Source organism: Oncorhynchus mykiss, chromosome 19 (genome assembly GCF_057628025.1).
Source record: "Oncorhynchus mykiss isolate SJ-2025 chromosome 19, ASM5762802v1, whole genome shotgun sequence".
NCBI classification, from domain to species: domain Eukaryota; kingdom Metazoa; phylum Chordata; class Actinopteri; order Salmoniformes; family Salmonidae; genus Oncorhynchus; species Oncorhynchus mykiss.
This window is the reverse complement of record NC_143040.1, coordinates 52858701-53002879: the sequence shown is the minus strand read 5'-3', so window position 1 is coordinate 53002879 and position 144179 is coordinate 52858701. Positions and strand designations below refer to the sequence as shown.

Below are 144179 nucleotides of genomic sequence, written 5' to 3'. Positions count from 1 at the left end.
CCCTCCCATAGCGCCACAGTCATTGCAATAAAACTTTCCTCACATCAACGCTCAGCACTTTGACACATGAGTCTGGGTGTTAATATGCTGACCTCACACCTCAACAAGCTTCTGATTGGTCAGTGTCAATACTGATGTGTGAAGCAAATGTGCATGCCCACAGAATAGTTCTTTGAGGTTGGGTGTGAGAGAAACATCAGCACAAGCTCAGCCATAAACATTTATTTTTACCTTTATTTAACTAAGCAAGTCAGTTAAGAACTAATTCTTATTTTCAATGATGGTCTAGGAACAGTGGATTAACTGCCTTGTTCAGGGGCAGAACGACAGATTTTTACCTTGTCAGCTCAGGGAGTTGATCTTGCAACCTTGCGATTACAAGTCCGCTGCTCTAACCACTAGTCTACCTGCCGCCACATAAAGAGATGGGCTCAGCCATCCACATGAAGAGACGAGCTCAGCCATCCACATGAAGAGACGAGCTCAGCCATCCACATGAAGAGACGAGCTCGGCCATCCACATGAAGAGACGAGCTCAGCCATCCACATAAAGAGACGAGCTCAGCCATCCACATGAAGAGACGAGCTCAGCCATCCACATGAAGAGACGAGCTGAGCCATCCACATAAAGAGACGAGCTCAGCCATCCACATGAAGAGACGAGCTCAGCCATCCACATGAAGAGACGAGCTCGGCCATCCACATGAAGAGACGAGCTCGGCCATCCACATGAAGAGACGAGCTCAGCCATCCACATGAAGAGACGAGCTCAGCCATCCACATGAAGAGACGAGCTCGGCCATCCACATGAAGAGACGAGCTCGGCCATCCACATGAAGAGACGAGCTCAGCCATCCACATGAAGAGACGAGCTCAGCCATCCACATGAAGAGACGAGCTCGGCCATCCACATGAAGAGACGAGCTCGGCCCTCCACATAAAGAGACGAGCTCGGCCATCCACATAAAGAGACGAGCTCAGCCATCCACATGAAGAGACGAGCTCGGCCATCCACATAAAGAGACGAGCTCAGCCATCCACATAAAGAGACGAGCTCAGCCATCCACATGAAGAGACGAGCTCGGCCATCCACATGAAGAGACGAGCTCAGCCATCCACATGAAGAGACGAGCTCAGCCATCCACATGAAGAGACGAGCTCGGCCATCCACATGAAGAGACGAGCTCAGCCATCCACATAAAGAGACGAGCTCGGCCATCCACATGAAGAGACGAGCTCGGCCATCCACATGAAGAGACGAGCTCGGCCATCCACATGAAGAGACGAGCTCGGCCATCCACATGAAGAGACGAGCTCGGCCATCCACATGAAGAGACGAGCTCGGCCATCCACATGAAGAGACGAGCTCGGCCATCCACATGAAGAGACGAGCTCGGCCATCCACATGAAGAGACGAGCTCGGCCATCCACATGAAGAGACGAGCTCGGCCATCCACATGAAGAGACGAGCTCGGCCATCCACATGAAGAGACGAGCTCGGCCATCCACATGAAGAGACGAGCTCGGCCATCCACATGAAGAGACGAGCTCGGCCATCCACATGAAGAGACGAGCTCGGCCATCCACATGAAGAGACGAGCTCGGCCATCCACATAAAGAGACGAGCTCGGCCATCCACATAAAGATATGCGCATGCAATTATTGAACTGGGAACATTTTCACGCTGGGAGAAATTTGGGAACTATTTCACGATGGGAAGATTTTTACATGACACCCACTACATACGCGACCAAGAAAATGGAATTTGATTTTGTTATGCCAGGTTCGGGGTCGAGTATTTCTGTGAAAGATACTCACAATTTATCTGTAGTTTATCTCTGCTTGGAACACTGTCAGGCGGCCCTTGCTCAAACCAGTCTGTGTGTGCATTGCCACATACTTCAAGCAAACTCCCCGTAGCATTCTTGTAGCATTCTTGTAGCATTCTTGTAGCATTCTTGAAGAAGCTTGCCGTTACCAATGGCAACTTTCCTTTCCCGGATGCCGGTACCTCGGCTGGGTCTAGAAAGTCTAGTCGGCTAGTCAATAAAGTCACCTTATTAGCGTAATATAAATATGCTATTGGCCAGGGGTACTCAACTCTTACCCTTTGAGGTCCAGAACCCACTGGTTTTCTGTTTTTCCTGATAATTACAGTGCCTTGCGAAAGTAATCGGCCCCCTTGAACTTTGCGACCTTTTGCCACATTTCAGGCTTCAAACATAAAGATATAAAACTGTATTTTCTTGTGAAGAATCAACAACAAGTGGGACACAATCATGAAGTGGAACGACATTTATTGGATATTTCAAACTTTTTTAACAAATCAAAAACTGAAAAATTGGGCGTGCAAAATTATTCAGCCCCCTTAAGTTAATACTTTGTAGCGCCACCTTTTGCTGCGATTACAGCTGTAAGTTGCTTGGGGTATGTCTCTATCAGTTTTGCACATCGAGAGACTGAATTTTTTCCCATTCCTCCTTGCAAAACAGCTCGAGCTCAGTGAGGTTGGATGGAGAGCATTTGTGAACAGCAGTTTTCAGTTCTTTCCACAGATTCTCGATTGGATTCAGGTCTGGACTTTGACTTGGCCATTCTAACACCTGGATATGTTTATTTTTGAACCATTCCATTGTAGATTTTGCTTTATGTTTTGGATCATTGTCTTGTTGGATGACAAATCTCCGTCCCAGTCTCAGGTCTTTTGCAGACTCCATCAGGTTTTCTTCCAGAATGGTCCTGTATTTGGCTCCATCCATCTTCCCATCAATTTTAACCATCTTCCCTGTCCCTGCTGAAGAAAAGCAGGCCCAAACCATGATGCTGCCACCACCATGTTTGACAGTGGGCATGGTGTGTTCAGGGTGATGAGCTGTGTTGCTTTTACGCCAAACATAACGTTTTGCATTGTTGCCAAAAAGTTCAATTTTGGTTTCATCTGACCAGAGCACCTTCTTCAGCATGTTTGGTGTGTCTCCCAGGTGGCTTGTGGCAAACTTTAAACAACACTTTTTATGGATATCTTTAAGAAATGGCTTTCTTCTTGCCACTCTTCCATAAAGGCCAGATTTGTGCAATATACAACGATTGTTGTCCTATGGACAGAGTCTCCCACCTCAGCTGTAGATCTCTGCAGTTCATCCAGAGTGATCATGGGCCTCTTGGCTGCATCTCTGATCAGTCTTCTCCTTGTATGAGCTGAAAGTTTAGAGGGACGGCCAGGTCTTGGTAGATTTGCAGTGGTCTGACACTCCTTCCATTTCAATATTATCGCTTGCACAGTGCTCCTTGGGATGTTTAAAGCTTGGGAAATCTTTTTGTACCCAAATCCGGCTTTAAACTTCTTCACAACAGTATCTTGGACCTGCCTGGTGTGTTCTTTGTTCTTCATGATGCTCTCTGCGCTTTTAACGGACCTCTGAGACTATCACAGTGCAGGTGCATTTATACGGAGACTTGATTACACACAGGTGGATTGTATTTATCATCATTAGTCATTTAGGTCAACATTGGATCATTCAGAGATCCTCACTGAACTTCTGGAGAGAGTTTGCTGCACTGAAAGTAAAGGGGCTGAATAATTTTGCACGCCCAATTTTTCAGTTTTTGATTTGTTAAAAAAGTTTGAAATAGGAGGGACTGGTGCACTTCATAAAATAGATGGCTCCATGAGAAAGGAAAATTAGGTGGCTATATTGAAGCAACGTCTCAAGACATCAGTTAAAGCTTGGTCGCAAAAGGGTCTTCCAAATGGACAATGACCCCAAGCATTCTAAGGTATTGGAGTGGCCATCACAAAGCCCTGACCTCAATCCGATAGAACAATTGTGGGCAGAACTTAAAAAGTGTGTGCGAGCAAGGAGGCCTACTGATTGAGTGTATGTAAACTTCTGACCCACTGGGAATGTGATGAAAGAAATATAAGCTGAAATAAATCATTCTCTCTGCTATTATTCTGACATTTCACATACTTAAAATAAAGTGGTGATCCTAAATGACCTAAGACAGGGAATTTGTACTAGGATTAGATGTCAGGAATTGTGAAAAACTGAGTTTAAATGTTTTTGGCTAAGGTGTATGTAAACTTCCGACTTCAACTGTATGTCTATGTTCTGGGAAATGTTATTGTTCCTTACACCCACATGCTAATCGCATTAGCCTACGTTAGCTCAACAGTCCCGCAGGGGACCCACCGATCCTGAATAAGTTTTTAATGACCTTGACTCTTTGCAGGCATAGATGGTGTTTTGACTTGTTAAATGGCACCCAGACCCATTAGACAGTAGACAGTTGGGCTGTACAGTACCTAGGTCTGGGGAAGGCTGTGGTCAGGGTCGGGGCTTTGGACACACAGACAGGAAATCTTCAACAGGAAGGAGCAGTTGCAGCCTGGAGTCAATGTGAATTAGCTGGTCTTGTTTCGCTGGTTCAGGGGAGTAATTGTCACCCGCTGGTACTGGAACGGCCCACATCTCCCTAGGAAGAAAATTACATATATAGGCTGAAGTATAAGACAAGCAGTCCCTCTCTCCAAGTAGCAAGGGTACAACAATTCCCCCAAATAACAACAAAAGAAAAGGGTTGAGCCCCAAAAAAAGTAAACAGATTTCTGTCAAATACTTCACAGAAAAATGGCAGACCCTATATCTTCAAAACGTGACTTAAGAATCTACCCTCAGGTTATAATTTAAAAATAAAATTTGACTAGTTGACCTCCCTGTCACGGTTTTCTTGATGAGAAGGAGAGTCGGACCAAAATGCGGCGTGTAGATTACGATCCATGTTTATTGACTATAGCAACACGAATCTAAATACAAACAGTGCAAAATAATAAACGTAATGAAAACCGAAACAGCCTAAACTGGTGCAAACTAACACTAAGGACAGGAACAATCACCCACAAACACACAGTGAAACCCAGGCTACCTAAATATGGTTCCCAATCAGAGACAATGACGAACACCTGCCTCTGACTGAGAACCATATCAGGCTGAACATAGAAATAGACAAACAAGACATGAAACATAGAATACCCACTCAGATCACACCCTGACCAATCAAAACATAGAAAATACAAAGTAAACTATGGTCAGGGCGTGACAGTACCCCCCCCCCAAGGTGCGGACTCCGGCCGCAAAACCTGAACCTATAGGGGAGGGTCTGGGTGGGCATCTGTCCGCGGTGGCGGCTCTGGCACTGGACGTGGACCCCACTCCATGACAGTTTTAATCCCCCTCCTAAACGTCCCTAAATAGGTTACCCACCACAATGATAACATGGGACAGAGGGACAGCTCGGGACAGAGGTAACTCGGGACAGATGGGTAGCTCAGCACTGAGAGGAAGCTCAGCACTGAGAAGAAGCTTAGCACTGAGAAGAAGCCCAGGCAGGTAGTAGAAACTACCAGAACCTGGCTGGCTGGCGGTTTCAGCAGATCCTGGTCGACTAGCAGATCTGGAAGAATCTGGTCGACTGGCGGATCTGGGAGAATCTGGTCGACTGGCGGATCTGGGAGAATCTGGTCGACTGGCGGATCTGGGAGAATCTGGTCGACTGGCGGATCTGGGAGAATCTGGTCGACTGGCGGATCTGGGAGAATCTGGTCGACTGGCGGATCTGGGAGAATCTGGTCGACTGGCGGATCTGGGAGAGTCTGGACGACTGGCGGATCTGAGAGAGTCTGGACGACTGGCGGATCTGGAAGAGTCTGGTCGACTGGCGGATCTGGAAGAGTCTGGTCGACTGGCGGATCTGGAAAAGTCTGGTCGACTGGCAGATCTGGAAGAGTCTGGTCGACTGGCAGATCTGGAAGAGTCTGGACGAGTGGCAGATCTGGAAGAGTCTGGACGAGTGGCAGATCTGGAAGAGTCTGGACGACTGTCAGATCTGGAAGAGTCTGGACGACTGTCAGATCTGGAAGAGTCTGGACGACTGTCAGATCTGGAAGAGTCTGGACGACTGTCAGATCTGGAAGAGTCTGGACGACTGTCAGATCTGGAAGAGTCTGGACGACTGTCAGATCTGGAAGAGTCTGGACGACTGTCAGATCTGGAAGAGTCTGGACGACTGTCAGATCTGGAAGAGTCTGGACGACGGGCAGATCTGGAAGAGTCTGGACGACGGGCAGATCTGGAAGAGTCTGGACGACGGGCAGATCTGGAAGAGTCTGGACGACGGGCAGATCTGGAAGAGTCTGGACGACGGGCAGATCTGGAAGAGTCTGGACGACGGGCAGATCTGGAAGAGTCTGGTCGACTGGCAGATCTGGAAGAGTCTGGTCGACTGGCAGATCTGGAAGAGTCTGGTCGACTGGCAGATCTGGAAGAGTCTGGACGACTGGCAGATCTGGAAGAGTCTGGACGACTGGCAGATCTGGAAGAGTCTGGACGACGGGCAGATCTGGAAGAGTCTGGTCGACTGGCAGCTCTGGAAGAGTCTGGTCGACCGGCAGCTCTGGAAGAGTCTGGTCGACCGGCAGATCTGGGAGAGTCTGGTCGACCGGCAGATCTGGGAGAGTCTGGTCGACCGGCAGATCTGGGAGAGTCTGGTCGACCGGCAGATCTGGCTGCTCCATGCTGACTGGCTGCTCAATACTGACTGGCAGCTCTGGCTGCTCCATGCTGACTGGCAGCTCCATGCCGACTGGCAGCTCTGGCTGCTCCATGCTGACTGGCTGCTCCATGCTGACTGGCGGCTCTGGCTGCTCCATACTGACTGGCAGCTCCATGCCGACTGGCAGCTCCAGCTGCTCCATGCTGACTGGCTGCTCAATGCTGACTGGCGGCCCTGGCTGCTCCATGCTAACTGGCAGCTCTGGCGGCTCCTTGCAGACTGGCAGCTCTGGCGGCTCCTTGCAGACTGGCAGCTCTGGCGGCTCCTTGCAGACTGGCAGCTCTGGCGGCTCCTTGCAGACTGGCAGCTTTGGCGGCATCCTGCAGACAGGCAGCTCTGGCGGCTCCTTGGAGACTGGCAGCTCCATGCAGACTGACAGCTCCTTGCAGGCTGGCAGCTCCTTGCAGGCTGGCAGCTCCTTGCAGGCTGGCAGCTCTTTGCAGACTGGCAGCTCCTTGCAGACTGGCAGCTCCTTGCAGACTGGCAGCTCCTTGCAGACTGGCAGCTCTGGCTGCTTCATGTAGACTGACAGCTCTGGCTGCTCCTTGCAAACTGACAGCTCGGGCTGCTTCATGCAGACGGACAGCTCAGGCTGCTCCATGCAGACTGACAGCTCAGGCTGCTCCATGCAGACTGACAGCTCCTTGCAGGCTGGCAGCTCCTTGCAGACTGGCAGCTCCTTGCAGACTGGCAGCTCCTTGCAGGCTGGCAGCTCCTTGCAGGCTGGCAGCTCCTTGCAGGCTGGCAGCTTTAGCGGCATCCTGCAGACAGGCAGCTCTGGCGGCTCCTTGCAGACTGGCAGCTCCTTGCAGGCTGGCAGCTCCTTGCAGGCTGGCAGCTCCTTGCAGACTGGCAGCTCCTTGCAGACTGGCAGCTCCTTGCAGACTGGCAGCTCCTTGCAGACTGGCAGCTCTGGCTGCTTCATGTAGACTGACAGTTCTGGCTGCGCTGAACAGGCGGGAGACTCCGACAGCGCAGGAGAGGAGAGAGGCTCCGGCTGCGCTGAACAGGCGGGAGATTCCGGCAGCGCAGGAGAGCAGAAAGGCTCTGGCTGCGCTGAACAGGCGGGAGACTCCGGCAGCGCAGGAGAGTAGAAAGGCTCTGGCTGCGCTGAACAGTCGGGAGACTCCGATAGCGCAGTAGAGAAGAGAGGCTCTGGCTGCGCTGAACAGGCGGGAGACTCCGGCAGCGCAGGAGAGGAGAGAGGCTCTAGCTGCGCTGAACAGGCGGAAGACTCCGATAGCGCATGAGATGAGAGAGGCTCTGGCTGCGCTGAACAGGCGAGGCGCACTGTAGGCCTGATGCATAGTGCTGGCACAGGACGTGCAAGGCTAGGGATGGGCACAGGAGGCCTGATGCGTGAGACTGGAACCAACTTCACCAGCCGACTAAAACGGACCTCAGGACGAGTATGGAGCGCTAACCCAGGTGCCATCAAATCCCTGACACGTTCCGTCAGGCGAATTCTATGCAAAATGCACCAACACAGCAACTCCCTCATTTCTCTCTCCTCCAATTTCCCCATTAACTCCTTCACAGTCTCTGTTTCACTCACCTCCAACACCGGCTCTGGTTCTGCTCTCCTTGGCTCCTCACGATAAACAGGGAGAGTTGGCTCAGGTCTGGCTCCTGACTCTGCCACACTCTCCCTGAGCCCCCCCCCAAGAAATTTTTTGGGCTGACTATGGGGCCTCCGTCCGCGCCGCCTTGCTTGCTTCGCAAACTCCATTCTCCTATATCCTTCCGCGCACTGCTCCATCGAATCCCAGGCGGGCTCCGGCACTCTCCCTGGGTCGGCCGCCCACCTGTCGATCTCCTCCCAAGTCGTATACTCCATACTGCACTCCTCTTTGGGATGCTCCTGTTGTTTCTTCTCCCGCTGCACCTTTGGGCGGCTACACTCCCCTGGTTTAGCCCAGGGTCCTCTCCCGTCGAGGATTTCCTCCCATGTCCAGAAATCCTTATTGCGCATCTCCTCGCGCTGCTCCTGCCTGTTGACACGCTGCTTGGTCCTTTTGTGGTGGGTGATTCTGTCACGGTTTTCTTGATGAGAAGGAGAGTCGGACCAAAATGCGGCGTGTAGATTACGATCCATGTTTATTGACTATAGCAACACGAATCTAAATACAAACAGTGCAAAATAATAAACGTAATGAAAACCGAAACAGCCTAAACTGGTGCAAACTAACACTAAGGACAGGAACAATCACCCACAAACACACAGTGAAACCCAGGCTACCTAAATATGGTTCCCAATCAGAGACAATGACGAACACCTGCCTCTGACTGAGAACCATATCAGGCTGAACATAGAAATAGACAAACAAGACATGAAACATAGAATACCCACTCAGATCACACCCTGACCAATCAAAACATAGAAAATACAAAGTAAACTATGGTCAGGGCGTGACACTCCCATCCAAACTACTGTCACAAATTACACGCTATTTACGAAAGGTACTCTAAATCCAACTCTTTCTTGCAACCGGAATCTGCTCCATGAGTCTTGCCAAGAAATCTCCAAAATGCCAAATATTTAGCAATTGCCTCACAATGCGTGACTGTCCCGTAAACTCATAGATCTCAGTAGTGCCTCCACAGAGGGAGCCAAATCATTTTACACTATGATCTCTGTGCATGAACATGAGTGAGCCATAAAGCTTCGACTACCAACTACAGCACAAACCAAGAACTTGAAAATGACCCATCTGAATAATATTATAGCGTTTTAGTTATATGCCCTGGTACCATTTTTTGGAGTGTGATTATTTAGTGATAAATGTATTAATACAGTAGACTGATCTAATGTGAATACAGTAGAATGATAGAATGTGAATGTAAAAAGAGGACAGTCTAATTTATAGAAGCACAAACAGACAAATCAGTACTGGATGTACAGGAGCACAACAGAGTTGATCTAGAATTGATCTAGGATGAGACACGACGAAACAGAGCTATCCAGTGTCCTGAAGTGCACACACACACAACAAAAATATAAAACACAACATGTAGTGTTGGTTCCATGTTTCATGAGCTGGAAAAAAAATCCCATAAATGTTCCATTTGCACAAGAAGCATATTTCTCTCAAATTTCGTGCACAAACTTCTTTACATCCCTATTAGTGAGCATTTCTCCTTTGCCAATATAATCCATGGCATATTAAGAAGTTGATTAAACAGCATGATCATTACACAGGTGCACCTTGTGATGGGGACAATAAAAGGCCACTTTAAAATGTGCAGTTTTGTCACACAACATAATGCCACAGATGTTTCAAGTTTTTAGGGAGTTTGCAATTGGCATGCGGACTGCAGGAATGTCCACAAGAGCTGTTGCCAGAGAACTGATTGTTCATTTCTCTACCATACGCTGCCTCCAACGTTTTAGAGAATTTGGCAGTACGTCCAACCGGCCTCACAACCGTAGACCACATATATGGTGTTGTGTGGGGAAGTAGTTTGCGGATGTCAACATTGCGAATAAAATGCCACATGGTGATTGTGGGGTTATGGTATGGGCAGGTATAAGTTACGAAGCATGAACACAATTGCATTTTATGGAAGGGAATTTGAATGCTGAGAATGCATACCGTGACGAGATCCTAGGCCCATTGTCGTGCCATTCATCTGCCGCCAGCACCTCATGTTTTAGCATGATAATGAACGGCCCCATGTCGCAAGGATCTGTACACAATTCCTGGAAGCTGAAAATGTCCCAGTTTGTCCATGGCCTGCATACTCATCAAACATGTCATCCATTGAGCATGTTTGGGATGCTCTGGATCGTTGTGTATGACAGTGTGTTACAGTTCCCACTAATATCCTGCAACTTCGCACAGCCATTGAACATTGGGACAATATTCCACAGGCCACAATAAACCGCCTGATCAACTCTATGTGAAGGAGATGTGCCACACTGAGAGACAAAAGTTGGTCACACCTAGGGTTGCACATTTTGGGGAATATTCAGGAGGTGGAAACTTTCCGTGGGAATTAACGGAAATATATGAAAAATAATATTAATACCATTTAAATGTAGATGCTTTTTGCATTGCAAAGATTTACCATATCATATGGAGACAGAAACATAAACCTTTTACCTTATCATAAGTAGATATAATTGCAAACGATTAAATCCTTCCAATATACATTTTAAAAAACAATTTAGTTACGAATTGAACTTTAATTAAATGAGTTGACTCTTTACATGGGATGACTTCACTGAACAAAAGGGAACATTGAATGATCCCCAATGATCCATCGCATCTCCCAAAAACGTTGATCTGTAAAATTATAGTCTAGAAACTAAAGATTTGGTTGTCTTCCTCTCAGGCTTCCATGTCTTCTCCCTGGACCTCCTCAATGTCCACCTCTTCAACATCAGACTCTGAGACCTCATCTTCACTGTCACTTTCCAACCTTGTTGAGGATGGCTCGTTGTCAGGCTCAAAGAGCCTCAAATTTGCCCAGATGGCCACCAATTTTTCAACCCTTGTATTGGTCAGCCTGTTTGCGTGTGTTCAGCCTGTTGTGTGTTCCCAAACAAGGATCAGTTGCGCTCTGAGGCAGCTGATGTTGGTGGGATATGGATGATGATGGAGGCAACAGGGGAAAGAGCCTCAGATCCGCAAAGTCCCTTCCACCAGGTGGCTGATGAGATATGTTGGCACGTCTGCCATATTCCATCTCCATCCCAAAGCCCTTGCTTGGAAGTATACTTCGCCAGACTGCCAAGAACCTTGCCCTCATCCAGGCCAAGGTGGCGAGACACAGTAGTGATGACACCATAGGCCTAGTTGATCTCTGCACCAGACAGGATGCTCTTGCTAGCATACTTGAAGTCCAACATGTACGCTGCAGTGTTTATGGGCTTCAGGCAGAAGTCTTCACGCTTTTTGATGTATTTCAGAACTGCAGTTTCCTCTGCTTGGAGCAACAGTGGGCAGGGCAGTACGGATTTCTTCTCTTACATCTGCAAGCAGTCTGAACATCAGACAGAATGGTATTGTCTCCCTCAATCCGTGCAATGGCTACTGCTATAGGTTTCAGGAGTTTCAGGCTGCTTACCACTCTCTCCCAAAATACATCATCCAGGATGATCCTCTTGATGGAGCTGTCCATATCGGCAGACTGTGATATGGCCATTTCTTGGAGAGACTCCTTCCCCTCCAGGAGACTGTCAAACATGTTGACAACAACAGCCCAATGGGTGTTGCTGGGCAGATTCAATGTGGTGCTCTTATTCTTCTCACTTTACTCTGTGAGGTAGATTGCTTCTATAACTTGATGACTGTTCACATACTTAACCATTTCCTTGGCATTTTCTTGTAGAGTGTATCCATTGTTTTCAGTGCCATGATGTTCTTGAGGAGCAGATTCAATTAATGAGCAGCACAGTCAATGGGTGTGATGTATCGCTAGGATTCCTCCACTTTAGACCAAGCAGCCTTCTTGTTCGCAGCATTGTCTGTCACCAGTGCAAATACCTTTTGTGGTCCAAGGTCATTGAAGCCTGCCTTCAGCTCATCTGCAATGTAGAGACCAGTGTGTCTGTTGTCCCTTGTATCTGTGCCCTTGTAGAATACTGGTCGAGGGGTGGAGTTGATGTAGTTAATTATTCGTTGCGATCACGATCATTCGACCACCCATCAAAGATGATTGCAAAATAGTCTGCTTTCTCTATGATTTGCTTGACCTTCACTTGAACTCTGTTGAACTTTGCATCCAGCAAATTAGTAGATAAAGCATGTCTGGTTGGAGGGGTGTATGCTGGGCGAAGAACATTCAGAAATCTCTCTAAACGCATGTTGCGTTTATATTTGTGTTTAGGATAGTATCAGAAAGAGATTGAGGTTTCCAAAACACATCTTTGAAAAAATATATATATAATTAATATCACTTTTTCTAAGAATAACCGCAGTTCTTTTGTGCTCCACATGAGAGCATGCAGCAGCAGACCGCCTACAGTAACAAACCAATGAAACTGCAGGTGTTCTTTGAAATACACATTTTTTCATAATCTAATATTACCCGTGACTTTCATAAACACAAAAACGCAATTTAAGTGTTAAACCGTTTCTCTGTGTACTCAAGAGCAATGGCTATAGCAACAATCATAACAGCTATGTGAGTAACATAGTGCTTGAAAGATGTTGATCATTATATTTCAAAACTATTCCCACCCTGATAACAAGTATTTACTGGCTACTACTACCCTAAACATAATTCGTGAAATGTTTGTGTGTAGAACAAGTGTTGTAAGAGAGAGACAAACGGTGTTCTCTAGACAAACTCTGTTTGCCACATTCAGACAGTTATAAACATGAGTCATCCTCCAGCACATGCTCCCCATCAGGGCTGTATGTTGGCCTACCTCACAGCATGCCTTCACAGCATTGTCCCCTTCCTCTTCCTTCATGTCTCTGAGGAGAATCAGCTGGCGCCGACAGATGGTCGACTCGCTTCGGCTCCTTAGAAAACGATACACTTATTTGTTTTTATTATGTACTATTTCCTACATTGTTAGCCCAGAAAATCTCAAGTGTTATTACATACATCCGGGAAGAACTATTGGATATAAAAGCGATGTCAACTTACCATCATTACGACCAGGAATACGTCCGTGGATCGAAGTGGATCCTTTGTTCAGACCTCGACCCTGGACATGCAATCTTATCCCAGTGGCTGACCCAAAACAACGCGGTCGCCACAGGAGAGGCAGATGGAGCGGCCTACTGGTCAGACGCCGAGCACACCATCCACCGCTTCCAAGGATATTACTCACCAATGTCCAATCTCTAGATAACAAGGTAGACGAAATTAGGGCATGAGTTGCCTTCCAGAGATACATCAGAGATTGTAACATTCTCTGTTTCACGAAAACATGGCTCACTTGGGATATGTTGTCAGAGTTGGTACAGCCACCCGGTTTCTTCACGCATCGGGCAGACAGAAACAAACATCTCTATGGTAAGAAGAAGGGTGGGGGTGTATGCCTTATGATTAACGACTCATGGTATAACAGCAACATACTCCTTTTGTTTACCTGACCTAGAATTCCTTACAATCAAATGCCGACCACATTATCGTCCAAGAGAATTCTCTTCGATTATAGTCACAGCCGTGTATATCCGCCCCCCAAGCAGATAACCTCGTCGGCCCTGAAAGAAATTCACTGGACTCTGTAAACTGGAAACTGTACATCCTGAGGCTGCATTTATTGTAGCTGGGGATTTTAACAAAGCTAACCTAAGATCAATACTCCCTAAATTATATTAGCATATCGAATCCGCGACACGAGCTGGCAGAATTCTGGATCATTCCTACTTGAACTTCCGCGATGCATACAAAGCCCTCCCGCGCCCTGCTTTCGGGCAAATCTGACCATGAATCCATTTTGTTGCTCCCAGCATTTAGACAGAAACTAAAACAGGAAACGCCCGTGCTCATGGTCAATACAACGCTGGTCTGACCAATCGGATTCCACGCTTCAAGATTGCTTCGATCACGTGGACTGCGATATGTTCCGGATAGCCTCAGACAACAACATTGATGCATACGCTGACTCCGTGACCGAGTTTATTAGCAAGTGCATCAGAGATGCCGTATGACTATTACAACTTTCCCTAACCAGAAACCGTGGATTAATGGCAGCATTCGGGCAAAACTGAAAGCGCGAACAACCACTTTTAATCATGGCAAGGCGACTGGAAACATGACCGAATACAAACAGTGCAGCTATTCCCTCCGCAAGGCATTCAAACAAGCAAAGCGTCAGTATAGAGACAAAGTAGTCGCAATTCAACGGCTCAAACATGAGACGTATGTGACAGGGTCTACAGTCAATCACGGATTACAAAAAGAAAACCATCCCCGTTGCGGACATCGACGTCTTGCTCCCAGACAAATTAAATAACTTCTTTGCTCGCTTTGAGAATAATACAGTGCCACTGACACGGTTCGCTACCAAAGCCTGTGGGCTCTCCTTCTCCGTGGCCAACGTGAGTAAAACATTTAAATGTGTTAACCCTCGCAAGGCTGCCGGCCCAGACACCATCCCTAGCCGCGTCCTCGGAGCATGCGCAGACCAGCTGGCTGGTGTGTTTACGGACATATTCAACCAATCCCTATCCCAGTCTGTTGTCCCCACATGCTTCAAGATGGCCACCATTGTCCCTGTTCCCAAGAAAGCTAAGGTATCTGAACTAAATGACTATCGCCCCATTGCACTCACTTCTGTCATCATGAAGTGCTTTGAGAGACTAGTCAAGGATCATATCACCTCCACCCTACCCGATACCCAAGACCCACTCCAATTTGCTTACCGCCCCAATAGGTCCACTGACTATGCAATCACCATCACGCTGCCCTATCCCATCTGGACAGGAGGAATACCTATGTAATACCTATGTATAGTTCATTGACTACAGCTCAGCATTTAACACAATAGTACCCTCCAAACTTGTCATTAAGCTCGAGACCCTGGGACTCGATCCGCCCTGTGCAACTACGTCCTGGACTTTGATGGGCTGCCCCCAGGTGGTGAAGGTAGGAAACAACTTCTCTACCCTGCTGAGCCTCAACAGAAGAGTGCGTTCTCAGCCCTCTCCTGTTCTCCCTGTTCACCCATGACTGCGTGGCCATGCGCGCTTCCAACTCGTTCATCAATTCTGCAGACAACACTACAGTGGTAGGCCTGATTACCAATAACGACGAGACGGCTTACAGGGAGGAGGTGAGGGCCCTCGGAGTGTGGTGTCAGGAAAATAACCTCTCACTCAACATCAACAAAACAAAGAAGATGATCATGGACTACAGGAAACAGCAGCAGGATCACACTGTATTCTATACCATCTACTGCATCTTGCCTATGCCGCACGCCATCGCTCATCCATATATTTATATTTCTATGCATCCCATTACATTTGTGTGCATAAGGTAGTTGTTGTGAATTTGTCAAGATTACTTGTTAGATATTACTGCATAGTTGGAACTAGAAGCACAAGCATTTCGCTACACTCGCATTAACATCTGCTAACCATGTGTATGTGACCAATAAAATTGGATTTGATTTGAGGAGGTCATCCAGGCGATCCTGCTCCTCCTGTGTCATCTGCACCGGGCCTCCTGCATGTATCACATAGTAGTGAAAACAATCCTTCATCAGATCGTAGTTATTTTCAATCAGGCCCCTATGTCCGAGTCAAATAAATATTTATTTTTCCCAGTGGGGTAAAAAAAAACACACGTAACATGGGACTTGTCCAAATCTATGTGACAGTCTGACACTGTACTTGGACCAACATGAACTTTGACATATCTCAATGTTTTTCTTCACAAAGTCTTGTTTCTTTTTGTCCCTGGGAATTGGACTGGCTGCCTTGTGACTCATCTGCCCTCTCTTCGTGACCCACTTCAGCCAATTCTGCTGCTGTGTGGGAGTTGAGTTCATGCATTGTTTGGATTCCAGCAGGTAAACATGGCATACAGAAGCCTAAACTCAACCATTGGCGAGCTCTGTCTAGTATCATCCTGAGATGTTTAGGAGAGACATTGTCAACAATCTAAGCAATAATTCAGAATTTGCATATATCAATTAAACCTGATGCATGTTTTTTTCTAGACCACTGAAATACATGCAATTTGAAAAAGAGCCCACTGGACAATGTTCATAACTCTCTAACTATGACTTTAAGTGACATGTCATCCACCAAACAGCAAATTCAAAAGAATATGGGAAAGTTGTTCATGGACAGTTTAATGGGAAACTGGTTGCCTATGTGGTGTTTTCAGAAATCAAAGAACCAAGAAAAAACAGAATACAGTGAAAGTACAACGCAGTTACATTGTTTCCTAGGGTTATATTGCCATCTAGTGTAGAATAATACAACTGCATTGTAAGACTAACGTTGTTACAGGAGTAGTTAGTATAAATTGGCCTACATAGGAAAGGGAGATACCTAGTCAGTTGTACAACTGAATGCCTTCAACTGAAATGTGTCTTCCGCATTTAGCCCAGCCCCTCTGAATCAGAGAGGTGCGGGGGCTGCCTTAATCGACATCCACGTCTTTGGGTTATGTGCAAATTAATTATGTAAATTGTTGCCATCTATAATTATGTTCCAGCATATTTAAACAAATTCACTTTCCTCCACTTGTGTTGTGTCTCATACTCTTTGTCAGGCACTTGAGTCACAAACACAGGAACAAAGTCCACTTCTTCATTGGATCCATGAACTAGGGTGAATGAAAATGTATTATTAAAACATAGCCTGCATATGAATAACAAATTACCATATTGAAATTCTGAGACTGAATCTACGTAAGGTTATCAATTTGCTGTGCCATATCCCATGCAAAAGAAAGCTGATGATTTATATCACCATTTTCCAAGTTCTTTAGTTTATCATGGAATCGTAACTTGGCATGTGAGTACTATGACTAACATTGTCCTCAAAGCTCCAGTCAATGTGCATTGTAGACAGTATCCACACTGATCAGCATTCTGAAATGATACTATTTGACTTACTACTGGAAGGAGCCAGGACCAAAAATATCCTTGTATTTTCTGCTTCATCTGCACATTCTGAATATATGTTGGGTTTTAGCTGCTGCACAAAAATTGGTAGAAAATATCCTTCAGCATATACACATTCTCACATCAGAATCGCCTTCATTCGCCAAGTACATTTACACACTTAGAATTTTACTTGGTGATATGGTGCTGCATTAACTTCTGTGTACTCTGCGTATCCTTGTGCTTACCAATAGTTCCTTCCATAGTTGATGGAACTCCTTCCCTTTTCCATTTGAGATCCTTGAAGCCAGGATTTTGTCAAGTACTTAAAATGTCTTAATGTCCTTCTGGACTTCTGGATCTTCGCTCTCCTCATCAGATACATCTCCAATCAAGTTAACTGGAAATTCATACTGTCACAGGCCGGCTCATAGCCTGTGGCAAAAATGAGGGGACACGAACAACAGGTATAGGCCAATCAAAAAGGTTCTTTGTTATAAACCAAAAACTATGAACTTTAAACGAAGAAAAGGGAATGAGGTGTGAAAGTATCATAATGTCGGATGTATATAAAGTGCAGGGATGCGTGAATCTGTGTGTGTGAACATGACTGAGTGAAAACTACGTAAAACTACAAAGGAACAAAAAAAACAGGATCATACCTGGAGGAGCAGAGAGAGAGACAAGAGTGGTTAGTGAAGCAGTTTAAATACCCTGAGCCCATGTGACTCCAATCACTAACGACCCTCCTCTGCCTGCAGGAGGAACCGCCCCTGCAATGCAGAGGAGGGGCCGTGACACCCCCCTCCTTAAAATGAGGGTCCCACCCTCAACCCAAATTTCGGCCCAACATATTCAAAACAATCCAAAGTTCCCCCAAAAGAAAAAAAAAGGATACCAGTCCCGGCTCCTAGCAGTAGCCCCGTGTCCCCCAGCTGACTGTCCGCCCCTCAAACTCGGCAGCCCTGGTACCTGGGGAGCAATTTAAGAGGAAAGAGGCGCAGACAGCCCGTAGGGGTCAGCAGAGAGAAGATACAAACTAGGTTAAAGGAGCACGGGACAGAGCATCAGCAATGATATTATCCTTACCACTAATGTGTCTAATATCAAGGTTGAATGGTTGCAAGAACAAAGTCCAACGCATCAGGCGCTGGTTGGGATTTTTAGAGATGAACAAACACAATTCGTTTTTTCACTATTCTTTACCACTTATTCCAATTTCAAAGTGATATAGAGTGCATTCGGAAAGTATTCAGACCCCTTAACTTTTTTCCACATTGTTACGTTACAGCCATATTCTACAATTGATTAAATTGTTTTTTCCCCTCATCAATCTACACAAAATACCACATATAAAATGTAAAATTACAACTGAAATATCACATTTACATAGGTATTAAGACCCTTTACTCAGTACTTTGTTGAAGCACCTTTGGCAGCGATTACAGCCTTGAGTCTTATTGGGTATGACACTACAAGCTTGGCACACATGTATTTGGGGAGTGTCTCCCCTTCTCTCTCTCTTCTCTTATCAAGATTTGTCAGGTTGGATGGGGAGCGTCGCTGCACCATGCTGCCACCACCAAGCTTCACCGTAGGGATGGTGCCAGGTTTCCTCCAGACGTGATGCTTGGAATTCAGGTCAAAGAGTTCAATCTTGGTTACTCATGGTCTGAGAGTCCTTTAGGTGCCTTTTGGCAAACTCCAGACGGACTGTCATGTGCATTTTATTGAGGGGTGGCTTCTGTCTGGCCACCCTATCATAAAGGCCTGATTGGTAGAGTACTGCAGAGATGGTTGTCCAATCTCCACAAAGGAACTCTGGAGCTCTGTCAGAGTGACCGTCGGGTTCTTGGTCACCTCCCTGACCAAGACTCTTCTCCCCAAATTGCTCAGTTTGGCTGGGCGGCCATTTCTAGGAAAAGCCTCGGTAGTTCCAAACTTTTTCCATTTAAGAATGAGGTAGGCCACTTTGTTCTCAGGGACCTTCAATGCTGTAGAAGTGTTTTGGTACCCTTCCAATGGGTATAAATACTTATGTAAATAAGGTATCTGTTTATTTTTTAGTACATTTGCAAAAATGTCTAAAAAACTTTTTTTTTCACTTTGTCATTATTTGGTATTATGGGGTGAAGATTAATAAGGCTGTAACGTATTAAAATGTGGAAAAAGTCAAGGGGTCTGAATACTTTATAAATGCACTGTACACATTAACACACAGAAACAGTACACCCTCCATATAATTCCTATCATAGGCCTAATAGTACTGTAGAGCTCTTTTTACTTGCACACAATATAGATGGGTCACCCCGTCCTGTCCCTAGGGGTCTATGGCCCTGCAGCGCCCCAACCCAGTACACCCCACTCAGTTGTAGCATCTTAGTTAAACATTCATTAATGGTTTCAGGTGTGTTAGGCCAACGCCAGAGTGTCAATCAAAAGTATGGCAGACCCCCAGGGCCAGGACTGAGAAGCCCAGCAGCTAGGGATTGCCTAAATAGGTATCTCCCCTGACATGGACATGTTTTCAATAAGATGCCTTTTGTTGTACTGTATTCCATATAAAGCATCCAGACCTTATGAAAGTTGCACAGTATGCCCTTAATCTTGTAACAAATCAAATCTAGTGATGCATAAATTGTGGGAGGATAACCAACCTTCCAATTAATTTATTAACCTCTATAAATGCTAAATTACAGTTTCTTCTGATAAGTCTCCAGTATCAACATTTCCAATAGGGATGCACCGATATCACATTTTTGGCCGATAGCGATATCCAATATTTTCCTTGACAAAAAAACGGTACCGATAAGCAATATTTTAAATTTTAGAGGCCTTTATAGCATTCTAGTACAGTTAAATAGTTAACGCACACACGACACTGCGACAGCGGTCTAAGGCACTGCATCTCAGTGCAAGAGGCGTCACTACAATCCCTGGTTCGAATCCAGGCTGTATCACATTCGGCCGTGATTGGGAGTCCTAAAGGGTGGCGCACAATTGGCCCAGCGTCGTCCGGGTTTGGCCGTCATTGTAAATAAGAATTTAACTTAACTGACTTGCCTAGTTAAATAAAGGTTACACACACTGTTTGTGTGTGTAACCTTACAAGTCCCCATTACAAGTAAAACATAATCAAAACCCATTTATTTCCCTTACTTGCTGTGCTGTTGCATTGTTCATTTGCTCAGTCCTTTCATTCTCAACCAGGATTTCATCATACAGGTCAAGCAATGAAGTTTCAGCTCTGTCTGTCCGTGGCCTCTCCTCCTCGGTGCACACTGTCACTGTGTCCATGTCCATCTTGTCCAGCTGTCTAGCATTTCACGGAAACTCTATTTCTCGTCTGCATCGAAGTAGCGGTACTTGTACCTAGCATCGAGCATGGTGGTGACACAGTAAAGGCTCAGAGTGAATGCCAACGAATCGTTTGTTCACAGCCTCTAGTAGAGTACTTTTGCAAGTTTTAACCCCACGGTCTGTGGGCAGTTTTGTTGAGCAGGCGTTTCAATGCCATGACAGAGGGTATCACGTCTGCTGCAGACGCAGTTGATTAGCTTATTTCTCGAGTCAGTTGTTCGAATGGCGCTAGGAGTGTGTTCAATGTTTCCAAGTTTCAAACATGTTCTCATATGCCATTGAAATGGCAGCAGCGGTATGAGAACCAGCACATTCTTAAACATGCAATACGACTTTCATCTGTACGAAATCCTCATCAACCCATTGTGCTGTCAGACTCAGCATGCTCATGGGGCCGAAATCGCTGCTCCCAATGTCAATCGTGAAGCTAATAGCAGTGACGCCCATAACAAGTAGCTCATGGATGTGTTTCAACAGTACTGTGTAACTCCGGTATGGTAACATCTGGACAAAAATAGCTCCTACTTGGTAGTGTGTACCGGTGCTCGACCAGTTGACGACAGCCAACATCATCCACGACAGAGAATGGTTGATTGTCAAGGGCAATTCCATTATCTTGGCGTTAATGGATTTCGCCTTTGAGTTGTCTCGCTGAAATGTTCTTACTCTTTAAAATGAGTGCTCGACTTGAACTTGTTTAATTGTTGACAGTGTGCGCTTAGTATTTGTCGGCTTTTGTTCAGTGTAACTCTGTATTTTTTGTGGCGTCATTATGTCATATAGGTCTATACAATTCAGCTTTGACATCGGTTTTGGACATCTGCGTTAAACTAGACATCGGGCCGATGCAGACATCCCTCTCTTGACATCGGTGTTAAACTAGACATAGGGCAGATGTTGGCGCATCTCTCTCTCTCTCGCTGATTGATTGATTGATACAGATAGCTAGTGTAACGGATGTGAAACGGCTAGCTTAGTTAGCGTGGGCGCTAAATAGCGTTTCAATCAGTGACGTCACTTGCTCTGAGACCTTGAAGTAGTAGTTCCCCTTGCTCTGCAAGGGCCGCGGCTTTTGTGGAGCGATGGGTGCTTCGAGGGTGACTGTTGATGTGTGCAGAAGGTCCCTGGTTCGCGTATGGGCGAGGGACGGTCTAAATTTGTACTGTTACACTAGCACTACAGTGCATAAAATCTGGTGATTAGTTGACTCAAAGACAAAGAAGGAGAAAGACAATAGTTGAACAGTTTACTGACTGTACACTGTAACGTTACTACATGATTGTAACAGGTTTACTAACGCGTCCGTTCTATTAGCTATGTTGACAACGACCTTACTATAGCTAATATGGTGACAACAATTTGGTTTGGCTTGATAAGGTTTTTTTCACCAGGGTCACATACAGCTGACATGTTGTTCATTGAAGTCCACAACCGAAGGGAAAAGGTGATAGAAAGAGAGCGCAAGAAGGAATACAACGTTACTGCAATGAAAGTGAACTTTGTTTACAAGTGATCAGGGGTGTATTCATTCTGCCGATTCTGTTGAAACATGTTTCTTAAAAACGGAAGCAAACGGAACAAAACATACCTGAATTTGTCCAATATAAACTCTCGTTTGCAACTGTTGGACTAATAATTACACCCTATATCAGCTAGACGCAGGTAAGTGTGCAAGGCGGTATTCAATGTGTCACTGTCTGTCAGCTCATATTTTTCTCTCGACCTGTGTGCACCTATGTTGTAAATGTTCATTCATAGGCTAGGTTGTAGCAACCTCATGATGTAGGGAATGTATCATGTAATAGCCTAAACCTGTAGTCCCTGTTACATTGACCTGGGTGAATGGAATATTAATGGCAGTCATCCAATATGCTGTAATAGAAATAAGGCCATGCTCATTAAAAATCGTCCTCCCTCATCTTAAACGGCACTGACCGCCACTGGTAGCTAGAGGCTATCTAGGGGCTATCGAGTAGACAATTTTGCAAGACATTTGAGGTAAATAAATAACATTTCATATTGTATTGTAACGACCCTGGGTTTATAACCGCGGAAATCGACTCTGCCGCACGAGCATGCTTTTGCGGCACAGTCGATAGCGCGCCGGACCTCGGGCTAGAAGGTCGACGGTTCGAGACCTGCTCCCTGCCTGTTTCATTACAGTATTGTACATTAAATTATACATATTAAGTCTACCTCATTGCAGCGATGAGGTAGCCGTGGTAATGCTTTTTATTTTGGACTGGTATCTAAGGACGCACAAGACCCGGATGTGGTAACTATACAAAAGTTGTATCTTTATTGGTTAATTTTCTTTTCACAATAACAGACTTCAATGGAAGAGACCAAATCGAGGCAGCTCAGCAGGTACAATTAATTCATTATTTATTTGGCTCAGCCTAGCAGCAAAGCCGTTGCGAAGCTAGTCTAGCGGGGGGGCGATTTGCAGTCTCCCCTGACCGCGCATAGTTGATGTTTTTAGTGAGGGACAATTGCCGTTTTACAGAAACTGATTAGGGAAATGTATCGACCACAGTGAGCGAGTACAGTAGAACAGGGTGGAGGAGGACCTGACTGTCCGTGTTTTTGTGTGGGTAAACGAAGAGATTAGCTGGCTAGGTATAGCTGACGTTGCTAACTACAATCAAAGGTAACGATAATGGTTTATTGTTGTTAACATAGCTACTGTAGTTAGCGTTACATGATTCACAATTAGCTAGCGTTGTTATGCTGACGAGGTCTAGTGTGAGAAAGAACGTTATCTACAGTAGCAATCTAATGTTAACCAGCTGGTGTTCTCTACGTAACATTAATCTGCCGCTGCTAGCCAGGTAATGTGGTGTGTAGGTAGTAGGTAACGTCTATGTACTATATATATATATATATATATATATATATATATATATATATATATATATATATATATATATATATATATACACACACAAAAGTATGTGGCCACCCCATCAAATTAGTGGATTCAGTTATTTCATTTTATACACCCGTTGCTGACAGGTGTATAAAATCGAGCACACAGCAATGCAATTTCCACAGACTAGTATTGGCAGTAGAAGGGCCTTACTGAAGAACTGTGACTTTCAACGTGGCACTGTCATAGTATGCTACTTTTCCAACAAGTCAGTCCATAAAATTTCTGCCCTGCTAGAGCTGCCCGTTCAACTGTAAGTGCTGTTATTGTGAAGTGGAAACTTCTAGGAGTAACAACGGCCCAGTCGTGAAGTGGTAGGCCACACAAGCTTGCAGAACGGGACCAACGATTGCTGAAGTGCATAGCGCGTAAAACTCATATGTCCTTGGTTGCAACACTTTCTACCGAGTTACTTCCAGAGGCTGTTTGGAACATCAGTCAGCACAAGAACTGTCGTCTGGAGCTTCATGAAATGGATTTCCATTGATTGCCAAGCAACCGCACAATAGCCTAAAATCACAATGCCAAGTGTCGGCTGGAGTGGTGTAAAGCTCGCCGCCATTGGACTCTGTGGAAACGTGTTCTCTGGCGTGATGAATCACGCTTCACCATCTGGCAGTCCGATGGAGGAATCTGGGTTTGGCAGATGCCAAAAGAACGCTACCTGCCCGACTTCATAGTGCCAACTGTGAAGTTTGGTGGAGGAGGAATGGTCTGGGGCTGTTTTTCATGGTTCGGGCTAGGCCCCTTAGTTCCAGTGACAGGACATCTCTTATACAATGACATTCTAGACAATGCTGTGCTTCCAACTTTGTGGCAACAGTTTGAGGAAGGCCCTTTCCTGTTTCAGCATGACAATGTCCAGTGCACTAAGCGAGTTCCATACAGAAATTGTTGTCAAGATTGTGTGGAAGAACTTCTGACCTGCACAGAGCCCTGAACTCAACCCCACCTAACGCCTTTGGGATTAATTGGAACGCCAACTGCAAGCCAGGCCTAATCGCCCAACATCAGTGACCGACCTCAATAATGCTCTGGTGGCTGAATGGAAGGAAGTCCCCGCAGCAATTTTACAACATCTAGTGGAAAGCCTTTCCAGAAGACCGGAGGCTGTTATAGCAGCAAAGGGGGGACCAACTCCACATACTTGTGGCCACATACTTTTGGTAATGTACAGTGCCTTGCGAAAGTATTCGACCCCCTTGAACTTTGCGACCTTTTGCCACATTTCAGGCTTCAAACATAAAGATATACAACTGTATTTTTTTTGTGAAGAATCAACAACAAGTGGGACACAATCATGAAGTGGAACAACATTTATTGGATATTTCAAACTTTTTTAACAAATCAAAAACTGAAAAATTGGGCGTGCAAAATTATTCAGCCCCTTTACTTTCAGTGCAGCAAACTCTCTCCAGAAGTTCAGTGAGGATCTCTGAATGATCCAATGTTGACCTAAATGACTAATGATGATAAATACAATCCACCTGTGTGTAATCAAGTCTCCGTATAAATGCACCTGCACTGTGATAGTCTCAGAGGTCCGTTAAAAGCACAGAGAGCATCATGAAGAACAAGGAACACAGCAGGCAGGTCCGAGATACTGTTGTGAAGAAGTTTAAAGCCGGATTTGGATACAAAAAGATTTCCCAAGCTTTAAACATCCCAAGGAGCACTGTGCAAGCGATAATATTGAAATGGAAGGAGTATCAGACCACTGCAAATCTACCAAGACCTGGCCGTCCCTCTAAACTTTCAGCTCATACAAGGAGAAGACTGATCAGAGATGCAGCCAAGAGGCCCATGATCACTCTGGATGAACTGCAGAGATCTACAGCTGAGGTGGGAGACTCTGTCCATAGGACAACAATCAGTCGTATATTGCACAAATCTGGCCTTTATGGAAGAGTGGCAAGAAGAAAGCCATTTCTTAAAGATATCCATAAAAAGTGTCGTTTAAAGTTTGCCACAAGCCACCTGGGAGACACACCAAACATGTGGAAGAAGGTGCTCTGGTCAGATGAAACCAAAATTGAACTTTTTGGCAACAATGCAAAACGTTATGTTTGGCGTAAAAGCAACACAGCTGAACACACCATCCCCACTGTCAAACATGGTGGTGGCAGCATCATGATTTGGGCCTGCTTTTCTTCAGCAGGGACAGGGAAGATGGTTAAAATTGATGGGAAGATGGATGGAGCCAAATACAGGACCATTCTGGAAGAAAACCTGATGGAGTCTGCAAAAGACCTGAGACTGGGACGGAGATTTGTCTTCCAACAAGACAATGATCCAAAACATAAAGCAAAATCTACAATGGAATGGTTCAAAAATAAACATATCCAGGTGTTAGAATGGCCAAGTCAAAGTCCAGACCTGAATCCAATCGAGAATTTGTGGAAAGAACTGAAAACTGCTGTTCACAAATGCTCTCCATCCAACCTCACTGAGCTCGAGCTGTTTTGCAAGGAGGAATGGGAAAAAATGTCACTCTCGATGTGCAAAACTGATAGAGACATACCCCAAGCGACTTACAGCTGTAATCGCAGCAAAAGGTGGCGCTACAAAGTATTAACTTAAGGGGGCTGAATAATTTTGCACGCCCAATTTTTCAGTTTTTGATTTGTTAAAAAAGTTTGAAATATCCAATAAATGTCGTCCCACTTGTTGTTGATTCTTCACAAAAAAATACAGTTTTATATCTTTATGTTTGAAGCCTGAAATATGGCAAAAGGTCGCAAAGTTCAAGGGGGCCGAATACTTTCGCAAGGCACTGTAGCTAATAGTTTTCCCCTCTGCTATCTGGTTAGTATAAAGATGCAATAAGCAGAAAGCACATGAATTCTAATAGTTCTCCTAAATGTGACAAAACAAACCACTGAGTGTAGAGAATTATTGTACCGTCTTTTCAATAACCCAAAATATTATATTTTCAGCTGTTTGAAGCTGATGTAAGTAAAATATGCAAAAATTAAACATAATAAAGTGGAAGCATAGAAATGTGTTCCCGAGTAGCGCAGCGGTCTGAGGCACTGCATTTCAGTGCTTGAGGCGTCACTATAGACACCCTGGTTTGATTCCAGGCTGTATCACAATCGGCTGTGATTGGGAGTCCCATAGGGCGGGGCACAACTTCCGTCGTCCGGGTTTGGCCGGTGTAGGCCGTCATTGTAAATAAGAATTTGTGCTTAACTGACTTACCTAGTTAAATAAAGTTTTTTTTTTTTTAAGTACTTTTTTTTGGCCAAAGAGCAGGTCTACTGCTTCTTAAACTTGTTTCAATGAGTATGACAGATCTATAACTCAGATTTCTTTGAATTTGGTTAGTTTGCCCAAAAAGTTACTTAACTTTTTTTTTAAACTTGGTTTGGGAGGACATACCCAGACCGTAGTTACATTACCTAGTTAATTAGCTAGCTAGGTAGTTATCAAATAGGATGCTAGTATGAGTGTCTTTGGCCGTAACTTAACTACAGTCAGATCTTTTTTTTGTTTAGCCTTTATTTAACTAGGTAAGTCAGTTAAGAACAAATTATTATTTGGCCTACCCCGTCCAAACCCTCCCCTAACCTGAACAATGCTGAGCCAATTGTGCGCCGCCCAATGGGACTCCCGATCACAGCCGGTTGTGATACAGCCAAGGATCGAACCAGGGTCTGTTGTGCGCCACTTAGTTATCATTGGACCCAAATAAAGGGTCAGTGCTATTCGGGATACTTGGAAAATCCCTTCCCTAAACTACAACCTTAACCATTTAAATGTCAACTTCAATGGGGATAGGGACGTCCCAAGGGTCCGTGATTGCATGGTCCCCAAACAAAGCATCTGCTCTTTCTTGATCTTGGGATATATGCATTAGACTCAGTCAAATGTGACTTTGCAGTTGCTAGTAAATAATAATTAGAACTTGGACAGGGTTGATTATTTGGGGGGTGGGCGACAACTCCGTTCAGTTGTCAGTCAATTCATTCTGGTCTTCTATCCCTAGGTTGAGCTGAATCCCTCTGCAGTGGAAGTAAAATATGTGCAATGGAATGGTAGAGTCAATGTCAAAAGCCCTTGAGCTGCTCACCTCAGCTGACAAGTGGGCACTTTCACTGTTGCTCTTTCTGACTGTGCTATCCACGGGACAAGGGTCAGGTAAGAGATCTCTCGTCAGCAAAATCCCCCCCACACGTCTCCGTTCCATACATTACTGTTATGCTGCTACAATTCCGCTTCTCTCTTTCAGTCTAATAATGTAGGATGTACATTAACCTACTTACTGTATGTGGTAAATTATAACATCGGAATTGGGTTTATTTGAACAAACAACTGGCCAACACATGAGCTACACTCAATATTAAGGTGTAAAGTCCCCACATCCTCTCATAGCTGATGAGTAAAAGATGCTGGATGGAGTGCGTGAAGCTGTTGCTAGAAGTCCCACTCACCTCCCACTGCCTTTGTGACTCATTGATATTATATAAACCTCATAAAAACCACTTATAGCGAGGCCCTTAACAACAGTGTTTTAAAACCAAAATATAGCAGGGGAAAAAAACAGCAGTATGCGCTAGCATCAATCATGACCTTTTGTCCCTCCTCAGGATGTGTGAGGCCATTCATGGTGCAGAACAGCTGGGTCAACCTGACAGAGACTAACAGGGGTTCCTTCCCTGTGGGCACGGTGCTCCAGTACAGCTGTGACCCAGGCTATCTGGCTGATGGGCCCAGCATCATCACATGCAACCCCCTGGGCCTCTGGACCTCAGACCCACCCCACTGCAAACGGAGTGACGGTGAGTGGCTCTCTACAATGTGGCCACCAGTATGACTCATTGTGAACAGGATTATTTCTTTCCATTTGAACAACAAAGTTGATACCAAAATTTGGATAATGTAGGATTATAACTTTACAACATGATTGTGTTGTTTCTGACCAGCAGTGTGCCGGCCTCTGTTTGAGCCTGAGAATGGAGGGTACACATGCCACCCGTCTCCCTGCCATCGGCTAGGCCAGGGCACTGTGATCGAGTACTTCTGTGATGAAGGCTTCATCCTGAAGGGAGACTACAAGTACAAATATCTTACCTGTCAGGATGGGGAGTGGGACGGCCCCATGCAGATTAGCTGTGTCAACCAAGGATGTGCGAGGCCGTTCATGGTCCAACATGGGTCAGCCAACCTGACAGAGACCAACGGGGCTTCCTTTCCTGTCGGCACGGTGCTCCAGTACAGCTGTGACCCAGGCTTCCTGGAGGATGGGCCCAACATCCTCACCTGCACTCCCCTGGGGCACTGGTCCTCAGACCCACCCCGCTGCATACACAGTGATAGTACTAATGGCTTTACTAAATACTCTGAATTCATTCCACACACACTAACATATTTGGAAGTCTAAAATTTGTTTTGTGAACTCACTGATGATGGTTCTCTTGTTTCTTGTCAACAGTGTGTCTGTCTCCATTTGAGCCAGAGAATGGGGGTTACACCTGCCACCCGTCCCCCTGCCATAGACTGAACCATCGCACTGTGATTGAGTACTTCTGTGATGAAGGCTACATCCTGAAGGGAGAGTACAAATACCTGACCTGTCAGGACGGGGAGTGGGACGGTCCCATGCAGATTAGCTGTCTCCTGGACCAAGGTTGGTCTTACTCTTCAGAGTTCAGTGTTGGGTCGCTTGAACTATTTGCTTTTTGTTGTATCAATCTGCAAGATGAAAGTTCACTAACATTATTGCTTTTTTCAAACCTCGAGCAACTGCCAACCTGCACACATTTTGAGGTCAAAGTATGCTGGTACAATAAACTATTATAAAATAGGCACGTTGCGGTGGTAGGCATTGACGAGCAAGGAAACCTATGTTGCAGTAGTTCAGTGAGTGTCGCTGCTTGGATGGAAACAGACATGGCAGAGAGCTGTTCCGCTAATATGTCCTTCACAAAAGGTTATGTTAGACTGTTAAACATTAGTATGCCTATGTTAATTAATCACTTCTTGATCTGTCCTCTTGATACAGTTGTATGTCGACAGTAGGCTGCCAATGATGTGATAAGTCTGTTCACCAATGACAAGGCATGTTTAATGAATGGTAGCCTAGTAGTCAAACTTGATGGATTAGGTCAGGGATGGAAATCTGATGGGGGGGGGGGGGGGGGAACCAAGCTCATTTTTTTTTTTTTTTTTTTACTCATTGAAACAAGTCTAAGAAGCGGTAGATCTGCTCTGTGGGCAATTTTGTATTTATTGTTTACCTTTATTTAACTAGGCAAGTCAGTTAACAACAAATTATTTATGATGACAACCTACACCGGCCAAACCCCGATGCCGCTGGACCAATTGTGTGCCGTCCTATGGGACTCCCAATCACGGCCGGTTGTGATACAGCCTGGATTTGAATCAGGGTGCCTGTAGTGACGCCTCTAGAACTGCGATGCAGTGCCTTAGACTGCTTTGCTGCTCAGGAGGCCTAGTTCAGTTGTTTCATATTCCAAATAACCTACAGTAAACTAGACTACTACATTGCATCCAGTAGTTGGAATTGTTCAGATTTTACTCCCCTCCAAAAATGTCACTCAAATGTAACCTAGAAACATTTCATTGAGACCACATCAATTTAATTTAGGATCAAACACAAGACTTCTGTGTTGGCTATGTTGTTTGATATAAAATCCTAGGGAGAGCCCTGATGTATGCATTTTAAGCATATCTCTTCTAGTTAGCTATCGAAGAGCAGCCAATTACCAAGTACCATACCAGTCTAAAGCCTCACATTCCTACTTAGGCAGTCTTCTGTCAACATCATTATTAGGCAAAAAAAAGTGAATTGCTTATGATGTGAGCAGTGTGGGAGTCGCACATGCGCTGTCGTGGGGGCCGGCGGTGGCACCACCGTGCTGAATTGGTACTCCTAAATATTCTTCAAGGTTGGCAGGTCTGTGACACTGTTTGCACTTGGGCTGATTACCTTATTCCCCTCTTCCAGACAGAGACCCTGCCTTGCCGTTGGGCATACCCACCCTGTCCATCGTGGCCTCCACTGCCAGCTCTGTAGCCCTCATCCTGCTGCTGGTGGTCCTGTTTGTCCTGCTGCAGCCAAAACTCAAGTCCTTCAACCACAGCCGGTGGGTGGCCTGAAACTACAGACATGCTTATTCAGCATCAGCTATGGTAGACTTATCCTAGCTATTTGTGTACTCCAGGGGTGTGCATGTCTCATAAAACTAGCTCATAAGTCTCTAACGTAATGCGTAATTAAAAGTTTCACTCCTCTCTGGTCCCCCTCACAGCCGTGAGCAGGGGGTGTCAGGCCAGCCTGTGTCCATCATGGTGGAGGGGGTGCAGGTGGCCCTGCCCTCCTATGAGGAGGCGGTGTGTGGTGGAGGGGGTCTGAGTCTCAGCTCTGAGTCCCGGGTCCAAATAGTGCTGTCAGAGGGCCAGCAGGCTGCAGGGACGACCGAGCCGCTCATTGCACAGGCCAGGCCCTCCACCCTCTCCCAGCTCTCAGAGATGGCATTGGTTCACCCAGTACCACCATCCTTCACTTCTTCCCCTTCATACTCCTGCTGGGGCCCGGAGCAGGCTGCTGCTGCAGCGCCTTCACCTTCACAGCGGAGGGACTCCACAGGCAGTGAGCAGCACAGTCTGCCCCTCCTCAACTCTGAGATGGACTACTCTGACGGTAGGCCCCCTATCAACATGTCTCTCCAAACAGGCCTCTTCAAACAGGCCTTGGTTGATAATGCCCATATATGCATACGGCGTATTGATGATGTCTCTTTGTTTCTGCAGATATGCCTTTGTTAAAGGAGGCCTGAATCATGCTGCAGCCACTTGGGCGTACATTAGAGACATCCAGGGTTGCTGTTGTGCGGCTGTGTTGAGTCGGAGGCATGTATGAAGCTCCCCACTGCAGCAGCTGCCAACACAAGACTACCCACCCACCTCCTCCAGGGGCACTAAGTGAGGCCGTGTCATGCTCAGCAGAATGTTGCTTCTCCCCCATCCAGAGGAGGGCTCAGAGGGGTTTAACATGTACATAATGCTTAGCCATTTTCTAAGTGTCTGACACTTGTTATTTTAACCATTGGCTTAGCGCAGGGACGTAACTGTAAAAGAATGACCACCCTGTATGTTGGATGGTCTTCTGGAAAGCTCGATATGACATTTGAAAATTCTCTTTACAGCATTACATGTATTTCTTTTCAGTGGTTAAACACATTTTATGAGCTAATCATTGCACCCATCACCAATTTGTACCATGTCGACTTGTTTTTACATGATCACTGCAGAACATGCACAGCAGCATGTTAGGAATGATGCATGAAGACCACTGCAACTTAGATTGAACTGGTCATTCTCACACATACACAGATTTGACCATTTATGCTCGATAAGGTAAGTAAGAGTAACTTGTGATAATATTCTGAATGGGGTTCTTAATGGCACAACTAATTGATGTCACGTATCCATTCTGATCATAGTTTTGAGCGCAGTGTTTTTTTTTTCATGCACTTATTAGATGATTTTGCTGAAGGCCGGTGTTCCCTAGGTTGAGGCACACCTCTCAGCTTATTGACATTGGGCTTAGCGTTCATATCCTCTTATTCATGTCAGTACACCTTTTCCCAGGTGGCCTTAGAGCTCCACTGCTATGCACAAAAAGCATTTGTATTGAGTTTCCTTCCTAAAAAAAAAAAGGATTTTAAAATTGTCCATTTTCGCTCTTCACAGCTCCGTGACGTAACAAGTTGGAGCATAGTTGGTGGTTCTTGGAGATCTGACAATGTTATACTTTATATTTATTTGTGGGTTGTTTAAAATGATGCATTAAGTTAAGACGGGTAAACTAAATTGAGTATTTAGTATATTCATGTCCAGAATGCTGTTGATCAGCCATGGTTGCTTGGATGCTTCCACAATTCTTGAAAAAGCATATTAAGACGTGTCTTTTAACATTTCCACCTTGGTGGACTCATAAGGACATAATATATGGAAGACTAAAGTTAATTGGGTTAACCATAGTTCAAAACAGATCATTATTGTTATGTACAGAAGCTTAGTGTCATCTCTTTTCAAATGGTTTCAGTTGCTTTGGGACTACACAATGCAATTGGTGTAAAGATTGTATTTTAATATTTGAAAAAAGGTTTGTTAATTTTACTCTGTAAATACCCTGTTATAATTTTGAATAAATATAATTTGAGCTGTGCAAGGTTTTGTCCTTGTCAACCAATTCTATTCTTCAACAGTTCAACCTCTTTCACTGCACTGTTTGATCTCTATGTTTTGTGGACATTGTCAGCACTAGGTGGCATTGTAATGCACTTTATTTATAAAGAACCCACTTCTTGAAAATTAATTTTCTGACATTTTAGGCTTTTTTTTGTAATTAAACATCACAATTTTTGTTTTCATAAAACTGCAACAAAGATGGAGACCCTGTACAACTTTATGCTGCTTTTATGTCCTCTACAGAAATGACCCCATTGTCATTGTGTATTTGGTTAAAACCTTAATCTACATTATACATTTTTTATATTTACTCTTAAGTATAAAATACCTGGGCATAATCTATTGTCAAAATGCTAAATATTGGCAGTAGATAAAGTATTTAAATTCATTATCTTCTCTAGAAATAAAAGCTTGTCAATATAAATACAGTTACTCCTTCTTTCCTCCAGTTAGTATCTAGTGGCTTAGACACTGCATTCCAACTACAGTATACAGTTGCATTGGTAAAATTGTGCTGCACATCGCCAGCCAGTTATGTTTCCCTAAAAACCCATACATTTGATGTCATTGAAGTGACTAAGCGATGACCATATTAGACTACCATCTTCTGTTCTCAACACATCCTGATTGTCTGAGGTGTCCCTCTCCATTCCTTTGCCTTTCCAATGCTGTGGTCTTGGCTCCTGTCCTGGGCCTGTTCAGTTTGGTCCGCTGTCCTCCTGTGGCCACTCCATCTCTATGGGCCTCTCCCATATGGGACCTATAAAACCTTTACTTCCTCTATTTTACCGGCCACTGTCATGTATACAGGCTTTGCTATGGGAGAGAAAAATAGATTTCTTTAGAAAGATTGCCTATATTTTCTCAAACAGTCTGGCGCACTGTAACAACAGCAGGGGTAAGGGGACAGTACATTCTCTGAGCCACGCTACCCTAGTGTTACCCAGGCAGCTATGACACTTACCCTCAGCTGGTGGCTAGAAGCTTTGGTAACATCTGAAGAGGATGATGAAAAGCAGCGCCTCGCCTCCCTGGAATAGGATGTAGATTAGCGGGAACAGATACAGGGGGCCAATAACCTCCGGGGGAAAGGCCACTTTCAAGATGGTGGAACACAGCTGGATGTTTTGACAGCCTGTCTCCATAGAAATAGTCCTTCTGCATCTGAGAAAATATGTGTTACATGGTTTGCTCAACTGTATATTATTATTGATAGCTGTGAATGGATGCATACCCCTTGGCCCAGTCTATCCTTGAACCGATGAATACAGCAGTGCACTTACTGATGATTGACTTTGAAGATGGTGGACATGAGGTATCCCAGCAGGTAGCCTGTCAGGGGCATCAGTGCAGCCACGGCCATGAGTTGGGGTGAGAGAACCACCCACACTGTTCCCCCAATGGAGATGCCTGACATGACACCAATGGCCACAGTGGCAATTAGTAAGATGCTTAGACCAACCTGTGGAGTAAAAGCTCTGTCAAATCAAACATGCTTTTACAGAGGATGTTAATTATTGTCCTTTCGTAAATAGAAAATGCTATATGAATGAACTTGGATTAGAAACACTATTTTATATACCTTAAGATGTGTCACTTTGTTGACCAAAAATACAGGATCTGGAGTCAAGCTCACCTTGATGATGATCTGAGAGTACTGTGGTACCCGGTGGTTGATGGCTATGCCAATGGCACAGGGCACTAGGGTCATGATGAGAGCTATGGTGATGCCAGTGTAAGGCACAGCGTTTTCCAAATTATTGAAGCCATGGCAATATAGGAAGAGCAGCAGAGGCATCATACCCAGGGCCAAAACAGTAGAACATGTGGTCATTACAATGCTGTAGGATATAAAGAGAAGGGGAGGTTGAAACTTTTGTAATTTCCATTCAATTTTCAATTTTAACTGAGTTTTGGTGATATCCTTGCCAAATCTTAACAATAGAACATGTGTTATCTTTAGTTTAGCATTCATGCCATGTGCAAAATTATTCAAACCTTTGCATTTTTCTGTATTGTGAAACAATTGTATAAATGTTTTTGTCCAACATTTTTGTCCAACATTTTTGTCCAACATGTCCTGCCTAATAATTTTTCTAAATAAAAAAAAACTTCAGATCAAAATGTCAATGAGTTCACCTTAGGTTCATGTCACCCTTCAGGGCCAGGGCGAAGATGTTGGAGAGGTTTCCCCCCGGACAGCAGCCACAGATTAGCACGGTCACAGCCTCGATGGCGCCCAGCTGGAAGATTTTGGCCAGGCTGAAGGCAGTGAGAGGCATGATACCAAACTGGGCCACCACTGCGATGGCCACCCCTTTGGGCTTCAGGATATGGGCCTTGATCTTGGAGATCTCCATGGTGCAGCCCAGGGACACCATGGTGATGAAGAGGATGATGATGGTGATGCCACTGATGGCCATGTCCATAATCGGGGAGAAGGGGGACTGGAAGCCAGTGGTGACATTATGAGGCGTGATGTTGTAGGTGTTGCCGCCATTCCAAGCTGTCTCATAGCCATCTCTGTTCTGTCCCTCTGTCTGGTTCATGGTACCATTCATCCCAAAGCTGTTTGTTTACTTTATATTTAATGAGACACCGAACATAAAAAAAAAAATGAAGAAACATATCTATGTCAAATGGAGAGCAAATGGTTCTGTGTTGTCTCTTGGACTTGACCAACTGGAGAGTCACAACTCCTCCGATCCACTCTATTACACTTCAGCCTTGTGATCTAAACTTTGAATGGTGTCTACTCTAGACTTCCATCATGAGTATTACTATTTTTACAATAAGACAGTTTGGTACTAGCTACGTTACTCAATGACACCACACAATTAATATATTTGATGAGACTTGAACAATGCAATCTATGAATGTATTTTGCTACCAGGCAACATTTCACCTCAGAAGATGAATCAAATCTATCCTGCAGTGTTGAATGACTCCGTAGCTATGCTGATGATGACACACCAGTCCAGAGAGTTAATACACTACTCTATAAATGTATACCATCGTCACTCAGTTCTGACCGTACAGTGGTTAGTAAATACTTTCTTAATGCTATTTTTCTTAAAACTGCATTGTTGGCTAAGGGCTTGTAAGTAAGCATTTCACTGTAAGGTCTACTACACCTGTTGTATTCAGCGCATGTGACAAGTAAAATGTGATTTGATTTGAGTATTAGCCTTTGGTGTTACTCAGAGAGATATTCTCCTTGTGACTTTCAGCTGCTACAGAAGCTGAACTGATGAGGGACAAATGATTGTTCAAAGAATATCTCCCTTTCCTAGAATATGTGACTAAAGAGCAAACATATACATTTTAGCACAATTAATTGGATAAGTACGATTTGTTTTTCTACATGGTTTGCTATCCTAATGCGGTTCCCTAGGCACCCACTGAAGGGCTATTCATCAACCCATGCTATTCAGAGAGCAACAAACAGGCACAGTGCCCCAAAGAATAGAGTGCAGGGGGGTGCCCAATCATACACGGATTCAAAGAGGCCTCAAGTAGGGCGAATTTAGTAATTTCTTAGAAGTGTCTCAGAACACGTCTTTAATGAAAATATCAGGACCCGAAAGGATATTTTTTACAAAACAGAGTGCAGAAATACACTAAGCATACCAAACATTAGAACCCCCCCCCCCTCCTTTGCCCTCAGAACAGCCTCAATTTGTCGGGGCATGGACTGTACAAAGTTCAAAAGTGTTCCACAGGGATACTAGGCCATGTTGTCTACAATGCTTCCCACAGTTGTGTCAAGTTGGCTGGATATCCTTTGGGTGGTGGACCGTTCTTGATACACATGGGAAACTGTCGAGCGTGAAAAACCCAGCAGTGTTGCAGTTCTTGACATAAACCGGCACTTAAATCTGTTGTTTTATTAACCCTCTGAATGGCACACATGCATAATCCATGTCTCAATTGTCTCAAGGCTTAATTAGGTTTTATTATTGGTATTTTTTTCTTGCCCTTACTCATTAGTATTTATTTGCATGTAATGAGATAAACTAAATCTAGATCTGCTTTATGTGTAAATTAGATTACTTTCATGCAGGTCGTGTCTGTGTTTTAAACGTATGAGTCCTGAAGTGGCACTGTAGTTTAACTAGTTATTACATTGTTATTAAAGTCCAATTGAAAAGATTTTAAAAAGTAGATAACAATCCCAGATTATAATGCAAGTAGTAAAGAATTGAATGACACCTCAAGGCACTGTGATTATTTAAAAAGTATTTTCTTACCTTCATTGTGTGCAGTCTTGTGATGTTCAAGTCTCTGGTCCGCTGAGTGCTTTCTCTCTCTTCTCTCTCTCCCCTCTCTAGCACACACACTTTACCCATCCCTCCTCACATTCTTCTATCTAACCCCATAGCTCTCTATCTAGAACCCCCTGTCACATGGCATTATGGTCACATGTTAGGGGGGCTAACTCCTGCGCAACAGGCTACATCTTCAAATTCATAACAATCATCACATTTCTGTACTCTTTGCCCTCTTACATCCCGGACATATCCAACTGAATATGTTTGTATATGACAGGGGGATGTTCATGAGACAAAGGAATGCATGTATTTCTTCCCAATTCAACTTTCTTAGCAGAATTGACATAATTGTCACCTAAAAACAGCTTGTTAGATATCCATGGTTAATGATGATGTCAACACTCTTATAAAATGTTTCAGGGCTCTGGAGCTAACATTAGGTACAGCTGAAGATAAGCTGATCACAATGCTGTACCAATAAGTTCCAGTAAATGCTCATCCACACCTGCTAATATGAGATGCCAGCTCTGTCCCTTATTTGGCTGTATTTCTATTAGACTTGAGTACCGTGGGAAAGCCCTGTTTAGCATCAATGGGTCAGATTGTGTCGACAGAGTGTAATTGTTGCCAGAACACTTCAGGAGGATTTTTTCTACTTGGCATTCATGCACATGGAACAAGTATCAATTAATATTACACAACCAGGCTGAAAGTTCAATGCCTTCGCCTGGCAAAGTTGCCAGTCCTTTCAGTGGAGCCCCTCCTCACTTTATGCCATCCTTGGCAACTTAGGACCTTCCAGTCACTACTCACACAACTGGGCCAGAGATGTCAAATAATGTACTTAGAGCATGTACTGACCAGCTTGCAAGTGTCTTCACTGACATTGTCAACCTCTCCCAGGGGCTATGGTGGTCTGCTTAGTTCCCTCCTGGACTCCCTGTTCACACACGACTGCATGGCCGCCACGACTCCAACGCCATCAGTCATTTGCAGAAGATACAACGGTGGTAGGCCTGATCACAGACGACAAGGAGACAGCCTATAGGGGGGAGGTCAGAGACCTGGCAGTCTGGTGCCAGGACAACAAACTCTCCCTCAACATCAACAAGACAAAAGAGCTGATCGAGGACTACAGGAAACAGAGGGCCGAGCACGCCCCCATTCACATCGACGCCTATAGTGGAGCGGCTCGAGAGCTTCAAGTTCCTCTGTTTCCACATCACTAAGGGTCTATCATTGTTCAAACACACTAACACAATAGTGAAGAGGGCACAACAACACCTATTTCCCCTCAGGTGGCTGAAAAGATTTGGCATGGCATGATCCTCAAAAAGTTCTACAGCTACAGCATTGAACGCATCTTGACTGGCTGCATCACTGCTTGGTATGGCAGCTGCTTAGCATCCGACCGCAAGGCGCTACAGAGGGTAGAGCGAATGGCCCAATACATCACTGGGGCCGAGCTCCCTGCCATCCAGGACCTCTATACCAGGCGGTGTCAGAGGAAGGCCCTAAAAATGCTCAAAGACTCAAGCCACCAAAGTCATAGACTGTTTTCTCTGCTACCGCACAGCAAGCAGTACCGATGCACCAAGTCTGGAACCAACAGGACCCTGAACAGCTTCTACCCCCAAGCCATAAGACTGCTCATCACATAGGGTGCAGCTACTATTTACCATCTGTCACTGTATTCCTAGTTATATGTATACATCTACCTTATTTACTTTGCACCCTTGCACAACGACTCAGTATTGGAACCTCTTGTATATAACCAAGTTATCGTTCCTCATTGTGTATCTATTATTACGTGTTTTACTTTTCTATTATTTCTCTATTTGCTTTCTCTCTGCATTGTTGGGAAGTAAGCATTTCACTGTTTGTCCACACCTGTTGTGTGTTACAAATACCAGATATGCATTCTGATTAAACATTTCACTGGAAAAAAAATGATGTATGTGATACTATGCTTTGCATGCCATGAAAGAGCTTGAAGAAAAAAACAACTTATTTTCAAACTGAACCTGTGCTTTTCTTACTTGCTCACATTCCAGTGTTACAAAAATGTCCAGTGATCCCTTTCGCTGTAGTGGTTGTGGAGCTTAGGCTCAATGGGTGCACACAGCACCTCAGGAAACCGGCATTTACTGAAGTAGGCAGGCAGTTCATGAGACCTGTGTCCACAGGCAGTCCCCAAATATGTGCACTGTTGGATAGTGTTTTACCACATCAAGTGAGCTATGTGTGGGTAAACTTATGCTTTGTAGTTCTTTGGGAAGTTGTAGCTATTTGAGAAATAAATTACTTTGACATTTACTCTTTATATATGTAGTGGGTAATATTTAACATATTTATTATATATGCTGTATTATATATACCTCACATGTGACTCGTAATAAGACTAAGCAATTAGCCTATTCAAATATTTATCTTTATTTGACTCCGTTTAACATTATACAAGGCATAAGCTTAAGTTGCAAAGCATTGACAAGAATTACAAGGCATTATTCAAAGCATGGTCAGAGAGAAAAAGAGAGACAAAGAAACCATGGTTGTGCCATGGCCCATAGCTCATGGGCGAGGGAGAGAGAAAGAAAGACTGTAGGTAATGTATTTCACCAGCGCAACATAAGAGAAAGAGACAATGAATCTAAGACAATTTATGACATCTGAGTTGTTTGGATTCAAAATATTGTTGACCAATATTTTTACTGTAAAGTTAACCTCTAATCAGATATCAGACCTACAGACCTGTAAAGACAACAGAAACTTTGCTTTGCATATCTGTGAAAATGGGGGTTGGAGATCAAGACAGAGAATGCTGAATTCCTAAGACAACACAGAGGAAATAGTTGGATACAGTTGATAAGAAGAGTCACTTCGGGACTGCCCTACATATATACAGTATATTGATCAAGAAATATCTGAGGATTCTTTGGAGGAGAGGGGGAAATATGCCAATGGTTGTATGTTGGCCATTGTGTCATGGAAACGGCTGTGAGGGTTGAGGGTAGCATATGGTGTGGCTGGTGATGAATATGACATTAGAAAGAGCTGCAGAAGTACAGAAAGTGAAAGTGCTGGTTGTTTTATGGACACTAATTAAGTAAACAGGATGCAAGTTTCCTAGTTGGATTTAGTCTGGCCCTCAGTCTCTGGTAGTGCCTCCTTTGGATATCCATCATTTGACAGTGTCATTATCTTTACTGCTAAAGAATTGGTGTCAAACATAACTTGTACAATAAGCACCCGTCGAGTGTTTGTATCATCGACTGTAAGATCATCCGTCAACCATCAGAGGATCACATAATTGCAGAATGTCAGATGGTTGGATACTTGTCTGATTGATTAGGTGAACACCAAACACCAAACATAATCCCATTTATGAATTATAGCCTGTTTTCTGTGTGTTTTTGTTTTACAGTACATATACAAAAGCCAATTGTGCAGTTATTTCCTTGATTATCAAATATTATCCCGATCTGTGATTTGATTTTTTTGTTATTACATTGGAACTCTGCATACCCTCAGATTGCAGCAATGGGAATATTCAGGTGCTTGTAGGGAACAGCAGGTTTATACAGGTCCTATGGAGAGAAGTGTATGATCAGGGTGAGGAGTGGGGGAGGGATGCTGAAACTGGGCTGCCATCTGGCCTCATAATCACAGGCTACAGAGGGAGAGGCCTGGTTATGATCTCCGCATGCCTATTAGTCTTGTGATCAACGGCCGTTGCAAACAAGAATGATAACCCTGAATGCTTAAGCAGTTAACATGTATATCTGAATAACAATAAACAAGTCAGCAATGATGATATTACTGTGAGTTCTCATCTGTGTGTAGTTTGATATTATATATAATTAGAAAAAGTAGTTATTGGTCAAAGAGTCTGCCTGTCTCTGTACGTCTGTCTGGATCTCTTTCTATACATATGTATAAATCGCTGAATTAGGATCAGCTATTTCAATGTGCAAGGCAAAATGATCAAAACAGATCCTTGAACAGTTGTAAGGGTATTTTGAGACTTTTCCGTAGCACGGGCGCGTCCAAATAAAGAAGCTTTGTGGGGAATATAGTCCGATTACAGACGGTCACATAATGGTAGAAACCAAACGAGTCACACCAAGGACATCAATACCCATAAAACCTTTCGTCTTCGCACATGCGCCTTACAGACTGTTGTGTCCATGTGTAGGCGAATCACGTGTAAGAGAATCCGTTGGTCGTCATGTCCCTGCTGTAGGATTCGTTTCGTTCTTCGTTTCATTTTGGTTGCTAGCAATCTACTGTGTTCATTTTAAACTATTTAAATTTTCTCATACATTTCACCGAAGAATGAGCGACAACGAAGATATCGATGTCGACAGTGACGTAAGTTAATGTGATTGCGTTTGTATTTTTGATTAGGGAAACGCGTGCTTTTCGTTGTTCCCTGGGGTATGTTAGCTGGCTCGATGAACTAGCTGGCAGATCAGAAATATTTTTCGACACAGTAGACTGCAAACCCAATCAGCTTGAGTAGCTTGCCAATGAAACATAACACATGCATACATGATTACTCAACAAATGATCATTTCAATATATGCATCTATCATAATGTCATCCAAAAAACTTTGTTGACTTGTTAGCGAATTTTACCAGTTTTAGCAACGTAGCTACCTAGCTAGCTAACACGGAGCTTGATTGTTATATTTGAAGCGGTGAACTGAACATCGCTTGCTAGCTGGCGCTAACTTGTCTAGAACAACAAACAGCGAGCGATGCATGCGACGGCAAAAGCAGCAAGCTATGTAGTTAAATATTACCTACAACTCGCTTGCAAGGTCAGCTAGCTAATGTAGCTAGTTAGGTAAGTCGGTGTAGAGCAGTGGTTCCCAAACAGGGGTACTTGGCCTATCCACAGGGGGTATTTGAGAAGACTCATGAGACCATAGGCTTAATGGTAAAATGCACATGAGGTACTCCAGGCAGAGAAACATTAAGTTGGTGGTAAGCGAAAAAGGTTGAGAACCACTGTTGTAGAGAAGTGTAACGTTACACGGGCAGTGTAATGTTTCTTAAGTTAGTTAGCTAGTTATACTTTGCGCTTGTACGTTATGTAAAATGGCAGTTACCTACAAGGCTCGTGCAATTTTTCAGGTTTGATGGGGAGTTATCAACCCTGAAAATATTAACGCATGAAAGGGTAGTCTCATCCCATAAACCAAGGGGAATTGTCCTTTGAAGAAAACCAAATGGTAATGAGCTAGTATTATGTTATGCAGAGGATAAGCCATTCAGAAGTCATGTCATTTTGTGCACCCCATGAGAGGAAATAATGTACATTGTGCCCTTACCATCATAGTTAATTTGTTTAGTCTTTTTGACAGGTTGTTCATACTTTATCAATAGGTGATAAGATCGTGCATTGCATTTGGTGCTGTTAAAAGCAACATAAACAAATATTTTCATAGAGAACTAACGGAGAGATGCCCTCACACATTTTGATGAAGCTGGATGATGGATATCAGCTCAGGATAAGAACAGTGCTATTACACTGAATCATGCCATAATGTATTCTATGCATTCATTCAATGCTGCTTGCTGAACCCCTTATAATGCTTGGTGATAAACATGGAGTCATAATGTTTTTTTTGGCTGTTTAGAGAGCAGAGGTAGCTGCCAAGCAACCAACAGGCGGGTACCATTCTGTCCTCCTTAGAACATGAGACATTAGTGATTTCTAAAATAATATAACAAAGAAATATAGGCTAGAGGTCGGTGGTGATAAGGATCAGGGTGCATAGGAGGTAGTTTGGTATGAGACAGACATTGTCCATAGCAACCAGTATTGTAGACTTCATTCCAACAGTCAGTATTGATTCAACACTTTTATGTCATAAAAATCTCGCATCAGTCTATTTTGTTTAACTATTACTGTGATTAACTCATTAGCAATCACAATATGAAAGGTGTTAAATAATTGTGTTTTGATTTGGATGGGGATTGAAATGGTCAATTGAACATTGCTTGCTAGTTGGCACACAAAAAATAACACAAATACACGTTTGAACATTGCAGGAAGAAACCCTTTTTTTAAACACTTATTACTTGGCCTCTAATTATTGCTATTTTGGTTGATGCTGTTTTGTCTGTGAATCTCTCGTTGCAGGCAGACAAACGAGCACATCACAATGCGCTGGAGCGCAAGCGTAGGGACCACATTAAAGACAGCTTCAGCAGTTTACGGGACTCTGTGCCTGCGTTACAAGGGGAGAAGGTTAGTAAAGTTAGTAATCGATATTTTCTACTTTCCAGCTCTGACTGACTGTAGAATGAATGCTATATGAAGTTAATTTGTATGAATGTCCAAATGTATTAATGCTAAATGTACTGCTGTATCAATGATGATCAAATAAGCCTCAACCATTATTTTGAATGGTTTAGTTTTCATTTTCATTAATGATTAGCTCAGTTATGAATCAGTTTGGATTTCTACTTGGTTCCAATAAGTGAATGGTATTTAGCCCGTCTTGAATAACTGGGCCAGCAGTGCATGTTTCACCTGTAATACTGTGATAAGTGACACATGCAACATTGCCTCATGGCTGAGTTTGTCATTTGTTGCTGACAGCAATCTGTCAAACAGGCCTCCCGAGCTCAGATCCTAGACAAAGCCACAGACTACATCCAGTACATGAGACGGAAAAACCACACACACCAGCAGGACATTGACGACCTGAAGAAGCAGAATGCACTGCTGGAGCAGCAGGGTGAGTGTGGGCTCAAGGCCCAGGGACAACTGCAGTAGCAGGAGGGTGAGTGGTTGGGTCATGGGATCAGAACCATACTTATGCTGCTTTTCAGCTGTAACACCAGGGTTACACTAGTCTATTCATCCTTATCTTATACTAGGAAAGTTGTGTTTCCATAGCTAGGGCTGGCAGTGAAGACTTGAGAAGAGCAGAATCAAGAACTTCTGTATAATCAAAACAGTTGCTTTGTGGGAACAGTTAGCCATTATTTAATGACAGCTGAAAGTAACAGTGGCCTGGCTTTGGCCCCAAGTGAGAGCAGGTACGCCAGAGCCGTGGCCCAGTGAGACGCAGGTGCCAGCCCACGTAGATAGAAACAGAAAGGTCTGAACCTTTTGAGTAAAACACTGGTAAATCCTGAATGGAAATGTGCCATTATGGATATGCTACTGATGGATTTTTGCATTATCCCATTGAACAATGTTTCATGGTGAAGGGAGAGACCGATACTTCTCCTGTTGTTTTCTGACTTGTGTTTCTCTGGGTGATTGCAGTCCGTGCACTGGAGAAAGCCAAGGGGAACACTACGCTCCAGGCCAACTACACATCCTCTGACAGCAGCTTGTACACCAACCCCAAGGGGAGCACAGTGTCCGCCTTTGATGGTGGCTCCGACTCCAGCTCTGAATCAGAGCCAGAGGAGCCGCCCAACAGAAAGAAGCTGCGTGTGGAGCCCAGCTAGACCCCCATCCACAGTGCTATCACTAGAGACTCTTATCTACCAGCCCACTCCTCCTGTTCAGTCTCTTTCCAGCCTTCTCATGCCAGTCCAGGAGACAGAGGGAAGACTGTGATAGAGCTGCTATCATATATACAATGCTTCAACCTTTCTCTTCCCTCGCCAGCATATTGTCACACTTTCATGGCACAGCAACAACTCTCAACACCCTCAAAGTGAGGCAGCTCTGCAGTTTGAAGGAGTTAATGCGTTTAAAACCTAATTCTATTGATTCCGAATTGGATATGGAGGTGACCAGGTGTACAGCTTTAGTCTAGTTTACAACAAATAGCCCAATTTCTCTTTTTATGTCACCTCAATGAACCTGTTCAGAGTTTTGAGACTTAGGCAGAGTTTTGAGAAATTGTCCTAAGGAATAGCTTACCTTGTTAATAGTTGTACTTTTTCACTAAAGAATTTGAAGTTGCTTTGGAAAAATGATATGTAATTGCAACCCTCCTGAATCAGTGTAGATGGCTGATGTTTTCCGTCTTTGAAATATTTGTGTAATCAAATCCCTAAATTTAGAGTGATCGTTATATTGAAATGAATTTCGTATCCCATATTGTACATTTTTGTCATTTAGCTTGACCACTTGTCAATGGAGATAGATAGATGAACAATGTTGGCCTCATTTAATATATTCTCATCTCACAGGTTCAACACTTTGTTTTTATTTTTGTTATTCTCAAGGAAATTGAGATTTGAAGAAAAAAAGTTTCTTAAAATCCATACTGAATGTTACACAATGCAGTTAAAGGTAGTAAGTAACCTTTTATTTTTATGAAAGGAAAATAAATCCATATCAGTGTAGTGCATAACACTATACTCTTAAATGTCAATTCTACAAAGAAAAACTTATTTGGAAATATTTGCCTGTACTGGGAATGTTTCTTTTCTTTTTTACAGAGATAATTAGTGTGTACAAAATAGATATTTGATTGATTCCATTCCATGGAAATTACAGATATGTTGTACATACTGCCAACAATTGTCTTGCAAGTTGAGGCATACCTTTGCTATGAGACTATTATAAATAAAACTATTTTATCCTTTAGTGCTGTGTGTAGAAGGGAGACCTGGCGAAGAGGGCAGCTTAACGTCTATGCCCAAGCAAACTGAGTTTTCTTGGTATTTTGTACCAGACAGTGCTGGGCACGGTACACCTCTGCACTGTCCTATGTGTCAATGTTTTTGTACCACATTTTAAACCATACCTGCTCTAAGCACTGAGTGGCATGGTGTTGGCTGGCCAATTGACACTGATGCTTTGCAGTGCGCACTGAGCACTTATCCGCACACCTGACACCCACTTTTCATGCAGGTACATGCATCTCAAAGGAGCCATCTTGATATCTGGTGGAGTAAATGAATGAGTTCCAGTTTAGGAGAGTAAAGGAATGACTGGTGAAGCGTCCATATCAACACTAGGATCTCAAAGACTGGTGTTTGTCTAAGGTTGAGGATGAAAAAATGTTAGCAATTCAAAGAAGTTCAAAATGGTTGAGATAGCATCTCTTTTGTTCAGTACACTAATGGCTTTCAGTTTTTGGAACATATTGCTAGAAGAGGATAAATGGTAGCAGTGGCGATTTTAGCATGTAAGTCTTGGTGGCGCAAACAAAAAATATATTTTTTTTTAACTTGCATGCCAGCAAAGCGCTACACAACACTAAACAATACATGAATTGCACTAGGATGTTGACAAACAGTGCCCACAAACTGTTAGGGCCAACATAAAGCTGTTCCAACAGCAGAGCTTTCTTTTCAGCACCATGGAGTGAATCCTTACCACTGCTACACCTGACTATCAGTAGATAGTTAACTGCCATCGAAACAGTTAATTCAGCCTTATTTAATGCCTTTAAAAAAAACATGGCTGACTTGCTTAAACAAATGTGATTTCTGACAATTGAAAAGTGCAAGCTATGGCATGTAAGGGGATGGCGAGCAGATAAGAGAAAATCTGTAATTTCGATTGCGAGCTAGGACTGACGTCAATATAACTATTTGTACTGCAACAGAATTCAGAACTTGGGCCATTCTCATAGTATTCTCCCTGTACACAAAGTCAGAACCGTAGGATAAATAAAGTGGCATATAAGCAGACAAGAAAGCTCTTACAAAATGTATTGATTACATTTTTCTAAAACAGGCTATGGGCTACATGTGCTCCACATGCTGCATACAATACATTTTGGGACTCTCCTTGTGCTGTGCTTACTTGAACCGGAAGGTGGCATGGCGGTTCTTCGTGGGCAAATTGATTCATCAAAGTATTCTCTCAATTAACTCTTTTTTTGGGGGGGGGGGGGGGGTTGTTGAGTCATGACGTCAGTGATCTTCAGGTCGGAGCGCTAGAAAAGGCCTGAGTTCCCGAGTTGGATGACCAAACTTATTTTCCCAGTCTGAGCTCTTTTTTTCTCAAGAGTTCCCAGTTGTATTGAGCGTGGCAGATGTCATGCTGGATTGACAGAATCTTAAACTCAGACTTGGACCACACACCCACCCCACGGAATAGCAGGCTAGTGATTGCTTGGCAACGCTTGCAGTTAGCCACTGATTCCTTCCAAAACACTAATTGTGGAATTCATGATTTCCAACTTGTAATGGTCGATGAGCACCGGTACATTTTATCTATAATTTCTCTTCGTATGACAATAATTGAAAAGGATTTGCCAGTAGATTGTCAACATGATTCATGATAATGACTGCTTGTCTAGCTTTCTAGCTAAGATTTTGAGAATATGATGTTATGATCAGTCCGATCAAAGCTACCATAGATATGTTATCTTATGTCATTGTATCTGTGGCCAATGACCTTGAGCCTTCATTGATGGGCACTTCTAATGTAACTCTATGGCAGCACACAAGGGGCTTCAATTTTTGAGCTCCCCCTGTAGATTTATGTGGTGTCCCCATGAGTGACAGAACACTGAGCCAATCACGGCGCAACTAGAGAACATTACCAACCCCACCACTCCGTATTTTCCGACACCTCAGAAAGCACTGAGCTAGGCTGGAACATCCACATTTTGGAGCTGCCTTACTCAAGAAAGCAAAACAAAGTGACCATGTTTGTATGTGACTTTATTAACTCAATGATTATTTTAACATTGTTTGTAAACTGATATGTGACACGGAATGACAAAATAACATGCAAAACAAACAGGTGGAGCACAAAACAGGTTGGGCTCCGCCCCACCTACCCTGAATGGCGAGTCGCCACTGGATGGTAGACTGGTATGTCCATATACAACACTATCTGCTGCACTAGTCTATCAACACCATGGTAAGCTTATTGCGGGGTATGCATACATCAAAACCCTAGCCCTTGATCATGACACTGTTTCAGTACATTACACATAAGTCATTGGACGTCAAAAGGAGTCTTTTGGGCGGGGGAGTTTTGTTAAGAGCCATGGCGGTCCGGTTTCGGAAGCACAATGACGTTATGTTTCATATCAGCGAGAAATTTAAACGTTTAAATTGAAACAAAGTTATAGGGTTAGTGTTCCCACACGGCCATATCACAGCGCTTGTTTATGGAAAACAAGACTGAAACATACACCTGTGCTATCTAACGTGCTCTGAACACCTGTGTGGAAGTGTAGTTTCGGCAGATGGAGGCACACAGCTGTATGGAGGATTTTTGAAGGATTCTTTCACGCTGTTGAAAGATAAGGGCCATATCGCAAATTATGATTATTGACGTTAAAACAAAGTTCACATGAGCCAACAGCTGAAAACTAGGGAAATGGCAGAGTTAGACCTAGTTTCAAGAACTACAACAACAAACAAACAAAAAAACAGGAGGAAAGAGTCCCAGTATTTGTTACGAGAAACACTGACATCTCCTGGTAGATAATGGCAACGTATCAATATTAATGAAATCGGTCTGCGCAGTTTAACATGAATTGAAGATGTATTACCAAATGCTAACGTTACCATTTTGACACTACATTTAAGATACCGCTTACATTTTTTTTTTTTTTTTACTTTACAGAGATGAAACGTATATAGGCAATTTTTCATTTGAGTGAGGCACATGGGGAGATAGACAAAGGCATTTTTTTTTACAAAGGCTAATTTGTAAACACTATTTTTGTGGTGCTGTTGTCGCGTCTCCAAGCCTTTTGATCTAACCGCCGTACTAAAAGCATGTTCGATCCTCCCATCTGTCAGATTTCTGGCAAATCATAGAGCAGCCCCCATGCAAGTGAGTTTTCGCTGAACAAGAAACTAGTTTTTTTTGTCCGCCATGGCAAAGCAGTATGACGTTTTGCTCAGGTTGCTACTTTTAGGAGATTCCGGGGTTGGAAAGACCTGTTTGTTGTGCAGGTTCACGGATAATGAATTCCATTCGTCGCATATCTCTACACTTGGTAAGCTGCTGTTGATTGCAATTGGTTAGTTTGACTGTTGACTGATTCAGTCAAGTTTGCCGCGAATATGCAACTCCCACAATAAGTGATTGACAGCAATTCTATACGAAACGCTTGACGGGGCTTTTCCTAATAGATTTAAAATGCTGTCACCTAAGACTTGATTGAATGACATATTTCTGAAACTCTGCTATGCCGTAGTCCGCACTGTATCAAATAGGAATTTGTTCTTAACTGACTTGCCTAGTTAAATAAATCAAATGTTGTTTTTGTTAGGCCTGCAAACCTAAAAGAGACTTTTCACAAACACCAGTTTTCTAAAGAACATGCCTCTACTAGAACCAGTTGATTGTTTCCATCATTCCGTGTTCAACATAATTTTCCCCTGGACCCAGGCTGTGGACACATTTGTTTAGAAACTCCAGTGTGAGCTCACTGGACAGTGCTCAAGATAGGCCTCAGTCACATTACATTACCAATTATTCTCTAAATAGGGTTAGATTCCCATCTATCATTATGATAAAAAATGTTGTCCATTAAGAAACACATGGTTTAAAGGAATATCTAGTTTTCAGCCAACAGGTGTAGGCATATATTTAGTCGCCTAAGCATTCAGAATGGACTAAGGATCTAAAACTGGACAAAACTTTCATGGTACAGTGTTTTCTGCAATAATGATCACATACAGGGCCTTTTAGCCTATTATGGATGGGGGAAGCTTTAAGGAAATACGATCTGTAATTACTTAGAAAGCCTCTCCAAGCCTGATGATGGTATTTACTCGGAAGGGAGGTCTTTCTTGAACAGGAAGTGGCAGGGTTGGGGGAAATTAATCTTCTGTGTTCCCTCTGATTGTGTAACTCCATTACTCCACCACTTCATTTTTGTTTTCATACAAAGTACAGGTATAGACAGACAATGTAACTCACATTAAAATGGTGCGCTCAATACTGAAGCCTTTCTTCCCCTATTTATGTGGCCAATGTCTAATGATAATGACAAATGTGATATGCAGCAGAAAATGGACTGATTGGCCAGAATGACTTCTGTTTTGTTTAGGGCTACTCAGCCTACGGTCTGATTTATTTCCCATGGGTTATCGGCAGTCATTGCACCCTCTTATTTATGAAAATGGTGGTGATCCAGCAGTATGACTGACTGGGTAACAGAGCAGGGGTTCTGTTAGAAAAGCAGCAGATTACAGGAAAGTCTACATATCATATATATATATATATATATATATATATATATATATATATATATATATATATATATATATATATATACACACACACTAAGGCACATGTTTTCAGGTTGTTTATCTAACCCTGTAACTTTCTTCCTCCTGTTTGTTCAACTTAAACAAAACAATATGTGATTAGAAGAAATGGGGAAGGTTGTGACTTACATTGCAGCTCTACTGGTGTGTTTAATCTCTGTGAAGCAATCTTAGCTGCTGCTGATCTACTAAAAAACGATTGTATTTGGTTGGTGTTAGTGAGGGGGATGGGTCCGTTAGAGTAGCATACAGAACAGAATCAGACGAAGGCACCTGATGTCTCCCCTCCTAGATTCTACTTCTGCTTCATTCCTTATTATTGTTCAGTCTTGAACCCCCAACCCCAGTTCCTGAAATACAGTGTTACCCACTAAATTAGCTCAATTAAGATTTGGCTGGCCTCACTGGCAGTGAATGTAATGTCAGACGTGTTGAACACATGATTAGCCTATAACACTGGCACAGGGAGATATACACGCATGCAAAGGTAGTGAAGCATGTACAGCATGTCCAATTTGAATGTGCTCTCTCTCCCATCTGTCAGTGTTGGGGTGCTAATTGGGAAGGCTGCCTCCATCGCTATTGAAGATGATGACATGGCATTTTTTAGTCATGTCCAACACACAGTCAGAATGGTTTCTAACATGACTAGAAGCACAGTTTGGATTTACCAAGAACATATAATGGCCAGTCTGTTGCCTGAAGCATATCCTTGTGTGACGTGTTTGTGTCAGCTCTGTGTTTACTCTGTTTGTGGCAGGTATGGTGGTTATGACAATGTTGCAAGCAACTGACATTTTACGTCTGACTATTTGATGGGTTTTTATGCTTTTTCAACTGTGAAGCTATCACACACCACTGACATTTAAATGAAGGTTGTTGTGAGTGAGATATATTTCATGCAGAAGTCGATACACTGAAGTCACGTCTTCCCTGTCCATTGGCCCTGCTGAAGTACACTGTAGTAAATGACAAAAATGGAATTTCCATGAGCAAGATGACGGATTGAAAGGACACCCACTTATCACAGTTGAATATCAAAAAAAAAAAAGTCCCCATCAGTGTCTACTTCCAACCTGGCCAATATACATTTTTGTTAGCCAAGTGGAAGAATGTTACGTTACCAGCGATACTTATTGACTAGTACAGGCTGATTTGGTAAGTCATGAGAAGGAAAATGTGCCAATACGATGTCATTTCTTTTTAATCATTTATTTATTCAGGAAAAACTTGTTTTAACCACCAGTAGGATAGGCTACAATATTTGAGCCTTCAGTAAAACTACAGTCCTGCAATGGGGAAAGAATAAACAGGATAGCACGAGTGAAATTAAATAAAACCAATTGAGACAAAAGCTAGAGAAGATGAATTAACAAGCCAATAGTAACATGTTTGCCATGCATAACAATATATTTTTGTATTCTGTAGGAGTGGATTTCAAAATGAAAACATTAAAAATAGATGGCATTAAAGTGCGCGTACAGATCTGGTGAGTGAACAGATCTTTGCGGGAACAACTCACTCACCATAATGCAGTAGTTACTGACACATCCATCACAAATGTCATGTTTTCATTTTGTAAGGGTAAGATTTACCTCTTTGATTGAGACATATTCTGATATGTGGTCACATCACCATGTAAAACTGGGGATTGCCTCTATGCCTTTCTGTCTACACTAGGGATACTGCTGGCCAGGAACGGTACCAGACCATCACCAAGCAGTACTACAGACGGGCACAGGTGGGTTCTCTACACACCAATAATCACTGTCCAGAAATGAAGTACATTACCAGAGTTAAAACCATTTTACAACATCAAGTGCTTGGTCCCGTGCTCACCGTTAGTTATGTGCTCACAATCGGTCATGACGGTCCCTCCCTCCTCTCTTTATCATTCACCAGGGTTTTATCCTGGTGTATGACATCACTAGTTCCCGTTCCTTTCAGCACATTGTGAAGTGGGCTAGCGATGTGGATGAGGTAAGGCTAACACCTACTGATCAAACTGCCCTCCTTCATTCACTTGGTCAGTCTCTTTGTCTCCCATTCTCTGTTTCTCCCATTCTCTGTTTCTGTTTATCTTTGTTTGTTACCCAGTTTTTACATCTTTTTATTGAACTGTAGGTGCCCAGTCGTCTTTTTCACAACCCTGTCTCAATATGTTTAAGTTTGCACTTGACCAGGTGCAGAGGATCCTGGTGGGGAACAAGGCTGATGAGGAGCAGAAGAGGAAAGTGCCTAAAGAACAAGGGAACAAGGTTGGCCTTTATCTTGCTGTTTTCCTCAGTCATAATAGTTTTCTTTCATACACAGTTTGACATTTTCCATCCTTAATGAGCTCTTGTGTTACAGCTAGCAAAAACCTATGGAATGGAGTTCTTTGAGACAAGTGCCTGCACCAACTGCAACATAAATGAGGTGAGTCATAGGCCTTATTGAGTCAATACCTTGTATGTACTCTATTGGGTGATTATGTGAGGCAATTGTGATAAAATATTTTCTTTACGTCTTCCAGTCGTTCACCCGGTTGACAGAGCTGGTCCTTCATGCTCACAAGAAAGAGATGGATGCCTTCCAGGGTTCAATTAATAAATACCTAGACATGACTTCTCTGGAGGGAGAGCAGGACAAAGAGGACAACTCCCAGAAGGCCTGCGCATGTTAGCATGAGGCAAAACTCTCAACCTGGGAGTGTTTGGCTAAAATATTTAGTTGTTTTTGCAATATCTCTGGCCCTGTGACATGGCAATGAAATTATGATTAACTTATTAAATCTGTGAGGACAGTTGAGTCGGAAGTTTACATACACCTTAGCCAAATACATTTAAATTCAGTTTTTCACAATTCCTGACATTTAATCCCAAGTAAAAATTCCCTGTCTTATGTCAGTTAGGACCACCACTTTATTTTAAGAATGTGAAATGTCAGAATAATAGTAGAGAGAATGATTCATTTCAGCTTTTATTCCTTTCATCACATTCCCAGTGGGTCAGAAGTTTACATACACTCAATTAGTATTTGGTAGCATTGCCTTCCACAAGCTTCCCACAATAAGTTGGGTGAATTTTGGCCCATTCCTCCTGACGAAGCTGGTGTAACTGAGTCAGGTTTGTAGACCTTCTTGCTTGCACACGCTTTTTCAGTTCTGCCCACACATTTTCTATAGGATTGAGGTCAGGGCTTTGTGATGGCCACTCCAATACCTTGACTTTGTTGTCCTTAAGCCATTTTGCCACAACTTTGGAAGTATGCTTGGAGTCATTGTCCATTTGGAAGACCCAATTGCGATCAAGCTTTAACTTTAACTGATGTCTTGATGTTTCTTCAATATATCCACATATTGGGGCCCTCCCGGGTGGCGCAGTGGTCTAAGGCACTGCATTGCAGTGATAGCTGTGCCACCAGAGACTGGGTTCGGCTCTGTCGCAGCCGGCCGCGACCGCGCACAATTGGCCCAGCGTCGTCCAGGTTAGGGAGGGTTTGGCCGTTAGGGATATCCTTGTCTCATCGCGGACTAGCGACTCATGTGGCGGGCCGGGTGCAGTGCACGCTGACCAGGTCGCTAGGTGTACGGTGTTTCCTCCGACACATTCTATGTGCGCTGTGTCAAGAAGCAGTGCGGCTTGGTTGGGTTGTGTTTCGGAGGACGCATGGCTCTCGACCTTTGCCTCCCCCGAGTCCGTACAGGAGTTGCAGCGATGAGACAAGACAGTAAATAACAAATGGATACCACGAAATTGGGGAGAAAAAAAAAATATATAATTTCCCTATAAAATCATGCCATCTATTTTGTGAGGTGCACCAGTCCCTCCTGCAGCAAAGCACCCCCACAACATGATGCTGCCACCCCCGTGCTTCACTGTGTTCTTCGGCTTGCAGGCCCCTTTTTCCTCCAAACATAACGATGGTCATTATGTCCAAACAGTTCTATTTTTGTTTCATCAGACCAGAGGACATTTCTCCAAAAAGTACTTTGTCCCCATGTGCAGTTGCAAACCGTATTCTGGCTTTTTATGGCGGTTTGGAGCAGTGCCTTCTTCCTTGCTGAGCGGCCTTTCAGGTTACATCGATATAGGACTCGTTTTACTGTGGATAGAGATACTTTTGTACCTGTTTCACCCAGCATCTTCCAAGGTCCTTTGCTGTTGCTCTGGGATTAATTTGCACTTTTCGTACCAAGTACGTTAATCTCTAGGAGACAGAACGTGTCTCCTTCCTGAGCGGTATGACGGCTGCGTGGTCCCATGGTGTTTATACTTGCGTACTATTGTTTGTACAGATGAACGTGGTACCTCTAGGCAATTGGAAATTGCTCCCAAGGATGAACCGGACTTGTGGAGGTCTACAATTTTTTTTCTGAGTTCTTGGCTGATTTCTTTTGATTTTCCAATTATGTCAAGCAAAGAGGCACTGAGTTTGAAGGTAGGCCTTGAAATACATCCACGGGTACACCTCCAATTGACTCAAATTATGTCAATTAGCCTATCAGAAGCCTCTAAAACCATGACATAATTTTCTGCTGTTTAAAAGCACAGTCAACTTCGTGTATGTAAACTTCTGATTCACTGGAATTGTGATACAGTGAAATAATCTGCCTGTAAACAATTGTTAGAAAAATTGTGTGTCATGCGCAAAGTAGATGTCCTAACCGACTTGCCAAAACTATAGTTTGTTAACAAGAAATATGTGGAGTGGTTGAAAAACAAGTTTTAATGACTCCAACATGTATGTACACTTCCGACTTCCGGTTTTTACTGACTGTTGCTCAGATTCATGCATTTTATAGTTTTACTCACTGTTAAATGTTCATCTTCATGTGTTGTTTTATAGTTACTTGACCTTTTCATGTTTATTACCCAGCTTTGCAACACCAAAACTGATGGCACCCTGAGTTGAGTAGTCAACATGTAATAAGAAGATTTGCCTGCAGATGGGCTGCTGTCTGCAATGCTACACTGAAAGTTGCAGCTCCACTCGTTTGGATCGACACGGTATACTTAAGCTTACCCCTGTATAATTTGTGTTGCCACCAGGGGCGTCATGCACCCCAAAAATCTGAGGTGCACAAAGTACATGAGGAGGATTGGCAGGTGGATCGGAAGAGGGCCCAATTGAGCTTTTTCCTGCATCTAGAGCCATCAATATGCACAATTTTATATACATTTTTTCCCTGCTTATCTAAGCATACCTCTTGAGCTGTCTATTGTCCTGACTGGTGGATATTTTTTTTTAAGAGATTAAAATCTCGGGTAAAATATTTAAAGGAATGTGAGTCTTCAATACATTTAGTTATTGCTTGCTTTTCTAAAATCTACTAACCTTGCTGGCAGGCATGCCAGCTAAGATTGTTAGACAAGCTAGCTACTGTAACCTGATAGCCTGAAATGCCTTCTTGGTAGCTAGTTATGAGGTTAGGAGATTGGGAATCTATATGGGCTAGTTAAAGCCAACGTCATAAAATTGTTTGGTGGCTAGTAGCGTTAGTATTTATTTTTAATTTTTAAACGAGACAAATCTGAGGGTGCGCGTGCCCCTGTGTCCCCATGGGCATGATGCCTCAAAGTTTTGCCACAATTTTAACCTTCATATCACAAACGTTGCTGTCTACTTGAAAAAGCTAATTATGTTTACAAATTAATTTGATAAATAGATTAATAGTGGGACGGACCAAAGAGAATCTGAAGCTCTTGATTGGTGCTTTAGGAGATGAGACGAGGAAATGGGAGATAGGTTGGGCAGAGGGCATGGTTAAATTATTCACAAGCAGAAATAAAATCCAGGCTAGCAAGAAGGGCTCATTTACCTGTGGAAGACTAACCCATACTCAAACATGCATGAAGCCAAAAACTCATATCTAAAACAGACATAATGTTCAATACTATTGTTAGTAGCTTGAATGTTTTGTGAATTTACAAGTTGTCATGACAAATTCTAGGTATTTTTACAGGTTGAAAAGCTGTAGCAAATGCCACTATGGTGCATGCACATACACTATTATAAAGGGCTGTATACATGGTTCCCTTCTCAATATTCTCACAGGAAATAAGTAATTTGTAATGACAACTGTACTTTTTATTTATATTCATCATATATATATATATATATATATATATATGAAGTTACCTTTTATTTAACAAGGTAAGTCAGTTAAGAACAAATTCTTATTTACAATGACGGCCAAAGCATGACGATGCTGGGCCAATTGTGCGCCGCACTATGGGACTCCCAATCACAGCCAGATGTGATACAACCTGGATTCAAACCAGGGACTGTAGTGATGCCCCTTGCACTGAGATGCAGTGCCTTAGACCGCTGTGCCACTCAGGAGTCAAATACTATATTTTACTGTACATTACATCTCTGGTAAATGTTTCAATACTGTGGAATACATTGTTACTAGATCAGATTCACAGACAAGAGTCTGACTGTAAAACCGCTAGGTGTATTTGGCCAACATGAAGAACATTTCATTTGTATAAAAAAACATTACGTATTTAGTATGTAAGTAATCTTGTTTTTTAAATTAGGCCATTTTAACAAACCATGCAACGAATAACCATAGATTTAATTTAACATGACCCCGTTCATACCGTTCTGTGCAAGTTTACAAGCTGAGATATGAGCCTATCTACCTTTGTGTGTGACAGTATTGTATGTCAGGTGGGTATCGTTTTACTGCAGAGATATTTGACACCCAGGTAAGGCAGGCACATATCTGAAGTCCGGTGACCTGAGGTAGTAATACACACAGACACACTGGTCCTCACTACTGCCAGTAACTACAGAACAGGACCATGGCGTTCATCGCGAAGACCTTCTATGATCTGAAGGCCATGACCCTGGAGGGGGATTCAGTAGATTTCAATGTGTTTCGAGGGCGGGTGGTCCTCATTGAGAATGTGGCATCGCTCTGAGGGACAACCACCCGGGACTACAGCCAGCTCAACTTGCTCCAGAGCAAGTACCCTCACCGGCTAGTGGTCCTGGGCTTCCCCTGCAATCAGTTTGGCTACCAGGTCAGTATGTGACATTGTGGCCTTTGGTTATGTGGTTCTGTAAAATCAATGAAAATAAGCTAATCTAGTAAAAGATTCTGTTAATTTACAGGTATCGGGTGATTTGTTTAATGATTCATGTCAGATGAGAATGTTGCATGTTTTACAGGAGAACTGTTCAAATGGGGAGATCCTGAACTCATTAAAGTATGTGCGTCCAGGAGATGGCTACCAGCCTGGCTTCACTCTCTTTGAAAAGTGTGATGTGAATGGAACCAACACCCACCCTGTCTTTGCCTATTTGAAAGACAAACTTCCCTATCCTGATGATGATCCACACACCCTCATCCAGGATCCTAAATTCCTCATCTGGAGTCCCATCAGCAGGACAGACATCTCTTGGAATTTTGAGAAATTCCTGGTTGGGCCAGAGGGAGAGCCCTTTAAACGTTACAGCAAAAAATTTGAGACTATCAACATCGAGCCTGACATTCAAAGACTGTTGAGACTAACCAAGACCTGAAAATAGCATGGGAATGTTCTCCTTGTGTACTACTCATTCTGCTACACAAATGACTTCACATCTATGATAGACAGGGACTATTATGGCGTCGTCCATCCTTTTGAGTTTTACTAAATGAGGTTAATATTCTAAAAACTTGGGAGTATTATCTGAGGCCATGTAAATGCTCAAGAGTTGTGGGTTATGCCTTGATAAGTCTTCTTGCTCATGTAATAAAAATATGTAAAGCATCAGCTATATTTTTGTATGTCCTCCAGCAGTGATCCTGACCTATAGTAAACCCTCTCCGCTGTCTTTTTCTATGCTGGCCAGCAGGTGGTGCCACTAACTTGAGTTTGATTAGATTTTTGCCACCAACTCGTTGAGTTGTTAGTGAAGTTTGTCAGACAAAAGGCAATATATAAGGTAACTGTAGTTGGAATAAAATTATTTGATTCTACTTGTAAAAACTGTTCTTATCGTTCCACCATATCCCATGTGTATTAATCATGTTATAATTTGACATTTTCTAGTTTCACATTACACTTTTATTTTAGTGACTCCAATGTTTCCAGATTTCTATGAAATATGACATATAATTAATAACAACATGAGTGACGAAGTTTTCGTTCCAAAAAATGGTAATTAAGTATGTTAAAAAACACATTTTGTTTTGGAATAGTGTGTGGGTGTGTAAATGGGTTAGCTGACAACATCACGAAAATGATGTGCACACTTCAATGGGGCTGTAGTCCGTGTGTTGTGATTCTGGATGACCAGGGTCTGGATTCCCCATAGCGATGGAATTTAGGCATACGTCACACCGGTTTCCCAAAACACCATCCAGTTAACTCGTTCCAAAGTTAAACTTAACTGTGTTGTTACAGGAGCTGCTGTCCCGTGCTGAAAATTATTCCAGAAAATAGTCTTAAAAGGATCCGCCCCTTTTTTTAAATATCAGCCTAAAATGACATACTCAAATATAACTGCCTGTAGGCCTTGAAGCAAGGATATGCATATTCTTGGTACCATTTGAAAGGAAACACTTTGAAATTTGTGGAAATGTGAAAGGAATGTAGGAGAATATAACACAATAGATCTGGTAAAATATAATAAAAAGGAAAAAACAACTTTTTTTTTGTACCATCATCTTTGAAATGCAAGAGAAAGGACATAATTATTATTCCAGGCCAGGTGCAATTTAGATTTTGGTGTGTGTGCAAAGTTTTAGACTGATCCAATGAACCATTGCATTTCTGTTCAAACTTTTGTATCAAGACTGCTCAAATGTGCCTAATTTTTTTATTCATTTTTTATGTTCAAAATTGTTTACTCTCAAACAATAGCATGGTATTATTTCACTGTAATAGCTACTGCAAATTGGACAGTGCAGTTAGCTTAAATTCTTGTTAATCTTTCTGCCAATATCAGATATGTCTATGTCCTGGGAAATTGTCTTGTTACTTACAACCTCATGCTAATTGCATTAGCCTACGTTAGCTCAACAATCCCGAGGACGGGACATCGATCCCGAAGATGCAAAGAGCTCGTTGTAGCCTTAAATTATTTATGGCTATTCAGTGTATTTTACAGAATGCAATTTTCCCAACAAGAGAAATACAAATCTGTAGCCTATTATGTATATTTGTATTATACACTGAACAAAAATATAAATGAAACATGCAACAATTTCAAAGATTTAACTGAGTTACAGTTCATGTAAGGAAATCAGTCAATTGAAATAAATTCAGTAGGCCCTAATCTATAGAGTTCACATGACTGGGAATACAGAAATGCATCTGTTGGTCACAGATAACATTTTAAAAAGTAGGGGCGTGGATCAGAAGAACAGTCCGTGTCTGGTGTGACCACAATTTGCCTCATGCAGCACGACACATCTCCTCCACATAGAGTTGATCAGGCTGTTGATTGCCGCCTGTGGAATGTCCCACTTGTCTTCAATGGCTGTGCGAAGTTTCTGGATATTGGCGAGAACTGGAGCACGCTGTAGTACATGTCAATCCACAGCATTCCAAACAGGCTCAATTGGTGACAGGTCTGGTGAGTATACAGGCCATGGACTAACTGGGACATTTTCTGCTTCCAGGAATTGTGTACAGATCCTTGCGACATTGGGGACTTGCATTATCATACTGAAACATGAGGTGATGGCAGCGGATGAATGGCGTGACAATGGACTTCAGGATCTCGTCACGGGATCTCTGTGTATTCAATTTAAAATCAATAACATGCAATTGTGTTTGTTGTCCGTAGCTTATGCCTGCCCATACTATAACCCCTCCACCATGGGGCACACTGTTCACAATGTTGAGATGAGCAAACCGTTTGCCCACACTACACCATACATGCTGTCTGCCATCTGCCTGGTACAGTTAAAACCGGGATTCATCCAGGAAGAGCACACTTCTCCAGCTTGCCAGTGGCCATCAAAAGTGAGCATTCTTCCACTGAAGTGGGTTACAATGCCGAACTGCATTCAGGTCAAGACCCTGGTGAGGAGCACGAGCATGCAGATGAGCTTCCCCGAGACGGTTTCTGACAGTTTGTGCAAATTCTTCGGTTGTGCAAACCAACAGTTTCATCAGCTGTCCGGATAGCTGGTCTCAGACAATTCTGCAGGTGAAGAAGCCGGATGTGGGGCATTGTGTTCACAACGTTGACATCAGCCAACTGCTCACTCACATGACGCCATACACATGAGCTTCAGTTGTGAGGCCGGTTGGACAGACTGCCAAATTCCTTAAAATGACGTTGGTAGAGAAATTAACATTAAATACAGCTCTGGTGTACATTCATACAGTCAGCATGCCAATTGCATGCTCCTTCAAAACTGTTGTGTGACAAAACTACACGTTTTAAAGTGGCCTTTTTATTGTCCCCAGCACAATCAACTTCTTGATTTTCCACACCTGTCTGGTGGATGTATTGTCTTGGCAAAGGAGAGATGCTCACTAATGCAGAACATTTTAGAGAAATAAGCTTTTTGTGCTTCTGGAAAATGTCTGGGATATTTTATTTCAGCTCATGAACCATGGGACCAACATGTTTTCGGGTTGATATTTTTGTTCCGTAAATGTTTGCCATGTGTTATGTAAGTGTTTTCTTGTGCTATTTTGTATGCAATGTTTGATTATGTAATTTCAGCATTTCTTCAGTTTGTCTAAACTGGGAGCAAATATGAATAAAGTCAAAGTTGCTTTTTCAACATGACCTAAAAATAGGATGACAATGGTTTCCATAATTGCTCAACAAATCAGTGAGCTTCAAGTAGGCCTACAGGTATTATACAATTAAATAATTAAACAATAAAAATAGTAGCAAGCTAATTGTTGCCATATACCTAATAGGTTGACATTTAGGTCATTGGTTAGGTTACAGTAAAATGTCAGCTTTTCGATAATACTAGCCTACAGGCCTAATAGATACAAATATTTAAGTGGCCTAATGTGTTAATACTAGGTAGGTCTATCGATTGCACATACATGAAAGTGATGTCGATATTTAGCCTAATAAACGAGCTATTATATAATTTGGTTATCTCGGTTTTCTTTTTAAAATTATTATCCTTGCTTCGCTTGTTTATAACATTGTCACATTCAGAAAGCCTTATTCTAAAATGGATTAAATTCACTTTTCCCTCATCAATCTACACACAATACAACATAACGACAAAGTGAAAACAAGTTTTTAGAAATGTTTGCAAATGTATTAAAAATAAAAAAAAATAGAATTTTAGAACCTTATTTACATAAGTATTCAGAACCTTTTCTACGAGACTCGAAATTGAGCTCAGGTGCATCCTGTTTCCATTGACCATCCTTGAGATGTTTCTACAACTTGTTTGGGGTCCACCTGTGGTAAATTCAATTGATTGGACATGATTTGGAACGGCACACACCTGTCAATATAAGGTTCCACAGTTGACAGTGCATGTTAAAGCAGAAACCAAGCCTTGAGGTTGAAGGAATTGTAAAGGGTACCAAAAAATGTATTCAGCATTGAAGGTTCCCAAAAACACAGTGGCCTCCATTATTCTTAAATTAAAGAAGTTTGGAACCACCAAGACTCTTCCTAGAGTTGGCCGCCCTGCCAAACTGAGCAATCGGGGGAGAAGGGCCTTGATCAGGTAGGTGACCAAGAACGCGATTGTCACTCTGACAGAGCTCTAGAGTACCTCTGTGGAGATGGGAGAACTTTCCAATAGGGCAACCATCTTTGAAGCACTCCACCAGTCAGGATTTTATGGTAGAGTGGCCGGACGGAAGCCACTCCTCAGTAAAAGGAGTTTGCCAAAAGGCATATAAAGGACTCTCAGACCATGAGAAACAAGATTATTTCCACATTTCCAGAAACATGACTCTCACTGTTGCCGCTTGTTATAGACCACCCTCAACCTCCAGTTGTGCCCTGGACACCATATGTGAATTGATTGCCCCCCATCTATCTTCAGAGTTCGTACTGTTAGGTGACCTAAACTGGGATATGCTTAACACCCCGGCCTTACTACAATCTAAGCTAGATGCTCTCAATCTCACACAAATGATCAAGGAACCTACCAGGTACAACCCTAAATTCGTAACCATGGGAACCCTCTTAGATATCATCCTGACCAACTTGCCCTCAAAATACACTTCTGCTATCTTCAACCAGGATCTCAGCGATCACTGCCTCATTGCCTGCGTCCGTAATGGGTCCGCGGTCAAACGACCACCCCTCAAACGCTCCCTAAAACACTTCAGCGAGCAGGCCTCATCCTGTCAGTAGAGGATGCCTGGTTGCTCTTTAAAAGTGCTTTCCTCACCATCTTAAATAAGAACAGATATAGCCCTTGGTTCACCCCAGACTTGACTGCCCTTTACCAGCACAAAAACATCCTGTGGCATTCTGCATTAGCATTGAATAGCCCCCGCGATATGCAACTTTTCAGGGAAGTCAGAAAGCAATATACACAGTCAGTTAGGAAAGCTAAGGCTAGCTTTTTCAAACAGGAATTTGCATTCTGTAGCACTAATTACAAAACGTTTTGGGACACTACAAAGTCCATGGAGAATAAGAGCACCTCCTCCCACCTGCCCAGTGCCCTGAGGCTAGGAAACAGTCACCACCGATACATCTATGATAATTGATAATTTCAATAAGCATTTTTCTACGGCTGGCCATGCTTTCCACCTGGCTACCTCTACCCCTTCCAACAGCTCTGCACCCCCTGCAGCAACTTGCCCAAGCCCCCCCACCCTGCTTCTCAGTCACCCAAATCCAGACAGCTGATGTTCTGAAAGATCTGCAAAATCTGAATCCCTACAAATCAGCTGGGCTAGACCATCTGGACCCTCTCTTTCTAAAATTATCCACCGAAATTGTTGCAACCACTATTACTAGCCTGTTCGACCTCTCTTTCGTATCGTCTGAGATCCCCAAAGATTGGAAAGCTGCCGCGGTCATCCCCCTCTTCAAAGGGGGAGACACTCTAGACCCAAACTGTTATAGACCTATATCCATCCTGCCTTGCATTCTAAAATATTTGAAAGTCAAGTTAACAAACAGATCATCGACCATTTCGAATCCCATCGTACCTTCTCCACTATGCAATCTGGTTTCCGAGCTGGTCATGAGTGCACCTCAGCCACGCTCAAGGTCCTAAACGATATCATAACTGCCATCGATAAAAGACAGTACTGTGCAGCCGTCTTCATCGACTTGCCCAAAGCTTTCGACTCTGTCAATCACCGCATTCTTATCGGCAGACTCAATAGCCTTCGTTTCTCAAATGACTGCCTCGCCTGGTTCACCAACTACTTCTCAGATCGAGTTCAGTGTGTCAAATTGGAGGGCCTTTTGCCCGGACCTCTGGCAGTCTCTTTGGGGCGCCACAGGGTTCAATTCTCGGGCCAACTCTTTTCTCTATATACTGTATATCAATGATGTCGCTCTTGCTGCTGGTGATTCTCTCATCCATCTCTACATAGACAACACCATTCTCTATACATCTGGCCCTTCTTTGGACACTGTGTTAACAAACCTCCAAACGAGCTTCAATACCATACAACACTCCTTCTGTGGCCTCTAATTGCTTTTAAATTCTAGTAAAACTAAATGTGTGCTCTGCCGGCACCCTTCCGCCCGACTAGCATCACTACTCTGGACAGTTCTGACTTAGAATATGTGGAAACTACAAATACCTAGGTGTCTGGTTAGACTGTAAACTCTCCTTCCAGACTCACATTAAGCATCTCCAATCCATAATTAAATCTAGAATCAGCTTCTTATTTCGCAACAAAGCCTCCTTCACTCATGCTGCCAAACATACCCTTGTTAAACTGACTATCCTACCGATTCTTGACTCTGGATGAACTGCAGAGATCTACAGCTGAGGTGGGAGACTCTGTCCATAGGACAACAATCAGTCGTATATTGCACAAATCTGGCCTTTATGGAAGAGTGGCAAGAAGAAAGCCATTTCTTAAAGATATCCATAAAAAGTGTTGTTTAAAGTTTGCCACAAGCCACCTGGGAGACACACCAAACATGTGGAAGAAGGTGCTCTGGTCAGATGAAACCAAAATTGAACTTTTTGGCAACAATGCAAAACGTTATGTTTGGCGTAAAAGCAACACAGCTGAACACACCATCCCCACTGTCAAACATGGTGGTGGCAGCATCATGGTTTGGGCCTGCTTTTCTTCAGCAGGGACAGGGAAGATGGTTAAAATTGATGGGAAGATGGATGGAGCCAAATACAGGACCATTCTGGAAGAAAACCTGATGGAGTCTGCAAAAGACCTGAGACTGGGACGGAGATTTGTCTTCCAACAAGACAATGATCCAAAATCTACAATGGAATGGTTCAAAAATAAACATATCCAGGTGTTAGAATGAACAAGTCAAAGTCCAGACCTGAATCCAATCGAGAATCTGTGGAAAGAACTGAAAACTGCTGTTCACAAATGCTCTCCATCCAACCTCACTGAGCTCGAGCTGTTTTGCAAGGAGGAATGGGAAAAAATTTCAGTCTCTCGATGTGCAAAACTGATAGAGACATACCCCAAACGACTTACAGCTGTAATCGCAGCAAAAGGTGGCGCTACAAAGTATTAACTTAAGGGGGCTGAATAATTTTGCACGGCCAATTTTTCAGTTTTTGATTTGTTAAAAAAGTTTGAAATATCCAATAAATGTCGTTCCACTTCATGATTGTGTCCCACTTGTTGTTGATTCTTCACAAAAAAAATACAGTTTTATATCTTTATGTTTGAAGCCTGAAATGTGGTAAAAGGTCGCAAAGTTCAAGGGGGCCGAATACTTTCGCAAGGCACTGTATATATTCCTCTGTTCCCCCCATGTCCTTGTGTGGAATTGTTTTTGTTTCATGTTCAGTGTGACGCGCCAGGCTGGTTATTTCCCCCCTGGGTATTCTTGGTTAACCCATATGAGGTTTGATTATTACGTTAGTTTTGTGACTGTAGTTTGCGCATTCCTCTTTTTGCATTTCGGCTGGAGGTTTGACGCAGTTGTGTCCGTTTGTTGTACTTCTGCCCTAATAAAGAGTGCACCTGATCACAACGGTCTGCTCTCCTGAACCTGACTTCAACACCAGTAGAGCATAAACTGACACATCTGCACATATATCACTCCAGTGTTAATGCTAAATTGTTATTATCTCAACTCTATGGCATATTTATTGCCTTTGCACACACTGTACATATGTTTTTCTATTGTGTTATTGACTGTATGTTTCTTTATGTGTAACTTTATGTGTTGTTGTTTTTGTCGCACTGCTTTGTTTTATCTTGGCCAGGTAGCAGTTGTAAATGAGAACTTGTTCTCAACTGGCTTACCTGGTTAAATAAAGGTGAAATGAGAAAATAAAAAATTAAATATTCTCTCGTCTGATGAAACCAAAATGTAACTATTTCGCCTGATTGCCAAGTGTCACATCTGGGGGAAACCTAGAACCATCCCTACGGTGAAGCATGGTGGTGGCAGCATCATGCTGTGGGGATGTTCTTCAGCGACAGGGACAGGGATATTAGTCAGGATCGAGGGAAAGAAGAACAGAGCAAAATACAGAGCGATCCTTGATGAAAACATGCCCCAGAGTGCTCAGGATCTCAGACTGGGGCGACGGTAATCCTTCCAACAGGGCAACAACTTAAGCACACAGCCAAGGCAATGCAGAAGTGACTTCGGGACAAGTCTCTGAATGTCCTTGAGTGGCCCAGCCAGAGCCCGGACGTGAACCCGATCAAGCATCTCTGGAGAGACAATTGCTGTGCAGCGACGCTCCCCAACCAACCTGACAGAGCATGAGAGGATCTGCAGAGAAGAATGGGAGAAACTCCCCAAACACAGGTGTGCCAAGCTTGTAGCGTCATCCACAAGAAGACTCGGGGCATTAATTGCTGACAAAGGTCTTCAACAAAGTACTGAGTAAAGGGGCTGAATATGTAAATGTTTTTTGTTTTTAATAAATTAGCAAAAGTTTTTGCTTAGTCATTATGGGGTATTGTGTGTAGATTGGGGTATTGTGTGTATATACTAGTTACATTTAGAATGCTCAAGCAGGACAGAATTATGGCACCTATCAATATAACACTTTGTCATCTCTACTGCCTCTGATCTGGTGGACTCACAAAACACAACTACTGTGTTTGTAAATTGAAGTGTGCCCCTTTCTGTCCGTAATTTCAAATAATACGAAAATAGTGCCGTCTAGTTTGCTTAACATAAGGAATTTGATGTATAGCATTTACATTAACTTTAGTAAATTTAGTAATTTTTCTACCACTGTACTTAATTAAGTACATTTAAAACCAGATACTTTTAGACTTTTACTCAATTATGTCACGCCCTGACCTTAGAGAGCCATTTTATTTCTCTATTTGGTTAGGTCAGGGTGTGATTTGGGGTGGGCAATCTATGTTGTCTATTTCTTTGTTTTTGGCCGAGTATGGTTCCCAATCAGAGGCAGCTAGCTGTCTATTGTTGTCTCTGATTGGGAATAATACTTGGGCAGCAATTTTTCCCACTTTCTGTTGTGGGATCTTGTTTTTGTTAGTTGCTGGTTTAGCGCTACATTACTTTACGTGTTGTTTATCGTTCTTGTTTTTTTGGGTTGTTCATTTAATAAATTCAAAATGTACGCCTACCACGCTGCACCTTGGTCTCATTCCGACAACAGCCGTAACAGAAGATCCCACAACCAAAGTACCAAGCAGCGTGGTCAGGAGGAATGGACCTGGGAAGAGAACTTAGACGGGAAAGGACCCTGGGCGCAGGCTGGAGAGTATCGCCTTCCGAAGGAGGAGATGGAGGCAGCTAAAGCGGAACGGCGACGTTGCGAGGAGTTGGCTCAACGAAGCAAACACGAGAGGCAGCCCCAAAACATTTATTTTGGGGGGGTGCACACGGGGAGATTGCGGAGTCAGGGTTCAGACCTGAGTCAACTCCCCGTGTTTACTGTGGGGAGCGAGTGACTGGTCAAGCACCGTGTTATCCGGTTCTGCACACCATGCCTTCGGTGCGCAGCCACAGCCCGGTGCGCTCTCTGCAAGCTCCCCGCAGTTGCCGTGCTAGAGTGGGCATTCAGCCAGGAGTGATTGTGCCGGCTCAGCGTTCCTGGCCTCCGGTGTGTCTCTCCGGCCCAGGTTATCCTGCGCCAGCTCTACGCACGGTATCCCCAGTTCGCCAGCACAACCCTGTGCGGCCTGTTCCAGCTCCCCGCACTTGCCGGGCTACTGGGGTATCCAGTCAGGACGAGTTGTGCCAGCTCTGCGCTCCAGACCTCCGGTGCGTCTCCACGGTCCAGTGTGTCCTGCACTGGCTCTACGCACTATTCCTCCAGTGCGCCATCATAGCCCAGTGCGTCCGGTGCCAGCTCTCCACACTCACTGAGCTAGAGTGGGTATCCAGCCAGGACGTGTTGTGGCAGCTCCACTCACTAGGCTGCCAGTACGTCTCCTCAGTCCGGTGAGACCTGTTCCGGCTCCACGTACGAAGCCTCCAGTGATAATCAATGGAACGAAGCCTCCAGTGATGATCCATGGCACGAAGCCTCCAGTGATAATCCATGGCCTGGAGCCTCTAGTGATAATCCATGGCCCGGAGCCTCCAGTGATGATCCATGGCATGAAGCCTCCAGTGATGATCCATGGCCCGGAGCCTGTAGTGACGATCCATGGCAAGGAGCCTCCAGCGACGGTCCCCAGTCCGGAGCCTCCAGCGACGGTCCCCAGTGCAGAGCCTCCAGCGACGGTCCCCAGTCCGGAGCCTCCAGCGACGGTCCCCAGTCCGGAGCCTCCAGCGACGGTCCCCAGTCCGGAGCCTCCAGCGACGGTCCCCAGTCCGGAGCCTCCAGCGACAGTCCCCAGTTCAGAGCCTCCGGCGATGATCCACGGTCCGGTTCCTCCGGCAACAATTCACGGTCCGGTTCCACAGAAGCGGAGGGATCAGCGTAGGGAGCGGGGGCTACGTACCGACCCGGAGCCGCCACTGAGGGTAGATGCCCACCCGGACCCTACCCTATAGGTTCAGGTTTGCGGGAGTCCGCACCTTTGGGGGGGTGGTACTGTCACGCCCTGACCTTAGAGAGCCATTTTATTTCTCTATTTGGTTAGGTCAGGGTGTGACTTGGGGTGGGCATTCTATGTTGTCTATTTCTTTGTTTTTGGCGAGTATGGTTCCCAATCAGAGGCAGCTAGCTATCTATTGTTGTCTCTGATTGGGAATCATACTTAGGCAGCCCTATTTCCCACTTTCCGTTGTGGGATCTTGTTTTTGTTTTTTGCTGGTTTAGCGCTACATTACTTTACGTGTCGTTTATCTTGTTTTTTTGTGTTGTTCACTTAATAAATTCAAAATGTACGCATACCACACTGCACCTTGGTCTCATTCCGATGACAACCGTAACAAATTAGTATTTTACTGGGTAACTTTCACTTTAACTTGAGTCATTTTCTGTTAAGGTGTATTTGCTTTAACTCAAGTATTACAATTCTGTACTTTTTACACCACTGAAAATTAGTATGATATGCACTTGCGACCCAGTGTGCCACCTGTTATGAACCCTACCTGTTTTTTGTTGTTGCCTATCTTGCATGTTACTTTGGCATTAATATGTCACATACTAGTTTGCAAACAGTGTAAAAAAAATCATTAACTTAACAAAGCCGCATACAATCATGATCTCTTTTTTGCTTTCTTGAGTAAAGCAGCTCCAAAATGCAGGTGTTTCGGCCTAGCTCAGTACTTTCTGTGGTGCTGGGGCAGCCAGCGGAAAATACGGAACATCAGGGTTGGTAATGTTCTCTAGTTACGTCGTGATTGACTCAGTGTTCTGTCACTAATGGAGACACTGCGTCACTGCAAAATCTATGGGTAGAGCTTGAAAATTCTAGCCCCTTGGGTGCTGCCATAGAGTTAGATTAGAAGTGCCCGTCTAAGAAGGCTCAAGGTCATTGGCTTCAGATAAAATTAAGTCAAATCACGTTATATCTACCATAGCTTTGATTGGACTGATCATGTCAACATCATACCTTCAAAATCTTAGCTAGCAAGCTAGCAGTCATCATCATGAATACATTCGACAATCTCCTGGCAAATCCTTTTCCATCCTGGTCATATGAAGAGAAATTATGAAGAGAAATGGCAGATAAAACATATCGGTGCTCATCAGCCGTTGGACAGAAACAATACAGAAGAAATTGGAAAGCGCAAATTCAACAATGAGTGGTTTGTAAGGAATCCGTGGCTAACTGCAAGCATTGCAAAGCAATCACTTGCCTGCTATTCAGTGGAGTGGGAGTGCGGTCCAAGTTTGGTTTTGAGGATCTCTTTTCCAAGCTTTAAAAGATAAACATTCAACAAGACCATGCTGTCAAATCCATGTCATGATTCGACCTTGTTCCCAGTTGTCTGGAAAGAACCAGAAATCCAAAGGATACCAGACCTTGATGACAAAGTTTTATGACACAATATGCCCACAAGGGACCGTTGCGCCATCTTCCTGTTCAAGTGAGCAGAGCACAACAACATGAGTCCAATAATGTATTGTATGCTGCTGCATAAATTATATAATATGCCAGGGAGATAAGAATACTGTAGCTAAGAAAGTAGTACAAAGTATATGTTGTCAGCTGTGCCACCAAAGACTCTGGGTTCGCGCCCAGGCTCTGTCGTAACCGGCCGCGACCGGGAGGTTCGTGGGGCGACGCACAATTGGCCTAGCGGCGCCCGGGTTAGGGAGGGTTTGGCTGGTAGGGAAATCCTTGTCTCATCGCGCACCAGCGACTCCTGTGGTGGGCTGGGCGCAGTGCGCGCTAACCAAGGTTGCCAGGTGCACGGTGTTTCCTCCGACACATTGGTGCGGCTGGCTTCCGGGTTGGATGGCGCTGTGATAAGAAGCAGTGCGGCTTGGTTGGGTTGTGTATCGGAGGACGCATTACTTTCAACCTTCGTCTCTCCCGAGCCCGTACGGGAGTTGTAGTGATGAGACAAGATAGTAGCTACTAAACAATTGGATACCACGAAATTAGGGAGAAAAAAAGGGTAAATTTTTTTAAAATTGAAGTATATGTTGTGTAGTAAGCTGTTAGTAGCTTATGTGCGCTACTAATTTGATCCCTTTTCCCCGGATAATTTTGCCTACTGTTCTGACTTGGTGGTGCACATGTAGCCTATAGCCTGTTTAAGAGAAATGTCATAATCAAATATTGTAAGAGCTTCTTTCATTGTCTGCTTATATGACCCTTTTAATTATCCTATGGTTCTATACAGGGAGAATACTGTAATAACGGCCCATGTTCTGAGTTCTGTTGCTATACATTTCAAAAGTGCTGAACAAATAGTTATATTGACTGGAGCGGCTCGAAGGCCAAGGAGATAAGTGGTTGCGGGTAGTGGTTCTTCACCATGATTTTGTTAAGGCCCCAGTAGTTGATGCACGGGTGCAGGGTTTTGTCCTCCGCCAGCGGGGGAGGCAGAAGGACGGGTGTCCTCAATGTAGGTCTCCAAACCTTGGTCTTCAGATCCATGAGAATGGAAAGGGGCTGAATGGGGATGCCCAGCTCGGATGCCAGGGTAGTGTCCATAAAGCTCTCATCGGCCCCAGAGTCGATGAGTACCCAGAATGATTTCAATTGGTTCCCTCGCAGCAAAATGGCATGAAAAGAGGTGTGAATAAGTGGAGAGAAAAAGTTCTCCGGATGGCCCACCAGAGTACTCGCTCCTACCGGTGAGCCTGGTCTTTTAGTGGACAGATGGAGACGAAATGACCAGTAGTCCCGCAATACAGGTAACGCTTAGAGTTAAGCCTGTATAGCCATTCGACTGGAGACAGCCTAGCTCTGCCTAGTTGCATTGGCTCAGATAGAGGTGAATCGGCAGACTTCGGAGACTCTCGGGGGAACTCGGGTAGCCTCGGGTTCTCTCAGCAACGGAGCCATCAGGATTCCTCGAAGGTGAGGTGGAATCCTTGGGTGGGCGAGTGAAATCGAATCTCCTCTCCTTCCTTCATTCCTGTTGTCACCCATCGATCCGAATGGTCAAGGCGATGAGCTAGTCGAGATCTGTCAGCAGTTCCCGGGCTGCAAGCTCGTCCTTTACGTCCTCCGAAACTCTGTGTAGGAACATGTCGAACCACGCTTCCGGGTTCCAGGCACCCTCAACTGCCAAAGTGCGGAAATCCAACGCATAGTCTGCCACACTGCTGGAGTCTTGCCGAAGCTGGAGTAACTTCCGGACAGCCTCTCTCCCAGACAATGGAGCATTGAAAATGTTTTTTTTTTACCTCTGCCACAAACTCCTCCAGACTGAAGCATACTGTTGTTCCCATACTGCGTTAGCCCAGGTGAGAGCCCTCCCGGACATTAGCGTGATGAGGTATGCTATCTTAGAGCAGTCCGAGGGGAAGGAGGAGGGCTGCAGCTCGATGATGAGGGAACACTGAGCGAGAAACGCCTGACAGGTGTCCGACTCTCCATCGAAGCATTCCGGGTGAGGTAAGCGGGGTTCCCCGGGAAACCGGGGTGGCTGGGGAGGCGGCGGTGCTAACAGCCGAGTTACTGAGGGGCTGGGAGGTTACAGTCGTGGTAGGCTGCCTAACAGACAACACACGGAATTGCTCCAGCAATGTGTTCAATGCTCGGTCATGGCGTTCGGCCAAGGTCTGAAACCCTTCCATCAGACCACGAAGCAAGTCCTCATGCCTTCCAATGGTGGCTCCTTGGGAGGAGATGGCATTGCGGAGCTTGTCCGAGTCTGCTGGGTCAGTCAAGGCCAGTTCGTACTATCACTTTTTAGGGAAGACCCAGATGCAGACAGTGTCGAAGTAATAAAAGTTTATTACTAGAACAGGGGTCATGCAAAATGACAGGTCAAGGGCAGGCAGAAGTCAGCAATCCAGATCAGAGTCCAAAAGGTACAGAACGGCAGGCAGTCTCAGGGTCAGGGCAGAAAACTAGAAACAGACAGGAGCAAGGGCAAAAATGCTGCTAGGCTTGACAAACAAAACGAACTGGCAACAGAAACAGAGAACACAGGTATAAATACACTGGGGAAAATAAGGTGGAAGATGGGAGAAACCTGGAGGGGGTGGAGACAAGTACAAAGACAGGTGAAACATGTCAGGGTGTGACAGTAGTCGCTTTGCTGGCATGCAACAAATATTTTGGGAGGGGTTTGCCCCACCAAGATTTACATGCTAAAATCGCCAATGATGATGTTACATTTGGTATGGTTACATAAGACAGATGGTTACTTAAGGCAATAGGGTGGTTGGTAAGTCAGTCGGTCAGGGGTGGGCATATAACGCAAAGTCGTGGTGTGAGGGCATATAACGCGAACGTCCAGCAACCCAAAGGTTGTGTGTTTGAATCTCATCACGGATAAGTTTTGTACATTTAGCTAAGGATCAACTTTGCAACTACTTTTTAGCTAATTTGCAACTACATAGCATGTTAGCTAACCCTTCCCCTTCCCTTAACACTTTATCCTAACCTTAACCTTAACCCTAACCCTAAGACCTAACCCCTAGCCTAGCTAATGTTAGCCACATAGCAAACATTAACATTAGACACCTAGCCACCTAGCTAACATTAGCCTCATCAAATTGATAACATATCATACGAATTGGATAATGGACATCGACCATACGAAATGTAACACATCATACTAATTGTCGTGCCCCGGATTTACATTTACTCTATTTACTCTACTTGAGTCAAGGTTGCAGCCACCCAATCCATCCTCTTGCACTGTGTCCTCTCTGAACACTAGAGTACCTGGAGTGATTCTTCCTATCCTCTTGGTTTTAGTTATATTAAAAGGGAAGTTTTGGCAGAGCCACTCAGCAGTAGAGGAAGAGAGTGAGCATTGCATATTCTCTCAAACAGTCACATCTACTGCAGGCTGAGACAGAGAGACATTGCTGCTGAGTAATGCCTTAATGTCATTTATGCATTGTCAGCCCTTGGGGAGATCTGTGACAACAGTTAAGGATTCTCTGAGGTTTGTGCTTTTTGCAAGTAGAATGAGTGCCTTGGCTAATGTAAGACTGTAGCTCAGTCCAGAAACAATCCATAGTCCCTATAGGCAAAATGAACAAGGATAATAAACCTTTCACAGCCCATTAGAGTAAAAGAAAGCTGATATGACATGGAAATGATTGATTGCATTCAGTCACATTGATTTGCAAAGTATTGCAGTTGCTTTCACATGTTCTATCCTAGATAGACCTTGTTATATTTTGGGCAATTTCAAAAAGAGCTTCAGCAGAAACACTACCAGGTGAGCAGAAATTGCTTTGTTACCACAGTAACGTTTGCTTTGTTGTATGAAGCCCTCTCGCGAGATTCCAGTACAGTGACGGGAGGGTGGTTGGTAATATTGGTATGATCTCATCCCTACAGCAACTGCATAGCGCAGCGAGGCAAACCAGTAACTTTGTATCCAACTTCTAAGTTAGACTGCATCTCTGAGGAAGGCGCAAAGATAATTGTGATTTTAACTGGAACGGAAACATCTGCTTTAAAGCCATATAGTTAACGTTGTTCCTGTATTTTTGTATTTTATTTTTTACATTAAAGGGTCTTCCATGAGAAGCAAAAGGGGGGGGGGGAAACGCGTAGTATTGTATTCATGCCATCCAACCGTTGAGGGAGAGACAAGAAAAGGTGAGTCGCAAACCTGCGTTATGTCGTTGGGGAACGATGCATGTCATGTGCATGGTGTTTTGGGAGTAAGCTACATGGGCGCAAGCAACATCTGGATTGTCTCCCCAAACAATTAGCATGTTAAACAGCAAAATATGACCGATTTATGTTCTCTACTAGTAAGTAATCTACATTTGAATACGCAATCAGGGTATATTCTTTCCCCAAATTAGGAGGGATCCAGAAAGGTTGCTTTGTGGGTTTAGAACGCGCACGCTGCACGTGACTGGAGTGGAAAATGTCAATTTTGGTCTTGTCATGATCAATGCAGTGCATCACTGTATCACGTTTTTCAAGGACAATGTGCATTGTTTCGAGTTCAGTTTGTGTTTGCTGATTTACAGGTGGTATCGAGCAAATTGACATGGTTTAATAGCGCTGTAATAGACCTGTTATGCTGCAGTTTTTGTTGTAGTACTCTCCTTTGGTATATATAAACCAGTGGTTCCCAACCAGAGAAGCCTACTAGGACCCCTGGGGGTACTTGGCCTATCCACAGGGGGTACTTGGCCTATCCACAGGGGGTACTTGAGATGACTCATGAGACCATAGGCCTATGGTGAAATGCACATAAGGGGGTACTTCATGGGGTAGTACGGGTAAAGCAAAATTCAGTTGGTGGTACAATAACCGAAAATTTGTGAAAAAGGTTGAGAACCACATAAATATTGTTAGGTCTGTTAACCCATGCCTCTACTAGTGGTGGGTTAATGTTTCTAAAGGGTTAATGTTGATGGATCTTTCTATTAGCCAGGCAACACATATGCAGGTTCGACTGTCACAAGGCATAACACTATTGTCTACTCAACCACTATAGGTACAAAGCTGAATTCATGTACAGTATTGCTCAACACTGCGGTTAGGACATACAGTATGCTAACTTGGCCTTTACACTGCCTGTTTGTCTCTTTGTCAGTGAGATGCCTCCAAGCCTGAGGGTTCGTCTCGAACTCAAAGAAAGAACACCTACCTTGCATTCCCTGTTTTGGACAGAATGGCCAAATTAACACAGTTTGTTTGGAAAATTGATACTTTACATCAGCTAAATTAGGCTAACTGATGATCTGACACAGCTGACTAGACATTGCTGTTGTAATAAAGCAGGCAATGTATTAGTCAGAGTTCTGAGTAACATTTTACATTGTTGCTCTCAGGCTGTACACCTGTTTAATAAGTAACACTAACTATTGAACTATTACTACGCCAACCCCCTCTACGCTACTGCTACTCTCTGTTTATCATCTATGCATAGTCACTTTAACTATACCCACATGTACATATTACCTCAATTAGCCCGACTAACCGTTAACCCCGCACATTGACTCTGTACCGGTACCACCTGTATATTGCCTCGCTTCTGTTATTTTTGCTGTTTTTTCTTTTCTTTACTTTTCTATTGTTTACCTAATACCTATTTTCTCCTTAAAAATGTCACTGTTGGTTAGGGCTTGTAAGTACGCATTTCACTGTAAGGTCTACATCCGTTGTATTCGGAGCACGTGACAAATACACTTTGATTTGAATTTTATTAAAGTATTATTACAGAGTTACTACACAAGAATTAGAGCAGGTTAATGTAAAGTGTTATACATTTCTGGAAGATGAAGTATAGACCTTCCGACATGTGACTGGCAAAAAAACGATCATTTTTGTATGCAACCTGTGAGACACGGTAGAAATTAGTTTTAGTTTCAGGGGGAATTCAAATGCCCCACTGACCAAGTAGTAGCCTATTGAGTTACATAAAGCTATTGGTTGACATTCTATGGGGCAGGCTATATTTTGCATTGAAGGGCCCCTACAGTGGCAAATCTGGATGCACTTAGACATGAGATTTGAACTTGGCCTCTCTGGCCAGCTGTTTCTGACAGTTCCAGTAGCTGTCACAAGGAGTCCAAATACCGTCGATTTAGCACTCACTCACTGTTTATACTTTCTGTCTTCTGCATATAAGAGCTTGAACATCACAGTGTTGAAATTGGAGTCCCCCTCGTACAGGGTTCCCCAACTGGCAGCCTGTGGTTTTCTGAGCAAATTTCATAACATGTTAATTGTTGGACATAAAAGACTGTAAAAACACCACGAAATCATCTCCAAGTGATTTTAATTTTGGAAATCTGTTCCCAATTATTTACAGTCTACAAAGAAATTGTAATTATGTTCTGGCCCCCCGAGCATCCGTTCAAGAAAACATCAGCCCACGGCTGAATCTAGTTGATGATCCCTGCCCTACTGTTTCTTCTGTCTCTCTACCCATATTGGTGTATGCTGATCCGTGGCATTGTTCTGTAGGAAACTGGATTGGTTATGGTGGGATGAGTCAGAAAGGGGAAGGAAGGAATATTGAGTTGCATAGTGGACAAAATATTAGCATTCTTTGTGAACATGGGAGATTGATGACTGGGATAACATCAGACAGGTCCATAGTCATAACAATTGAAGACCTCTGTTTTACTGTTGAATAAATATTTTCTTAACCTCATTACTCATTATATTTAGTCTGATATTGTTTTGCTGAAGCAAAATCATCATGCAAACTGGACCAGTGCCCCATTATGATGGAGTTTTCACTTTAAATCAATCTAGTGCTGACACTGTTATGGGGAAAAGTGTCTTTCTATTTTAATCTCCCATGATGGGTGAACTATTCTCTGCTTTGTGCCACAGACCCCCCCCCCCCCCCCCTCCCCCATGGTTAACATAGGACAATAGTATAGGGTAAATGCAGCTCGCATATCTTATCACAAGAGTATGACAGCAGAGTCAGGGAGGTTGAGTCCAGGGCAGGCTCTTGACTCCTGGCTCTGAATCTGCTAGATAGGAGGAGCAACAATTGGAGCATAGTTCAGTTTTCTAAAGTGCCTCTCTGGAATGTGTTTGAAGTGAAATACTAAAACTAAATGTTTGCTTTGTTCATCACAGGCCTACTCTTATATATAGGTATAACATATCATGTTAATATAACAGGGTGGAATATGCTTCCGGGCCAATTAAATTCCCTGGCCCACTGCCTGCCTATTCAAGGTGCTCAAATGTTTACATTCAACAATAATTAGAATAATCAGTAAGAATTCTAATTAGAAAGACAATGTCTAGTCCACCTTGATTTAAATCGTCTTTCTCCTCAAGTAATGTGTTGCTTGAATTTGCAATGTTGCCTGCCTTCCCTCCTGTTGTTAGTTGTTGAAGGCTGAGAACAGACATAACAGGCCCTGGGATATGCCACTGAATGGACTGATACACATGTCTGATGTCAAGTACAAGGCCATGTAATTTTCCTTTCTATTCTGACTAAACTCTGTGAAATTAAAGAAGCGGATTGACCTTCCGTAACCATAAAGGATAACGACTAGAAATATATTACGTTATGAAAAAAATGAGTAGGCTCCTGTTCGAATGATTAAGCAATGTTTGTCAGACCAAAGGCAGAAGAGTAAATGATTGTCTTGGCAATCTGTCCTCCGGTGCCCTACGATGTCACCATTGAGTTGAATGGGGGTGATAAAGCTGACTGGGATGAGGATGACTGTGGTACTGTCTCCTGTTAAACTGTTGGAATGCTCCGGCTTTGTCTGCTTGGGCCTGCCGGGTATATGTCAACCAATGGAAACAGCGAAAGAGCACGGAACTCACAATGGAGATGATGTCATCTCTTTTAACTCGCTGTCACAGAGTAAATGCAGACGAACAAAGAAACTGCCCCTTCCACCACATCACACAAAAATGATATAGGCAACTCTTAACTTTTGCGGCTTTACAATTATTTATGTGGAGGTCACATTATTTTGCGTTGTGACCCCCCCCCCCCCACACACACACACTTATTCTCCTGATGAGGCAGAATGTAATGTAGTGGTGCAGTTGCAACATAGCTGATGTGCTGATTTGGGACAAGATGTCTATTCTAATCTAGCCCTGACAAATAGGCCTATTCCCCACAGCATCAATCCACTTCTTGTGCTGCCCTCATAGGTCTGTTGCTGATGCTGATGATTTTAAGTAACCTCACACTAAGAGAAAGAGTGATACCCTGACTAATTTAATCTAACTCTCAACTCTAACCCAAAGCCACAGTCTCACCAGACCAGACAGGCTGTAATTCCCATCTTTCTCTGCCTCTCAGGCACAAGTGCTGGAAATAGTGTGTTCTGGGAAAGGATTGGGGAAAACACATCTCCAACAAACAACCACACACGGAAAGAAAGAACACGCTTCCGTAATAAAATGTTGGTACCTGAGGATGTGTTGAGTTGCCTTAGGCTATCTTGCCTTATAGTGATGATCTGCCTGGTTGTGTCTAAACATGTCAGTCACTGCCTACAGTATCACACTGTCAGATCTACTCCCCCCTGTATCTCCCTCACATACAAATCTTTGCTACCATTCCTAGTCTATAAACAGAGAACAAGGCCCATGCCTCATGCTGTGTCTTCCATACAATAGTGACATATTATTTTCCCATACGGGGTCGAAATCACACAGCTATAGTGTTGTTCTGTGGGCAGAAATCTGAGAAGCAGATTGGAATATGCAGTGGGTTGAGCATGCCTGAATCAGGATATCAATTTGCAGACAGGTCTGTTCAGCTAGTCCTCATTCCTTCACTTTAACGGCTCAACTGTTTTTGTTACTTTCAGGTGCAGCGTCGCGTACAGTGAAACTGAAATTCCATGCCACACAGCACCGCATGAGTTCTGCTCAGAACTTATTTGATTTGAAACCCCCAACACAAAATCTAAAGACGCTGATTGTTAACATTTCTGAAAGAGTTGCACTTTAGGCTCCCTCCTCTTGGTTTCCTGCATCCCAACTAGCAGAAATCCCTGTTCATATTGCTCCAAGATTCCACATCCTCTCTCTAGTCAAAACACGTAATACATTTCCATCCTGTGAGTTGAGTTCCTGCTCTACTCCAGGCATGGTTGGGGGTGAGGAATGAGACTGCTTGGCTCCAGTTCCTTCCTTGTCCTGTGTGAGAATTTCAGAGGCTCTCCTCTGAAACACATGCAGAGAGAGAGAGGGAACACAATGGAATAGTCAATTGACTGTGTTCTCACCTGATATTGCTAGGATTCACTGACAAGGGGGGACAATTCTGTGATATTCAGGACAACCCCTCTCCTTTCCTACTGTTTAGTTTTCAGTTATTTAGCAGAATCCTTCATCCATAGCTACTTACAGAAGTGAGTACATACATTTTATATTTTATTAATACTGGTCCCCTGCGGTAATCAAACCCACAACCCTGGTGTTGCAAACGCCATGCTCCACAATCTGAGCCACACGTGACTTTCACTTTGTTGTTGACAGTGCCACACCTCATAGATTAGGAGAATTAGAAATGGGTAACACATAAGCACCCTGCCTACTTTCTGACTTGATAAACTGTCCCACTCCCTATCAATTTGACTGCTGCAGAGAGACACTCTTTCCATCTGTTCCCAGGTGGAGAGAGCAGATGAGGCCGACCAATAACAAACATGGCTGCTGCTTTTCCGGGCTTTCCCCCCAGCCTGTTTCCTGTGTATTTAATTGATGTATTCCTGGATATCTTGGCTACAGCTTTTCTGCTGGTATGAGATACATACATACATACATCAACTCCATATTTGGGAGCTCATGCTCTCAGAAATAAATAACAATTCAGTTTTGACAGATTTTGTCTGTTTTCAGATGTTGTTCTTAAGGCCAAGAACGAAGAGCTAGACTACTAAACGGACAATAGATCTGATCGTTTTAAAGTGTTGAGTTGAAGGCCGGTCTTCTGTTACAATACATTAATTTGTTGATGTGTTGGGAGGAGGGAATGCATGGGATAGAGGTGCAAGAGGTCTGCTGTGCAAGGTATCACATAAAAGCCTGCTGCCATTATTGCTCAAGGAGAGGCAGGGATGATTCTTTGTGATGTGGGCCTTTTGCGGCAGGTGGGCATGTGTTTATGTGGCGCGGCTCCCTGCTTTGAATGCTAATTATTCGCTAGGGATCATGTACTGTTGGATTCAAAACACCGGCACACCCTGGCCTCTCGCCCTTCTGCTCCACTTGGTAACCTTATTATCACACCGTTACGTTTAACTTGTATTTGTTGTTAGTTAACCTCTGCAGATGTCACTGTGTCTATAGTGATCCAGGTTGAAGCTCTCTCCACAGCTCTGATGCAAACATGAGTGTGTGTGCCTGCGTGTGCATGTTTGTATGTTCCTTGGGGAGAATATTAGTGTCTATGGTGTGTGTGTGCGTGAGATACTCTTATTGTAAAGATACAAATTAAGGATCACACAGAGCTCAAACCTAAACTCTGCATGTTTTTTCCTTCAAGACTTCTGGGGATTCTGAGCCCTGATTAGAGCGAAGTGGGGGTATGAGTGGGGCGTGGTAATTGCAATCCGCTTTTTCCTGAGTCCTGTGAACCAAGACTAAAATTGAAAAATTGGAACAACTGTCAGATGTTGTCAACCTAATACAGCATATGCTAATCTGTAGGCCTTGTGGGTTTTTTGACTGTGAATGAGGTCTCTGTATTTTTGCTTTTCTTTTTTGATAAGAATAGGAAGGCTCTCCTCCCTAGGCCCTGTGTAGATTAGTTTTGGCTTTTGATCAGCACCGTTCCAGAGCTGTCTACACTGTGGGCTACAGTGTGGTGTGTTTGCAGTGCAGGTCAGCAGCAGTGCACTATGCAGGTTGGACATTGGTTTCCTGGCACGGCCAGTGATTTAGCATGGCTCCTGTTATGCAATGCTGCCTGAATTACTGCTGCACAAATGACTTCGTATGAATTGATTAACTCTGAGGCTTTACTGTACATAATAGGACTAGAAGTGCATCAAGCCATAAGTGGAGCCATGCCCTAATCAATGGCTGGAAGTAGTTAACGTGCAAAGGAAACATTGTGGAATTGATGTGCTAAATGGTATAGGCCCAATACAATATGATATGTTGATGTTACATATTTGACTTCACATTGCAACATCTTCCTGCTGTGAGAATATGCTAAGGGATGCCTACATTTGTCCCATTCACTCCAACAGTTGGTTTCTGTTAGATTTAGCTCATTGAGCAGCAGTACCTGTGTATTTGACGCTGTCACTCTCTCTCTGACTGAGCCAGCTCTCTGTCAGATGGGCTCCTCAGTGGAGAGATCCAGTGTTTCTCCTCTTTAGTATTCTCCTTCAACATAGCTTGGGACTCCTAACAGCCACAGCTTTCCCCTGTAGTCAGCACCTGCAGGCGACTAGTACCGGATGTTCTTTAAACGCTTACATGGTCCTGCAGAACATGAGAGTTAAGGTAGCACTTCCTCTTCTATGAGATTTGAATGGATTAGAACCTCTCTTGTTAATCCACAGTCGGTCGAGGGGTTAATTAAAAGAGCTCATCTTTTCCAGAGCACATCTTCTTGTGTGGTAGAGAAGCAATTAGTATGTGACAGCAGCAGGGCAGATTTTTGGCGGGTGTGAGGGGATATTAATGAGGCTTTCACCTTGAGATCTGTGTTAGTGGGGAAAGAAAAGGGTGTCTCACTGAGCTTCTGCTGCATCAGGCTTTCTAAATGACACTGATTGTCACACAAATGCTATTACTCTGTTATTATTCTAGAAACACAGTGTTTGTTGTATTCCCTTCTATTTGTTGGCAGTGAGGGATCATCATGTTTTGTACTGAATCACTTTATTATAATGTAGGTCATGGTTATTGAGTGTGCTCTCTCCTGCTCTCATGTTCCTGGTTACAGGCTTAGGCTACAAAATATGGCAATGTGAGACTAGGCTTACTGTAGCTGGTTTGACTGGGCTTACTCTAGCCATTTGGTTTGGTGGTGTTTGGATGGTAGACGGGAGCTCATGGTAACTTATATATGTTCACTTAGTGAGTTCCTGACCTTTCCCATACTGAGGCTTCTTAACTGTCACTACAGCTCCTCTCCCATCAGATCAACCCAGCCAACCTTCCAGCAATACATAACCATGATTTAGAGGCCTGTCATTTTATGCCTGTGTTATCTAATATGATTAATGCAGTTGTTTCATCATCAGATTCTTTATTTAGTACAGTATATGCTGAGTAGTAACGTAGTTATAAGTATATGAGTTGACAGGTCTGTAGATAGAAGACAGGAAAGGTGCTTTTTGGAGAGAGGGTTACCATTACCTACCCGTGAACATTCACTCTTTAGTATAGTGTGTTGTCTGTACCTCAGATTGCAGGTAAGCCTTACATAGTGAAAGATATGTTATATTCTCAATTAGCATGTTTGATGTAGCTGGAAATGGAAAACATGAATAGTCCAGATGTTGATGTTGAGCAGCAGTTGAAATACTTTCTGCTTCCACTGTGATTAGTTGGCCTAGACAAGCTGTGATGTCTCAGTCATTTCTACATTTAATGTGCGATTACTGTGTAATGGACGTCAGTTAGCCTAGCCATAAAGAGCGTTGGGCCTCAATCGATAGGTTGCTGATTCGAATTGCTGACAAGGTGAAAAATACATTGATGTGCCCTTGAGCAAGGCACTTAACCCTAGTTGCTCAGGATAAGAGTGTCTGCTAAATGTCTAAAATGAAAATATACGATTATTCTCAGTATGTTGTTACTACAGATGTAGGATCTTAATTTGATCATTATGTTGTTGCTGAAAATGTTCTTGCACGGCAGATAATGCAAACTTATAATGTATTCCAGTTTTAAAAAGGCGTATAAAGTTTGTTATTTGTCATTTAAAACGTCAGATTTGAAAAACTTAGCAACCCCTACAAAATATGTACATGAATTATAATTCACAATAATTCACGGGGCGCAACTTTGACAGGGGACTGAGGGGACATTCTGAAATTGCATTCCCCCCAGTTTTATCATTGGACTGTAATACAAAACAAGGCAACGGTGTGCTGTAGGACCATGCGGACGACACCGAACGGTCGGGTAGTCTGTTTGGAGTGTTTATCCGGCTAGATAAAAAAAAAAGTCCCCCCAACTTTTAAAACAAAAGCGCCTCTGTTTATCCATATCGGGTGAACCGTTTAGACATTTTTGTACATAGTCCCACCATTTTGTACATAGTCCCACCATTGTGTCATTTTGGAGTTACATTTATTCTAAATAAGAATAGAATATGTTTCTAAACACTTCTACATTAATGTGGATGCTGTGGTGTTATTTGCGTATTGCATCCTGATTGGCCATATGAGGGCTTGTGGGAATTTAGGGGTTCATGAGGAAAACATCGCTCTCTATCATGTAGCTTATAATGTGAAGCAATGTCAAGTTTGCAATAAATTTGTCTCCATAATAACCCTGAACCCAATTAGTCGCTTGGTCAATTGTTTGGTCAACAGGTTGGTTGGCCGAGACTTTTGTAGTCGAGAGTAGCAAATATATACAGTATAAGTAAAAAATGTAGACACACCTACTCATTCAAGGGTTTTTCGTCCTTTTTACTATTTTCTACATTGTAGAATAATAGTGAAGACATCAAAACTATGAAATAGCATATATGGAATCATGTAGTAACCAAAAAAGTGTTAAACAAATCAAAACATATTTTATATTTGAGATTCTTCAAAGTTGCCACCCTTTGCCTTGATGACAGCTTTGCACACTCTTGGCATTCTTCATGAGGTAGTCACCTGGAATGCATTTCAATTAACAGGTGTGCCTAGTTAAAAGTTAATTGGTGGAATTTCTTTCCTTCTTAATGCGTTTGAGCTAATCAGTTGTGTTGTGACAAGGTAGGGGTAGTATATAGAAGATTAGAGTTCGACTGATTAATCGGAATGGCCGATTTTGGATGCCGATTTTGGCTATTTAAAAAAAAAAAATACACCTGTATTTAATCTTTATTTAACTAGGCAAGTCAGTTAAGAACAAATTCTTATTTTCAACGACGGCCTAGGAACGGTGGGTTAACTGCCTTGTTCAGGGGCAGAGTGACAGATTTTTACCTTGTCAGCTCAGGGATTCAATCTTGCAACCTTATGGTTAACTAGTCCAACGCTCTATCCACCTGCCCCACGAGGAGCCCGCCTGTTACGCGAATGCAGTAAGAAGCCAAGGTAAGTTGCTAGCTAGCATTAAACTTAATCAATCATAATCACTAGTCATAACTACACATGGTTGATGATATTACTAGTTTATCTAGCGTGTCCTGCGCTGCATATAATCGATGCAGTGTGCATTTGCGAAAAAGGACTGTCGTTGCTCCAACATGTACCTAACCATAAACAACAATGCCTTTCTTAAAATCAATACACAGAAGTATATATTTTTAAACCTGCATATTTAGCTAAAATAAATCCAGGTTAGCAGGCAATTATTTACCAGGTGAAATCGTGTCACTTCTCTTGCGTTCATTGCACGCAGAGTCTGGGTATATGCAACAATTTGGGCCACCTGGCTCATTGCGAACTAATTTGCCAGAATTTTACGTAATTATGACATAACATTGAAGGTTGTGCAATGTAACAGGAATATTTAGACTGATGGATGCCACCCATTAGATAAAATACGTAACGTTTCCGTATTTCACTGAAAGAGTAAACATCTTGTTTTCGAGATGATAGTTTCCGGATTCGACCATATTAATGACCTAAGGCTCGCATGTCTGTGTGTTATTATGTTATAATTAAGTCTATGATTTGATAGAGCAGTCTGACTGAGCAATGGTAGGCACTAGCAGGCTCATAAGCATTCATTCAAACAGCACTTTCGTGCATTTTGCCAGCAGCTCTGCTGTTTATGACTTCAAGCCTATCAACTCCCGAGATTAGGCTGGTGTAACAATGTGATGTGAAATGGCTAGCTAGTTAGCGGGGTGCGCGCTAATAGCGTTTCAAATGTCACTCGCTCTGAGACTTGAAGTAGTTGTTCCCCTTGCTCTGCATGGGTAACGCTGCTTCGAGGGTGGCTGTTGTCGTTGTGTTCCTGGTTCGAGCCCAGGTAGGAGCGAGGAGAGGTACGGAAGGTATACTGTTACACTGGCAATATTAAAGTTCTTATAAGAACACCCAATAGTCAAAGGTATATGAAATACAAATGGTATAGAGAGAAATAGTCCTATAATTCCTATAATAACTACAACCTAAAACTTCTTACCTGGGAATATTGAAGACTCATGTTAAAAGGAACCACCAGCTTTCATATGTTCTCATGTTCTGAGCAAGGAACTTAAACGTTAGCTTTCTTACATGGCACATATTGTACTTTTACTTTCTTCTCCAACACTTTGTTTTTGCATTATTTAAACCAAATTAACATGTTTCATTATTTATTTGAGGCTAAATTGATTTTATTGATGTGTTATATTAAGTTAAAATAAGTTTTCATTCATTATTGCTGTAATTGTCATTATTACAAATACATTTTAAAAAAATTGTCTGATTAATCGGTATCGGCTTTTTTGTCCTCCAATAATCGGTATTGGCATTGAAAAATCATAATCGGTCGACTTCTACAGAAAATTGCCCTATTTGGTAAAAGACCAAGTCCATATGTGACTCATATGTGATTCCGTCTTATGTAGTAATATTTGAAATTGTGTTTTTTACATTGGATAAAAGTAGTGATTCAGAGATATAAAATGGTATATCATACACTGCATTTTTGAGGAACAATGGGAAGTAATTCTGCGTTGAAAGTTGATAAACTTGTAAACTCACTTTTGAGAAAATGGCCTTTGAATGTTTTGCTATTGTCACAATGTTCGTAATAATGGTTGGACCAAGGTGCAGCGTACGTAGAGTTCCAAATGTTTATTAATGAAGTGGAACTTGAGCAAAGACAAAACTATAAACAATAAACTAACAAACAACGAACCGTGACTACAACACTAACTCAAAACATAAACAGTATCCCATAACCCACAGGTGGAAAAAATGCTACTTAAGTATGATCCCCAGGCGTCCCGGGTGGCGCAGTGGTTAAGGGCGCTGTACTGCAGCGCCAGCTGTGCCACCAGAGACTCTGGTCTCTGGCTCTGTCGTAACCGGCCGCGACCGGGAGGTCCATGGGGCGACGCACAATTGGCCTAGTGTCGTCCGGGTTAGGGAGGGGTTGGCCGGTAGGGATATCCTTGTCTCATCGCGCACCAGCGACTCCTGTGGCGGGCCGGGCGCAGTGCGCGCTAACCAAGGTTGCCAGGTGCACTGTGTTTCCTCCGACACATTGGTGCGGCTGGCTTCCGGGTTGGATGCGCGCTGTGTTAAGAAGCAGTGCGGCTTGGTTGGGTTGTGTATCGGAGGACGCATGACTTTCAATCTTCGTCTCTCCCGAGCCCGTACGGGAGTTGTAGCGATGAGACAAGATAGTAGCTACTAAAAAACAATTGGATACCACAAAATTAGGGAGAAAACGGGGTAAAATTAAAAAAAATAATAATAAAAAAGTATGATCCCCATTTAGAGACAACGATAGCCATTTCCTCTAATTGGGAATCATACCAAAACCCCAACATAGAAAAAACAACCTAGAACCCCACATAGAAAATATAAACTAGACTAACCCCCCTAGTTACGCCCTGACCTACTCTACCATAGAAAATAAAGGCTTTCTATGGTCAGGACGTGACAGGTATCTAGTGAAGAGCACTTCTTTGTCTACACCCATTCAGCATCGTTCACACCCTCTTAAGCTTTAGCCACACCTATCTCGTTTCGGTCCCGGAGCGTTCAGAGCACTCACTTGCCGCTCTGGCCAATGATTTGTTTACTTCTGGATAACATAAAAACAGCCTAACCAGCTCTGCTGGCAACACTTTCATTATGCTTTTTTGCCAACGTTTACTGACACCTGCCATGTTCAACGGGTGTTGTACACTTTAGCTTAAGAGATGTAGCTAGCTAGGGTAAACAACGTGTAAGATCACACATGTCTCGTAACGTTAGCTAATGAGTCATCTAGCTAACGTTAGCTAGTTAAACAACAATGAACATAGTGCCAAATCATGCCGTTACTACCCTGCATGAATCTGCTGGGAGCTAACCAACCAGATTCAATGTTAGCTAGCTAACATTAGGCTCTAACTAACAGAGCAAACGGTTCTGGGATACGAATAATAACGTCATACACATAACGTTAGGTAGGGAGCCAGCCAGCTAACGTTAGCTAGCTAGCTAATAGTACACTTTAGCTTGAAATGAAAACATTTGAAATGTGTAATATCTGAAAATGTAGGTAGCTAACGCAACTATCTTACCCGTATGATGGACGCTTCTCCCTGTCACGGATGTCATTCCACGGTTGCCCTTAATTTGAAGATGTAATCTAGAGACAGGTGTTTTCCATCTCTTTAGCTATCATTTCACTGATTTCAAAACTCGATCCTCCAGAAAGTGGAGAGAAACATTTATGCAGCTCCACTACACGATACATACAAAAAAAGCAGCTTTCGACAGGATTACCAACACAGACTGACCAGGTCAAATAGACAGAAGCCCTCTATATGGCAGACCAATCCGACGTCCTCTCTCGGCATGTCTAGCCCACTCATTATCTCAGCCAATCATGGCTAGTGGGAAGGTTGCTGTTTTTTTCTGTGGCTTAACCAACAATTTGTATTGTAACTATGATATTAGTATTTACAGATGGCATACTGCAGGTAGCCTAGTGGTTAGAGTGTTGGACTAGTAACCAAAAGGTTGCAAGATCTAATCCCCGAGCTGACAAGTTAAAAATCTGTCGTTCAAGGCAGTCAACCCAGTGTTCCTAGGCCGTCATTGAAAATAAGAATTTATTCTTAACTGACTTGTTAATAACCTCTCTGGGATAGGCGGGACGCAAATGTCCCACTTGGCCAATTGCCAGGGAAAATGCAGAGTGCCAAATTCAAATAAAATACTATAAAATGTAAACTTTCATTACAACACACATGTAAGATACCAAATTAAAGCTACACTCGTTGTGAATCCAGCCAACATGTCAGATTTCAAAAAGGCTTTTCGGTGAAAGCATAAGAAGCTATTATCTGATGATAGCACAACAGTAAACAAAGAGAATAGCATATTTCAACCCTGCAGCCACCACACAAAACACAGAAATAAAATATAAAACATGCCTTACCTTTGACGAGCTTCTTTTGTTGGCACTCCAATATGTCCCATAAACATCACAAATGGTCCTTTTGTTCGATTAATTCTGTCGATATATATCCAAAATGTCTATTTATTTGGTGAGTTTGATCCAGAAAAAAACAGCTTCCAATTTGCGCAACGTCACTACAAAATATCTCAAAAGTTACCTGTAAACTTTGCCAAAACATTTCAAACTACTTTTGTAATACAACTTTAGGTATTTTTAAACGTTAATAAATCAATAAAATTGAAGACGGGTCTATCTGTTTTCAAAACAGGAGGATCACAAACCAACGCTATTTTTTTAGTCTTGCGCAACTCTCAAACAGTACACATAACATTATCCTGATCCAAGATGGCCTTACTTCTTCATTACAAAGGAAGAACCTCATCCAATTTCCAAAGACTGGTGACATCCAGTGGAAGCGGTAGGAACTGCAAACAAGTGCCCTAGAAATCTTGTTTCCCAATTAAACCTCATTGAATAGACAGTGACCTAAAAAAAAAAAAAATCTGAATGGTTAGTCCTCTGGGTTTTGCCTGCTACATAAGTTCTGTTATGGATATTCGAGCGGTGGAAATCTGTCCTTTGGTCTGATGAGTCCAAATTTGAGATTTTGGGTTCCAAACGCCGTGTCTTTGTGAGACGCAGAGTAGGTGAACGGATGATCTCCGCATGTGTGGTTCCCACTGTGAAGCGTGGAGGAGGAGGTTTGATGGTGTGTTTTTTGTTGCTGGTGACACTGTCAGTGATTTGTTTAGAATTCAAGGCACACTTAACCAGCATGGCTACCTCACTGCATTCTGCAGTGATACACCATCCCATCTGGTTTGCGCTTAGTGGGACAATGACCCAAAACACACCTTCAGGCGGTGTAAGGGCTATTTGACCAAGAAGGAGAGTGATGGAGTGCTGCATCAGATGACCTGGCTTCCACAATCACCTGACCTCAACCCAATTGAGATGGTTTGGGATGAGTTGGACCGCAGAGTGAAGGCAATGCAGCTAACAAGTGCTCAGCATATGTGGGAACTCCTTCAAGACTGTTGGAAAAGCACTCATGAAGCTGGATGAGAGAATGCCAAGCGTGTGCAAAGCTGTCATCAAGGCAAAGGGTGGGTACTTTGAAGAATCTCAAATGTAAAATGATTTGTTCAAGGCACACTTTGATTTGTTTTAACAATTTTTTGTTATTATATCATAGTTTTGATGTCTTCACTATTATTCTACAATGTAGAAAATGGTAAGTGTGTCCAAACGTTTGACTGGAGTACCAGTCAAAAGTTGACACACTTACTATTTTCTACATTGTGGTTTGTTCTAAGATAACTTTAATACGCTAGTGTACGCTTAAGATCACCTATCTAGCTATGGTTCAGCTAAACGTCAGCAGAAATTATTTTGTTTAGCTAGATAGATTGCTCACTAATGTTACCTAGCTGTGTAAATTATGTTATAATATGAATTACACTGTATGATAACACTACTGTACTTTTATATTTGTATGGGAGGGGTAAACATGCATTATTAATATGCTAACGTTACTTGATCATGAAGCATGTTGCTAGTTAGCTAGCTAGCAGGAGTTGGATGTGTATTGTTAGCTAATTTAATGTGTACGGACGAGAAAGTAAACCCTTTAACTGTCTGCTCATGCTTGTGAATTGTTGCATTATTCAAGAGTAGTATGGCTTGGTTGCATTATCCGTAGAAAAGTTGCTTGGATTCTTAAATAGTTTGTGCTTACTGGATACTTTGATATTTATGGTTAATTTGAGCTGGGGACCAAGAATGTTGCATAGCCAGCAACAATGAAAAGTAAGGCAAGGATGTAATGAAGAAATCCCTTTCACCACTCAGCTCCTCAGACTCTCCATCTCTCGTAGTGGGAATAGGGCCTTAGCCCCAAGTATCTCTGTGTCCTGGCCCACAGTGTGAGAGGATTCTGGATGGCTTCAGACATCACAGGTCTGTGCCATATTGACACCTCTGGAGAGGGAATCTGGCAGGTCACTGTCAACTGACCTTGCTGCTATACTGCAGTTTGTCACTAGAGCCACTCAGTCTCATTTATCTCTCTCTCCCTCTCCCTCCCTACTTCTCTCACACACTCATGCACTTCGTGCAAGAGCTCTCACACACAGGGACATAGGATAGATGTTGTTGCTTTGTGTACTTTGTTTGAAACGAATATGATATGTACATGGCTTAAGCGTTGTCTAGGGCTGTTGTTAAGTCCCTGTTGTACTGAGACCTACAGTGTCCAGTGTGGGAGAAGTAAGTGGTTATTTTGGCTGTGTTCCAGAATGGACTGGTACTGGCACACACAGCACAAATCTACCCCCATACAGCACCAGCACAGAGCCCGGACATGCACCGTCACTGGCTACCCTTACTGACCCAGGCATGTGTGAATGCACTGCTGCTGTATTGAACACTCACCCAATCATCTCTTACACTACCTAACGAAAGGGCAAAATGGAAATAATAGCCTATCATTGAGCTGTTATTTGGTTTAACTGCTTGCATTTTCACTAGATTCTCCCAGACACTACATTTCCCAGACATACATTCTCTCATAGTGAGCATTCTCTGCTCCTAATTGGCTCTGACATTGATTAGTGTAGCATTCAAACTATGCTAGGCTACTCGCTACTGTAGATTTAGCCTGAGAGCGAGCTCCCCATTGTTTTTGATGCTGAATCACTGTCATCTTAGGGTGCGCTGAGGGTGCGCTGATTTTATTAGGATCTCTTTTAGTCCTAATTTGGACTAATCTTCCAAGAGTCCTTAAACATTAAAATACAATTTATAATACAATTTATAATACAATCACATTTTCACATATAACACACTGTTACACACATCAGACATAATACACTGAAATATTGACCAGATAAATACTGTAACAGTCTGAGAAGATAGGTTGAATCCATCATCTACCATAGTCCTGCACAACCTTTCAATTTATTATATTTAAATGGTTCGAAAGTATTGTTTGAATTAATATATTGAAAGGTTTCTGTTTTGCTCAGATAAATTATTACATTTCTTTATTGCTCTGACTCGAAACGTTCTTTAGCCTATTTCTCTTTTCTGTCTGGATAACACATATATAGATGGTGGACAATCTATTCCTAGTATTTACTGAGTGTCTGTCTCTTACCAACTGAATACTGTTATGAATGGAGTTTGGCCATTTTAAATGGTGTACATTGTGAAATAAAATAAGCATGTTTTATTCAATTATCTTGTTGATTAATGACCATCCTAGAGCATTGTGCATGACTACAACAGAATAGTCATATCTCCACCTTAAAACAGTCCTTGCTGCTTTGTTCTGTGCAATCTGCATCCTCCTAATTTCACCCGCTGATGCATTTCCCCAGACCACAGAACAGTAGTTCACCTGATGCTTGGGTTGTTTGCTTAAGAATCTTTCCCAGTAAATAGTTAGCTATCCTTCTGATCGTGCATGCGGTTTTAATATATATATATTTTTTACATGCAGTGCATTCGGAAAGTATTCCGATCCCTTGACATTTTCTACATTTTGTTATGTTACAGCCTTATTCTAAAATGTATTAAAAAAATGTTTTCCCTACACACAATACCCCATAATGACAAAGTTAAAAAAAGGTTTATATACATTTTTGCAAATGCATAAAACACCCCACTCCTAAAACCAAGTTTAAAACTAGGCGTGTGTCGCATGACACTACTTCACAGGATAGCCATTTAAAAAAAAAATCTAAATGCGTTTTTTTGGCAGAAATGCTTTCTGCAACATGTGAACTTTCATGTGCCTCAATAACAAACTTGTATACAGTCTGTAAAAACAAATACAATTGTTAAATTACAAGCCTAGTTGGTTTAGCCACAGAAAAAGACATCACATTGGCTGAGATAATGAGTGGGCTGGGCATGCCGAGAGATGAGTTTTGATTGGTCTGCCATGTAGCACGCTTCTGTCTATAACATGAGCTGGTCAGTATGTGTAGGTAATCCTTTATAACGTGGCTTTTTTTAAAGATATCGTGTAGTAGAACTGCATAAGTGTTGCTCTCTACTTTCTGGAGGACCGAGTTTTGAAATCAGTGAAATTAGAGTATGATAGCTAAGGAGATGGACCTTTAGTCTTGAAATCTTTGGTTGTTTAGTACATGGCCTCACATGTGAATCCTTACAGAGATGGGTGGGGCTAAGGCTTTAGAGGGTGTGAACAAAGCTGAATGTAGTGTAGACAAAGAAAAGCTCTCCAGTAGGTGTATCAAAACATTCAAGGGACATTTTCTCAAAGTGGGGTTACAAGTTTATCAACTTTCAAAGCATAATTACTTTCTTGTTGTTAGTCAACTGTAGTGTATGATATACCATATTCTAGCTCTGAGTCTCTACTTTTATCCAATGTAAAAAACACAATTTCAAATGTTGCTTCAAAAGACCGAATCGAGCCAGTCGGTCACATTTACATAAGTATTCAGACCCTTTACTCAGTACTTTGTTGAAGCTACCCCGATTGCTCAATTTGGCCGGGCGGCCAGCTCTAGGAAGAGTCTTGGTGGTTCCAAACTTCTTCCATTTAAGAATGATGGAGGCCACAATGTTCTTGGGGACCTTCAAAACTGCAGCCATGTTTTGGTACCCTTCCCCAGATCTGTGCCTCAACACAATCCTGTCTCGGAGCTCTAAGGACAATTCGATCTCAAGGCTTGGTTTTTGCTCTGACATGCACTGTCAACTGTGGGACCTTATATAGACAGGTGTGTACCTTTCCAAATCATGCTAAATTTTGAGTCGCATCATAGTAAAGGGTCTGAATACTTATGTAAATAAGGTATTTCTGTTTTTCTGTTTAATACGTATGCAAAAATGTCCAAAAAACAGTTTTTGCTTTTTGCTTTGTCATTATGCTGTATGTTTGTAGATTGATGAGGAAAAACAATGATTTAATACATTTTAGAATAAGGCTGTAATGTAACAAAATGTGGAAAAAGTCAAGATGTCTGAATACTTTCTGAATGCAGTGTAGATTAGTTATTTGAGACGGCCATGATACGCAGGAGTCTAGCTGCACCCCTAGCAGTTTGATTTCTGCCACTTCCTCAATTTGTACTTCACCCCATACTTAATTGTTGTGTTGTGTTGACCTTTTCCTGGTGGAACAGACCAACATAACCTTTGTTTTCTTGGCGTTCAAAACAAGTTCGTTCTGGAAAACCCACTCCCTGATACTTCCCAGATCTACTTGTAGAGCTTGCTGTACCTGTTGAACCGATTGTCTTGCTTTATAAATTGTTGTATCATCTGCAAGTATAGTAGCTTGAGTTTCAGATAAGGTATAAGGAAGGTCGTTAGTAAAGAAGTGGCCCAAGGCAGCTGCCCTTCCACAGTTTAGAGCATGAGGGGAAGAAAACAACCCATTTATATGTCAGTTAGATATGACTGTACCCAATTCAATGCTGCCTTCTTAAACCCATAATGCAGTAATTTTGTCAAAATTATTTCATGATACACTAAACCAAATGCTGCAATGAAATCTAAAAATGGTAACCCACAAACCTGCCATTATCCATAGCATTGAGTCACTGGTCAATCATATCAACCAATGCAGTGGTAGTGGAATGGTTTTTGCTATAAGCATGCTGATTGGCTGTGATCAGATCATTTTTTTTCATATATTCCCATATTTTTCTGCACACAATACCCTCAAATATCGTACTGAGTGAACCGAGTAGACCAATTGGTCGACTATTGGCAGGAGTAATGGGTTCTTTGCTGTCTTTCAGAATTGGACACAGGTTAGCATGCTTCCATACATTTGGAAATGTTCCCTTTTCCAGTGACCAAATAAATATGTATTTCAGTGGAGCTGCAATCTGAGTAGCATAATAAAGTAAAAAATTGTCCATAAGATCATAACCTGTAGATTTAGCATTGGGTGATGACTTCAATAGGTTTAACTTCTTATGGCTGCAGGGGCAGTATTGAGTCGCTTGGATGAAAGGTGCCCAGAGTAAATGGCCTGCTCCTCAGTCTCAGTTGCTAATATATGCATATAATTATTAGTATTGGATAGAACACACTCTGAAGTGTCTAAAACTGTTTGAATGATGTCTGTGAGTATAACAGAACTCATACCGCAGGCAAAAACCTGAGAAGAAATCCAAACAGGAAGTGAGAAATCTGAGGTTGGTCGATTTTCAACCCAAGCCCTATTGAATTCACAGTGGGATATGGATGAAGTTGCACTTCCTAGGGCTTCCACTAGATGTCAACCGTCTTTAGAAACTTGAATGAAGCTTCTACTGTGTTGTGGGCCTGAATAAGAGCTGAATGAGTCAGGTTACTGGCAGAGAGCCATTTCCTGGTCACGCGCATTCCACATGATATCGACCTGTGTTCCATTGCTTCTCTAGACACAAAGGAATTCTCCGGTTGGAACTTTATTGAAGATTTATGGTAACAACACCATAAAGATTGTTTCTATACTTACAGTACCTTGCGAAAGTATTCGGCCCCCTTAAACTTTGCGACCTTTTGCCACATTTCAAGCTTAAAACATAAAGATATAAAACTGTATGTTTTTGTGAAGAATCAACAACAAGTGGGACACAATCATGAAGTGGAACGACATTTATTGGATATTTCAAACTTTTTTAACAAATCAAAAACTGAAAAATTGGGCGTGCAAAATTATTCAGCCCCCTTAAGTTAATACTTTGTAGCGCCACCTTTTGCTGTGATTACAGCTGTAAGTCGCTTGGGGTATGTCTCTATCAGTTTTGCACATCGAGAGACTGACATTTTTTCCCATTCCTCCTTGCAAAACAGCTCGAGCTCAGTGAGGTTGGATGGAGAGCATTTGTGAACAGCAGTTTTCAGTTCTTTCCACAGATTCTCGATTGGATTTAGGTCTGGACTTTGACTTGGCCATTCTAACACCTGGATATGTTTATTTTTGAACCATTCCATTGTAGATTTTGCTTTATGTTTTGGATCATTGTCTTGTTGGAAGACAAATCTCCATCCCAGTCTCAGGTCTTTTGCAGACTCCATCAGGTTTTCTTCCAGAATGGTCCTGTATTTGGCTCCATCCATCTTCCCATCAATTTTAACCATCTTCCCTGTCCCTGCTGAAGAAAAGCAGGCCCAAACCATGATGCTGCCACCACCATGTTTGACAGTGGGGATGGTGTGTTCAGCTATGTTGCTTTTACGCCAAACATAACGTTTTGCATTGTTGCCAAAAAGTTCAATTTTGGTTTCATCTGACCAGAGCACCTTCTTCCACATGTTTGGTGTGTCTCCCAGGTGGCTTGTGGCAAACTTTAAACAACACACTTTTTATGGATATCTTTAAGAAATGGTTTTCTTCTTGCCACTCTTCCATAAAGGCCAGATTTGTGCAATATACGACTGATTGTTGTCCTATGGACAGAGTCTTCCACCTCAGCTGTAGATCTCTGCAGTTCATCCAGAGTGATCATGGGCCTCTTGGCTGCATCTCTGATCAGTCTTCTCCTTGTATGAGCTGAAAGTTTAGAGGGACGGCCAGGTCTTGGTAGATTTGCAGTTGTCTGATACTCCTTCCATTTCAATATTATCGCTTGCACAGTGCTCCTTGGGATGTTTAAAGCTTGGGAAATCTTTTTGTATCCAAATCCGGCTTTAAACTTCTTCACAACAGTATCTCGGACCTGCCTGGTGTGTTCCTTGTTCTTCATGATGCTCTCTGCGCTTTTAACGGACCTCTGAGACTATCACAGTGCAGGTGCATTTATACGGAGACTTGATTACACACAGGTGGATTGTATTTATCATCATTAGTCATTTAGGTCAACATTGGATCATTCAGAGATCCTCACTGAACTTCTGGAGAGAGTTTGCTGCACTGAAAGTAAAGGGGCTGAATAATTTTGCACGCCCAATTTTTCAGTTTTTGATTTGTTAAAAAAGTTTGAAATATCCAATAAATGTTGTTCCATTTCATGATTGTGTCCCACTTGTTGTTGATTCTTCACAAAAAAATACAGTTTTATATCTTTATGTTTGAAGCCTGAAATGTGGCAAAAGGTCGCAAAGTTCAAGGGGGCCGAATACTTTCGCAAGGCACTGTAGTTTGAAATGTTTCTTCAACCTGTAATATAACTTTTAGAAGTTTTTGTCTGAAGTTATGCGGGACCTGCACGAGCGTTTGGATATGTGTACCTAACGCACTAACAAAAGTAGCTACTTGGACATAAATAATGGACATTATCGAACAAATCAAACATTTATTGTGGAACTAGGATTCCTGGGAGTGCATTCTGATGAAGATCATCAAAGGTAAGGGAATATTTATAATGTTATTTCTGGTTTCTGTTGACTCCAACATGGCAGAACATGTTTTTTTTCTGAGCGCCGTCTCAGATTATTGCATGGTTTGCTTTTTCCGTTAAGTTTTAAAAAAATCTGACACAGCGGTAGCATTAACTTCTTAAGGTATAGGGGGCATCATTTTCACTTTTGGATAAATAGCGTGCCCAATTTCAACTTCCCGCTACTCATGCCAAGAATATAAGGTATGCATATTATTAGCATATTTGGATAGAAAACACTCTGAAGTTTCTAAAACTGTTTGAATCATGTCTGTGAGTATAACAGAACTTATGTAGCAGGCAAAACCCCGAGGACTAACCGTTCAGATATTTTTTTTTGAGGTCTCTGTCTGTTCAGTGAGTTCTCATTGGGAAACGATATTTCTTAGGCACTTGTTTTCAGTTCCTACCTTCTTCCACTGGATGTCACCAGTCTTTGGAATTTGGTTGAGGTTATTCCTTTGTGCAACTGGGTAGGAACTGGGTAAAACTGTTGAGAGTTGCGCAAGACTTGAAGTTGCGTTGGTTTTCTTTCTGTATTGAACACAGATAGACCCGTCTTCAATTTGATCGATTATTAACGTTTAAAAATACCTAAAGTTGTATTACATAAGTAGTTTGAAATGTTTTGGCAAAGTTTACAGGCAACTTTTGAGATATTTTGTAGTGACGTTGCGCAAATTGGAAGCAGTTTTTTTTCTGGATCAAATGCGCCAAATACATTGACATTTTGGATATATATGGACAGAATTAATCGAACAAAAGGACCAATTGTGATGTTTATGGGACATATTGGAGTGCCAACAAAAGAAGCTCGTCAAAGGTAAGGCATGATTTATATTTTATTTCTGCGTTTTGTGTAGTGCCTGCATGGTTGAAATATGCTATTCTCTTTGTTTACTGTTGTGCTATCATCAGATAATAGCTTCTTATGCTTTCGCCGAAAAGCCTTTTTAAAATCTGACAGGTTGGCTGGATTCACAACGAGTGTAGCTTTAATTTAGTATCTTACATGTGTGAATGAATTAAAATTTGATTTTAAATTTGAATTTGTCGCGCTGCATTTTCCCTGGCTTTTGGCCAAGTGGGACGCAAGCGTCCCCTATCCTAGAGAGATTAAGGAGAGGTATATCTATAATTCCATGTGTATAACTTGTATTATCATCTACATTTATGATGAGTATTTCTGTTGAATCGATGTGGCTATGCAAAATCACTGGATGTTTTTGGAACTAGTGAACGTAACGCGCCAATGTAAACTCAGATTTGTTGATATAAATATGAACTTTATCAAACAAAACATACATGTATTGTGTAACATGAAGTCCTATGAGTGTCATCTGATGAAGATCATCAAAGGTTAGTGATTAATTTTATCTCCATTTGTGCTTTTTGTGACTCCTCTCTTTGGCTGGAAAAATGGCTGTGTTTTTCTGTGGCTTGGTGGTGACCTAACAATCATTTGTGGTGCTTTCGCTGTAAAGCCTATTTGAAATCGGACACTGTGGTGGGACTAACAACAAGATTACCTTTAAAACGGTATAATTTTAATTATGAGATTTCCTTTGTTTTGAATTTGGCGCCCTGCACTGTCACTGGCTGTTGTCATATCATCCTGTTAACGGGATTGCAGCCCTAAGAAGTTATGTCCTCTACTGACACCAATGGCAGACTAAAATAGCTTTTTTTGTGCTCATAATGTGATAATCAATTCATTGGTCAATATTTTGTTTGGAAGAATAAAATAAAAATATTTGTAAAAAAAATAATTGGCAAAAATAATCAGCTTTCAAATCAAATTTTGTTCACATACACATGGTTAGCAAAAATGTTATTGCGAGTGTAGCGAAATGCTTGTCCGACTAGTTCCGGCAGTACAACAATATGAACAAGTAATCTAACAATTCGACAACAACTACCAAATACACACAAATCGAAGTAAATGGATGGAATAAGAGTATATACATATAAATATATGGATGAGCAATGACCGAGCGGCATAGGCAAGATGCAATAGATGGTATAAAATACAGTATATACATATGGGATGAGTAATGCAAAAATATGTCAACATCATTATTAAAGTGGTATTAATAAAGTGAATAGTGATCCATTTGTTAAAGTGGCCAATGAGTTCACATCTGTATGTTGGCAGCAGCCTCTCTGTGTTAGTGATGGCTGTTTAACAGTCTGATGGCCTTTAGATAGAAGCTATTTTTCAGCCTCTCGTCCCAGCTTTGATGCACCTGTACTGACCTCGCCTTGTGGATGGTAATGGGGTGAACAGCCAGTGGCTCAGGTGGTTGTTGTCCTTGATGATCCTTTTGGCTTTCCTGTGACATCGGGTGCTGTAGGTGTCCTGGAGGGCTGGTAGTTTTCCTCCGGTGATGCGTTGTGCAGAACGCAACACCCTCTGGAGAGCCCTGCGGTTGTGGGCGGTGCAGTTGCCGTACCAGACGGTGAAACAGCCCGACAATATGCAGGTTTAAAAATATATGCTTCTGTGTATTGATTTTAAGAAAGGCATTGATGTTTATGGTTAGGTACACATTGGAGCAATGATACGCACCGCATCTATTATATGCAACGCAGGACACGCTAGATAAACTAGTAATATCATCAACCATGTGTAGTTAACTAGTGATTGATTGTTTTTTTATAAGATAAGTTTAATGCTAGCTAGCAACTTACCTTGGCTTCTACTGCATTCGCGTAACAGGCAGGCTCCTCGTGGAGTGCAATGTAATCAGGTGGTTAGAGCGTTAACTGTAGTTAACTGTAAGGTTGCAAGATTGAATCCCCCGAACTGACAATGTAAACATCTGTCGTTCTACCCCTGAACGAGGCAGTTAACCCACCGTTCCTAGGCCGTCATTGAAAATAAGATTGAGTTCTTAACTGACTTGCCTAGTTAAATAAAGATTAAATAAAGGTGTAAAAAAAAAATAATAATAATAATTTCGGGAAAATCGGTGTCCAAAAATACAGATTTCTGATTATTTTAAGAAAACTTGAAATCGGCCCTAATTAATCGGCAATTCCGATTAATCGGTCGACCTCTTTAAATAATCTTTGTTATGACCATCTTAAAGCAATTCCATATGTTAGTTTAGAATCCCCTCCCCGGCTTAGACAGGGATTTGACAGTCCAGAGGGTTAAAGTGTGCTAGCTTTGTAGCAGCCATCAAGGTCACTGAAGTTAGGAAGTATCAGTCATACAGCTGACTGCTGAGCCCGCTCATCAATAAGAATCGTACTACTGTGGTGTGTGTACCAAGAAGTGACTCGCAGCATCTAGCCTCTGTCATCCTGTCTTGCCTTGCATCTCATCTTTTTAATGGAATGAAAGCCCTGCTGGTTGAGAAAGGCGGAGAGGAGAGTTGGGAGAGAGATGTAAGTGGTAGTTTAGAGACAGGCAGCAGTGAGGGCAAGGAGAGGGAAAGTGCAGCCTAGAGCAGGCTCAGACTGACTGACTGACTGACTGCTGCAGCTCTATAGCCAGGAACAGAGGCAGCCAGGCACCTCATTAGAATGTTTCACATTCCTTTTCAGGCACCAATGCTCTCTCTGCTTCCTCTTCACTGCTCTTGATACCACAGAGCTAGCTGGGGAAAGTTGATGACCACAGAAGTCTGAGCCTCTCTGTAAAATGGGTCAAGCTGACACTATTAAATATGACCAGTTTTACCACCTTGTCTCATCTGCACCCACTAAAACACAAATAGAACTTGTAAGTACAGTTGTAGTCAGAGGTTTACATACACCTTAGCCAAATACATTTAAACTCAGTGTTTCACAACTCCTGATATTTAATCCTAATAATCACCACTTTATTTTAAGAATGTGAAATGTCAGAATAATAGTAGAGAGAATTTATTTATTTCAGCTTTTATTTCTTTCATCACATTCCCAGTGGGTCAGAAGTTGACATACACTCAATTAGTATTTTGTAGCATTGCCTTTAAATTGTTTAACTTGGGTGTAACGTTTTGGGTAGCCTTCCACAAGCTTCCCATAGTAAGTTGGGTGAATTTGGGCCCATTCCTCCAGTCAGAGCTGGTGTAACTGAGTCAGGTTTGTAGGACTCTTTGCTCGCACACGCATTTTCAGTTCTGCTCACAAATTTTCGATAGGATTGAGGTCAGGGCTTTGTGATGGCCACTCCAATAACTTGACTTTGTTGTCATTAAGCCATTTTGCCACAACTTTGGAAGTATGCTTGGGGTCATTGTCCATTTGGAAGACCCATTTGCGACCAAGCTTTAACTTCCTGACTGATGTCTTGAGATGTTGATTCAATATATCCACATAATTTTCCAGTCTCATAATGCCATCTATTTTGTGAAGTGCACCAGTCCCTCCTGCAGCAAAGCACCCCCACAACATGATGCTGCCACCACTGTGCTTCACGGTTGGGATGGTGTTCTTCGGCTTGCAAGCATCCCGTTTTTTCCTCCAAACATAACGATGGTCATTATGGCCAAGCAGTTCTATTTTTGTTTCATCAGACCAGAGGACATTTCTCCAAAAAGTGCCATCTTTGTCCTCATGTGCAGTTGCAAACCATAGTCTGGCTTTTCTATGGCTGTTTTGGAGTAGTGGCTTCTTCCTTCTTCCTTCCTTCCTTCCTTATTTAATTTTTATTTAACTAGGCAAGTCAGTTAAGAACAAATTCTAATTTTCAATGACGGCCGAGGAACGGTGGGTTAATAACTGCCTCGTTCAGGGGCAGAATGACAGATTTTCACCTTGTCAGCTCTGTTCAGGGGTCCAATCTTGCAACCTTACAGTTAACTAGTCCAACGCAATAACGACCTGCCTCTCTCTCGTTGCATTCCACAAGGAGACTGCCTGTTACGCGAATGCAGTACGCCAAGGCAAGTTACTAGCTAGCATTAAACTTCTCTTATAAAAAACAATCAATCATAATCACTAGTTAACTACACATGGTTGATGATATTACTAGATATTATCTAGCGTGTCCTGCGTTGCATATAATCGGACTGAGCATACAAGCATACAAGTATCTAAGAGCGGTGGTAGGCAGAAGCAGGCGCGTAAACATTCATTCAAACAGCACTTTCGTGCGTTTTGCCAGCAGCTCTTCGTTGTGCGTCAAGCATTGCGCTGTTTATGACTTCAAGCCTATCAACTCCCGAGATGAGGCTGGTGTAACCGGAGTGAAATGGCTAGCTAGTTAGCGTGCGCTAATAGCGTTTCAAACGTCACTTGCTCTGAGCCTTCTAGTAGTGTTCCCCTTGCTCTGTATGGGTAACACTGCTTTGATGGTGGCTGTTGTCGTTGTGTTGCTGGTTCGAGCCCAGGGAGGAGCGAGGAGAGGGACGGAAGCTATACTGTTACACTGGCAATACTAAAGTGCCTGTAAGAACATCCAATAGTCAAAGGTTAACTTCTTGACGCTACCCATCCCGTTAGCGGGATCATTTTAATCAGCAACCGCTGAATAGCATAGCGCCACAGTCAAATAATATTACAAAAAAATATTAATATTCATGAAATCACAAGTGCAATATTGCAAAACACAGCTTAGCCTTTTGTTAACCCACCTGTCGTCTCAGATTTTGAAATTATGCTTTACAGCGAAAGCATTCCAAGCGTTTGTGTAAGTTTACCGATAGCATTGCATAACATTATGTACACTAAGCATTAAGTAGCTAGGTCACGAAAATCAGAAAAGCAATCAAATTAATTGTTTACCTTTGATGATCTTCGGATGTTTTCACTCAAGAGACTCCCAGTTACACAACAAATGTTCCCTTTGTTCCATAAAGATTATTTTATACCCAAAATACCTCAGTTTGTTTATCACGTTATGTTCAGAAATCCACAGGAAAGAGCGGTCACGACAAATAATATCCATAATGTCCACAGAAACATGTCAAACGTTTTTTATAATCAATCCTCAGGTTTGATTTTAAAATATATATTCGATAATATATCAACTGGGTGTGTAGGTTTTTCAATAACACCGGGAGAAACAATGGCCGCTTTACTCTGTAGCGCAAAACTCACTCTGAGAGCCCCCACATATCCACTTACGTAATGTGATCTTTCACGCTCATTTTGAGAAACTATGTCTAAAGACTGATGACACCTTAGGGAAGCCATAGAAAAAAGAATCTGGTTGATATCGCTTTAAATGGAGGATGGGCATGCATCGGAACAGAGAGGTTTCAAAATTAGAGGCACTTCCTGATTGGATTTTCCTCAGGTTTTCACCTGCAATATCAGTTCTGTTATACTCACAGACAATATTTTGACAGTTTTGGAAACTTTAGAGTGTTTTCTATCCTAATCCGACAATTATATGCATATTCTAGTTTCTGGGGCTGAGACAAAGGCAGTTTCAAATGGGTACGTTTTTTAGCCAAAAATGAAAATACTGCCCCCTACATGCAAAAGATTAATGAAATACAAATGGTATAGAGGGAAATAGTCCTATAATTTCTATAATAACTACAACCTAAAACTTATTACCTGGGAATATTGAAGACTCATGTTAAAAGGAACCACCAGCTTTTATATGTTCTCATGTTCTGAGCAAGGAACTGAAACGTTAGCTTTCTTACATAGCACATATTGCACTTTTACTTTCCTCTCCAACACTTTGTTTTTGCATTATTTACTTGAGGCTAAATTGATTTTATTGATGTATTATATTAAGTTAAAATAAGTGTTCATTCAGTATTGTTGTAATTGTCATTATTACAAAAAAAAAAAAAAAATTGGCCAATTAATCGGTATCGGTATCGGTGTTGAAAAATCATAATCAGTCGACCTCTAGTTAATATTGCCTGCTAACCTGGATTTCTTTTAGCTAAATATGCAGGTTTAAAAATATATACTTCTGTGTATTGATTTTAAGAAAGGCATTGATGTTTATGGTTAGGTACAGTCGTCCAACGATTGTGCTTTTTTTGCAAATGCGCTTTTGTAAATCATCCCCCAGCGTTGCATCGATTGCAATGAGAAACAGGTGGTTAGAGCGTTGGACTAGTTAACTGTAAGGTTGCAAGATTGGATCCCCCGAGCTGACAATGTGAAAATCTGTCGTTCTGCCCCTGAACAAGGCAGTTAATCCACCGTTCCTAGGCCGTCATTGAAAATAAGAATGTGTTCCTAACTGACTTGCCTAGTTAAATAAAGGTGTAAAAAAAAGATATTAATACAAATATAAATAAATCAGCAAAATCGGTGCCCGATAATACCGATTTCCTATTGTTATGAAAACTTGAAATCGGCCCTAATTAATCGTCCATTCCGATTAATCGGTCGACCTCTAGTTTGTACAGATGAACGTGGTACCTTCAGGCATTTGTAAATTGCTCCCAAGGATGAACCAGACTTGTGGAGGTCTACAATTCTTTTTCTGAGGTCTTGGCTGATTTCTTTTGATTTTCCATGATATCAAGCAAAGAGGCACTGAGTTTGAAGGTAGGCCTTGAAATTTATCCACAGGTGCACCTCCAATTGATTCAAATTATGTCAATTAGCCTATCAGAAGCTTTTAAAGCCATGACATCACTTTCTGGAATTTTCCAAGCTGTTTAACGGCACAGTCAACTTAGTGTATGTAAACTTTTGACCCACTGGAATTGTGATACAGTAAATTATAAGTGAAATAATCTGTCTGTATACAGTTGTTGGAAAAATTACTTGTGTTATGCACAAAGTAGATATCCTTACCGACTTGCCAAATCTATAACAAGAAATTTGTGGAGTGGTTAAAAAACAAGTTTTAATGACTTTAATGACCAATCTAAGTGTATGTAAACTTCCGACTTCAACTGTAAATGCTATTAATCTCGAGAATTATTAAGCAGAACATGAATGATTTTTTATATGCACACAATGCCACCATGAGAAGTAAATAATTGTATAGGCTTTGTCAGACAGTTGATCTCAGAAGTTACACAACTTCGTGCCAAACCTCCAGCCCACCTATATACTCACCACTTTTGTTTGAAACAGATACTACTCAATTAAATGGAATTTAGAAAGTGGTGCCACCCACCCTTTATCACTGCTTTCCCCAACACAAAACAATTGACTGTGGTTGAGTAAAATCCTAGGATAGGAGGAGGAGAGAGAGAGAGAGAGAAGGCCCCAGCAGAGATACTGTCAGTGTCTTCGTTTGGCGGGCCTCCAGATCTGTCTTCTTCTGTAGGGTTCAGTTAATCACACTTTGTCAGTGGTTAGCTATGCTCACTGAACTGTGGCTTGCCGCTGAAGGGCTGGACCAGGGCATGCAACACCGCGGTGGTGAGCTGTGTAGCAGCTAGTAGCCACAGCGCTGCTTTGAAGTGGTAACACGCCATGCATATTGTATGTATGTCTGTGTGGTCAGTAGAGCATGTCATCACTCCAATTATTGTTTATTGTGGTGTGCTAAGTCATGTGAGAAAAGTATTCCCATGATCAAAGCTGATATAATTGGCGCTGATTGTGAAACCAAAGGGGATGATTATGACAGTTTCGGGGGAACTTTGGGTATGTGGCTGTTTTCTTTGTAACTTTGAACAGGTCGTCTGGATCGGACAGTCTCCACCTTTTACTTGCCTTTATCTGTCACACACTCATCACTTCCTACATTGAGGAAATTTGTGAAATTCCAGCCCGCCCGCCTGCAGTTTTGTGCGGGTGTATCGTTATCATTTGTCTGCTTCCGCGAGGCATGTGTGTTTTTCTCAGGAGGTGTCAGATTCTCTGTTTGCTCCAACAGAAAGGTTGCTACTTGGTCTGCAGCCAGCTGCACAGAGTGAGTGAGGAGGAGGGTTGTGTACAGTATATGTGCCTCCTGTGCCTCTGCTCTGTTTGTGGGCCTCACCTCTTGTTTTTCTACAGAACTACAGAAGAGAAGTAAGCCTTGTGTGGGAGAGACTATACTCTGAGTGTACAAAACATTAGGGACACCTGAAAGCGATGATCCCTGATTGATGTCACTTCTTAAATCCACTTCAATCAGTGTAGATGAAGGGGAGGGGACAGGTTAAAGAAGGATGTTCAAGCCTTGAGACAATTGAGACATGGATTGTGTGTGTGTGCCGATTCAGAGAGTGAATGAGCAAGACAAAATATTTCAGTGCCTTTGAACGGTATGGTAGTAGGTGCCAGGCGCACCGGTTTAGTGTGTCAAGAACTGCCGCTCTGCTGCGGTTTTAACGCTCAACAGTTTCCTGTGTGCATCAAGAATGGTCCACCACCCAAAGGATAGCCAGCCAACTTGACACAACTGTGGGAAGCACTGGAGTCAAAACGGGCCAGCATCCCTGTGAAATGCTTTAAACACCTTGTAGAGTCCATGCCCCGATAAATTGAGGCTGTTCTGAGGGCAAAGGGAGTGTGTTCCTAATGTTTTGTATCTATCTATCTATCTATCTATCTATCTATCTATCCCCTCTCTATCTCTCCCTCCCTTACCTACCCCCCTTTCTCCCTCTTTCTGTTCTCCCCTAACCCCTCCTTCTCTCTATCTCTCTGTCTCTCCCCACTCTATCTCTCCCTCCCCTATCCCCTCCTTCTCTCTATCTCTCCCTCCCCAAACTCCCCCTTCTCTCTCTCTGTCTCCCCCGCTCTCTATCTCTCCCTCCCCTAACCCCTCTCCCTCGCTCTCTCTCTCTCTCTCCCCCTCTCTCTCTCTCCCCGCTCTCTATCTCTCCCTCTACTAACCCCTCCTTCTCTCTCTCTCTCTCTCTCTCTCTCTCTCTCTCTCTCTCTCTCTCTCTCTCTCTCTCTCTCAATTCAATTCAAGGGGCTTTATTGGCATGGGAAACGTGTTAACATTGCCAAAGCAAGTGAGGTAGATAATATACAAAAGTGAAATAAACAATAAAAATTAACAGTAAACATTACACATACAGAAGTTTCAAAACAATAAAGACATTACAAATGTCATATTATATATATATATATATATATATATATATATATATATATATATATATATATACAGTGTTGTAACAATGTACAAATAGTTAAAGTACACAAGGGAAAATAAATAAGAATAAATATGGGTTGTATTTACAATGGTGTTTGTTCTTCACTTGGTTGCTCTTTTCTTGTGGCAACAGGTCACAAATCTTGCTGCTGTGATTGCACACTGTGGAATTTCACCCAGTAGATATGGGAGTTGATCAAAATTGGATTTGTTTTCGAATTCTTTGTGGATCTGTGTAATCTGAGGGAAATATGTATCTCTAATATGGTCATACATTGGGCAGGAGGTTAGGAAGTGCAGCTCAGTTTCCACCTCCTTTTGTGGGCAGTGTGCACATTGCCTGTCTTCTCTTGAGAGCCAGGTCTGTCTACGGCGGCCTTTCTCAATAGCAAGGCTATGCTCACTAAGTCTGTACATAGTCAAAGCTTTCCTTAAGTTTGGGTCAGTCACAGTGGACAGGTATTCTGCCTCTGTGTACTCTCTGTTTAGGGCCAAATAGCATTCTAGTTTGCTCAGTTTTTTTGTTAATTCTTTCCAATGTGTCAAGTAATTATCTTTTTGTTTTCTCATGATTTGGTTGGGTCTAATTGTGCTGCTGTCCTGGGGCTCTGTGGGGTGTGTTTGTGTTTGTGAACAGAGCCCCAGGACCAGCTTCTCCAGGTTCATCTCTCTGTAGGTGATGGCTTTGTTATGGAAGGTTTGGGAATCGCTTCCTTTTAGGTGGTTGTAGAATTTAACAGCTCTTTTCTGGATTTTGATAATTATATAATTGCATTATTTGGTGTTCTACATTGTACATTTTTTTGCAGAATTCTGCATGCAGAGTCTCAATTTGGTGTTTGCCCCATTTTGTGAAGTCTTGGTTGGTGAGCGGACCCCAGACCTCACATCCGTAAAGGGCAATGGGCTCTATGACTGATTCAAGTATTTTTAGCCAGATCCTAATTGGTACAGTGCCTTGCGAAAGTATTCGGCCCCCTTGAACTTTGCGACCTTTTGCCACATTTCAGGCTTCAAACATAAAGATATAAAACTGTATTTTTTTGTGAAGAATCAACAACAAGTGGGACACAATCATGAAGTGGAACGACATTTATTGGATATTTCAAACTTTTAAGTTAATACTTTGTAGCGCCACCTTTTGCTGCGATTACAGCTGTAAGTCGCTTGGGGTATGTCTATCAGTTTTTCACATCGAGAGACTGACATTTTTTCCCATTCCTCCTTGCAAAACAGCTCGAGCTCAGTGAGGTTGGATGGAGAGCATTTGTGAACAGCAATTTTCAGTTCTTTCCACAGATTCTCGATTGGATTCAGGTCTGGACTTTGACTTGGCCATTCTAACACCTGGATATGTTTATTTTTGAACCATTTCATCGTAGATGTTGCTTTATGTTTTGGATCATTGTCTTGTTGGAAGACAAATCTCCGTCCCAGTCTCAGGTCTTTTGCAGACTCCATCAGGTTTTCTTCCAGAATGGTCCTGTATTTGGCTCCATCCATCTTCCCATCAATTTTAACCATCTTCCCTGTCCCTGCTGAAGAAAAGCAGGCCCAAACCATGATGCTGCCACCACCATGTTTGACAGTGGGGATGGTGTGTTCAGCTGTGTTGCTTTTACGCCAAACATAACGTTTTGCATTGTTGCCAAACAGTACAATTTTGGTTTCATCTGACCAGAGCACCTTCTTCCACATGTTTGGTGTGTCTCCCAGGTGGCTTGTGGCAAACTTTAAACAACACTTTTTATGGATATCTTTAAGAAATGGCTTTCTTCTTGCCACTCTTCCATAAAGGCCAGATTTGTGCAATATACGACTGATTGTTGTCCTATGGACAGAGTCTCCCACCTCAGCTGTAGATCTCTGCAGTTCATCCAGAGTGATCATGGGCCTCTTGGCTGCATCTCTGATCAGTCTTCTCCTTGTATGAGCTGAAAGTTTAGAGGGACGGCCAGGTCTTGGTAGATTTGCAGTGGTCTGATACTCCTTCCATTTCAATATTATCGCTTGCACAGTGCTCCTTGGGATGTTTAAAGCTTGGGAAAGCTTTTTGTATCCAAATCCGGCTTTAAACTTCTTCACAACAGTATCTCGGACCTGCCTGGTGTGTTCCTTGTTCTTCATGATGCTCTCTGCGCTTTTAACGGACCTCTGAGACTATCACAGTGCAGGTGCATTTATACAGAGACTTGATTACACACAGGTGGATTGTATTTATCATCATTAGTCATTTAGGTCAACATTGGATCATTCAGAGATCCTCACTGAACTTCTGGAGAGAGTTTGCTGCACTGAAAGTAAAGGGGCTGAATAATTTTGCACGCCCAATTTTTCAGTTTTTGATTTGTTAAAAAAGTTTGAAATATCCAATAAATGTCGTTCCACTTCATGATTGTGTCCCACTTGTTGTTGATTCTTCACAAAAAAATACAGTTTTATATCTTTATGTTTGAAGCCTGAAATGTGGCAAAAGTTCGCAAAGTTCAAGGGGGCCGAATACTTTCGCAAGGCACTGTATGTTGAAATCTCTCTCTCCCTCTCTCTCTCTGTCTCTCCCCGCTCTCTATCGCTCCCTCCCCTAACCCCTCCTTCTCTCTCTGTCTCTTCCCGCTCTCTATCTCTCCCTCCCCTAACCCCTCTCTCTCTCCCCTAACATCTCTCTCCCTCTCCCCTAACCCCTCTCTCGCTCCCTCTCTCTCCTAACCCCTCTTCCTCTCTCTCTCCCTCTCTCCCCTAACCTCTCCCCTAACCTCTCTCTCTCTCCCTCTCTCCCCTAATCACTCTCCCTCTCTCCCCTAACCTCTCTTTCTCTCTCTGTCTCTCTCTGTCTCTGACTTTCATTCGGTCTTCTTAGTGGGCCCTACACAGTCAGGACCAGCCTCTTATCAAGGGCTTCTCTGTGCTGGAGAGGAATCCCAGTCTTCCACAGGACAGAGGGAACTTTGTGCCAGCTGAGCAGGGCACTGGGAAACAGCTAGAGGTCTCCTGGACATTCCCAGACATGTTGTGGGTTCTCTCATAGGGCATAGCTTGGCCTCCATGGTGCTCAGGCCGACCAACAGGAGTGTGCCTCTCATCATTTTAAGCTGGCATCAGTGAGCCCTGGCTGTAAGTTGCCTTGGTAACTTCTACAGAATGTGCCCTCACAAGGAAATCACAAGGAAATGACCACATTTGTTTTGCTTTCTACTGCAGTTTTTTATCTGTGAGTGTGTTAGCTGTTACCGGAAGCTTTTAGAATACCTTAAAAAAAGGTGCTTTTTATAATCCATTCCCCATCTCAGTGCTATGTGTCCTCGGCAGTGGTTTTGATGTTGTGTACTTGGTGAACCAGTATCTGTGCGTTAGAGGCCTCTCTAACACCCAGAAAACTCCCATTCACCAGCTCTGCAAGTGTTATTGTGTCAAAATACATTTGTTGATCACCAAATATACTTAAATACTTAAATATGGTTAATGTTCTTGGTAACTGGGTCTGTCTGTGAATGTGCTTCATAACACAGTAGTGAGAAATAGCAGTCTTCAATGTCAACTTTTTGTACCAATGGGAAATGGATTCATGGCTTTCCCACCTGCATAAATACATGTAGCAACTTTCCTGCAGTCAGTGACCAAAAGCGGCCTCTGGCCTCATGGGTGGAATGCTATTAATATGTTTCAGAATTTAAATGATATATATATATTTTTACGACAAAGATGTTTCAATGGTTTTGTTATATTTCAGTTTTCTGTGATGTATATCAAGTGTAATATTGGGATGCAACCTCAAAATGGAATACAACTATTTTTTTTAATGCCATAACCATGTGTGTGAGATATATACAGTACCTTTGTTTCAAAGTAGATTTGTGTAAGACTACCAAGAATCACTCTGTGTGGCCCTGATTTACAGAGACCCGTTCCGAATGGACCCGAGGACAGTCAGACTCGTTCCGTGGAAAAAAGACCCAAACAGACCCGTGTTGGTTCGGATCCGAGAGACCTGTTCGGATCCGAGGGACCTGTTCGGATCCGAGAGACCTGTTCGGATCCGAGGGACCTGTTCGGATCCGAGGGACCTGTTCAGATCTGAGGGACCTGTTCAGATCCGAGAGACCTGTTCAGATCTGAGGGACCTGTTCAGATCCGAGAGTAGAAATATAGAGTGAAAGAAACCTCCGACTGGGTGCTGCCATCGCCATCAATAAACAAGCGATATTGGCCAAATATTGAGTTGCAAGTGTCTGACACAGATTACAAGCTTGAGCAGTTCTCATCACACAAACACTACATGAACAGAGGACAGGTCCAATCGGGTCCAGTCGGTAAATCAGTTTTAATATCACATTCCCAACACCCGTGGTAATTATATCAGACCCGACCAAGAGCCAAGACAAAAGTTTGGAAAAGTAAGGCTATATTACTCTAGCAGCACACAGGGCTTTGTGCCCTGGCTGGCCCATCCAGTCTTAATCTCCCCAGAGGCAGCCATGATGACATCACCGCTGTCTCTCTGTCTGAGTGGTGCAGCATAATACTCATCTGTCCTCAGGCTCATTGGAGCAGCTGGGAAGTCAGAGCCCCAATTACAGGAAGTTAACCTCACTTAGTGGACAGACTCACAGTGCCTCGACATGTCCCACAGACCTGCTAAAATAGACAACTGATAGGGAGAAGGGACTACTGTATGGGGTGGGGTGGGAAGTGTCAGTCAGAAGCTTCATTCACCTCTCCCCTCCACCCCGCCCAGACTAATCTGACAGTCCCATGAATTCGGGCCCTCCAAATGTCTGTCAGCAGCCAGATTTAGGCCTGTGGCTGTGTTTCGGCTGCGGTGGTTGTGTGTGTTGTGGTTCTGTTAATATGTCCGTGTGGACACTGCTCTGTGCTGCAGCAGCCAACCAGGCAGGCAGCAGGCCCAAAGCTGCAGTGATTGAAATTCAGAGTGCAAACAGGACAAGGTTGCCCGTGCCACAGCGGAATACCATCCATTAGAGAAGAACACTAGCCGCAGAGCCCGGCCAGGTGATGGAGGTCATGTGCTGTGAGCACGACCAACCGCAGGCTCCATTACACTATTCATTTGGAGGTTGGATTTCATAATTCATAATATGACTTCTAACAGTCAATTGTGACACTGATGTGGAATAATGAATTTATGCTATGATGGATTAAGTTGCTACTTTTGATATTTGTTTTGGTAACTGTCTGCTGCAGGAGCAAATTACAGTGTATTTTAAAATATAGACATAGAGCCTGAAATAGAGTCTGTATCTGTCTGAGCAGTATTCATGTGAGGGAATCCAGTTTGTTTGTTTAGAATGGGAATTATTTATCTTAATCTGGCTGCAAGCTTTATGCTACTTAGACTACTAGATCCAATAAGATTTGGGGCACATCAGGAGGGTGTATAATATGCACAGATTTAGGAGTTTTTGTTGTTGTCAAAAACTCCCTCGTCAACTCAACGTGCATATCAGCTCAACGGGGAGGCTCAGCCTGGAGCGCTATGTACTCTCTAGAAACTGTAGTATGAGTATACGGTGCATTGACTTTTTCCACATTTTGTTACATTACAACTTTATACTAAAATGGATTCAATAGTTTTTCCCCCCCTCAACAATCTACACACAGTACTCCATGATGACAAAGCAAAAACAGTTTTTTAGACATTTTTGCAAATGTATAAACAAAATTACAACTGAAATATCACATTTACATAAGTATGCAGACCCTTTACTCAGTACTTTGTTGAAGCACCTTTGGAAGTGGTTACAGCCTTGAGTCTTCTTGGGTATGACGGTACCAACTTGGCACACATGCCTTTGGGGAGTTTATCCCATTATTCTCTGCAGATCCTTTCAAACTCTGTCAGGTTGGATGGGGAGAGTTGCTGCACAGCTATTTTCAGGTATCTCCAGAGATGTTCGATCGGGTTCAAGTCCAGGCTCTGGCTGGGCCACTCAAGGACATTCAGAGACTTGTCCCGAAGCCACTCCTGTGTTGTCTTGGCTGTGTGCTTAGGGTCATTGTCCTGTTGGAAGGTGTCTGAGGTCCTGAGTACTCTGGAGCAGATTTTCATTAAGTATCTGTCTGTACTTTGCTCCGTTCATCTTTACCTTGATCCTGACTAGTCTCCCAGTCCCTGCCACTGAAAAACATTCTCATAGCATGATGCTGCCACCAAAATGCATCACTGTAGGGATGGTGCCAGGTTTCCTCCAAACGTGATGCTTGACATTCAGGCCAAAGAGTTCAATCTTGGTTTCATCAGACCAGAGAATCTTGTTTGTCATCGTCTGAGACTCTTATGGTGCCTTAATTAATGCAAATGAATTACTTAAAAATCATACAATGTGATTTTCTGGATTTTTGTTTTAGATTCCGTCTCTCACAGTTGAAGTGTACCTATGATAAAAAATTACAGACCTCTACATGCTTTGTAAGTGGGAAAACCTGCAAAATCGGCAGTGTATAAAATAATTGTTCTCCCCACTGTACCTTTGACTATTGGATGAACTTATAGGCACTTTAGTATTGCCAGTGTAATAGTATAGCTTCCATCCCTCTCTTAGCCCCTAACTGGGCTCGAACCAGGAACACATAGACAGCAGCCATCCTCGAAGCAGCGTTACCCATGCAGAGCAAGGGGAACAACTACTCCAAGTCTCAGAGCGAGTGACGTTTGAAACGCTATGAGCGCGCACCCCGCTAACTAGCTAGCCATTTCACATCGGTTACACCAGCCTAATCTCGGGAGTTGATAGGCTTGAAGTCATAAACAACGCAATGCTTGAAGCATTGCGAAGAGCTGCTGGCAAAATGCACGAAAGTGCTGTTTGAATTAATGCTTACGAGTCTGCTGGTGCCTACCACCGCTCAGTCAGACTGCTCTATCAAATCATAGACTTAGTTATAACATAATAACACACAGACATACAAGCCTTTGGTCATTAATATGGTCGAATCCGGAAAATATAATTTAGAAAACAAAACGTTTATTATTTCAGTGAAATACGTAACCGTTCCGTATTTTATCTAACGTGTGGCATCCAAGTCTAAATATTCCTGTTACATTGCACAACCTTCAATGTTATGTCATAATTATGTAAAATTCTGGCAAATTAGTTCGCAATGAGCCAGGCGTCCCAAACTGTTGCATATACCCTGACTCTGCGTGCAATGAACGCAAGAGAAGTGACACAATTTCACCTGGTTAATATTGCCTGCTAACCTGGATTTCTTTTAGCTAAATATGCAGGTTTAAAAATATATACTATTGACTTTAAGAAAGGCATTGTTGTTTATGGTTAGGTACACGTTGGAGCAACGACAGTCCTTTTTCGCAAATGCGCACTGCATCGATTATATGCAACGCAGGACACGCTAGATAAACTAGTAATATCATCAACTGTGTGTAGTTATAACTAGTGATTATGATTGATTGATTGATTGTTTTTTATAAGATAAGTTTAATGATATCTAGCAACTTACCTTGGCTTCTTACTGCATTCGCGTAACAGGCAGGCTCCTCGTGAAGCAGGTGGTTAGAGCATTGGACAAGTTAACCGTAAGGTTGCAAGATTGAATCCCTGAGCTGACAAGGTGAAAATCTGTCGTTCTGCCCCTGAACAAGGCAGTTAACCCACCGTTCCTAGGCCGTCATTGAAAATAAGAATGTGTTCTTAACTGACGTGCCTAGTTAAATAAAGGTGTTAAAAATAAAACAAATCGGTGTCCAAAAATACCGATTTCCGATTGTTATGAAAACTTGAAATCGGCCCTAATTAATCAGCCATTCCAATTAATCGGTCGACCTCTACAATGTAGTTTTGTTTTGGTTCCTAATGTATTTTCTTCACAATATTATATTGGGTGCAGTGTGCAAATTGTGCTCTTTTCAGAGTGACCGTTTGACCCATCTCCCTGGGGTCACTGGCTTACAGTAGCAGCGCTGATGGCTCCTGGGTAATATGAACTGGTTGTGTGGAAAATGTATACATTTTTTGTGTTCAGTGGTTCTTGGTGGCAGAAGCATTTGTTTGTACTGCCTTTGATTTTCCATCAGCTTGTAATCATTTTCGACACACATTGAGGATATAACATGCTTAGAGAATGTGTTTATATTTTTGGTGTCTCATCAGGTAAATCAATTAATGTTCAGATCAATGTCCATTTTCCCAGAATTTTTGACTGTCTGTGAATGTGTAAAGTTGACACAGATGTTTTCCTTGTGTAAATGTGCCTGGCATGGATAAAGCCCATCACAGCATTGACATCCAGTGGCTAATGTAATCACAGCTTGTGTGCTGCAGGACTGACTGAGAGGAACCTTAATCTCTCCCAGTTTCTCGCTGCCAAATTGGCTCAATCTGCCAGGGAGAAACATCACTGAGTTCTCTGCTGCCGCCTTTCAAAGGGCCTTTTTTGATGTGGGCTCGAGGTGTTTGATCCAGTATACTGGATCTCAGCATTTTGATTTGGTGAGTCTGCTGTCCACAGCATGTGAAGGGACTTCAGAGAGATCAGTAGTCCAGCTCAGTGACAGAGAGTGGGAATTGAGAGCCCTGCCTCCAGCTGAACAGACTGTACTCTGTACACATTGTAGATTGAAACCTCATGATTTTTGTAACACCTTATAAGTAATTACATAAGTATGTTTCTATTGGTTTATTGAATGACCTAATAATCTACTTTGGGAATTCATTTGAGGAATTTAATGATGAGGTTTAAGGCATCATTTTGCTCAGGTTGGAGAAAATAATTACAACTTTTTGGATTTGGCTGAACTTTCATGTTCCACCCCAGATGTTTATGCTGAAATTGGTTTGAAAAGGTTAGAGCCGTTATCTGGAATTGAACATGTCAGCAACTTCTAACTGAGTCAGAAAGCCGTTAGGCAAAAATCACATCCAAATATGACTCTGCAGGCAGGTTTGTGAAATCCAGATATCCTTTTCAATCCTGTAGAATAGAAATGTCGGCACATTTGTAATGCTGTCCTGGAGTTTCTAAAAGCAGCTAGCTGACTGACTTTGTCCCCCCGGACATGTCATGAGAAAGCACATCTGGAAAACCCTGAAATGTAAAAAAAAAAAAAAATTTGCAAATGCTTCCAGATACATTTTTTGTTCTGCAGCCATTTTCATACTCCCACACAGTCAGATGATTAGACTTGGAGAACATTAGCTTGCTTGCCTCAAGGCCCAAAGAGAGAGTAGGTAGTAAGACTCAGTCCAGTACTTTCCACTGTGCTGCCTGCTAGCCTGCTATAAAACCTAGGAGGATGGCGGAGGCCACATCAGTAACAGAGTACTGTACACAGCAGGCAATTAGCAGGCAGGGATCCTGTGTCACTGTGTAATTGTTTACCTATCCAGACCAGATCTATATGTTTGTATTATCCAACACCAGTCAGTCAGTTTACTGTACATTCCCCAACTGTTTCCTCTCTTCGCCTAGTTAGAGAAAGTTGGTGTCAATATGAAATGAGAGGCTGTGCAATTATTGAGTTTACAGTATGTTCTAATACAAAAACTCTGTTTATTTCACGGTTGTAGCCAGTTGGAGCAAGATGAGCACCCAGTGGATTGGCAGACAGACAGAGCTGTAGGGTCAGTATGGAAGCCTGAACATTGAGCAACCAGCTCCACAGTCAGCCTAGCCATGCCCTGCTGCTGAGTGCCCTGGTGACCAGCCCTGGCCTTGGCACCATGACCAGTCTGAAGCGCCCACCCATGGAGCGCATCGTCGGGGGTTCTATCCCTGCCTCTGACGAGTTCTACACCCGCCATGTTCGCCTGGCCAACGGAGGGGCACGTACAGACAGCGCCCACCTTCAAGTGGGCCCGGGGGTGCCCAAAATGGGGGTGCGGGCACGGGTTGCCGAATGGCCCCCGAGGAAGGACTTGGGAGCTCTGTGGCAAGTTACCATGGAGCCAGACTCCCCAGCCCTGGCCGGAGGGGGGCAGAGCCACCTGAAACTCGGTCACCTGATGAGCCCCCAGGACTCCTCCATGCTCCGCAACATCCAGAACACACTGAAGAGTAAAACCCAGGGGGCCAGCTACAGCCCAGACAGCCACTACCTGTCCCCGGGAGACTACAGAGTCCCATCCCACAGGAACACCGGCCGCATCCGCCAGCGCAGCAACAGTGACATCACCATCAGTGAGCTGGACGGTGGGTGGGACAGTGGGGAGGACTTGGGCTCCTCAGGGGCCAAGTGGTCCCCTCTACACAGAGAGTATGGCAGTACCTCCTCTATAGACCAGCACGGGGCGTCAGGGGAGAGTTTTTTTGAGATGCTGAAGGGCTACCAGGGAGTGAAGCCTGACCAGCGCAGCCCTGCCCCAGACAGACTAGAGGATCTGCTGACTGCTGGACTCAAGCAGGCCTCAATAGAACTACATGAGGAGACTAGTGAGAACCAGGCATCCAGCAGAGTCAAGGAGAGAGAGAAGCCCCCAAAGAGACGCTCCAAGTCTGAGACAGGGGGCGAGTCTATATTCCGGAAGCTACGCGGCGTGAGGGGGGAATCTGACTCGCCCCGAGCAGGGTCTGATGCTGAGGACGGCCGTTCAGACGATGGGGTCACCCCCCTCAAGTCCTGGGTCTGCCAGAGGGGCTTCTCCCACTACGACGTGCAGAGCATGATGTTTGACCTGAAAAAGGTAATCCAGAGCAGGCAGATGGCGGCAGTGAAGAGGAAGAACACCACCACGGGGGCATCTGCTGCAGCTGCAGCCTCCACCACCTCCACCGTGTCCTCCACCCAGAGCCTGGCCTATAGCTCCCCCACTGGCAGTCAGGAGGAGCTCAGCACCGGGGCCAGGGACAGCCCCAGCATGGACTGCGGGGATGAGCAGAGCAATGAACTGCTCCTCAACTGCCCCTGCTTCTGCAACGAGATTGGGGCCACCTGCAGGCGCAGGGCAGGGGGCGGTCCCCCCAGACAGGGAAGTGGGGGCTCAGGGACCCTGGGAGGCGAGAACAGACTGTTTGAGTTGTCCCTCAGCGCCCACTGCACTAACGCTGGGGTGGCAGTGCTGGAGGGGCCCAAGGACAACCCCAGTGCCCTCGGTGATCGGGGCAAACACTACATCGTAGAACACGTGGACCTGGGAGCCTACTACTACAGGAAGTTCTTCTACCTTAGAGGTGAGAACATACACGATGCAGAACATACACGGTGAAACTTATTCTGTTCAAACATTATACAGTACATGAAGAACTATAACACTAGAATGTAAAACATAAACAAACAGTCTTACACAGCCCATCGTTTAATACAGTTACCAAATTCAAGTGTATGTTTATACATAGTTGGAAAGGTTATTTTATTTCACTTTACCCCCCTTTCTCCCTATCCTCCCTCTCTCTCTCCCTCCCTCTCTCCCTCCCTCAGAACACTGGAACTACTTTGGGATGGACGAGGCTCTGGGTCCGGTGGCTGTGAGTCTGCGCAGGGAGAAACAGGAGGAGCACAAAGAGCACGGCCAGCAGTACAACTACCGGGTCATCTTCAGAACCTCAGAGGTCAGACAGCTAGCCTTCTGACATTACAACCACTCTCCCTAGATCATGTCACTTATTACATGATCAAAGATTCCCTTAGTATAGGGGTGTCAAACTCATGTTAATGACTCCTGCTAGATAGATCGAGATTTCTGTTGTTTTAAAATCATGTCACATTGATTGTCTGTAGATTTGTTTTTCTGTAGATCAGTCCCTCTCCCCTATCTCTGTCTGCCTGGTAGGTTCACATTATGTAAGAAGCCCAGAGAGCCATCAGCTGTCCTCTCGGATCAGCTCTGTGTATAGAAACTATAGATACTGCTCTCATCCTCCACACATCTCAATGCTACACAACTTCAAACCACTATAGAGAACTCTTCTTTTACATTTCACTGGAAAGTCATGGCCACTTTTAGTTGGAAGGTCATGCTTTTTGTTATGGAGTGACTGTGAAACTGCACCATTTCCTTCCCAGCTATAGATTTCAGACACCTGCCTTGGAGTGTTCAGAGAGGGTTGTCTTGGGGGTTTTCCCCCGGTTGGATGGTGGACAGGTGTGTGTGATTAGACCCTCCAGCTCTGTGAGAGACATCCCGGGACCCCAGGGCCCCAAACATGGGGAACACTGGACGTTTGTTAGGGTCCTCTCCGAGGGGTGGGGGAGAGAAAGTTCCCCTCCGTTCCAGCTGCACATAATAGCAAAGTGATTGAGTTCACTGCCGCTGCTGAACACAATGCACACTCTGTGTAAACATTATGCTTCGCTGAACAACCCCCACTCCACCCTCCTCTTCCTACTTCCCCCAGGCCAAAAGTTTGATTCATAACTGAGCTTTGTTCTTTTCTGTTGCTTTATGTCAGATTCTTTTAGCTAAATAGTTATAAACTTACTCAGGAGATGTTATGGTGTTTGGGAAGCAGAACTGACATGTTCATATTGTTCCATCTTAAACAGTTTGTTCCATCTTGAAAATAAAATTCCATGAACTGGTGATTCCTGAGGCACCTACCTCCACTTACACTTCTCTCTCTTCCTCTCCTCCTTTTATCCCTCCATCTAGTTGACCACACTCCGGGGGTCTATTCTGGAGGACGTTGTCCCCTCGTCCTCTAAGCATGGCACTACTCGCGGTCTGCCCCTGAAGGAGGTGTTGGAGCACCTGCTACCAGAGCTGGACGTGCCCTGCCTCCGCCTGGCCCTCAACACGCCCAAGGTCACAGAACAGCTGATGAAACTGGACGAACAGGGGGTAGGAGGATACACACTCACATGACATAAAAAGACTCGCTGAATAGCCCTGAGTCATGCCACAGCTGTATGTTGTTAATGGGGCAGTTGTCATTTTTCATAGATGGCAGACCTTTAGTTGTCTCTACTATTGGCACTATAACATATTTTCTGTAGTTCTGCACTGCAAAAATGTCTTAACATTATAACTCCCCCCATCCTCCTCTCTAGTTGAGTTTCCAGGTGAAGGTGGGGGTGATGTACTGCAGGGCGGGGCAGAGCAGTGAGGAGGAGATGTACAACAATGAAATGGCGGGCCCTGCCCTGGAAGAGTTCCTACAGCTGCTAGGGGAGAGAGTCCGCCTCAAAGGCTTTACCAAGTACCGCGCCCAGCTTGACATCAAGAGTACGCTCACACACACACACACACACACACACACGCACGCATGCACGCACGCAGCGTGCGTTTAAAAGAGTGATTGGTATTTTTATTTGACCAAGGATGCAGCGTGACAGGCTCCTGTGTGGGAACCTCTCTGACCCTCTCTCTGACCTCCACCCCAGGTCTCACAGCATGAATTATGAGTCCTTCTGTAGGATCTGCTTACTATCTGCTGTAGGTGGTGCTCTGCTCTGCTTTGCATGTAAGCAGCTACTGGTTTGGGGGTAATCTCTGTAATCTAGAGAGCCTTTCCTGTCCCGTCTCTCACATGTTTTATGTTCAATCCCGTTTACTTCATGTAGCCTGTCTTGTAAACCCCTCATTTCCCCTGGCTTGTCTTATCCACTATACCTGTTCCTCTGACCAACCCTTCCTCATACCCCTAGCTCTCTCTCTTTTCTCCCTCCCTCCCTCCTTTTGTCTCTGGTGTATTGAGGACTAAATCAGGTCCGCTATGGCTGGCCCACACACTACACTACATCTTTTATATTCCTCATGAGAGCAGAGCAGGAAATGGCAGCTCGTCCCAATCATGCACTTAATTACATTTGGCTATTTTTTTCACTTCCTCTATCCATAAACTCAATGAATATGAACATTCCTATTTTGTCCATACATTTTGATTGTGATGGCTGCCTGGGTAATCTGGGTACCCAGAAACTTTTCTCCTAGGGTTATGGTAGACTGATAGGGTTATGGTAGACTGATAGGGTTATGGTAGACTGATAGGGTTATGGTAGACTGATAGGGTAATGGTAGACTGATAGGGTTATTGTAGACTGATAGGGTTATGGTAGACTGATAGGGTTATGGTAGACTGATAGGGTTATGGTAGACTGATAGGGTTATGGTAGACTGATAGGGTTATGGTAGACTGATAGGGTTATGGTAGACTGATAGGGTTATGGTAGACTGATAGGGTTATGGTAGACTGATAGGGTTATGGTAGACTGATAGGGTTATGGTAGACTGATAGGGTTATTGTAGACTGATAGGGTTATGGTAGACTGATAGGGTTATGGTAGACTGATAGGGTTATGGTAGACTGATAGGGTTATGGTAGACTGATAGGGTTATGGTAGACTGATAGGGTTATGGTAGACTGATAGGGTTATGGTAGACTGATAGGGTTATGGTAGACTGATAGGGTTATGGTAGACTGATAGGGTTATGGTAGACTGATAGGGTTATGGTAGACTGATAGGGTTATGGTAGACTGATAGGGTTATTGTAGACTGATAGGGTTATGGTAGACTGATAGGGTTATGGTATAATTGTCCACTCCAATGCCTGCAGTAATGCACAAGAGGCTGTGCTATATATTTAATATAGTTCCATGTGAAAAGCATTTTGTTTAAGCAACAATAGTATTGAGAGGGCTCAATCTGTATGACTGCGATGATTTGTTTTTGTTTTCCTGTCACACTATCCGGGCAGACATTGATCAGTCTACACTATCATGGCTTGTTGTTTGTGCTATGTAACAGGAGACAGTCTAGTACCAGGATCATCAACTCATTTCAGCCGCGGGCCAATTTGTTCTCGAGCGGATGGTCAGGGTGCCGGAACATAATTCCAAATCATTTGTAGACTGCAAATTGACCACAAGAAGCCAAACAGATACAATATTTCACAAAAACATATTAATTTCAAACCTTGCTTACATTTGTATATAATCACATATCTCTCTCTATTATGCGTGGGAATACTTTGGAACAGATTTCCAAATGTAAAATAACTTGGAGCTGATTTGCTGTTGTTTTTAGTCTTTTATCTCCCAATAAAATAAAATAAATAATCTTTTTTTTTTCTTGGAAAAGTTTGGAGGCCAAATATTATCACCCGTGGGCCAAATTTGGCACGCAGGCCTAAAGCACTGAGCAGATAGGTTGCTGCTGGAGGACAGAGTTGGGTTGCAGTAGCAGTACAATGAGACCTTACATTGTGGTGATCCTATCTCTTCCTCCAGCTGATTCCACTGGAACCCACTCCCTTTACACGGCCTACAGGGACTATGAGATCATGTTCCATGTGTCTACAATGCTGCCCTACACACCCAACAACAAACAACAGGTACAGAAGGGCTCTATGATATCACATAAGGAAATGACAATCAAATGACATGCATTTGGATAACATGTTATGTCATAGATGGATTCAATTATTAATCAAGTTTAATTCAAGAAGAATAAATTATGAATCAACTTTAATTCAAGAAGAATAAATTATGAATCAACTTTAATTCAAGAAGAATAAATGATTAATCAACTTTAATTCAAGAAGAATAGGATATTCATTGAGATTTTGTCATTGAGATTCCTTAATTCTGTGTTGTAGTTGCTGAGGAAGAGACACATTGGGAACGACATCGTCACCATCGTGTTCCAGGAGCCGGGAGCCCTCCCCTTCACCCCCAAGACCATCTTCTCCCACTTCCAACACGTGTTCATCATCGTCCGCGTACACAGCCCCTGCTCCGACAACACCTGCTACAGGTGAGCGTAGACCGCGGTGAAAGCGCGGTCAGACCACTAGCGACCACTAGAGGACCTGGCAGTCACAAACAACCTGGAAAGCCCCTGGTGCTACAACAGTGGTTGTTCTGAACAACTCATGCAGGTAGATAACATAAAGAGGAAGAGAACCACTGGGAGGCATGCTCACAAACCCAGATCAAATGTATTGTGTAACTATTAGCCCTACTCTCCTCTCCGCTCTCTCTCTGTAGCCAGGGTACTGTAGGCAGTGTATACATTTGTTTGATTATGGTTGACTAGGAGAGATCACCCCTGCAGCTGACTAGCTGATAGGATGGGCCCCTACTCTACTGTTCTCCTTACCCCCTGTGATCACAGAGCTCTGTGGCATCCCCCCCTACCACACATACACGCACACACACTCACTCACTCACTCACGCACTCACTCAACCCTCCTGCCTGCCACACTGCCTTGGAGCACTGGAGTCGGAGCGATCTGAAGGAGTTATCGGCATGCACATCAAGGTTTCCCTTGCTGGACGAGCGAATCAGAGGATTCTTGAGCAGCCGAGCAGTGCTCTGTCCCTCAGTGCTCACAGACCCTCCACGGGAACACTTGTACTGGCTCTGGGTCTGAGCTTAAACTCATCAAAGTTGGGCTAATTTATTCTGAACTCTCCCCTCTCCACCCCCCCAGCGCTGCCTGCTAAAGATTGGATACCCTCCTCAGCTGAAGTTATTATTTTTTAAAGGGAACATCTTTTGATTTAAAGCCAACAAGTGTCGTCGAAGAGAAGAGGCTGATTGGGAGAAATGCTGGTTTGCCTGGTTTTCCTCTTGGATGAAATGGAGAGCAGGACCCTGAAGCAGTGGAGACTCCACTCCACCCAGAGCAGCTCTCAGCTTCCAGCCTCTGGCTCAATCCCATGAATTTAATGAACATACTACAAGTTCCAAACCCTCTCTGTTCTGTTCTGCCTCCTCCAGAGAGCTGATTCGCTAGGAGCCTGATTGGTTTGAAGCCTGAGATGCCATTTCAAAGAGGAGTAAGAAACGCACAAGATCTAGCAACAGAACAACGGTTGGACGGCAGCATGAGCAGCTATAATTAGTTGGAGAAATATGTGTGTACCTGCAGTATTGTGATCAGACCAAACAGACAGGAGAGGATTCACTTCATGGATACTTCTTATTGTAATGCCTAGCCAAGTCAGGAGTGAGTAGAGGCACTACGGAAGACAAAGGTGGGTCTGGGGTGTGTGTGGGGTGTGTGTGTGTGTGTGGGGGGGGGAATCTGAGGTGTGATGCTGATGACCTGTGTGAAAAAGAGGGGTCAGTGGACAGAGGTTTCAGCATGTTCACAAACGCACACACACACACCTGCCCTACTGTAATTTATCTCATAGTTCAATATACATCTACTTTTTTTATTGGATCATTTATTTTGTCTTAAGTTACTGTTGCATTTTGATTGATCAGACTATATAGTAGCTTTAAATATTGATAGTGGTACAGCCTAGCGATACAGCCTAGTGATAATCTTGTGCTATCAACTGCTGTCCAAACACAGATAGATTAACTCAGCCGTATTGGTTAACGATCAGAGCTTTGTTTCGAAAAATAGGGAGTAGCCTTCTCCACTCCACTCCTCTTCCCTGTAATCTGGGGCTGGCTGAGAGTGGCCGTCTCAGTGGTAGCTGGCTTGTCAGATGTGCTGAATCTATATTTATATACGCCGGCCTGGTTTAGCGAGGCTTGGGCTGTAATGTCACATGCGATCGTTATGTTGTCTGTTTAATGGACTGAGGCTTGTCATGACTCTGACATCAGCCTACCCGAGCCTGGCCTGCAGTGGGTTTCTATAGTGCTGCTGTTCAGCCTTACCTCACCATTGTTGGGTTGTATATTGATTTGGAAGCCAATCATTGTCAATTATCTGAATCAGAACTAGGTTAGCGTTCATGTGAGTAGAAAAGAAACCTGCCATGTAGCCTGCCAAAGACTGATGTATTGTCAGTGTGTGTATGGGAAATCAGGTGGTTACCAATGGATATGAGACAGTGTTTCATTTCCAGGTCTACTTCATGACTAATGAATAGTAATTCAACTCTAGGAGGCCTATTGTGGAGCAACAATGGTAGTTGACTGGGAAGAATAGTCGGTGATCTAAGGAGAGCCTTGCCTATAGGAAGACTCACACCCTCCTTTAGGAAGACTCACACCCTCCTTTAGGAAGACTCACACCCTCCTTTAGGAAGACTCACATCCTCATTTAGGAAGACTCACGCCCTCCTTTAGGAAGACTCACCCCCTCATTTATGAAGACTCACGCCCTTCTTTAGGAAGCCTCACGCCCTCCTTTACGAATACTCACGCCCTCCTTTAGGAAGACTCAATGGAACAATAGCCAAGGGAAAACTCTATAAGGATGTCACTCCTCTTATTTCCCAGCCTATTCTACTGTTTTCTGCACTCTAGGCCCAGTGTCACCAAACCAAATTAATTTCTGTCATGTGCAAAGTGTGTAAGTTCTCCCTGAGAGGATAGGTATAAGAAATATAGTAAAAGCTACATATTGCCATCTTGCTTCCTCCTATTAAATTCTCTCAGATCTAGTGCCCTGGGGATCCATTGAGATTGGGTGTAGGACTCCTTCTTTCAGTGTGCTTACTAATTAGTGACCTCTCCCTCTCTCTCTCTCTCCTCTCCCCAGAGTGGCTGTGACTCGTTCCAGGGATGTGCCCTCCTTTGGCCCCCCTATCCCCAAGGGCGTGACCTTCCCCAAGTCCAGCGTCTTCAGGGACTTCCTGCTGGCCAAGGTCATCAACGCTGAGAACGCCGCCCACAAGTCTGAGAAGTTCGGAGCCATGGCGACACGCACGCGACAGGAGTACCTGCGGGACCTGGCAGAACGTCACGTGACCGGCACGCCGGTTGAGCCCACAGGGAAATTCCCTTTCATCTCATTGGCTCACAAGCGTAGAGAGAGGGTTCGGCCATACAGTGGGGCAGAGCTACGGAGCCTGGGGGCGGTGACATGGCCGGTGCATGTAGAGGACCAGGTAGCCGGGGCGGAGAGGGAGTGTCTACTGGCCATCTCCAACGACTTCCTCATCCTATTGGACCAGGAAGCCAAAGCTGTGGTCTTCAACTGCGCCACGCGCGACGTCATTGGCTGGTCCTCGGGCAGCCCCGCCTCCATGAAGATCTACTATGAGCGTGGGGAGAGTGTGTCGCTGCGCTCCATCAACAACAACACGGAGGACTTTGGAGAGGTGGTCAAACGCCTGGAGGTCAGTAGCAGCACAGTTAGTCTGTGTATTATTACTGGCTGATGACCTAAAATAATATTTCAGACACCATCTGTTGTGACAATTACAGGTCTTTCAAGCTTCAAGCCATATAAGATATTTTCCTCACTAACAAATGTGTTATAATGAATACATCTCTAATCTCCACCTCTGACTATCCATTATGTTCAAAGGAGATACCGTATAGCTCTCAGCATTGTGGTGAAATAGCCAGTGTGACCTTATTTGGGGAGGTAGTTTAATCATTCACATGAGATTAGGCAAAGCCAGTTGTCTTCAATGAAAGATTAACGCTGTTTGCTAAGGCTTATTTAATGTTTGTGTTTAGTTAGTGTGTCAGTGTTGTAGCATAATATCCTGCTCTGGCTCTGTTGTGGTTGCCTGAAGCTCTACAGTACCAGTTAAAAGATTAGACACACCTACTCATTCCAGTTTTTCTTTATTTTTGTAAACTATTTTACATTGTAGAATAAGAGTGAAGACATTAAAACTATGAAATAACACATATGGAATCATGTAGTAACCAAAAAAGTGTTAAACAAATCAAAATATATTTTAGATTTGAGATTCTTCAAAATAGCCACCCGTTGCCTTGATGACAGTTTTGCACACTCTTGGCATTCTCTCAACCAGCTTCATGAGGTAGTCACCTGGAATGCATTTCAATTAACAGGTGTGCCTTGTTAAAAGTGCATTTGTGGAAATTCTTTCCTTCTTGCGTTTGAGCCAATCATTTGTGTTGTGACAAGGTAGGGGTGGTATACAGAAGAGCCCTATTTGGTAAAAGACCAAGTCCATATTACGGCTATGAACAGCTCAAATAAGCAAAGACAAACGACAGTCCATCTTTACTTTAAGACATGAAGGTCAGTCAATGCAGAAAATTTCAAGAACTTTCAAAGTGCAGTCGCAAAAACCATCAAGCGCTATGATGAAACTGACTCGCATGAGGACCGCCACCGGAAAGGAAGACCCAGAGTTACCTCTGCTGCAGGGGATAAGTTTATTAGAGTTACCAGCCTCAGAAATTGCAGCCCAAATAAATGCTTCACAGAGTTCAAGTAACAGACACATCTCAACAGCAACTGTTCAGAGACTGCGTGAATCATGCCTTCATGGCCGAATTGCTGCAAAGAAACCACTACAGAAGGACGCCAATAAGAAGAAGAGACTTGCTTGGGCCAAGAAACACGATCAATGGACATTAGACCAGTGGTAATAACGATCAATGGCCATTCGACCGGTGGTAATCTGTCATTTTGTCTGATGAGTCCAAATTTGATATTTTTGATTCCAACTGCCGTGTCTTTGTGAGACGTAGAGAAGGTGAACGGATGTGTGGTTTCCATCGTGATGCATGGAGGAGGAGGTGTGATGGTGTGGGGGTGCATTGCTGGTGAGACTGTTGGTGATTTATTTAGAATTCAAGGCATACTTAACCTGCATGGCTACAACAGCATTCTGCAGCAATATGCCAACAGGACAATGACCCAAAACACACCTCCAGGCTGCGTAAGGGCTATTTGACCAAGGAGAGTGATGGAGTGCTGCACAATCACCCGACCTCAACCCAATTGAGATGGTTTGGGATGAGTTGTACTGTAGAGTGAAGGAAAAGCAGCCAACAAGTGTTTAGCATGTGCGGGAACTCCTTCAAGACTGTTGGAAAAGCATTCCTCATGAAGCTGGTTGAGAGAATGCCAAGAGTGAGCAAAGCTGTCATCAAGGCAAAGGGTGGCTACCTTGAAGAATCTCAAATATAAAATATATTTGAGATTTAACACCTTTTTGGTTCCTACAAGATTCCATTGTGTTATTCCATAGTTTTGATGTCTTCATTCTTATTCTACAATGTAGAAAATAGTACAAATAAAGAAAAACCCTTGAATGAGTAGGTGTGTCCAAACTTTTGACTGGTACTGTATATTAAGTACTTTGTTACAACCTCTTTCCACCTGACGCTGGTTCAGAAGGCCAGGCAGGGTTATTACCCGTGTCTCCTTCAACACTCGCCCCTGTACACAAACACTTTAATTGAAGGGTGCTGCATCCGCTGGTGATAGATTGAATCTGTGCTGGCGTGTGTCTGTGCTGGCATGTGTATCAGATCTTTGCCATGGGGCACATTTGGGGTTTTATGGTGTGCTTTACAGTAGCAGCCAACAGAATAGTTAAGATTAAACGATTCAGACTTCAGCCAACGTTGTCTGTCTTTTGATTTCAAATAAAAGTGTGAGGTGTAGACCTGACAGTGAAATGCTTACTTACAAGCTCTTAACCAACAATGCAGTTTTAAGAAAATACCTAAACAAAGTAAGAGCTAAAGATAACAAATAATTAAAGAGAAGCAGTAAAATAACAATAGTTGGGCTAGGGGGGGGGGGGGGGGGGGTGCAAATAGTCTGGGTAGCCATTTGATTAGATGTTCAGGAGTCTTATGGCTGGGGGGTAGAAGCTGTTTAGAAGCCGCTCCGGTACCACTTGCCGTGCGTTATTAGAGAGAACAGTCTATGACTAGGATGGCTGGAGTCTTTGACAATTTTTAGGGCCTTCCTCTAACACCGCCTGGTATAGAGGTGCTGGATGGCAGGAAGCTTGGCACCTGTGATGTACTGGGCCGTACGCACTACCCTCCTTAGTGCCTTGGGGTCGGAGCCCGAGCAATTGCCATACCAGGCAGTGATGCAACCCGTCAGAATGGTCTCGATGGTGCAGCTGTAAAACCTTTTGAGGATCTGAGGACCAATGATAACTAAAGCCAAATTTTCTCCACTACAGCCCCGTCGATGAGCGTGCTCAGTCCTCCTTTTCCTGTAGTCCACAATCATCTCCTTTGTCTTGATCACATTGAGGGAGAGGTTGTTGTCCTTGCACCACATGCTCAGGTCTCTGACCTCCTCCCTATAGGCTGACTCATCGTTGTCGGTGATCAGGCCTACCACTGTTGTGTCATCGGCAAACTTAATGATGGTGTTGGAGTCGTGCCTGGCCGTGCAGTCATGAGTGAACAACGAGTACAGGAGGGGACTGAGCACGCACCCCTGAGGGGCCCCTGTGTTGAGGATCAGCATGGCTGATGGGTTGTTACCTACCCTTACCACCTGGGGGCGGCCCGTCAGGAAGTCCAGGATCCAGTTGCAGGGTCCCAGGGTCCTTAGCTTAGTGATGAGCTTTGACGGCAGTATGGTGTTGAACGCTGAGCTGTAGTCAATGAATAGCATTCTCACATACGTGTTAATTTTGTCCAAGTGTGAAAGGGCAGTGTGGAGTGTGATAGAGGTTGCATCATCTGTGGTCTGTTGGGGTGGTATGCAAACTGGAGTGGGTCTAGGGTTTCTGGGATAATGGTGTTGATGTGGACTATGACCAGCCTTTCAAAGCATTTCATGGCTACAGACGTGAGTGCTACGGGTCGATAGTCATTTAGGCAGGTTACCTTAATGTTCTTGGGCACAGGGACTATGGTGGTCACCTTGAAACATGTTGGTATTACAGCCTCAGACAGGGAGAGGTTGAACTTGTCAGTGAAGACATTTGCCATTTGGTCTGCGCATACTCGGAGACCACGTCCTGGTAATCCGTCTGGCCTTGTGGCCTTGTGAATGTTGACCCGTTTAAAGGTCTTACTCACATTGGCTGCAGAGAGCATGATCACACAGTCATCCGGAACAGCTGATGCTCTCATGCATGTTTTAGTGTTACTTGCCTCGAGGCGAGCATAGAGGTTATTTAGCTTGTCTGGTAGGCTCGTGTCACTGGGCAGCTCTCGGCTGTGCTTCCCTTTGTAGTCTGTATTGGTTTGCAAGCCCTGCCACATCCGACGAGCGTCAGAGACGGTGTAGTACGATTTGATCTTAGTCCTATATTGATGCTTTGCCTGTTTGATGGTTCATCAGAGGGCATAGCGGGATTTCAAAGCTTCCGGGTTAGAGTCCTTGAGTCCCGCTCCTTGAATGTGGCAGCTCTACCCTTTAGCTCAGTGCGAATGTTGCCTGTAATCCATGGCTTTCTGGTTGGGGTATGTACGTACAGTCACTGTGAGGACGACGTCGTTGATACACTTATTGATGAAGCCAGTGACTGATGTGGTGTACTCCTCAATGCCATCGGAAGAATCCCAGAACATATTCCAGTCTGTGATAGCAAAACAGTCCTGTAGTTTAGCATCTGCTTCATCTGACCACTTTTTTTATAGACCGAGTCACTTGTGCTTCCTGCTTTCATTTTTGCTTGTAAGCAGGAATAAGGAGGATAGAATGATTGTCAGATTTGCCAAAAGGAGGGCTTTGTACGCATCTCTGTCTGGAGTAAAGATGGTCTAGAGATTTTTTCTCCTTTTGGTTGCACATCTAACATGCTGATAGAAATGAGGTAAACCGATTTAAGTTTCCCTGCAGGATTCTGATGTTTTGTAGTAAAAACTCTTTCCTCACTTATCCACCTCTTCCTCCTACCCCTCCTTTTCTTCCTCCTCCTCCACCTCCTCCTATTTCTCGTGCTTCTCCTCCTCTCCTGTCTGTCCATAGCTTCTGACGAAGGGCAGCCAGACCACAGAGATGATCCTGAGGAGAAACGGTCTGGGCCAGCTGGGCTTCCATGTGAACTTTGAGGGCATCGTAGCGGAGGTCGAGTCCTACGGGTACGCCTGGCAGGCGGGGCTGCGCCAGGGCAGCAGGCTGGTAGAGATCTGTAAGGTGGCCGTGGCATCGCTGTCCCACGAGCAGATGATCGACCTGCTGAGGACCTCCGTCACTGTCAAGGTGGTCATCATCCCCCCGCACGAGGACTCCACCCCTCGCAGGTACAGCTTATAGACAGCCAATCATCTATCCATAAACAGATATACCCTCCATCAGTCATATCAGTAGCATGCATTTGGGTACTGGTGCAGCATTGCGGTGTTTTTAGTGTATATTTCTGTTTCCTCTCACAGAGGCTGTTCAGAGCTGTACCACATGCCCCTGGTGGACTATAAGAACCACAAGGAAGGGATGCCCTATGAGTTTAAATTCCCCTTCCGCAGCAACAACAACAACAAGTGGTCCCGCACCTCCTCCAGCCCCCAGAGCCACACCACAGCGGCGCTAGGGGGGACGCTCATCAAGGCCCCGGCTTCAGACTATCAGGACCGGGCCGGAGTCATCCCGCGCAGTGTGTCCAGCGATGGGCGCCCTCTCAACCCCAAAAGGTAAGATAGTCACCCCAGCTATTGATATGATATATAGGAGGGAAGGTGTTCAAGCCTAGTGGTGGATAGTGCTGAGCGATTTGTGATTTTTGAGGTTGGTTCGGTTTCAGTTTGGTTTTTAATAAATGCATTATGTGAGTTCGATACTGTAACAACACAGAATAAAACAGTTGATAGCTGTGACTGCCCATTTCTATCACTTATTAGGCTCTAACCATAATTTATTCACATTACTTTACTTAAATAATATATTTTGGTTGTTTATACTACATATTTGTTTTAGTATAACGATGTCATTATTATTAAATTAATAAAACCCCAATGAAGGTAGTGACTGCCCATTACTGCATATCACTTTTTAATAAACCATCCTTTATTCACATTACTTTACTTTAATAAAATATTTAAGTTGTGTATATTACCTTTTTTTATTTGTTGACTTACTATTTAATTCCAAGTCATCTTCTTATCTCTGCTCAGACAGTAGCAGCCAGCCAGCCATCTATCTCTGTGCTCCCCAAAGAGTCATCCTTCAGGCTAGTAGGCTAGTCTAGTTGGCTAGCTGCCTGTTGTCTGACAACATCACTATTTCAGTAGTTCTTCAAACTAGACAAGGCATACCTTTAAGGCTGCTAAATAACAACTACACTACATGACCAAAAGTATGTGGACACCTGCTTGTCTAACATGTAATTCCAAAATCATGGTAATTAATATGGGGTTGGTCCCACCTTTGCTGCTACAACAGCCTCCACACTTCTGGGAAGGCTTTCCAGTAGGTGTTGGAACATTGCAGCCTTCCATTCAGTTACAGGAGCATTAGTGAGGTCAGGCAGTGATGTTGGGCGGTTAGGCCTGGCTCGCAGTCAGCGTTCCAATTCATCCCAACGGTGTTAGGTGGGGTTGAGGTCAGGGCTCTGTGCAGGCCAGTCAAGTTCTTCCACCCCAATCTCGAAAAACCATTTCTGTATGGACCTCGCATTGTGCATGGGGCATTGTTATGCTGAGACAGGATGCTGAGACTGTTGCCACAAAGTTGGAAGTACAGAATTGTCTAGAATGTCATTGTATGCTGTAGCGTTAAGTTTTCCCTTCACTAGAACTAAGGGGCCTAAACCGAACCATGAAAAACAGCCCCAGACCATTTTTCCTCCTCCACCAAAATGTACAGTTGGCACTATGCATTGGGGTAGGTAGCGTTCTGGCATCCGCCAAACCGAGTTTCATCCGTCAGACTGCCAGATGGTGATGCGTGATTCATAACTCCAGAAAACGCGTTTTCACTGCTCCCATGTCCAATGGCGGCGAGCTTTACATTACTCCCGCTGACAGCATTTACAGTCGACCGGGGCATCTCTAGCAGGGTATACATTTGACTGACTTGTTTGAAAGGTGGCATTCTATGACGGTGCCACATTGAAAGTCACTGATATTTTCAGTACGGGCCATTCTGCTGCCAATGTTTTTTCTATGGAGATTGCATGGCTGTGTGCTCGATTTAATACACCTGCCAGCAATGGGTGTGGCTGAAACGGCCGAATCCACAAATTTGATGGGGTGTCCATATACTTTTGTATATAGTGTAGCTAACAACCACTCTCTATCCCGCTCCTGTCTCTATTGCTCTTCTTCTTAGTGTCTGTCTGTCTGTCTGTCTGTCTGTCTGTCTGCCGGACCCACAGGCTTGCACGGCGAGAACCAATGAGAACAGGCAGCTGTAGATGGATGGATTCTAGTCATTGTAGTTCATTACCACGTTTTCTGAGCTTAAAGGAAAGTTCCACCCAAAAACAATGTTTTGGTATTTGTTTCATTCGTCCACTGTTGATATAGTCCGGTATGATTGCTCACATGCAAAACATTTTGGGACTATATCAACAATGGACTAATGAAACAAATACCAAAACATTGTTTTCCTTTAACTATGATGAGTTGAACAACATGTCTTAGAGAGAAATCTCTCTAGAGAAATGGCACAAACAGCGAGTTGAGCGCACAAACAAACTACAAAAACAAAATGGAATTCAAATAATGGAACCGACTTCGGTCAATTAGTTATTTAGAAACAGAAAATAAACAGACATGTTGGTTTAATCGCTCATCAGTAGTGGTGGAATCGTTATGCTTCCTTTCTTTCTGTCATTAAACATATTGAAATAACCTAAATGATAACTCCCTATGTATGTTGGTATGTATCCCTCTCTCAGGTATTCCCCAGGGAATGATAACTATGCCCTGGCCTGTTCAATCGTAATGGGCCGCTCTCCACACACCCGCAACTCCCCCACCAGTCTCTCCTACACAGACACCGGGAGTGCAGGCTCCAACCACTGGAGACAGAAGTCCATGCCAGACGGGTGAGAGAACACTCAGGCCGCAACAAACCTGGGCCAAGCTAACACATTCAGACCATACACCGATCATACACAGACCCAAATTCGCTGCAGGGTTTCGCTTTAATTGCTTTATTTCCAGATGTAGTCCATATTTATTTGAATTACTTCTTTGGGAGTTATCCAACAACAGAAAGGAAATGACTGAAATATACGTTGTACTAACTGATATGATAAACTACTATTCTTCAGTAAATGATGCAGCTAGACATGATGCCCTCTTCCATCTCTTTCCCAGGTTTAACAACAATAACCGTCACTCCCCTGTGTCTGCTGAGCGCCAGGGAGTTGGAGAAGGGTCTAACGGGGCTAAGCCTGCTCCCGGATGGCCCCGAGAGGGGGAGGGGGCCAACAGGGGAGCCGATAGAGCCACAACAGGTATGAGGACATGCTTTAGAAAATGCCCATGTCCTGTCTGGTGTTTTGGTTGATGCAGAGGGTGACAGTCAGAGATAGGACCACCTCTCTATGTTACTCATTTTGTTACCTGGTTGTCTCATTCCTCTGTTTGCTCCTGTCCCTCCCAGACCTAGCTGTCTCCAAGGCTGCAGTACCTCGTTTCCAGGAGCAGGGGGGGCACCTGTCCCCCAACATTAACATCAAGGTCAGGCAGCAGGCTCAAATATGACCAAATATGTATTTTAAGGTTTAGTGAAGAGGCTGTAGTCTTACAGGACTTTGAGCTCTGGCAGATAGACATAGGAATATAGCTAGCTTGGCAATGTATTGTTGTCTATGCCAAAGTAGTCGTCTTTATTTACTGTGGTCAAACAACCAGGAAGTGACTTTATGATCCCTGTCTCTACAGGTGGAAACTTCCTATTCCTCCAGCCAATCAGGCAGTAACACACTGTCCAGTAACGCCTCCAGCTCCGCCCACAGTGATGAAAAGTGGTATGAGATTGGCTCAAGCAGGACGGGGGTGCGGCCTGACTCAGAGCTCAACGGCTACCTGCAGCGGGAGTCCACAGACAGCGGCATCGACGCTACCTCTTACGGGGCCTCAGGGTCCGGGGGCTCCCGGGCCAAAGAGCGGCGGGCCCCAGAGACCTCTCCTTCAGCCCCAGACTCACCCGCCCCCCCAGGGAGCAGCGAGGACCCCGCCCAGAGCCCCCCTGTGTTCCCCTCAGCCCCAGACAGTGGCTCCTACACCCTCAGTGATGCTGCTTCCCATTCCAGGTGTGTGCCTCCCTGTGTTGTGCTACACTAGAGTTCTATTACAGTCAGCTCTTTATGCAGCCAATGTTTCTTCTCACGTATCAATGTTTCATTAAGCCGACAGTGATGCATTGTAGTCCATATATATCCCCTATTGTCCCAGATGGAAAACTCCCAAGCCTTGCACTTTGCGGTGAGAGAGGTAGCAAGCTGCAATCTGCTGTGTGTGTGTGTGTGTGTGTGTGTGTGTGTGTGTGTGTGTGTGTGTGTGTGTGTGTGTGTGTGTGTGTGTGTGAGCTAGTTTCTCACAGAGAGAAAGAGAGCACTTGAAACACAGAGGAATGCTGAATGTGAGAGCTCAACACTGTTAACACTCCAAACCACCGTTCCTTTGAGTGAACAGAGGCTTTCCTCCTCTCCTCAGCCTCTCCTCTGTGGCCCTGAAATAACTCCAGCACCACCAGACTTTGTTTTAATGTACACACAGCATGTCTGAGGTGGGAGACGCTCGCTTTCAAGACAAACTGGGGAGAAATATTGTTTGAAATGTTAAAGTAGAAGAAGTCCAAGGACACTGTGACCTATTCATTTCTCTCATTTCAGATGTGGAGGTGTCAGAAATGTAGTGTGTGGGGAAAAGTAGTGAAAAGTACCAGCTGTTTTTGAAATAGTTTTGAAACTTTTACAGAAATGTGTTCATAGATGAGTGCACATTACAGAAATGTATATACACCACCGTTCAAAAGTTTGGGGTCACTTAGAAATGTCCTTGTTTTTTAAAGAAAAGCTAAGAAAATTGTCCGTTAAAATAACATCAAATTGATCAGAAATACAGTGTAGGCATTGTTAATGTTGTAAATAACTATTGTAGCTGGAAACGGCAGATTTTTTATGGAATATCTACATAGGCGTACAGAGGCCCATTATTGGCAACCATCACTCCTGTTTTCCAATGGCACGTTGTGTTAGCTTATCCAAGTTTATAATTTTAAAAGTCTAATTGATCACTAGAAAACAATTTTGCAATTATGTTAGCACAGCTGAAAGCTGTTGTGCTAATTAAATAAGCAATAAAACTGGCCTTCTTTAGACTAGTTGAGTATCTGGAGCATCAGCATTTGTGGGTTCGATTACAGGCTCAAAATGGCCAGAAACAAAGCACTTTCTTCTGAAACTCGTCAGTCTATTCTTGTTCTCAGAAATTAAGGCCATTCCATGAAAGAAATTGCCAAGAAACTGAAGATCTCATACAGGGCTGTGTACTAGTCCCTTCACAGAACAGCACAAACTGGCCCTAACCAGAATAGAAGGAGGAGTGGGAGGTCCCGGTGCACCACTGAGCAAGATGACAAGTACATTAGAGTGTCTAGTTTGAGAAACAGACGCCTCACAAGTCCTCAACTGGCAGCTTCATGAAATATTACCCGCAAAACACCAGTCTCAACGTCAACAGTGAAGAGGCGACTCCGGTAGCTGGCCTTCTAGGCAGAGTTCCTCTGAAGCTGACAAAATAAAATGCTTTTCTTTCAAAGTGACCCCAATCTTTTGAACGGTAGTGTTTAATCAAGCAATAAGGCAGAGGGTGAGAGTATAGCCAATATACCACGGCTAAGGGCTGTTCTTATGCATGACGCAACACGGAGTGCCTGGATACAGCCCATAGCCATGGTGTATTGGCCATATACCACAAACCCCTGAGGTGTCCTATTGCTATTATAAACTGGTTACAAACATAATTAGAACAGTACAAATAAATGTTTTGTCATACCCATGCTATATGGTCTCATAAACCACGGCTTTCAGCCAATCAGCATTTAGGGCTCGAACCACCCAGTTTATAAATATACCAATACTAGTCGTTTGTTTTCCCTCCCAGTACTCTGAGTTCGAGCCACTCAGGCAGTCCCATGGGTCCAGGCTGCAGCCCCAGCTCCTCCCAGGAGGAGTCAGCCCTGACCACCTCCCCTACCTCCCACACTTCCCTTTCCCCTGGAGGCCCCAAGAGCTTCTACCCCCGCCAGGGAGCCACCTCCAAGTTCCTTATCGGCTGGAGGAAGCCTGGAGGCACCATCAACTCTGTGGACTTTGGCAACATACGCAAGTAAGCATGGGGGGAAATAGAGAAGGAATGTTGAACATACGTGTGTTTATTGATAGGTCAATGAGACCATTACACTGTGAGTCTTGTTGTGAAAGAATGTTATTTCCCCATACAAACAAATCCTACTGTCCTAGATTGTTGATGTTATGGAGGCTTAAGATCTGAGTCAACTGAGAGGAGATGCATTTCCCACCTCAGTCATGGCTCACGTTTGTTTATAAACAAGTGCAACACTCCCACCCTGTGGTTCAACTGAGAACTGCAACATAACACTGCTGGTCTTCACTCTCCGTCTTCCTCAGACGTCACCAGAGTGATGGGTTGCTGGGTGGCAACCCTCAGCTCCGGGCCCAACTCAGGGCCCAATCGCCCCAGCGGGTCAACAAGTCCAACCTGCAGGAAGAACTGAAGAAACTCATCACCCTGGACAGCCCCCCGCCCTCCTCCCACGATCAAAAGGTAGCTGGCAACGCTTTGTCACCATCATCCATTTTACTATGGACGTTATTGTTACATTGATTAGGAATCACATTTGAAATATACAGTACCAGTCAAAAGTTTGGACACACCTATTCATTCATGGATTTTTCTTTATTTTTACTATTTTCTACATTGTAGAATAATAGTGAAGACATCAAAACTATGAAAGAACACATATGGAATCATGTAGTAACCAAAAAAGTTTAAAAAAAATATTAATATATTTTATATTTGAGATTCTTTAAAGTAGCCACCTTTTGCTTTGATGTTAACTTTCCACACTCTAGGCATTCTCTCAACCAGCTTCACCTGGAATGCTTTTCCAACAGTCTTGAAGGAGTTCCCGCATATGCTGAGCACTTGTTGGCTGCTTTTCCTTAACTCTGCAGTCCAACTCATCCCAAACCATCTCAATTGGGTTGAGGTTGGGTGATTGTGGAGGCCAGGTAATTTGATATAGCACTCCATCACTCTCCTTCTTGGTCAAATATCCCTTTCACAGCCTGGAGGTGTGTTGGGTCATTGTCCTGTTGAAAAACAAATGATAGTCCCACTAAGTGCAAACCAGACGGGATGGCGTATCGCTGCAGAATGCTGTGTTAGCCATGCTGGTTAAGTTTGCCTTGAATTCTAAATAAATTACTGACAATATCACCAGCAAAGCACCCCGACACCATCACACCTCCTACATGCTTCACGTTGGGAACTACACGTGTGGAGATCATTCGTTCACCTACTCTGCGTCTCACAAAGGATCGGCGGTTGGATCCCAAAATCTCAAATTTTTACGCATCAGACCAAAGGACATATTTCCACCGCTCTAATGTCCATTGATCATGTTTCTTGGCCGAAGCAAGTCTCTTCTTATTATTGGTGTCCTTTAGTAGTGGTATATTTTCAGCAATTTGACCATGAAGGCCTGATTCACGCAGTCTCCTCTGAACAGTTGATGTTGAGATGTGTCTGTTATTTGAACTCTGTGAAGCATTTATTTGGGCTGCAATTTCTGAGGCTGGTAACTCTAATGAACATCCTCTGCAGCAGAGGTATCTCTGGGTCTTCCTTTCCTGTGGCGGTCCTCATACAGTGGGGCAAAAAAGTATTTAGTCAGCCACCAATTGTGCAAGTTCTCCCACTTAAAAAGATGACAGAGGACTGTAATTTTCATCATAGGTACACTTCAACTATGACAGACAAAATGAGAAAAAAAATCCAGAAAATCACATTGTAGGATTTTTAATGAATTTATTTGCAAATTATGGTGGAAAATAAGTATTTGGTCAATAACAGAAGTTTATCTCAATACTTTGTTATATACCCTTTGATGGCAATGACAGATGTTAAACATTTTCTGTAAGTCTTCACAAGGTTTTCACACACTGTTACTGGTATTTTGGCCAATTCCTCCATGCAGATCTCCTCTAGAACAGTGATGTTTTGGGGCTGTTGCTGGGCAACACGGACTTTCAACTCCCTGTGTTTGGGATCATTGTCATGCTGAAAGACCCAGCCACGTTTCATCTTCAATGCCCTTGCTGATGGAAGGAGGTTTTCACTCAAAATCTCACGATACATGGCCCCATTCAATCTTTCCTTTACACGGATCAGTCGTCCTGGTCCCTTTGCAGAAAAACAGCCCCAAAGCATGATGTTTCCACCCCCATGATTCACAGTAGGTATGGTGTTCTTTGGATGCAACTCAGCATTCTTTGTCCTCCAAACACGACGAGTTGAGTTTTTACCAAAAAGTTCTATTTTGGTTTCATCTGACCATATGACATTCTCCCAATCTTCTTCTGGATCATCCAAATGCTCTCTAGCAAACTTCAGACGGGCCTGGACATGTACTAGCTTAAGCAGCGGGACACGTCTGGCACTGCAGGATTTGAGTCCCTGGCGGTGTAGTGTGTTACTGATGGTAGGCTTTGTTACTTTGGTCCCAGCTCTCTGCAGGTCATTCACTAGGTCCCCCTGTGCGGTTCTGGGATTTTTGCTCACCATTCTTGTGATCATTTTGACCCCACGGGGTGAGATCTTGCGTGGAGCCCCTGACCGAGGGCGATTATCAGTGGTCTTGTATGTCTTCCATTTCCTAATAATTGCTTCCGCAGTTGATTTCTTCAAACCAAGCTGCTTACCTATTGCAGATTCAGTCTTCCCAGCTTGGTGCATGTCTACTATTTTGTTTCTGGTGTCCTTTGACAGCTCTTTGGTCTTGGCCATAGTGGAGTTTGGAGTGTGACTGTTTGAGGTTGTGGACAGGTGTCTTTTATACTGATAACAAGTTCAAACAGGTGCCATTAATACAGGTAACGAGTGGAGGACAGCTTGTTTGTAGGTGACCAAATACTTATTTTTCACCATAATTTGCAAATAAATTCATAAAAAATCCTACAATGTGATTTTCTGGATTTTTTTTCTCATTTTGTCTGTCATAGTTGAAGTGCCCCACTGTAAGAGCCAGTTTCATCATAGCGCTTGATGGTTTTTGAGACTGCACTTGAAGAAAATGTCAAAGTTCTTGACATTTTCTGAATTGACTGACCTTCATGTCTTAAAGTAATGAATGATTCTTGTTTCTTTTTGCTTATTTGAGCTGTTCTTGCCATAATATGGACTTGGTCTTTTACCAAATATGGCTATCTTCTGTATAACCCCCCGCATTAAGAAGGAAAGAAATTCCACAAATTAACTTTTAACAAGGCATACCTGTTAATTGAAATGCAATTGAAGTGACTACCTATTGAAGCTGGTTGAGAGAAAGTCAAGAGTGAGCAAAGCTGTCATCAAGGCAAAGGTGGCTACTTTGAAGTATCTCAAATATAAAATATATTTTGATTTGTTTTAACACTTTTTTGGTTACTACATGATTCCATATGTGCTGTTTCATAGTTTTGATGGCTTCACTAATATTCTACAACGTAGAAAATAATACGAATAAATAAAAACCCTTGAATGAGTAGGTGTGTCCAAACGTTTAGCTGGTACTGTATATAAAACATGTATTCCAGAGTAGTTGATGTGAGTATTTGCTTGATTAATCCAAACTCCCTCCCCTGCTTTGCCACGTAAACTGTGCAACATGCTAAAGTCTGAGTTTATAGGTCAATCAGCAGCCTCACAGTGCTCCTCTCTCTCCCCCTCACTCTCTCCAGCCCTCATTCCCTGTCCCCCCACCCAGCCGGCGCTCCCTGCAGAGGACCCTGTCAGATGAGAGCATCTACAGTGGCCAGCGGGAGCCCTCGCACAGTGGGCACAGAGAGACGCCCAGCGATCTGCTCTTCAACTGCTCCACCGTGCCCCGCTCGCCCACCGCCCGCCACGCGCCACCCCGACAACCCTCACATAAGTCTCTGGGTGAGCCTCAGATTATCCTGCAAATTATCCTTGAGTAAAGGGAATGCCATTTCATTCCAATTGAGTTCTATCTCAAACCAGGGGAGCAGGGTTTATCTTAGAAGTGTTATCAGATTAATGCCATAACTCCTCCTCTTGATATTCCCAAACCTGCATGCGGGAGAGTAATCATCGCCTGACAATAATTAGCATAACGCAACGGACATAAATATCCCTAGAAAATATTCCTATTCATGAAAATCACAAAATAAATATATTGAGACACAGCTTAGCCTTTTGTTAATCACCCTGTTATCTCAGATTTTCAAAATATGCTTTACAGCCAACGCTAGACAAGCATTTGTGTACGTTTATCGATAGCCTAGCATAGCATTATGCCTTGCTAGCAACAGGCAACCTTGTCACAGAAATCAGAAAAGCAATCAAATTAAATTGTTTACCTTTGATGAACTTCAGATGTTTTCACTCACGAGACTCCCAGGTAGATAGCCAAAGTTAATTTCTTCCCAAAATATTATTTTTGTAGGTGAAATAGCTCCATTTGTTCTTCACGTTTGGCTGAGAAATCGCCTGGAAATTGCGATCACCACAACGCCGAAAAATATTCCAAATTAGCTCCATAATATCGACAGAAACATGGCAAACGTTGTTTATAATCAATCATCAAGGAGTTTTTCTAATATCTATTTGATAATATATCCGTCGGGACAATTAGTTTTTCGGTAGGACTGATTGGAGTAATGGCTACCTCTGTATTTTACGCGAGAATCTCTCTCGGAGCCACCATGTGACCACTTACGCTATGTGGCTCTTTCAAAACCTGGGGCACTTCCGGATTGGATTTTTCTCAGGCTTTCGCCTGCAACATCAGTTCTGTTATACTCACAGACAATATCTTTACAGTTTTGGAAACGATAGAGTGTTTTCTATCCAAAGCTGTCAATTATATGCATATTTTAGCATATTTTCCTGACAAAATATCCCGTTTAATATCCCGGTTAAAATGAAAATACTGCCCCCTAGTACCAAGAGGTTTAAGTGTGTTTACCATTATGTGTATATGGAGTATAATTGGTATAATTGGTCATCTTTTTTAGTGCTTTATTTGATGGGAAAGGCTTCTGATATGTTGGGGCTTTGTTGTAATCTGCTGTCTCTCCTCCCTCTCTCCTCCCCCCTTTCAGGTGACCTGTGTGAGTTGTCCAGCCAGGACCAGGGGGGCATGAGGAAGCAGCTGGGGGACCCAGGCCTCATACCCCTACCTAACTCTGGAGCTGACCGCGCTCTGGACTGGTCCAACCTGGTAGATGCTGCCAAGGCCTTCGAGGGTAGGCAAAGTAAGCTAGAGATGTATTATCTTTACCAGCAGAGGGCAGTGGCACTCTGTCTAATTGCTTTGTGTTGTCCATATGAGCTATGACTGAAGCTGTAACTGTTCTGTTTTTCTCTGGCAGTTCAGAGACTGTTATCTGTAAATGATGAAAGCTCCAGGCCAGAGGTCACAGACACCAGCCCCCAGCAGGCAGAACCCCAGGCTGCCCCAGAGAGACACCCCTCGCCTGGGTAAGACCCATTTACCATGCACGTCCAGATAATTCTGTAGACATAGGTAGGGCCAGGAGTTTATCCTACAACTTGGGCCCAGTTTTTCCCAGCTAGGTCACATGGCCAGGAATTATTCAACTCCTCTGCCTATTATTCAACTCCTCTGCCTAAGCCAATTTGGCCCAGGTCATGCTAGTCTTGTTCTAGTTTAGAATATGGTAGTATGGTAGTGAACAGTGTGTCCCCTCCCACAGTGAGAGCCCAGCCTGTCTGATGGGGAAGGTCAGCCAGCTGGAGTCAATGGTGAAGCTGCTGCAGGATGACCTTATTAAGGTGAGACAAGACACAGCCAGACCTCTAGCACCCGAGTCTTAGCCTAACCATCTTGTACTCTACTGTTGACATCCTACTACACCTTGTGCCCTTTCCCTAACAGGGGTTCAACCAGTAGAAAGAACAGTTGAAAGAGCAGGGCTGGGAATTGCCAGGGACTTCACGATACAATATTATCATGATACTTAGGTGCCAATATGATATGTATAAAGATTCTAACAATTCTATATGTATTGCAATTCGAACCTGCGAACCTGCGATTCGATGTTCCAAAAATATTGCTCACCATATTTCTGCTGCAGCGGGACAAGAGAGAGCCATGAGAAAACGATTTTTGATCAGTCATGGGCATAAAAATGCTGAAAACAAATTGTCTCCCTATTCAAAAAGAAGATGGAGAACAAGCTATAAAGAAAAAATACAGGAGTTTTGGTGCAGGTACAGCTAACTAGCACACATGTAATATTGCAATATTGTCAAAACTAATATTGCGATATATTGCCAAAACTAATATCCCAATATGTAATTGTATTGATCCCCCATCACTACTTCTCAGTGTGGAAATGTCAAACAAGTGTGCAGGGATATCTCTGTAGTGTGGTTCCAGTTTCCCGTATATCAGCAATACCCATTCAGCATCTGCATTTACTACTCTGCCTCCTGGTTTTAGCTGCCCTGTATATCTCCTGAGGACAGTACTAGAGAGTAAAGAGAGCTTTCCACTCCTCTCTGTGTTATTGATGACTCCCCCTATGTGTGTGTCCAGGAGAAGGATACCAAGGTGTCCCTGCAGGCCCAGATACAGAGCCTGAGAGAGCACAACCAGCGGCTCCACGAGGAGTCCTACAGCGCCTCGGCCAAGCTCAAGAAGTTCACAGAGTGGGTCTTCAACACCATCGACATGAACTGACTCTGTGTATGTGCAGTAGACAGGAGGAGCACCTGAACACACGTGACCACAACACACTCAAACTTAAACTGATTCACACGATGGGTGCTCAGAACCACAGGAGTTGGTCTTTGATTCCTTCTACATGAACTGTGATTCTGCTATTGACATGGACCGATTCACAGTGGATCTAAATGCTATATGATCAACAGGAACTGAATCACTTTGGTCTTCAACGGTCCCATCATGAACTGATCCGCCAAGCTTATTATTGTCATGATCATCATAGCCCAGGGAAGTTAATACATCTCTATCAGACATGCAGGGACACTACAGTACAGTGCCAGTAAATCCTAAAGAAAAGATTGCATGCTGTTGATCTCTCAGTCTTTCTCTCTCTCCATCCTCTCTCTCCTCCTATAAAACCTCACTGAGCAGTAAGTGGTTGCGGTATTACACATCCACTGTGTTGAAGAATGATGGCAATTCATCATCAACTACAGCTGTTCAACAATTTATTTTGTAAATATATATGAACAGAAATGTTACCACTGAAAAAAAACGGATATCGTTTTACCACTTCCCCATGTCTCTCTATGGAATGACCTCATTTCAGGAGAGTAAAATGGGCTTACTGGATGCAGTAGTACCAGATTGTACTATTGGTTTCTGTGTGAAAACAACTGGGCTGTCTGGGTGGACGACTGGAAGGTGAGGGTTACTGTTCAATGAACTTCATAGTGACGATATTAATTCTTCTTGATCTATTTTAATATCCTACCAGAATATTGGTATGGTTCCTTCCTTGCCTGGCTGCGGTTTTGGATCCACAGGGGCACCGTGTGATAATAACATGTCAGATTACATGGCAATACGTACTATACTCGATCCTGGTCCGCAGCGTTTTAGAAGGCCTCTGGTGCCACATGTGATCCTTTACTACTCTCTGTAGATGAAATCACTACTGTATGCCATGCCATATAAAGAGGTTATGTACATCCTGAAATGCCAGTTTACAGTCCTCTGTAAGTCTATTAGTGAGTCCAACCTGACCATTGGTCTGCTTAGAAGGGAGACCTGACACCTGTTAATGGTGCGACTTGGTAGACCCTCCATGTCTACAGTCAGTTGTACTATTAAACCTCCAAGCTTTCCCGTGTGTTCTGACACTGTACACCCTGTATATAACAAAGGATTCTGATGCTCATCATAATTTGCACCTTCATTCATGTTTTACAGCATGTGATGATCTTTCCTTTGAGCTGTGATGTATACAAATGTTTATATCTATTAAAGATATTTTGTGCAATTTTATCTTTGTTCAGGGGTCGTTGTAGTGATTGTGTCTTTGTACAGCAGTCGTTATAGTGTGGGGCTGCACACCCAAATGCAGATATGGTATGTATGATGTAGCCACAGGACAGGGTTCCGCTTATTTTCCACTAATCCATGTAGATTATTTATAGATGTAGTAGATTATAAACATGGTTAGCTTTTAGCGGCAGTAGTGCATTGATTTTATCCACTCCCCTCCGTATTTATTTGCATAATGAAGCACCTTTTAGTAACTTTTGGTTCTAGAATATGGAT

The 144179-nt window shown here is 43.4% G+C and overlaps 6 protein-coding genes and 1 long non-coding RNA gene across 24 annotated transcripts; 5 read left to right on the top strand and 2 right to left on the bottom strand.

The window, feature by feature from the left end:
- Positions 1-16354: 16354 nt before the first annotated feature.
- LOC110497948 (uncharacterized) lies at positions 16355-17941 on the bottom strand. Its single transcript, XR_002469746.3, has 3 exons — positions 17380-17941; positions 17144-17225; positions 16355-16851 (listed from the first exon to the last, which is right to left on the bottom strand). It is a non-coding gene; the product is annotated as an uncharacterized LOC110497948 (long non-coding RNA).
- Positions 17942-22549: 4608 nt separating this feature from the next.
- LOC110497946 (sushi domain-containing protein 6) lies at positions 22550-32616 on the top strand. Of its 8 annotated transcripts, none has more exons than XM_090211359.1 (8): positions 22550-22766; positions 27409-27560; positions 28010-28201; positions 28349-28738; positions 28855-29049; positions 30391-30529; positions 30695-31086; positions 31197-32616. In XM_090211359.1, the coding sequence occupies exons 2-8, from the start codon at positions 27443-27445 to the stop codon at positions 31220-31222; spliced, it is 1452 nt and encodes a 483-aa protein (XP_090067485.1). In that variant the 5' UTR covers positions 22550-22766; positions 27409-27442; the 3' UTR covers positions 31223-32616. The 8 variants fall into 8 exon arrangements, with proteins under 8 accessions (XP_090067485.1, XP_090067483.1, XP_036810785.2 ...); XM_090211357.1 differs by having other exon boundaries at positions 22561-22858; XM_036954890.2 differs by having other exon boundaries at positions 22577-22858; positions 28346-28738.
- A 222-nt stretch (positions 32617-32838) lies between these two features.
- Positions 32839-37043, bottom strand: LOC110497947 (hepatic sodium/bile acid cotransporter). 2 transcript variants are annotated; one of them, XM_021574434.3, is made up of 6 exons: positions 36890-37043; positions 34779-35218; positions 34276-34480; positions 33923-34101; positions 33604-33803; positions 32839-33455 (listed from the first exon to the last, which is right to left on the bottom strand). In XM_021574434.3, the coding sequence occupies exons 2-5, from the start codon at positions 35198-35200 to the stop codon at positions 33617-33619; spliced, it is 993 nt and encodes a 330-aa protein (XP_021430109.3). In that variant the 5' UTR covers positions 35201-35218; positions 36890-37043; the 3' UTR covers positions 32839-33455; positions 33604-33616. The 2 variants fall into 2 exon arrangements, with proteins under 2 accessions (XP_021430109.3, XP_090067486.1); XM_090211360.1 differs by having other exon boundaries at positions 34779-36458; positions 36890-36973.
- A 4031-nt stretch (positions 37044-41074) lies between these two features.
- On the top strand, positions 41075-45479 carry LOC110497944 (protein max). Of its 8 annotated transcripts, none has more exons than XM_021574428.3 (4): positions 41075-41281; positions 43062-43169; positions 43524-43662; positions 44199-45479. In XM_021574428.3, the coding sequence occupies exons 1-4, from the start codon at positions 41246-41248 to the stop codon at positions 44384-44386; spliced, it is 471 nt and encodes a 156-aa protein (XP_021430103.1). In that variant the 5' UTR covers positions 41075-41245; the 3' UTR covers positions 44387-45479. The 8 variants fall into 8 exon arrangements, with proteins under 8 accessions (XP_021430103.1, XP_021430105.1, XP_090067480.1 ...); XM_021574430.3 differs by having other exon boundaries at positions 41088-41281; positions 43539-43662; XM_090211354.1 differs by having other exon boundaries at positions 41088-41281; positions 43539-43707.
- A 2800-nt stretch (positions 45480-48279) lies between these two features.
- LOC110497943 (ras-related protein Rab-15) lies at positions 48280-55343 on the top strand. Its single transcript, XM_021574426.3, has 7 exons — positions 48280-48807; positions 51515-51575; positions 51767-51827; positions 51989-52066; positions 52255-52344; positions 52439-52504; positions 52602-55343. The coding sequence occupies exons 1-7, from the start codon at positions 48684-48686 to the stop codon at positions 52749-52751; spliced, it is 630 nt and encodes a 209-aa protein (XP_021430101.1). The 5' UTR covers positions 48280-48683; the 3' UTR covers positions 52752-55343.
- A 1036-nt stretch (positions 55344-56379) lies between these two features.
- Positions 56380-58053, top strand: gpx2 (glutathione peroxidase 2). Its single transcript, XM_021574425.3, has 2 exons — positions 56380-57102; positions 57251-58053. Exons 1-2 carry the CDS (start codon positions 56881-56883, stop codon positions 57602-57604), a joined length of 576 nt encoding a protein of 191 aa, XP_021430100.2. The 5' UTR covers positions 56380-56880; the 3' UTR covers positions 57605-58053.
- Positions 58054-73461: 15408 nt separating this feature from the next.
- Positions 73462-143903, top strand: LOC110497941 (signal-induced proliferation-associated 1-like protein 1). 3 transcript variants are annotated; one of them, XM_021574424.3, is made up of 22 exons: positions 73473-73770; positions 115731-116096; positions 116142-117330; positions 117578-117708; positions 118749-118937; positions 119147-119321; positions 121327-121430; positions 121695-121852; positions 124548-125127; positions 129672-129946; positions 130079-130333; positions 132541-132690; positions 132965-133104; positions 133254-133330; positions 133535-133905; positions 135761-135985; positions 136288-136444; positions 139621-139822; positions 141007-141159; positions 141277-141385; positions 141622-141700; positions 142467-143903. In XM_021574424.3, exons 2-22 carry the CDS (start codon positions 115884-115886, stop codon positions 142608-142610), a joined length of 5076 nt encoding a protein of 1691 aa, XP_021430099.3. In that variant the 5' UTR covers positions 73473-73770; positions 115731-115883; the 3' UTR covers positions 142611-143903. The 3 variants fall into 3 exon arrangements, with proteins under 3 accessions (XP_090067476.1, XP_021430097.3, XP_021430099.3); XM_090211350.1 differs by having other exon boundaries at positions 73462-73770; positions 115731-117330; positions 141007-141150; XM_021574422.3 differs by having other exon boundaries at positions 73462-73770; positions 115731-117330.
- The last annotated feature ends 276 nt before the right edge of the window (positions 143904-144179 follow it).

Bases quoted from the DNA above. Each gene is read 5' to 3' on its own strand.
- LOC110497946 (XM_036954890.2), top strand. From the start codon at position 27,443: ATGTGCAATGGAATGGTAGAGTCAATGTCAAAAGCCCTTGAGCTGCTC. The intron at 29,050-30,390 runs GTTGGTCTTACT...CCCCTCTTCCAG, and splicing joins TAGCTGTCTCCTGGACCAAG to ACAGAGACCCTGCCTTGCCG. The intron at 30,530-30,694 runs GTGGGTGGCCTG...TCCCCCTCACAG, and splicing joins AAGTCCTTCAACCACAGCCG to CCGTGAGCAGGGGGTGTCAG.
- LOC110497947 (XM_021574434.3), bottom strand. From the start codon at position 35,200: ATGAATGGTACCATGAACCAGACAGAGGGACAGAACAGAGATGGCTAT. The intron at 34,102-34,275 runs GTGAGCTTGACT...TTTACTCCACAG, and splicing joins ACTCTCAGATCATCATCAAG to GTTGGTCTAAGCATCTTACT. The intron at 33,804-33,922 runs GTAAGTGCACTG...ATATTTTCTCAG, and splicing joins ATCTTCAAAGTCAATCATCA to ATGCAGAAGGACTATTTCTA.
- LOC110497944 (XM_021574427.3), top strand. From the start codon at position 41,246: ATGAGCGACAACGAAGATATCGATGTCGACAGTGAC. The intron at 43,179-43,523 runs GTTAGTAATCGA...TGTTGCTGACAG, and splicing joins AAGGGGAGAAGGTTAGTAAA to CAATCTGTCAAACAGGCCTC. The intron at 43,663-44,198 runs GTGAGTGTGGGC...GGGTGATTGCAG, and splicing joins TGCACTGCTGGAGCAGCAGG to TCCGTGCACTGGAGAAAGCC.
- LOC110497943 (XM_021574426.3), top strand. From the start codon at position 48,684: ATGGCAAAGCAGTATGACGTTTTGCTCAGGTTGCTACTTTTAGGAGAT. The intron at 51,576-51,766 runs GTGAGTGAACAG...TGTCTACACTAG, and splicing joins AAAGTGCGCGTACAGATCTG to GGATACTGCTGGCCAGGAAC. The intron at 52,505-52,601 runs GTGAGTCATAGG...TACGTCTTCCAG, and splicing joins CCAACTGCAACATAAATGAG to TCGTTCACCCGGTTGACAGA.
- LOC110497941 (XM_021574422.3), top strand. From the start codon at position 115,884: ATGACCAGTCTGAAGCGCCCACCCATGGAGCGCATCGTCGGGGGTTCT. The intron at 118,938-119,146 runs GTAGGAGGATAC...CCTCCTCTCTAG, and splicing joins TGAAACTGGACGAACAGGGG to TTGAGTTTCCAGGTGAAGGT. The intron at 141,160-141,276 runs GTAAGCTAGAGA...TTTCTCTGGCAG, and splicing joins GGCCTTCGAGGGTAGGCAAA to TTCAGAGACTGTTATCTGTA.